We start from the raw sequence: 144179 nt of genomic DNA on the forward strand, positions 1-144179 counted from the left end.
ATACATGGGGATACTCGATATTATGTTACTGCCGAGGTGAACATCGAGACACCATGTGGTTCGGCTATAGTTTCTGTGGGTTTGGTGCATGGACTGATGTACGATGCAATATTGGGGAGAGACTTTGCTCACTTCTGGAAGTTGTGGGAAAGTCGTTTTGTTCCAGAAGTGAACAACCCCGGTCCATTTGAGAAGGTTGTCGATGTAGTGGAGGAGGGAGTTTCTTCTGAGTCAGAGTTATTCCCTTTTTCTACTATGGTTGGTGAACTAGAGAATGCGGAGCGTGACGGTGGCCCGCCAACTGATGTGCCTCCCATTGAGGTGGGAAGTGTTGTTGGGCCAGGTGATCGTCTGCCTGATTTAGAGGTCAGAAGAGAGGTCTTTGCCATGGAGCAGTTGAATGGCCATACTTTGGTAAAAGCCAGGGAGAATGTAAAGGTAGTTGATGGTAAACCCGTAGACCCTGATAGTCCTTTGTCCTATCCCCACATGGCAATGTGTCAGGATTTATCCTGCCCTGAGTGTCAGTATCATGCTCCCAGACCACATTTTAAGGGTCCACTAGTTCCATTGCCTATTATATAGATGCCGATAGTGAGAGAGCACCTGGAACAGGCTCAACAGGCACAGCAGAGGGTATACAACCGCAATGTTCGGTTACACAGCTTTGCTCCTGGGGACAGAGTGTTAGTGTTGGTTCCCACTGTGGAAAATAAACTTTTGGCTAAATGGCAAGGGCCCTTTGAAATCTTAGAAAGAGTGGGACAGGTCAATTACAAAGTTTACCAGCCGGGGAAAAGAAAGCAGGAACAGATATACCATATAAATCTGTTAAAGCCCTGGAAAGATAGAACGGTACTATCGGCCGTCCGAGCCCCTCCAGTAAATCTAAAGCCCTATAGGTTACCAGTAGCACAAAGAGAATCGGTGTCGAAAGAAATTAAAAATATGCTAGAGTTAGGGGTTATTGAAGAACCACATAGTGAATGGTCAAGTCCCATTGGGTTGATTCCAAAGCCCGATGGGAGTGTGCGTTTCTACAATGACTTCCGAAAGTTGAACAGTGTTTCAAAATTCGATGCCTACCCGATGCCACAGTGGAGAAGGAGGCGTTGGCCATAAAGTGGGCGTTAGAGGCTCTCAGGTACTACTTGGTTGGTAGAAAGTTCAAATTGATCACTGACCATGCCCTTTGAAGTGGATGTCCGAAAATAAGGACGGTAATGCGAGAATTACGAGATGGTTCTTGGCGTTACAAACTTTTAAATTTTCAGTGGAACACAGGCCAGGGGGCCTGTTGTCTAAAGCAGACGCGTTGTCACGCGTTCATTGTTTGGGGGCTTCAGTTGTTCCGCCCCATAGGTCGAAACAAAGGGGGGGATATGTGATAGGATCACTGGTAAAGTGGTCTGTGACAGGGACATTTATCCCAGATTCCTGTCTTATGTGTTTTAAATCCCCAGGAGAAAGTCTGCAGTGTAGCAGGCTTGAGTCTCTGCTTTTTGAAAAGCCAGTTTGGGACCTGGGGGTTGTGGGTGAGAGGAGAGGGAGGGCTCCACCCACGGCCACTCCAGGTTTTGGTTCTCGCAGCCTGGTAACAGGCTTGTTAGTTTTCCACCTGAGAGTGGCCAATATAAGCCTAGTATGTTTAGGGCTGAGTGTCTCACCTGGGAGAGCAGACAGGGAGTTTGCTCAGAGACACTTGAAAACCCTATTTGTAAGTACTGTGCTGTGCTTTGTTGCTGGTGGGGGCATTAGGCCCTGCCAGGTTCTGGTAGTGAGGGAACTACCTGTGAAGTTAGTGCCCCGACAGGGCTAGGATTTATGTTTATGATTTCTTTGTGTTATTTCTGACATTGTACAATAAAGACTGGCGCCGACCAGCTTGTACTCGCACCCAGACTGGTGTGCTGCTTCCCTGCTGCTGTGTGTGTGTGTAAGGAAGGAGTCCCCTACCCAGGAGAGGGACCTCCTAATCTGACTGTGTCACAATATATATATATATATATATATATATATATATATATTAGGGGTGTGCACCGGCCACTTTTCGTGTTTTGTGTTTTGGTTTTGGATCTGGATCTTTCTTCGTGTTTTGGATCTGGATTGGTTTTGCCAAAACCACCCTTCCGTGTTTTGGGTTCTGGGTTTTGTGTTTTGGATCTGTATTTTTTTTAAAAAAAGCATAAAAACAGCTAAAATCACAGAATTTGTAGGTTTTTCTGCTCCTATGCTATTATTAACCTCAATAACCTTAATTTCCACTCATTTCCAGTCTATTCTGAACACCTCACACCTCACAATAGTGTTTTTATGTCCAAAACGTTGCACCGAGGTAGCTGGATGACTATGCTAAGCGACACGAGTGGGCGGCACAAACACGTGACCCATCTAGGCGTGAAACTGCAGTGGCAGACAGGATGGCAGTTTGAAAAACTAGGCCCCAAACTGTACATAATGCAAAGAAAAAAAAGAGGTGCAAGATGGAATTGTCCTTGGGCCCTCCCACCCACCCTTATGTTGTATAAACAGGACATGCACACTTTAACAAACCAATCATTTCAGCGCCAGGGTCTGCCACACAACTGTGGCTGAAATGATTGGTTCGTTTGGGCCCCCACAAAACAAGCTGGCAATTAATGTGTCCCTGCACAAACTGGCTCTATGGAGGCAAGATGTCATCCTCATCCTCCTCATCCACCGATTCCTCACCCTCTTCAGTGTGTACATCCTCATCCTCACAAAGTATTAACTCGTCCCCACTTGAATCCACCACCACAGGTCCCTCTGTACCTTCTGGAGGCTGGTCTCCCTGGAAGAGCTGATAATTCATTTTGATGAACATCATCTTCTCCACATTCTGTGGAAGCAACCTCCTACGCCTTTCGCTGACAAGGTTCCCGGCTGCACTAAACACTCTTTCGGAGTACACACTGGAGGGGGGGCAACTCAGGTAAAATAGAGCCAGTTTGTACAGGGGCCTCCAAATTGATTCTTTTTCCTGCCAGTACAGGTATGGACTGTCTGCCATGCCTACTTGGATGCTGTCACCGATGTAATCCTCCACCATTCTGTCAATGGTGACAGTATCATATGCAGTGACAGTAGACATGTCAGAAATTGTTGCCAGGTCCTTCAGTCCGGACCAGATGTCCAAACTTGGTCCTGCCTGCCCTGCATCACCGCCAGCGGGTTGCTTAGGATACCTAAGTTTTTTCCTGGCAGCCCCAGTTGCAGGAGAAAATGAAGAAGGAGCCGTTGACGTGTCACGTTCCGCTTCAGCTGACAGTGTGTTCACCAGCAGGTCTTTGCACCTCTGCAGGCTTGTGTCGGCCGGAAAGAGAGACACCACATAGGCTTTAAACCTAGGATCGAGCACGGTGGCCAAAACGTAGTGGTCTGATTTCAACAGATTGACCACCCTGGAATCCTGGCAAAGCGAATGAAGGGCTTCATCCACAAGTCCCACATGCCGAGCGGAATCGCTCCGTCTTAGCTCCTCCTTCACTTTCTCCAGCTGCTTCTGCAAAAGCCTGATGAGGGGAATGACCTGACTCAAGCTGGCAGTGTCTGAACTGACTTCACGTGTGGCAAGTTCGAAGGGCTGGAGAACCTTGCACAACACGGAAATCATTCTCCACTGCGCTTGAGTCAGGTGCATACCCCCTCCTTTGCCTATGTCATAGGTGGATGTATAGGCTTGTATGGCCTTTTGCTGCTCCTCCATCCTCTGAAGCATATAGAGGGTTGAGTTCCACCGCGTCACAACCTCTTGCTTCAGGTGATGGCGGGGCAGGTTCAAGAGTGTTTGCTGGCGCTCCAGTCTTCGGCACGCAGTCGCTGAATGGCGAAAGTGGCCAGAAATTTTTCGGGCCACCCAAAGCGTCTCCTGCACGCCCCTGTCGCTTTTCAGAAAATTCTGCACCACCAAGTTTATTGTGTGAGCAAAACATGGGACGTGCTGGAATTTGCCCAGATGTAATGCCCGCACAATATTGGTGGCGTTGTCAGATATCACAAATCCCCAGGAGAGTCTAAGTGGGGTAAGCCACTGGGCGATGATTTCCCTCAGTTTCTCTAAGAGGTTGTCGGCGGTGTGCCTCTTACTGAAACCGGTGATACACAGCGTAGCCTGCCTTGTAACGAGCTGGCATTTCTGAGATGCTGCTACTGGTGACGCTGCTGCTGTTGCTGCGTAAGGTGATACATCTACCCAGTGGGCTGTCACAGTCATATAGTCCTTAGTCTGCCCTGTTCCACTTGTCCACATGTCCGTGGTTAAGTGGACATTGTGTACAACGGCATTTTTCAGGACACTGAGGACACTTTTTCTGACGTTTCTGTACAGTCTCGGTATCGCCTGCCTAGTGAAGTGGAATCTAGACGGGATTTGGAACCGGGGACACACTACCTCCATCAATTGTCTAAATCCCACTGCACTAATGGCGGATACCGGACGCACGTCTAACACCAACATAGCAGTCAAGGCCTCAGTTATACGTTTTGCTTCAGGATGACTGCTGTCGTACTTCATCCTCCTCGCTAAGGACTGTTGGAGGGTCAATTGTTTAGTAAAAGTAGTGGTGTTCCTACTTCCTCTCTGGGATGATGAACGACTCCCAGCAGCAGCAACAGCAGCAGCGGCAGCAGTAGGCGTAGCAATGCAGGATCCTCCAGAGGAATCCCGGATAGGAGAGTCAGTCATGCCAGTGACATGGCCTGCAGGACTACTTCCGATCCTGACTAAGGAGGAAATTGACGAGGAGGGAGTTGATGGTGTGGTTTGCAGGCGCTTGGATACAACAGGACAACGGGATTTAGGTGTCCCTGGACTGCTTACGGTCTTAGCCAAAGTTTCTGAACTTGACAGTAACTTTTTATGAACGCGCTGCAGGTGCCGTATAAGGGAGGATGTTCCTAGGTGGTTGACGTCCCTACCCCTACTTATTTCACCTTTACATATGGTACATATGGCAAGACAGTTGTTGTCCGGATTTGGATAGAAATATTGCCAGACCAAAGAGGTGGAATGTTTGGTCTTCTGCCCAGGCATGACCGTGATGGGCTTTTTCATCCCACGGACAACAACTGTCTCCCCCGGAGCCTGATTTAAACAAACCACATCACCATCAGAATCCTCCTCGCCAACTTCCTCCTCAGCGCCAGCTACACCAGTATCCTCATCCTGTTGTACTTCAACAGTGACATCTTCAATTTGCATATCAGCAAGTGGACTGTGGGTGCTCCTTTCAGCACTTGCAGGGGGCGTGCAAATGGTGGAAAGAGCCACCTCTTCCCGTCCAGTGCTGGGAAGGTCAGGCATCGCAACCACCACCACACTTGGACTCTCCTTGGGGATTTGTGATATCTTCTTAGAAAGCACAGTTCTTCGCTGTGCTTTTGCCAGCTTAACTCTTTTGATTTTTTTAGTGGGAGGAGGGCTTCCATCGTCATGTGAAGCTGAACCACTAGTCATGAACATACTAGGGATCGACCTTAGCCGTTCCTTGCCACTCCGTGTCGTAAATGGCATATTGGCAAGTTTACGTTTCTCTTCAGCTGATTTAAATGTCTTTTTCAAGGTCATTTTCCTGAACTTTGCCATTTGGGATTGTATGTGCCCTCTACTATGACATTGGGCATCGGCCTTGGCAGACGACGTTGATGGCATGTTATCGTCTATGTCATGACTAGTGGCAGCAGCTTCAGCACTAGGAGGAAGTGGTTCTTGATCTTTCTCTATTTTATTTTTATCGGAGAAAGTTTGGTCCTCCATTTATGTTATATCGATTTGATATATACGTGCGGCTAAACACAGAAAATAAAATTTTTTTTGGTTTGGACTGGAGTGTACTTTCAGGGGTTACAGCACCCTTTAACGGTCAAGCCAGCCGGCCCTTTACTTATGACACAGGCGCACGCTTGGCACTACTTTGTTGATGCACGTGCGGCTACTGCGCACACAATTCACAAACACAGAAAATAATTTTTTTTTTGGTTTGGACTGGAGTGTACTTTCGGGGGTTACAGCACCCTTTAACGGTCAAGCCAGCCGGCCCTTTACTTATGACACAGGCGCACGCTTGGCACTACTTTGTTGATGCACGTGCGGCTACTGCGCACACAATTCACAAACACAGAAAATATTTTTTTTTTTGGTTTGGACTGGAGTGTACTTTGGGGGTTACAGCACCCTTTAACGGTCAAGCCAGCCGGCCCTTTACTTATGACACAGGCGCACGCTTGGCACTACTTTGTTGATGCACGTGCGGCTACTGCGCACACAATTCACAAACACAGAAAATAATTTTTTTTTTGGTTTGGACTGGAGTGTACTTTCGGGGGTTACAGCACCCTTAACGGTCAAGCCAGCCGGCCCTTTACTTATGACACAGGCGCACGCTTGGCACTACTTTGTTGATGCACGTGCGGCTACTGCGCACACAATTCACAAACACAGAAAATAATTTTTTTTTTGGTTTGGACTGGAGTGTAGTTTCGGGGGTTACAGCACCCTTAACGGTCAAGCCAGCCGGCCCTTTACTTATGACACAGGCGCACGCTTGGCACTACTTTGTTGATGCACGTGCGGCTACTGCGCACACAATTCACAAACACAGAAAATAATTTTTTTTTGGTTTGGACTGGAGTGTACTTTCGGGGGTTACAGCACCCTTTAACGGTCAAGCCAGCCGGCCCTTTACTTATGACACAGGCGCACGCTTGGCACTACTTTGTTGATGCACGTGCGGCTACTGCGCACACAATTCACAAACACAGAAAATAATTTTTTTTTTGGTTTGGACTGGAGTGTACTTTCGGGGGTTACAGCACCCTTAACGGTCAAGCCAGCCGGCCCTTTACTTATGACACAGGCGCACGCTTGGCACTACTTTGTTGATGCACGTGCGGCTACTGCGCACACAATTCACAAACACAGAAAATAATTTTTTTTTTGGTTTGGACTGGAGTGTACTTTCGGGGGTTACAGCACCCTTAACGGTCAAGCCAGCCGGCCCTTTACTTATGACACAGGCGCACGCTTGGCACTACTTTGTTGATGCACGTGCGGCTACTGCGCACACAATTCACAAACACAGAAAATAATTTTTTTTTTGGTTTGGACTGGAGTGTACTTTCGGGGGTTACAGCACCCTTAACGGTCAAGCCAGCCGGCCCTTTACTTATGACACAGGCGCACGCTTGGCACTACTTTGTTGATGCACGTGCGGCTACTGCGCACACAATTCACAAACACAGAAAATAATTTTTTTTTGGTTTGGACTGGAGTGTACTTTCGGGGGTTACAGCACCCTTTAACGGTCAAGCCAGCCGGCCCTTTACTTATGACACAGGCGCACGCTTGGCACTACTTTGTTGATGCACGTGCGGCTACTGCGCACACAATTCACAAACACAGAAAATATATTATTTTTTTAGCACTTGGGGGGAGCACCCCTGATGGACAGAGCACCCCCTGGACAACACTACAGCACTCCTTTAGGACTGGGACACTGCACAGGACTTTGGAGTGGACACAGCCCCTATGGAGAACTGACTGCACAACACAGTCCAGCCAGCCCCTATGGACTTTGAAGTAGTGGACACAGCCCCTATTAACAACAGCAGCACAGCACAACACAGCCAGCCCCTATGGACTTTGAAGTAGTGGACAACAGCAGCACTACACTACACTACACTACACAGCCCTAACTCCCACCCTCCCTCTTCACTGTCCACAGCCGAGTGAGAAAATGGCGCCGACGCGGGTACCTTATATAGGATCCAAAACCCGCGAGACTCGGAAGGCGGGATGATGACGTTTTGCCTCGATTTCAGATCCGAGTCAGGCGGGAAAAGTCGAGCCTGACTCGGATCAGACTCGGATCGGGGGGGTTCGGGGGGGTTCGGATTTCAGAAATCCGAACCCGCTCACCCCTAATATATATATATATTAGAGATGTACGGGTCCAGTGTTACTCTATGTTCGCTTTTCAAAATGACATTATATCCGGCTCTCACATGTTTTGGATAGCCAATAAGATAAATCCAAACTTGCTCTAATTTGGCGATAAGAACCGAATAAAACTGTACACGCACATTATATATATATGTATATCTATATATATCTATATATATATAGTCGTTTGGTTCGGCACTCAATGTTCCTCTGTTAATAAAGTACCTGGGTGCTCGCACAGACAGTAGTATAGAAATCCAAAGTGTGCTGTCACAATATACGACAGACCACAGCGCGTCACTCCAGGATTTGTAATAAATGCCAGTTTATTCAACGTTTCAAGGCCCTTGCGGCCCCGTCGTCAGGAAAACAAACAATCACATAGACACACAAGACACTCACCTATATACCCCAAGACTTTTAAAATCAGACACGTACTCACGTGTAGCTCTAAATTTGTTATAGATTTAAATCACTCGTCTTTGTGCTCTCTGTTATATTGGCATGACCTCTAGAACTTTTAAAGAACGCATGGCTCTCCACCGGTCTGCCATACGCTTGGCTTTAAATGGCAGAGATGTGGACCAACCGGTGGCAAAACACTTTAAAACTGCTGGACATCAATTATCTACACTGCGGTATAAAATTATTGACCACGTTCCGGAACTATCGAAGGGGGGTGACCGTGTTGGAGCACTCATGAGAATGGAGGCGAGATGGATTCTGTGGATGAATACAACACAGCCTAGTGGCTTAAATGAACGTATAGCCTGGAATTCCTTCATTTAATCCTTACAGCTTGCCTTTACTTATCATATGATATTTTTTCACATGTGTGTCCTTAACTGGACCATTTACTTTTATTTATCATTTTTTTCTGATTATTTTTCACTCTTTTTTCCATATATGCAGTAGCTTCAGTGCATTATGTACTTTAATTATGGTTATGATTGAGGAGGTTTAATTTTTGTCATTTTTTACATACATTTGTGTCTTATGTGTTCTTATATCCCTTTTCATATATTTTTTTATTTTTTTATTCTTTTCACTCATATAATTTTTTTGTATCACATGTAAGCTATGTCTCTTTCTATTTCTAACAATTTTCCTAGGTTGGTCTCCTTATCTTTTCATACAAACTTTTCCTGGTCTCTATAGATATAAATGAGTTTACTAATTGTTTTTTATATATGAGACCTGTGTATGTCTTTCCTGCTTTCTTTGTCTCCTAGACTCCCCACAGACACAGGAGCGTTCAAGGTTGGCATAGCAACCTCCGGAGGTGAGTTGGGACATGCCATCCCCAGGAGAACCCGTGCCCTTTGGTCACGCGATCGCGGCTCTGGGTTGCTGTGGCCATCGGAGCCAGCACCCAGCCACAGTAGCGTCTTAGGTTGCCTAGGCAACTGCCAAAGGTGAGCCGGGTGATGTCATCACCGGGCGACCTGCGCCCTCCGGCCACGCGAACACGACTGTGGAGCAGCCTGTCACTGTCTCTCTGATCGGTTGGGGTATATAGGTGAGTGTCTTGTGTGTCTATGTGATTGTTTGTTTTCCTGACGACGGGGCCGCAAGGGCCTTGAAACGTTGAATAAACTGGCATTTATTACAAATCCTGGAGTGACGCGCTGCGGTCTGTCGTATATTGTGGCAGCACACTTTGATTTTATATATATATATATATATATATATATATATATACAGTATATATATATATATACACACACTATGAATACTGGTATATCTTAATGTTTATCAAATCGGTCATCTAGTAATAGTGCTATTCTCTCAAATATATATAGCTGCTGTTATTACAGCTGCTGTTATTAAACGCCTTATTGGTCTTTTCTTCATATTACATGTATAGCACTCTGTGTAGATAGACAGATAGATAATGTGTTTTTATCTGTTGGGAGATTTTGGGGTGACAAGCAGGGGAATGGGATATTTGTACAGCCTTTTTGATAGAAGGTTGGATGGAGGTGTAAGGATTACTGTGACCTACAGTACAAGATATTATTCAACAATATAATACTTTACAATGATATACATACTTTTTCTCTTCTTCCTCTGTCATCTTCTCCTCATCTTCCGGTATCTCCTTCTCTTCCTCCTCCACCATCTCTTCCTCCTCCGTCACCTCTTCCTTCTCCACCATCTCTTCCTCCACCACCATCCCTTCCTCCTCTACCATCCCCTCCTCTTCCTCCTCCACCATCTCTTCCTCCTCTGCCATCTCTTCCACCTCTACCATCTCTTCCTCCTCCAACACCTCTTCCTCCACCGCCATCTCTTCCTCCTCTTCCTCCTCCAACATCTCTTCCTCCTCCGCCATCTCTTCCTTCTCCACCATCTCCTCCTCTTCCTCCTTCGCCATCTCTTTCTCCTCTGCCATCTCTTCCACCTCTGCCATCTCTTCCTCCTTTGCCATCCCTACCTCCTCCACCATCTCCTCCTCTTCCTCCTCCAACATCTCTTCCTCCTCCGCCATGTCTTCCTTCTCCACCATCTCCTCCTCTTCCTCCTCCACTATCTCTTCCTCCTCTGCAATCTCTTCCTGCTCCACCATCCCTTCCTCCTCCGCCACCTCCTGCACCATCTCTTCCTCCTCCACCATCCCTTCCTCCTCCGCCATCTCCTCCTCCACCATCTCTTCCTCTTCTGCCATCTCTTCCTCGTCCACCATTCCTTCCTCCTCCACCATCTCCTCCTCTTCCTTCTCCGCCATCTCTTCCTCCTCCATCATCTCCTCCTCTTCCTCCTCCGCCATCTCTTCCTCCTCCGCCATCTCCTCCTCTTCCGTCATCTCCTCCTCTTCCTCCTCCACCCTCTCTCCCTCCTCCGCCATTTCCTCCTCTTCCTCCTCCACCATCTCTCCCTCCTCCACCATCTCCTCCTCTTCCTCCTCCACCATCTCTTCCTCATCCATCATCTCCTCCTCCGCCATCCCTTCCTCCTCCACCATCTCTTCCTCTTCCTCCGCCATCCCTTCCTCCCCCACCATCTCCTCCTCTTCCTCCTCCACCATCTCTTCCTCCTCTGCCATCACCTCCTCTTCCTCCTCTTCATCTCCATTACTGTTACACAGTAATATAGTAATCTATATTTAAATAGTGCTAATATATTGCACCTTATATAGAATATTAGCTCATGGACATCACTTCGTCTAAGATCTATATCAAATAAACTGGGGTCACTGTGGTCCAGAACCTACCACTATATATTTTGAACTTTATTCGGAAAGAAGAGACCCTGTAGGTGTCCCACAAGAAGATAATTAGATCATACAAACTCCACACAGATAGTGGCTGTGCCCTGGTTGGAATCAAACCCACGGCCCCAGCAATGTGATGCAGCAATGTTAATTATAACGCCGGGAATCCAGGCTGTCGGGAGTGGGTGGGGAAATGTGACATAAGTCTGTGATAATTGTGGGGACTAATGATGTAAATAAATAGTAATAAAATTATAGTATACTTCTTGTCAGATGTTATCTGACAAGTAATGGAGTATTTCTCAACATAGAAAAGATGCAGGAAAAACACAGAAAATAGTGTAATCCTGTAAGTGGTAACACACGTCTTTTAAAATATAGCAACTGAGATATAGATGATTAGAACACAAGTATTTTATTATACAAATATGTAATTAGCTCCAATTTGAGAAACTGGTAAACAAAAAATAAAATATACATAGGCCCTCATTCAGACCCACTCGCAAGCGGGCGCACGTACGTTAGGCGTACGTACAAAATTATTTAAATTCAATGGCTCGCTCGTATTTTCGTTCGCATCTAAAATTCCTCCCTAAACTCAGGCGACCCCTCCTCTAACTAACGAGCGTGCGAAATAGCGAGCGTACATCCCCGAAATGGCTTGAAGGGAACGCACGCACAAGTGAAACCGGAAGTGGCCTTGTCAGATGTCGATTACCTGCTCCTTTATTCTGCCTACCTCCCTCAATCGTATCATGCCAATCAATGTATCAATTAGCTTCATTGTTTTTTTTTTTTCAACACAATGCAAGAAACTTTACTCTTGTCCATGTTTGTGTTTACCCGCAGAATACGTACGGGTGGAACATTCGCTTTTATTGTTCAAAAAACATGTGAACCACAATTAAACAATTGTTCTATTGCTGTGGATCCCCGCATATTTCCCGGGGTTCATTTCTTTTTTTAAATTTGCAAACGCATGTCACTGCATCAAGCCTATCATAACTCTCCAGAGATTTCTGGCCCTGTTGAACACATGACTCATACACTAACCAATAAAATTGCTCCTGTTAATTTCCAAAATACATTAGCCAATCAGAAAATTTTTACACACTTTATCAAAAATGTTTTGTATGAAAAACTCCATTGCCATCATGAGAGCCTCCGCATTCACCAGGCACGAGCTGCTGGTGCTTACGGAGGTGATGGATCGCCGTATCACCAGCCAGCCTCCACCCATCACCAACCGGCAGAAGCGCTCCGCGTATGCGGAGGCACGGTCCCGCCTGCGGTCCTTAGGTTCACGCCGCAACATCGGGCAGCTGGAGCGCAGGTGGTCAGACCAGCAACGGCGAACGCCCCGCTTGCTGGCATGCTTTCGCATGCAGATACTGGAAAGTAAGTGTTATGTATTGTGGTTTTCATGTTTGTGTTTGTGGGGCAAACTGCGTGTGCATGTTTTCCTGTCTGTCCTATTTATTATTTGTCCTCATATCTGCGTGTGCATGTTTTCCTGTCTGTCCTATTTATTATTTGTCCTCATATCTGCGTGTGCATGTTTTCCCTCTATTTCTGTTTTTTTCATTCTACTCCTATTTGTATGTTTTTTGTTGGTGGTTTTTGTTTTTTTATTTGGGCCCCGGATTTGGCCAGAAACTAACCTCAATTTGTTTGACATATTTTAGGTGGACAGCCAAGACTACGCCGTCACCGCCGGCCAGACGGCGTTCCTGGCCACTATCCCCAACCCCCAGCCAACACTCCACCCCAAATATTTCCCCTATACCCCACTCCTCCCCAGCCTTCCCAGACCCTCTCCCGGAACTGTCGGGCCTCATTCCCCTCCGTCCCACTTCCCCCTCTCCTCCACCCACCCCTCTTCCAATTACCCCCTCCCCGGAGTCCGTCATTACCCCTCCCCGTTCTTTTGGGGAATGAAGGCTCTTCCGAGGAAGAACATGGAGGGACTTCCGGAGCTCCCGTTTTGGCTCCCGGTATGTTTTTCTTTCGCATTTTTTTTAAGCACAAACTGTTTGTATGTAATCATGTGTCGTGCCTTTATTCGTGATTTTTGGGTTTACTTTTGGTGATTTAGCAGTTTGCCTTTACCTCTTCCTGCTGGTTTCAACATACACATATCACACCTGTACATAGGCCTTGTATTTTTGGCAGCACCCCCTTTTTGTTTTGGTTTCTTTTTTTTAGGTTTAGGAGTGATTTCGTTGTGTTTTTTTTTTTTTTAATGTGGCTTCCCTATTGTTTTATTAATCCACACACTTTTCTCACCCACAGAGGAACAGAGGCGTCGGCAAGAGGTGGTCAAATGTGTTGGCCAGATGCGCCAACATGTCATTGGCGTTCTTGTGGGCCTTGACCGGCTGTCTGGCATCCTTCGCCAGTAGTTTTTTTTGTTTTTTTCCATTTTATAAATAAATTGTTGATTTCGAATATACGTTCTGGCTCATTCTTTTTTTCCCAAAAAAAAAAATTTCCCTGACATAAGTTGACTGTTCCTGCAAGGATTTCCCTTTTTTAAAAGTTAGATTGTGTTTTGTATTTGTATGTAAAACAGCCACAAGAAACACAGAACAGTAACAATGTCATTTCCCTTTTTGGGTGTAGTGTCAATTAGATATTTCTACATTTTACAGGTTCCTAGTTGGTGTGCAAGCTGCTTAGGCCAATCTTCCAAATCCAAAGGTTTGGACAGGCTTCCTTTTGGTGTGGGTTGGGAACCTGAAAACATATTTCAGTTTACATCAACTGGTGTCATTACTGGATTAACCCTTAGTCAAATGTAAGGTGTGTTAACCTGGTTACACTTGCTGTTAACGTCCAAAAAAAGGAAGACCATTTCACTCTCCAAACATTTATTCACAACATAAATGAGAAATCAAAGTGGTCACTCCCTCCAAAAAAAACACAGTGATAAACTCAAATACAACACATACAAATAAAATATTTAAATTAAAAAAACAATCAAGAACTGGTTGACGAAGGACCATGCCAACATGATTCCACAAACATGGCGTTGCGATATAGGTTCCAGAATATATGCCCCAAATCACCAGATCCAGGTTTGGTAAGGGTAGCAGGAAGTAGTGAGCGTTGGAGTGCCAAAGATTATGTGAACAAACAGAAGATGGAGAAAAAAATACAAATAAATTAGATGTTCGCAAACAAACACAAACACATTAGGTATAAGCACTGTAGTTTTGGTCAAAATTACCTAAAAAATCTGGCCACCACATCATCGCGTATGGCCCCCCCCACATACTGACCTCCGACCAACCTCGGGGGGGCCATCCTCAGGTAAGGCATCCTCTGGCTGCATTGGGACACCACTCCTTATGGCGATGTTGTGAAATATCCCACACAGGACCACAATTTTCGACACCATATCCGGCAAATACATGAGCTCGCCACCAGAGCGGTGGAGGCATCTGAATCGGCCTTTTAAAAGGCCGATACAGCGCTCCACCACTTGCCTGGTGGCTGTAAGTGTGGAATTATACTCACTTTGTGGGCCTGGTGTGGGAGCCAAATAAGGAGTGAGCAGCCAGGACATGCAAGGGTATCCACTGTCTCCTGTGAAAAATAAGAGACAACATCAGGAACACTGTGTATCAAGCTTAACATTGTTATGTACTAAAGGTCTCCACTTACCCAGAAGCCACGCATCACCAGCTTGTAGGTTGGTTAATTTCTGCCATATCCCTGATTGCCGGATGACGAAGGAGTCATGTGCACTTCCTGGTAATTTAGCATTCAGGGACAGGATCTGGAGGGAGGCATCACATACCACCATTACATTCAGGGAGTGATAGTGTTTCCTGTTTCTAAATATTGCCTCCAGCCGTGCTGGAGGCTGAAGTGGTATGTGAGTACCATCCACAACCCCTATAATGTGTGGGAAGCCAGCTATTTGGTAAAAATTGGCCTTGGCCACACTAAGGGCACCCATATCCAAAGGCATTTGAATAAAATGATGGAGGTGCTTGAAAAGTGCCTCCATCACTGCCCTCAGGATCCGGGAAAAGGAGGATTGGGAGATGCCCGCCACTATTCCCACCGTTGTTTGAAACGATCCTGAGGCACAGAAATGTAACACCGCCATAAATTGCGTCAGTGGTGGTATTGCTGTTGGACTGTCAATTTGCCGCTCAAGATCACTTTCTATTAATGAGAGAGTGTCTATGATGATTTTGGGAGGTAGACGGTAGCGTCTTAAAACCTCATCATCTGGCATTCCAAAAAGGGTGACACATGTTCGAAATATCTGGGGCCTTGCATGCCTACGATGCCTACGCCTGGGATGAGATTGAGGTTGGTCGGCTTCCGGGAGCATGGCCAGAACAATCCGCCCCAGATCAACCTGAAATTCAAAGATTTCAAAGTAAGGCTTTTGACCCACCCCAAAACTATATTAAAACAACTTAGCTTGATGATACCATCCATTGCTGCTTACATGCCGGGGTATTGTCATGATACGTCCAAACTGAAAATAAACACCAAAATTACTTGACACATTTCACTCTGTGCATTTTTGTTTATAAATTTTGTGCTAGACCAAAGTTAAAATATGCCAAACACCCATTTAGCAAAACCGCAAAGCGACATTTAACACAGTACATCAAAACGGGTCGAAATGTTGGCTCAAAAAGCAAAAGATAAACCACCAAAAAGTTAGAATGATTATTAAGCTGTTTAAAAATGCGCTAATTAGTTCGCTAATACAAGTCACAAGAGTAACTACTAAAAATGCGCTAATTAGTTCGCTAATACAAGTCATAAGAGTAACTACTCAAAATGCGCTAATTAGTTTGCAAATACAAGATAAAAAATGGACTTACCAAGAGCAAATATCTAAGATTCCAAATCAAAAGGTCTTTGGGGTCGAAAATAAACAAAATCTAAAATAGAAGAAATTATGGATCCCAAAATTACAAAATATATGAAACACAATGAAACAACAATTGAACAAAAGTTAGACTTCACAAAACTTACCAAATCAAGAAACGAGGTCCCAAAAATATAAACCAACAAAGATAACGGAAAAAAAACCCGCAAATCTAACCAACAAACGAATCTCCAACCGCCAACTCCTTTCTACACAATCAATAAACTCCAGCCAAGATAACCTCCAACAATCCAAAAACGCCACCTCGACTTGAGACACACCAAGCCATAAATAGTGTTTCGTTTCCCGCACAAATTAAGGAGGGATCATAGGGCCGCACAATCAATGTATAAATACTAGGGGTGAGCGGGTTCGGATTTCTGAAATCCGAACCCCCCCGAGCCCCCCCGATCCGAGTCCGATCCGAGTCAGGCTCGACTTTTCCCGCCTGACTCGGATCTGACATCGAGGCAAAACGTCATCATCCCGCCTTCCGAGTCTCGCGGGTTTTGGATCCTATATAAGGTACCCGCGTCGGCGCCATTTTCTCACTCGGCTGTGGACAGTGAAGAGGGAGGGTGGGAGTTAGTGCTGTGTAGTGTAGTGTAGTGTAGTGCTGCTGTTGTCCACTACTTCAAAGTCCATAGGGGCTGGCTGTGTTGTGCTGTGCTGCTGTTGTTAATAGGGGCTGTGTCCACTACTTCAAAGTCCATAGGGGCTGGCTGGACTGTGTTGTGCAGTCAGTTCTCCATAGGGGCTGTGTCCACTCCAAAGTCCTGTGCAGTGTCCCAGTCCTAAAGGGGTGCTGTAGTGTTGTCCAGGGGGTGCTCTGTCCATCAGGGGTGCTCCCCCCAAGTGCTAAAAAAATAATATATTTTCTGTGTTTGTGAATTGTGTGCGCAGTAGCCGCACGTGCATCAACAAAGTAGTGCCAAGCGTGCGCCTGTGTCATAAGTAAAGGGCCGGCTGGCTTGACCGTTAAAGGGTGCTGTAACCCCCGAAACTACACTCCAGTCCAAACCAAAAAAAAATTATTTTCTGTGTTTGTGAATTGTGTGCGCAGTAGCCGCACGTGCATCAACAAAGTAGTGCCAAGCGTGCGCCTGTGTCATAAGTAAAGGGCCGGCTGGCTTGATCGTTAAGGGTGCTGTAACCCCCGAAAGTACACTCCAGTCCAAACCAAAAAAAAAATTATTTTCTGTGTTTGTGAATTGTGTGCGCAGTAGCCGCACGTGCATCAACAAAGTAGTGCCAAACGTGCGCCTGTGTCATAAGTAAAGGGCCGGCTGGCTTGACCGTTAAGGGTGCTGTAACCCCCGAAAGTACACTCCAGTCCAAACCAAAAAAAAAATTATTTTCTGTGTTTGTGAATTGTGTGCGCAGTAGCCGCACGTGCATCAACAAAGTAGTGCCAAACGTGCGCCTGTGTCATAAGTAAAGGGCCGGCTGGCTTGACCGTTAAGGGTGCTGTAACCCCCGAAAGTACACTCCAGTCCAAACCCCCAAAAAAATTATTTTCTGTGTTTGTGAATTGTGTGCGCAGTAGCCGCACGTGCATCAACAAAGTAGTGCCAAGCGTGCGCCTGTGTCATAAGTAAAGGGCCGGCTGGCTTGACCGTTAAGGGTGCTGTAACCCCCGAAAGTACACTCCAGTCCAAACCAAAAAAAAAATTATTTTCTGTGTTTGTGAATTGTGTGCGCAGTAGCCGCACGTGCATCAACAAAGTAGTGCCAAGCGTGCGCCTGTGTCATAAGTAAAGGGCCGGCTGGCTTGACCGTTAAGGGTGCTGTAACCCCCGAAAGTACACTCCAGTCCAAACCTAAAAAAAAATTATTTTCTGTGTTTGTGAATTGTGTGCGCAGTAGCCGCATGTGCATCAACAAAGTAGTGCCAAGCGTGCGCCTGTGTCATAAGTAAAGGGCCAGCTGGCTTGACCGTTAAAGGGTGCTGTAACCCCCGAAAGTACACTCCAGTCCAAACCAAAAAAAAATTATTTTCTGTGTTTGTGAATTGTGTGCGCAGTAGCCGCACGTGCATCAACAAAGTAGTGCCAAGCGTGCGCCTGTGTCATAAGTAAAGGGCCGGCTGGCTTGACCGTTAAGGGTGCTGTAACCCCCGAAAGTACACTCCAGTCCAAACCTAAAAAAAAATTATTTTCTGTGTTTGTGAATTGTGTGCGCAGTAGCCGCACGTGCATCAACAAAGTAGTGCCAAGCGTGCGCCTGTGTCATAAGTAAAGGGCCGGCTGGCTTGACCGTTAAAGGGTGCTGTAACCCCCGAAAGTACACTCCAGTCCAAACCAAAAAAAAATTATTTTCTGTGTTTGTGAATTGTGTGCGCAGTAGCCGCACGTGCATCAACAAAGTAGTGCCAAGCGTGCGCCTGTGTCATAAGTAAAGGGCCGGCTGGCTTGACCGTTAAAGGGTGCTGTAACCCCCGAAAGTACACTCCAGTCCAAACCAAAAAAAAATTATTTTCTGTGTTTGTGAATTGTGTGCGCAGTAGCCGCACGTGCATCAACAAAGTAGTGCCAAGCGTGCGCCTGTGTCATAAGTAAAGGGCCGGCTGGCTTGACCGTTAAAGGGTGCTGTAACCCCCAAAGTACACTCCAGTCCAAACCAAAAAAAAATTATTTTCTGTGTTTGTGAATTGTGTGCGCAGTAGCCGCACGTGCATCAACAAAGTAGTGCCAAGAGTGCGCCTGTGTCATAAGTAAAGGGCCGGCTGGCTTGACCGTTAAAGGGTGCTGTAACCCACAAAGTACACTCCAGTCCGAACCAAAAAAAAATTTATTTTCTGTGTTTAGCCGCACGTATATATCAAATCGATATAACATAAATGGAGGACCAAACTTTCTCCGATAAAAATAAAATAGAGAAAGATCAAGAACCACTTCCTCCTAGTGCTGAAGCTGCTGCCACTAGTCATGACATAGACGATAACATGCCATCAACGTCGTCTGCCAAGGCCGATGCCCAATGTCATAGTAGAGGGCACATACAATCCCAAATGGCAAAGTTCAGGAAAATGACCTTGAAAAAGACATTTAAATCAGCTGAAGAGAAACGTAAACTTGCCAATATGCCATTTACGACACGGAGTGGCAAGGAACGGCTAAGGTCGATCCCTAGTATGTTCATGACTAGTGGTTCAGCTTCACATGACGATGGAAGCACTCCTCCCACTAAAAAAATCAAAAGAGTTAAGCTGGCAAAAGCACAGCGAAGAACTGTGCTTTCTAAGAAGATATCACAAATCCCCAAGGAGAGTCCAAGTGTGGTGGTGGTTGCGATGCCTGACCTTCCCAGCACTGGACGGGAAGAGGTGGCTCTTTCCACCATTTGCACGCCCCCTGCAAGTGCTGAAAGGAGCACCCACAGTCCACTTGCTGATATGCAAATTGAAGATGTCACTGTTGAAGTACAACAGGATGAGGATACTGGTGTAGCTGGCGCTGAGGAGGAAGTTGGCGAGGAGGATTCTGATGGTGATGTGGTTTGTTTAAATCAGGCTCCGGGGGAGACAGTTGTTGTCCGTGGGATGAAAAAGCCCATCACGGTCATGCCTGGGCAGAAGACCAAACATTCCACCTCTTTGGTCTGGCAATATTTCTATCCAAATCCGGACAACAACTGTCTTGCCATATGTACCATATGTAAAGGTGAAATAAGTAGGGGTAGGGACGTCAACCACCTAGGAACATCCTCCCTTATACGGCACCTGCAGCGCGTTCATAAAAAGTTACTGTCAAGTTCAGAAACTTTGGCTCAGACCGTAAGCAGTCCAGGGACACCTAAATCCCGTTGTCCTGTTGTATCCAAGCGCCTGCAAACCACACCGTCAACTCCCTCCTCGTCAATTTCCTCCTTAGTCAGGATCGGAAGTAGTCCTGCAGGCCATATCACTGGCATGACTGACTCTCCTATCCGGGATTCCTCCGGAGGATCCTGCATTGCTACGCCTACTGCTGCCGCTGCTGCTGTTGCTGCTGCTGCTGGGAGTCGTTCATCATCCCAGAGAGGAAGTAGGAACACCACTACTTTTACTAAACAATTGACCCTCCAACAGTCCTTAGCGAGGAGGATGAAGTACGACAGCAGTCACCCTGAAGCAAAACGTATAACTGAGGCCTTGACTGCTATGTTGGTGTTAGACGTGCGTCCGGTATCCGCCATTAGTGCAGTGGGATTTAGACAATTGATGGAGGTAGTGTGTCCCCGGTTCCAAATCCCGTCTAGATTCCACTTGACTAGGCAGGCGATACCGAGACTGTACAGAAACGTCAGAAAAAGTGTCCTCAGTGTCCTGAAAAATGCCGTTGTACACAATGTCCACTTAACCACGGACATGTGGACAAGTGGAACAGGGCAGACTAAGGACTATATGACTGTGACAGCCCACTGGGTAGATGTATCACCTTACGCAGCAACAGCAGCAGCGTCACCAGTAGCAGCATCTCAGAAACGCCAGCTCGTTACAAGGCAGGCTACGCTGTGTATCACCGGTTTCAGTAAGAGGCACACCGCCGACAACCTCTTAGAGAAACTGAGGGAAATCATCGCCCAGTGGCTTACCCCACTTAGACTCTCCTGGGGATTTGTGATATCTGACAACGCCACCAATATTGTGCGGGCATTACATCTGGGCAAATTCCAGCACGTCCCATGTTTTGCTCACACAATAAACTTGGTGGTGCAGAATTTTCTGAAAAGCGACAGGGGCGTGCAGGAGACGCTTTGGGTGGCCCGAAAAATTTCTGGCCACTTTCGCCATTCAGCGACTGCGTGCCGAAGACTGGAGCGCCAGCAAACACTCTTGAACCTGCCCCGCCATCACCTGAAGCAAGAGGTTGTGACGCGGTGGAACTCAACCCTCTATATGCTTCAGAGGATGGAGGAGCAGCAAAAGGCCATACAAGCCTATACATCCACCTATGACATAGGCAAAGGAGGGGGTATGCACCTGACTCAAGCGCAGTGGAGAATGATTTCCGTGTTGTGCAAGGTTCTTCAGCCCTTCGAACTTGCCACACGTGAAGTCAGTTCAGACACTGCCAGCTTGAGTCAGGTCATTCCCCTCATCAGGCTTTTGCAGAAGCAGCTGGAGAAAGTGAAGGAGGAGCTAAGACGGAGCGATTCCGCTCGGCATGTGGGACTTGTGGATGAAGCCCTTCATTCGCTTTGCCAGGATTCCAGGGTGGTCAATCTGTTGAAATCAGACCACTACATTTTGGCCACCGTGCTCGATCCTAGGTTTAAAGCCTATGTGGTGTCTCTCTTTCCGGCCGACACAAGCCTGCAGAGGTGCAAAGACCTGCTGGTGAACACACTGTCAGCTGAAGCGGAACGTGACACGTCAACGGCTCCTTCTTCATTTTCTCCCGCAACTGGGGCTGCCAGGAAAAAACTTAGGTATCCTAAGCAACCCGCTGGCGGTGATGCAGGGCAGGCAGGACCAAGTTTGGACATCTGGTCCGGACTGAAGGACCTGGCAACAATTTCTGACATGTCTACTGTCACTGCATATGATACTGTCACCATTGACAGAATGGTGGAGGATTACATCGGTGACAGCATCCAAGTAGGCATGTCAGACAGTCCATACCTGTACTGGCAGGAAAAAGAGGCAATTTGGAGGCCCCTGTACAAACTGGCTCTATTTTACCTGAGTTGCCCCCCCTCCAGTGTGTACTCCGAAAGAGTGTTTAGTGCAGCCGGGAACCTTGTCAGCGAAAGGCGTAGGAGGTTGCTTCCACAGAATGTGGAGAAGATGATGTTCATCAAAATGAATTATCAGCTCTTCCAGGGAGACCAGCCTCCAGAACGTACAGAGGGACCTGTGGTGGTGGATTCAAGTGGGGACGAGTTAATACTTTGTGAGGATGAGGATGTACACACTGAAGAGGGTGAGGAATCGGTGGATGAGGAGGATGAGGATGACATCTTGCCTCCGTAGAGCCAGTTTGTGCAGGGACACATTAATTGCCAGCTTGTTTTGTGGGGGCCCAAACGAACCAATCATTTCAGCCACAGTTGTGTGGCAGACCCTGGCGCTGAAATGATTGATTTGTTAAAGTGTGCATGTCCTGTTTATACAACATAAGGGTGGGTGGGAGGGCCCAAGGACAATTCCATCTTGCACCTCTTTTTTTCTTTGCATTATGTACAGTTTGGGGCCTAGTTTTTCTAACTGCCATCCTGTCTGCCACTGCAGTGTCACTCCTAGATGGGTCACGTGTTTGTGCCGCCCACTCGTGTCGCTTAGCATAGTCATCCAGCTACCTCGGTGCAACCTTTTGGACATAAAAACACTATTGTGAGGTGTGAGGTGTTCAGAATAGACTGGAAATGAGTGGAAATTAAGGTTATTGAGGTTAATAATAGCATAGGAGCAGAAAAACCTACAAATTCTGTGATTTTAGCTGTTTTTATGCTTTTTTTCAAAAAAATACAGATCCAAAACACAAAACCCAGAACCCAAAACACGGAAGGGTGGTTTTGGCAAAACCAATCCAGATCCAAAACACGAAGAAAGATCCAGATCCAAAACCAAAACACAAAACACGAAAAGTGGCCGGTGCACACCCCTAATAAATACGTCACGAAAACACATTAAAATTCAGGTGTATTTCTTGTTTGGACCTCAGACATGGCGACAGACCAGGGAAAAAATGCCCAAGAGTCAGGCGGTAAGTCTTTCATGCATTTTCTATCAATGATTAATTTGAAACATAAGATTAGGCAAGTTGTGATTTTGTGAATTCTGTAAATTTACACAAATAGGTGAGGAGGATGACATGGAAGAGGCTGCTGGGCCCAGTATTCCGGCCAAAGCGGCCAAAAAAAAAAGGCAGCCACATTTCACAAGAAAGGAGATGGAGGTTTTGATCCAGAAGTGTGTGGACATCCTGCCACAGGCAGACAGGAATATGAGTCTAAGCCAGAAGTGGAGAATGTGGGAAGAGGTAGCCGTTGCTGTCAATAGGGTGGGTGATTATGTCCGTCTAGCCCGGGATGTCAAACGGCGGTAAGTAAACACTTGCCCCCCCTAAAAACAAACCCCATTTTAAACCAAAGGATAATGGCTTCCATTTTTCCCCACAGATGGGGCGACTTCAAATATCGCCTAAAGCAAAAACTCGCGGACAGGGCTAGGCATGCAAGGGGGACAGGTGGGGGTCCCACCCCTGTGTCATTGGAGTTGACGGATTTAGAAGAGCTGGCACAGGGGTGTGTGCAGCCTGTGGAGGTGTTTGGCATGTCCAACATGGATACGGACATGCCAGACTTTGCGGCTCCTCATGTTGGCCCAGGTAAGTATTGTGATGTCACCAACTCTGAAATGCTATTGTGCCAATATGTAGATTCTAATGTGACTCTTTTCTCATTTTTCCAACAGAGACACAGGCGGATGAGTCTGCTCCAGAGGGAAGCCTTGGCCGCAGAATTTCTGCTGGCTCTGCAGGGGAGGAACCAGTACATCCGGCTGAGGACCCTGCAGAAGCCAGTCCAGGGCGTGCCCCCTCGCAGGCAGTGGGCCTCCTCACAGAACTCAATTTCAAATCGGATTTCCATACGGAGATTCTGCAGAGGATGGACGCCAGTCTGATACGGGTGGCTGAGGCCCTGGAGCAAAATGCTGCGGCCAACGTGACCATTGGTCAGGCCCTGGCGGAAAATACCAGGGCCAACATCCTGGAGCAGCTCGTTTGCCAGCACATGGTGGAGCCGACCTCCCTTCCTGCCGGAACATCAGGATCCTCCACCTCTGGCACAACATCAGCCAATCCTCCAAATGTGCCTAGCCCTGTGCCTAGTCCAGAGGCCACAACATCTGCCTCTGGACAGGCCAGCCCGATGGCATCCCGGACCCGGTCTGGCGCCCACCCTCCCCCATCCAAACGGGCGAAAAAACGGTGACAGCAATGGCGACTTTTCCCACACTCCTTCTGTGCTTGGCTCATATTCCTTTCTGGTCAAAATTTCCCTCTCCTTTCTTGTGAAATGTTTTTAATTTATTTTTGTACGTTTATGTTAGCAGTTATTGATTATTTATTTTTGTTAAAAAGTATCTTTGCCAGAAAAAAAGAAAACAAAATATTATGCCAATTGGTTTGTGTTTAAACAATAAATTTATGATAAAAATCTGACATTGTATTGTGACATTATTGTACAAATGGGTTACATTTAATCCTGGCCCTAAAGGCAAAAACTGACACAAAAAACCATTTCATTTTTAAAAAAAAAAGGCCTCTTGAAGGAACGTTTAAAAAATCACATAACGATCCAAATTCCACAGTAAAAAAAAAAAGGGGAGCTAATTAAAACATGATGACATTATTGTCACAATAGGCCATAAACAACAAATTGAGGCCAAAAAAACCCCCAAAAAATGTACGCCAATTGATTGTGTAATCCTGACATTAGCAGGTATGATTTCCACCTGCGTACGGTTTTGTGCTATCCCAATAAACTGCTTTCCAAACACATACCAAGCCGGTTTTCAATACAACACTAATTGCTTTTGTGACCACCCGCGATTAATCGCTGCAACATCATGGAGTCCCGGGACGGAGGAGAAGGCCATCGCCAATGTGGTCGAGTAATCCAGACCCTAAACTGTGCGAGCATTTTGAAGGGAAAGAGGATGTTCCAGTGACGTATGTGACGGTCCGAACACATTTGACGTTCGCATCTGCTAATGTATGTACGCCCCAAAAACGCCTCGCCACGCCTGCGTTTTTCCATCTCCACCCCTGTCAACACCCAAAAACGCCCTGTTCTGTCAATCACATTTCATATGTCACTTCCTGTACGCTATTTTAGGAACGAGAGAAAAAAAGCTCGCAATCTGCCGTACGCACATGCGCAGTGTAACACCGACGCATGCGCGGTTAGTCAACATCGGAACGCAACGAGCGTACTGTTGGTAACGTGCGGCTCTGAATGAGGGCAATAGTTTTTAAACAGGTTGGACTGTCGGTGCTTATGCCAGTTATCTACAAACTGGTTTCCAGTAAGGACTACACCAGACAGACAAAGGACCTCATTCAGAGGCAGTCGTTAGTTGCAAGCGGTCGCACTGAATCAGGGCGGCCGCTTGCATCCTGAACGACCGCCTCCTTGTCCAACTCTAAGCTGTGGGTTAACACCCACAGCTCTAGCGACCAACATGGGTGATGGTTGCGATGGTCAAGACCATCGCGACCAATGGGGCTTACGACCAGACCTTAAGGTTGGGTCTGGGCACTCGAAAGCCCCAGGGAGCTTCCTGCTCTGATCGGGCAAGAAGCTCCCCACTGACATCAGCAATGATGTCAGTGGGCCGCCCCCAAAATGGCAAGCGTTCCAGCGGACACGCCTCCGTTTGGGCAGGCACGCCCCCTGCCCGCCTCCCAAATGGTTGCGAGCTGTCACTCACCATCTGCTGCGAGCACCCACAGCTCTAACGACCGCTCGGGTGATGGTCGCGATGGTCAGAGACCATCGCGACCATCGGGGCTTACGACGAGACCCTAGGGTAGGGTCTCACTTGTCGTAAGCCCCGGAGAACTTCTGGCTCTGTCTGAGCCGGAAGCTCTCCACTGACATCACTAGTGATGTCAGTGGGGCCTCCCCCAAACAGCAGGCGTTCCCATAGGAATGCCTCTGTTTGGGCTGCCACCCCCCGGCCCGCCTTCCATATGGGACGAGCTGTCAATCAACATCGACAGCTCGCCCCCTTTGGAAAGAGACTCGCTACAACCAGCGCTGTCGGTCGTAGCGGGTCTCACGCATGCGCGCGAGGGAGCCGGCTCCCTCGTGCGCATGCACACTGGCAAAACATCGAGGCGGCCATGCGGTCGTAGACCAAACGGCCGCCTCTGAATAAGCTCCCAAGTCTCACTAAAAGATGCTCTGCACTACCGAGTCATACGGCGCTCATGCGTTATATGTAACGCGACTTATAGCGCACAGAGGATAAATGTACATGGACACATCTGTATGTATAATGCTAGGAAATCTATATATTCATGGTGCATAAGTGAATAGAGCTACAGAATCATATGTGACTGATCTGTTACAAAAGTAAAGTAGTAAACATGAATGTAGGTACTTACTAATATTGGACGGTCTGATCACTGTTAGAAACATAAAATGTTAAACAGAAAATGTAAAGGGTTTTCCACATTCAGTTTGCTTTAGGTAACTTACATAACTTTCTACATCTTTTACTACGTACATTGTTTTATTCTTCTGCCTTTATTATGCACTTTTGAGTCATCTCTACTAAATATATAAGAGACGTTTGTTTGTTGGTGAATATCTTCCACAGCTCTGAAGGAGTGTGGTATGGCATATCGATGGATGAAATCCTGGCTGACCAAATACCGACAGTTAAAGACAGAAGAGTTAAAATGCCGAACGGGGCTTGTAAGTACCCTAACCTTCTCCTCTCCCCATCCTAACCCTAACCCTCCCTTAGTAGTGCCTAACCCTAAGACCCCCGGGGTGGTGCCTAACCCTAAGACCCCCGGGGTGGTGCCTAGCCCTAAGACTCTGGGGATAGTGCCTAATCCTAACCCCCCTCCCTCCATGGCTAAGTGCTAGCGTTCCCCGCTAAACTGCGATCGGGATAATAGCTAGTCAGGCTTTCAGCATCTGCATTCTGTTAGGCGTCGGGATTTAGACGTTAGTATCTAGACGCCTTTTGGTCTTTAGCCGTCGGTATTATGTCTGGCAGTATGGTGACTATGGGGCCTATTCATCAACACTAAATTAACGTTTTTAAGGACATTTTCCTTAAATAACGTTATTTTAGTATTCATGAAGTATCTTAACGCAGGAGAAATCACTGATATCTCCTTGCTAAGTCCCCCTGCGTTAATTTCCACACTCCCCATACATTAGTACATTAGTATGGGGATATGGAAATTATGGTATTCATCAAATTCCCAAAATTACGAATAGCCCTGAACCTATTTCCCTATTGTTAAACAATTTTTTCCCATTTTTTTTAAAACTTTTTTTCACACAGTTCTTTTTTAAATGTCATTCCCAGGGGTACAGGCTATTTTTTTTAAGCCTGCACCCCTAAACCCCAATTCTGCACTTTTTTTCGACACCTAATCAATGGTGAAAAGTTATCCCCGTTTTTTATCAAAGACTTTTCGAACCTGCGAAAAGTCTTTGAAATTGAATACGGTGTAAAACTAAAACCTGCGATAATGATGTCATAGGTGCGATATTAATGCAAAAACGATGTTTTCGCTCCCATATTGAATACCCCTAATAAGCTCCGGTCTCCCTCTTTACTATTGAAAGAGTAGTCAACATAGGGGTTTTTTTTTTTGAGGACTACAAAAAAGCCCAGTTTATCAAGCTCACAATACTTCAGCTTTTTGAAGCTTGGCCCTGTGAGATAATTTTATTTTTAGCCCATTGTAGTTTATTGGCTACTGGAACTTTCTGCATTTTTATTCATAGAAGGATACTATCGGAGCTGATGTCCAAGCCTCCTCAATTACATGGAAACATCTCGCTTTATTCAGTCCATCCCCCCCTGATGAACTGTAATTGGATGCTTTTAGTCACATAATTTTGATTCCTACTATTTCCTATACACCTGTGAAATGGCATTATGCCGAAAGGGTGAAGGGCCTAATGGCGAAATGTACCCAGCCATGTCCCTATCAAGAGCTGCTTCATCTTTCCTTGGATAGTGTGATATATATATATATATATATATATATACATGTGTGTGTGTGTGTGTGTGTGGTATACGTTCAGAAAGCCGACGGAAGCAATGCCGACCGCCGGCTTCCAGACTACTTAATCCCGACGAGGGTTAAATGACAGGCATCTAAATCTAGACGCCTGTCATTTTACCGATGCCTGTAGACCAGCGCCCGGCATCCCGATAGAAGAGATGCCGGGCGTGGATAGATGCGGGGGGTGGGTTAGGTTTAGGGCTCCCGGGGGGGACTTAAGGTTAGGCATCCCCCCGGGAGGTTAGGTCAGGCTAGGGGAAGGGGTGTTAGGATTAGGCACCCCCCCAGGAGACTTAGGTTTAGGCTGCAGGGAAGGGGGGGTTAGATTTAGGCACCTAGAGGGGAGATTAGGGTTAGGTACAGGGGGGGATGTTAGGGTTAGGCACCCTAAAGGAGGGTTAGAGGGTAAAATTAGGCTAGTTACCTTTAGGACAATTGGGATTTCCTCCTCTGTCAGGCTGCCGCTGCTGGGATTTGAACCGCTGAATGTGTGTGTGTGTGTGTGTGCTATTTAGATTTATGTGTGCTATATATCTATATCTAAACCTCCCCTTGCAAATCCTGCATTTACCCTTGAACCTATGTTTTTGTATGTTCACCTGATGGCACCAGCAATGACAAGTATTTCATTCTTAAACTACATAGACATTCAGAAGCTTTTTGTTAAGTAGTTTATTCACTTATCCTCACTTTCGTTCTGCTTAATTCTGAAAGCTTTTTAGTTGATGGATTTATAAGAAACTTATTTTATTAAATACTGCTTAGCTATTACAATGGTAAATCTCGTGACTTTAATTATGTGTGTGTAATAAAAAATATAATCCTATCAATGGTAAATAACAGCAAATTGAATATAGAGAATTGTGTATGAAAAGAATACAATAAATAAATAATATAGACCACAGCAGCCATTGAGGAAACTGGTATTTCATACACAAAGATACTAAGCAACCCTTATATTATACTATTACAGGATAAATGAACTGATATCGCTACACTTGATTACATGAAGCTCATAAAATATAAAAAATATACATATATTTTAACAATTGATTACACAATAAACATAATATAATAGAAACATATCATAGCTAATGCTTTCTTAAAAAGACACTTCTCAAATGTTAACAATAGTTATTTTATTTAAAGCAATATCAACCAATGTTTGTATTGGTGACTTACTGTATATAATTCATGTATGTACAAACAAGAGCAAAAAGTGCATGCTATATCTATTCCCTGTATATAGCATATAAATTCATAGCACACAAGAGACAGACTGGGGAAATAATATATAACAATATATCATATTATATAACAATATATCTATAGTAGTACAATGTTGCAGTCACAGAGAAGTAGAGTGAATCTCAAATAGAGATTTCTAAGGTTCACTTTCCATGGAGAGCATTCTGGGGTTCCCAACTTAGGATGGCCCTAAAGTTCACTCGGTGCCGTAACTAGGGATGTGCGAGCAGTACTGGGGCACAGGGTGCAGGGCCCTGGAGGCAGCACAATCTCTGCTTCATGGCACCTGCATTTAACTTGCAGGGTGCTTGGAATGGCCTCTGTGCAGCCATTAGTACTTCCGCAGTGCCGCCCGGTGCATCCAAGGGAACCTCCGGTATGCAGCCTGTAATAAGTCCTCTACTTTCCAGAGCCGGCTTCTCCACCCTCTAGGCATGACATCATTGTCGTAGGTTTAGGGGGCGTGGGAAGGCACAGAGAACACTGCCATCCTGTTACGGTGCTGCTTCCACTCCTGTCTTCTTCAGCTGTCTGCACCCAACTTCTGATGGCTACTGTGCTTTCATCTAGCAGGTGTTACTGGTATAGTTCCCAGTGATAGAAATGTAAGGCATTGTAACGTGGTCTGTGTGCAAATCGCCACTGGACTCTGGAGAGCAGCAGAAGTGCGTCTTTTCTAGCTGAGGTAATGCTGAACAATAGCTTTGGAGGCAGTTCCTGTATAACAAAGTGGATGGCAATGATGTAACTTCTGCCATCCACATACAGCATACATCTACAAAATAAAGAACAATAAACAGGTTTGTGGGTGTAAGACATTGTGACGGGTGTTAGATGCAGGGACCGTGTGCAGCAAAGAGCAAATATAAACTGGGAAATAATGGGGCTTTAAGTAACATAATCCTGAAATTCTGGATTAGACCTGGAAATTCTCCCAGACCTGGTGATAAAGAAAGGGGCTAGTGCTGTGTCCTGTACCTGAATAGGCTCAATATTGGACTTATTGTCCATGGTGATGGGTGTTCTGACACCCCCAGTAGGTGTCAGGGGAAGTGCTCATACAAAACACTGTCAGATTGGACCACATAGCTGTTAGATCTATTGGAAGATCCCTGCACAGTCCTCACTCCTGACTGATGAGATGTTTTATCATCAGTGGTTTTGAGCCACAACCTGGAGTTCTGCAGAGCATCTCACACATTGTTCTCAACTTGTGGTCTAAGGGCCTGATTCAGATAATGTGCGGATTTACACAGCCACATACAAGCGGCTGTGCAAATCCGACCATCTCACATGCAAATGCAGAAGGCGGCGTCCGACGTCGCAGGCTGGGATCACGGTCGCGATGACTGCTCCTTTGGTCAGGCTGCAGGAAGCTTCCCCGCAGCCTGGTCGGTTCCTGGTTATGCAAGAGCAGAAAATGTATCACAGTGTCGCTGATCTCAGATGCATATGCACAATAAAGAACACACCGGTCACCACATAAATAAAAAGTCGTACACTTCAAATAAAGCTCCTATTCTTTTATCCGCTGTTTCTGGTGTGTATTCACTCCAACATGGATATTCCAGCATAATATTGTAAAGATCTCACAGTGTATCTTTAGCCATTTTGATAGGATGTTTGACACTTAACATTAAATAAACACAAAGAAATCACCACAATAGTGTAATCTCAGAAGGAAAAATTTTGACATTATACTCATATTTCATAATATAAAAACAGACATATAACTGCTTAATCGTGGTTATTATCCCTTTAAGGATCCTTGCTGGACTGTCCTACTTCACCTGTCCCCACTGATGGTAATGGATAGCGTGGTCTTGGTGCCGGCCACTGTACTGTACACAGAAGATAGGTGTAAAGCGTCCTTCCAGCAGCGTTACCATAGGGTATCTTTGTCACACGCCTAATGCATTTCTGTGCACACAGGACCTTCCTCAGAGGCTTAGTGACACAAGCGCTCAACAGAAGTGACGTCCTCTTTTGAGATTACACTATTGTGGCGATTTCCTTGTGTTTATTCTTAAGGGTATACAAACGGGAAACCGGCTGCCTTAATCCTGGCAGCCGGCTTCCCGAATGTCATATCCCAGCGAGGGTTAAATGCCAGGCATCTAGATGTAGACACCTGACGTTTCCCCGACGCCGGGAGACCGGCGCCCGGCATCCCGATCAAAGGCATGCCGGGCGCCGCGAGCGGACAGCCGCGGGGGGGAGGGTTAGGTTTAGGGCACCCGAGGGGGATTTAGGGTTAGGCACCCCCGTGGGAGGGTTAGGGTTAGGCTACGGGGAGGGAGGGTTAGGCACACCTCGGGGGGATTTAGGATTAGTCACCCCCCCGGGACTTAGGTTTAGGCAGTGGGGAAGGGGGGGGTTAGGGTTAGGCACTTAGAGGGCGGATTAGGGCTAGGCACTTGGGGGGAGGTTAGGGTTAGGCACCCCTAAGAAGGGTTAGGGTTAGGGGATTAGATTAGGTTAGTATATACTTACCTTAGTGACAATCGGGATTTCAAGGGCTGTCGGGCTTCTGCTGCCGGGCTCTGCTCAGCTGTCGGCCAGGCGCTGCCGGGAATCGGCTGGCGGTATTTCATACCGATTCCATTTTTAAGTGTCAAACATCAAATGGCTAAAGGTACACTGTGATATCTTTTGAATATTATGCTGGAATATCCATGTTGAAGTGAATACACACCAGAAACAGTGGATAATAGATTAGGAGCTTTATTGGAAGTGTAAGACTTTTTATTTATGTGGTGACTGGTGTGTTCTTTATTGTGTATATGCAACTCAGATCAGCGCCAATGTGATACATTTTTTGCACATGCCCTTTCTTTAAGAACGGTGAAGGTCCTTTGTATTTATGGGCTGCTATTATTGAGGGTGACTGTGCAATTATATAGAGCTATTACTTGTTTTATTGTGTTACGCAAGAGGCCAGGAATCTGCATCCGTCAGCGCAAACCCTGAACTGGTCCCTCTCGCTTCCGTAAACGGTGCCCAAGCACGCCCCCGTTCCGCCCCCCCCAAACGCTGCAGCATGTCAATCATTCTGCGGCTTGGGGGGGTCTGTGAGCGAGATTGCAGGACCCATTCTGCACATGCACAGAGCAGGTCCTGCGCAGACCCTTCAACATCGGAGATGTGCATTCATCCTCGGATGACTGTACATCCATGAATCAGGCCCTAAGTGTGAATTTGCTGGTGGGAATGATGGTGCGATGCACCTGGATAGAAGCCATTGAGTAGAACCATCTCTATAACATGTGTCTTACAGGTGCTTGGCAGAATGTAAATCCCTTTCTGCTAGTTTGTTGGACTATAGATAGCACGCAGGCCTTGCTATCCATAGTGACATGTCAGATGTCACATTCACTGGTGAAAGTCTGGAGCTCACAACTCATGAACTGCATCTCATTAGCAGTAAGTACAGTAGCCTGCGTGGTACATCTGCAGTCATGGTTATTAGACAAAGCATAATAACAGATCGTGTATCTCCTGACACATAGCATTTGCTGGTCTGCAACTCATCTTTTGTTAAGAAGTAATTTAGTTATGTGTCCTTAAAACTGATGTTCCTCCCATAGTTGGAACCACAATGCAGCTGCACATACGCTCAGGGCCGGATTAACAATGGGATGGGTGGAGTTACAGCTCCAGGCCCCAAATTAAAATAGGCCCGTCACCCGCAGGACCTACTGTGTGCTGCTGGAAACAGGAAAAATATTGTTCCTGTCTGCCATCGCAACCTGACACCCCACCCACTTGAACCCCCACCCTACCCTCACCTCTGAGCCCACGCGCCTGCCCAGGGTTCAAATACCTTACTTACCGGGCTTTATACTCTAAACAATGGCAGCGCAGTAGAAGGCGTCATAAACCCTCCATGATCTGCACAGTTTCTCTTTGTGCCTTCTCTGCGCCGTGTGACATCACACAACGCCGCCACTCCGCAGTGTCCAACAGCCGGAAAGGAAAGCCTCAGCTCCATTAAGGCTGCCCTTGAGATTGTGACAGGTCTGTTACTGCTGACGGGGATGACCTGCTGGCTGCTGCTAATCCTTCAGCCTGAATCTCCGTGCTGTTCCTGATAAAATGGTATGATCCTTCTGATCAAAGATTGTTTAATACATATATTTATATATGTGTATGTATGTATGTGCATACATATATATATATATATATATACACACACACATCTGTGGTGTGTATGTGTATGTATGTATGTATGTATTAGGGGTGTGCACCGGCCACTTTTCGTGTTTTGTGTTTTGGTTTTGGATCTGGATCTTTCTTCGTGTTTTGGATCTGGATTGGTTTTGCCAAAACCACCCTTCCGTGTTTTGGGTTCTGGGTTTTGTGTTTTGGATCTGTATTTTTTTGAAAAAAAGCATAAAAACAGCTAAAATCACAGAATTTGTAGGTTTTTCTGCTCCTATGCTATTATTAACCTCAATAACCTTAATTTCCACTCATTTCCAGTCTATTCTGAATACCTCACACCTCACAATAGTGTTTTTATGTCCAAAAGGTTGCACCGAGGTAGCTGGATGACTATGCTAAGCGACACGAGTGGGCGGCACAAACACGTGACCCATCTAGGCGTGAAACTGCAGTGGCAGACAGGATGGCATTGAAAAACTAGGCCCCAAACTGTACATAATGCAAAGAAAAAAAAGAGGTGCAAGATGGAATTGTCCTTGGGCCCTCCCACCCACCCTTATGTTGTATAAACAGGACATGCACACTTTAACAAACCAATCATTTCAGCGCCAGGGTCTGCCACACAACTGTGGCTGAAATGATTGGTTCGTTTGGGCCCCCACAAAACAAGCTGGCAATTAATCTGTCCCTGCACAAACTGGCTCTACGGAGGCAAGAAGTCGTCCTCATCCTCCTCATCCACAGATTCCTCACCCTCTTCAGTGTTATGTACATCCTCATCCTCACAGAGTATTAATTCGTCCCTGCTGGAACCACAGGTCCCTCTGTACGTTCTGGAGGCTGGTCTCCCTGGAAGAGTTGATCATTCATTTTATGAACATCATCTTCTCCACATTTTGTGGAAGCAACCTCCTACGCCTTTCGCTAACAAGGTTCCCGGCTGCACTAAACACTCTTTCGGAGTACACACTGGAGGGGGGGCAACTCAGGTAAAATAGAGCCAGTTTGTACAGGGACCTCCAAATTGCTTCTTTTTCCTGCCAGTACAGGTACGGACTGTCTGACATGCCTACTTGGATGCTGTCACCGATGTAATCCTTTAACAGACAGACGCACGCTTGTCGCTGCTGCTTTGAGGATTCAAGTGCGGCTACAGCCCACACAATTCACAAAGACAGAAAAAAAAAAAGAATATTTTTATTGTTTGTGGAGCACACTTTGAGGGTTACACCACCCTCTAACAGACAGACGCACGCTTGTCGCTGCTGCTTTAAGGATGCAGGTGCGGCTACAGCCCACACAATTCACAAAGACAGAAAAAAGAAGAAGAATATTTTTATTGTTTGTGTAGCACACTTTGAGGGTGTCACCACCCTTTAACAGACAGACGCACGCTTGTCGCTGCGGCTTTGAGGATGCAAGTGTGGCTACATCGCACACAAGTCACAAACACATTAAAAAAATAGTTTTTTATTTTTTGGAGCACTTCGTGAGTTACACCACCCTTTAACAGACAGACGCACGCTTGTCGCTGCTGCTTTAAGGATGCAGGTGCGGCTACAGCCCACACAATTCACAAAGACAGAAAAAAGAAGAAGAATATTTTTATTGTTTGTGTAGCACACTTTGAGGGTGTCACCACCCTTTAACAGACAGACGCACGCTTGTCGCTGCTGCTTTGAGGATGCAAGTGTGGCTACATCGCACACAAGTCACAAACACATTAAAAAATTTTTTTTGATTTTTTGGAGCACTTTGAGAGTTACAACACCCTTTAACAGACAGACGCACGCTTGTCGCTGCTGCTTTGAGGATGCAAGTGCGGCTACAGCCCACACAATTCACAAAGACAGAAAAAAAAAGAACAATATTTTAATTGTTTGTGTAGCACACTTTGAGGGTGTCACCACCCTTTAACAGACAGACGCACGCTTGTCGCTGCTGCTTTAAGGATGCAGGTGCGGCTACAGCCCACACATTTCACAAAGACAGAAAAAAAAAGAACAATATTTTAATTGTTTGTGTAGCACACTTTGAGGGTGTCACCACCCTTTAACAGACAGACGCACGCTTGTCGCTGCTGCTTTGAGGATGCAGGTGGAATCTAGACGGGATTTGGAACCGAGGACACACTACCTCCATCAATTGTCTAAATCCCACTGCACTAATGTCGGATACCGGACGCACGTCTAACACCAACATAGCAGTCAAGGCCTCAGTTATACGTTTTGCTTCAGGATGACTGCTGTCGTACTTCATCCTCATCGCTAGGGACTGTTGGAGGGTCAATTGTTTAGTAAAAGTAGTGATGTTCCTACTTCCTCTCTGGGATGATGAACAACTCCCAGCAGCAGCAACAGCACTAGTAGGAAGTGGTTCTTGATCTTTCCCTATTTTATTTTTATCAGAGAAAGTTTGGTCCTCCATTTATGTTATATTGATATATATACGTGCGGCTAAAGCGCACACAAACACAGAAAATATTTTTTTATTTTTGCTGGAGAGTAGTGCACTTTGTGGGTTACACCACCCTTTAAGAAATGAGCCAGCCGGCTCTTTACTTATGGGACACAGGCGCACGCTTGGCGCTGCTCCTTTGTTGATGCACGTGCAGCCACAGTGCACACAAGTCACAAACACAGAAAATATATATTTTTTTGGTTTGGAGTGTACTTTGGGGGTTACAGAACCCTTTAACGGTCAAGCCAGCTGGCCCTTTACTTATGACACAGGCGCACGCTTGGCACTACTTTGTTGATGCACGTGCGGCTACTGCGCACACAATTCACAAACACAGAAAATAATTTTTTTTTTGGTTTGGACTGGAGTGTACTTTCGGGGGTTACAGCACCCTTTAACGGTCAAGCCAGCCGGCCCTTTACTTATGACACAGGCGCACACTTGGCACTACTTTGTTGATGCACGTGCGGCTACTGCGCACACAATTCACAAACACAGAAAATAATTTTTTTTCGGTTTGGACTGGAGTGTACTTTGGGGGTTACAGCACCCTTTAACGGTCAAGCCAGCCGGCCCTTTACTTATGACACAGGCGCACGCTTGGCACTACTTTGTTGATGCACGTGCGGCTACTGCGCACACAATTCACAAACACAGAAAATAATTTTTTTTTTGGTTTGGACTGGAGTGTACTTTCGGGGGTTACAGCACCCTTTAACGGTCAAGCCAGCCGGCCCTTTACTTATGACACAGGCGCACGCTTGGCACTACTTTGTTGATGCACGTGCAGCTACTGCGCACACAATTCACAAACACAGAAAATAAATTTTTTTTTGGTTTGGACTGGAGTGTACTTTGGGGGTTACAGCACCCTTTAACGGTCAAGCCAGCTGGCCCTTTACTTATGACACAGGCGCACGCTTGGCACTACTTTGTTGATGCACATGCGGCTACTGCGCACACAATTCACAAACACAGAAAATAAATTTTTTTTTGGTTTGGACTGGAGTGTACTTTGGGGGTTACAGCACCCTTGAACGGTCAAGCCAGCTGGCCATTTACTTATGACACAGGCGCACGCTTGGCACTACTTTGTTGATGCACATGCGGCTACTGCGCACACAATTCACAAACACAGAAAATATTTTTTTTTTTGGTTTGGACTGGAGTGTACTTTGGGGGTTACAGCACCCTTTAACGGTCAAGCCAGCCGGCCCTTTACTTATGACACAGGCGCACGCTTGGCACTACTTTGTTGATGCACGTGCGGCTACTGCGCACACAATTCACAAACACAGAAAATAATTTTTTTTTTGGTTTGGACTGGAGTGTACTTTCGGGGGTTACAGCACCCTTAACGGTCAAGCCAGCCGGCCCTTTACTTATGACACAGGCAAACGCTTGGCACTACTTTGTTGATGCACGTGCGGCTACTGCGCACACAATTCACAAACACAGAAAATAAATTTTTTTTTGGTTTGGACTGGAGTGTACTTTCGGGGGTTACAGCACCCTTAACGGTCAAGCCAGCCGGCCCTTTACTTATGACACAGGCGCACGCTTGGCACTACTTTGTTGATGCACGTGCGGCTACTGCGCACACAATTCACAAACACAGAAAATATATTATTTTTTTAGCACTTGGGGGGAGCACCCCTGATGGACAGAGCACCCCCTGGACAACACTACAGCACCTCTTTATGACTGGGACACTGCACAGGACTTTGGAGTGGACACAGCCCCTATGGAGAACTGACTGCACAACACAGTCCAGCCAGCCCCTATGGACTTTGAAGTAGTGGACACAGCCCCTATTAACAACAGCAGCACAGCACAACACAGCCAGCCCCTATGGACTTTGAAGTAGTGGACAACAGCAGCACTACACTACACTACACTACACAGCCCTAACTCCCACCCTCCCTCTTCACTGTCCACAGCCGAGTGAGAAAATGGCGCCGACGTGGGTACCTTATATAGGATCCAAAACCCGCGAGACTCGGAAGGCGGGAAGATGACGTTTTGCCTCGATTTCAGAATCCGAGTCAGGCGGGAAAAGTCGAGCCTGACTCGGATCGGACTCGGATCGGGGGGGCTCGGGGGGGTTCGGATTTCAGAAATCCGAACCCGCTCACCCCTAGTATGTATATATTTGGGGTGTGCACCGGCCACTTTTCTTGTTTTGTGTTTTGGTTTTGGATCTGGATCTTTCTTCGTGGTTTGGATCTGGATTGGTTTTGCCAAAACCACCCTTCCGTGTTTTGGGTTCTGGGTTTTGTGTTTTGGATCTGTATTTTTTTGAAAAAAAGCATAAAAACAGCTAAAATCACAGAATTTGTAGGTTTTTCTGCTCCTATGCTATTATTAACCTCAATAACCTTAATTTCCACTCATTTCCAGTCTATTCTGAATACCTCACACCTCACAATAGTGTTTTTATGTCCAAAAGGTTGCACCGAGGTAGCTGGATGACTATGCTAAGCGACACGAGTGGGCGGCACAAACACGTGACCCATCTAGGCGTGAAACTGCAGTGGCAGACAGGATGGCATTGAAAAACTAGGCCCCAAACTGTACATAATGCAAAGAAAAAAAAGAGGTGCAAGATGGAATTGTCCTTGGGCCCTCCCACCCACCCTTATGTTGTATAAACAGGACATGCACACTTTAACAAACCAATCATTTCAGCGCCAGGGTCTGCCACACAACTGTGGCTGAAATGATTGGTTCGTTTGGGCCCCCACAAAACAAGCTGGCAATTAATCTGTCCCTGCACAAACTGGCTCTACGGAGGCAAGATGTCATCCTCATCCTCCTCATCCACCGATTCCTCACCCTCTTCAGTGTGTACATCCTCATCCTCACAGAGTATTAATTCGTCCCTGCTGGAACCACAGGTCCCTCTGTACGTTCTGGAGGCTGGTCTCCCTGGAAGAGTTGATAATTCATTTTATGAACATCATCTTCTCCACATTTTGTGGAAGCAACCTCCTACGCCTTTCGCTGACAAGGTTCCCGGCTGCACTAAACACTCTTTCGGAGTACACACTGGAGGGGGGGCAACTCAGGTAAAATAGAGCCAGTTTGTACAGGGACCTCCAAATTGCTTCTTTTTCCTGCCAGTACAGGTACGGACTGTCTGACATGCCTACTTGGATGCTGTCACCGATGTAATCCTTTAACAGACAGACGCACGCTTGTCGCTGCTGCTTTGAGGATTCAAGTGCGGCTACAGCCCACACAATTCACAAAGACAGAAAAAAAAAAAGAATATTTTTATTGTTTGTGGAGCACACTTTGAGGGTGTCACCACCCTTTAACAGACAGACGCACGCTTGTCGCTGCTGCTTTAAGGATGCAGGTGCGGCTACAGCCCACACATTTCACAAAGACCGAAAAAAAAGAACAATATTTTAATTGTTTGTGTAGCACACTTTGAGGGTGTCACCACCCTTTAACAGACAGACGCACGCTTGTCGCTGCTGCTTTAAGGATGCAGGTGCGGCTACAGCCCACACAATTCACAAAGACAGAAAAAAGAAGAATATTTTTATTGTTTGTGTAGCACACTTTGAGGGTGTCACCACCCTTTAACAGACAGACGCACGCTTGTCGCTGCTGCTTTGAGGATGCAAGTGCGGCTACATCGCACACAAGTCACAAACACATTAAAAAAATAGTTTTTTATTTTTTGGAGCACTTTGAGAGTTACACCACCCTTTAACAGACAGACGCACGCTTGTCGCTGCTGCTTTGAGGATGCAGGTGCGGCTACAGCCCACACATTTCACAAAGACAGGAAAAAAAAGAACAATATTTTAATTGTTTGTGTAGCACACTTTGAGGGTGTCACCACCCTTTAACAGACAGACGCACGCTTGTCGCTGCTGCTTTGAGGATGCAAGTGTGGCTACATCGCACACAAGTCACAAACACATTAAAAAAATGTTTTTGATTTTTTGGAGCACTTTGAGAGTTACAACACCCTTTAACAGACAGACGCACGCTTGTCGCTGCTGCTTTGAGGATGCAAGTGCGGCTACAGCCCACACAATTCACAAAGACAGAAAAAAAAAGAACAATATTTTAATTGTTTGTGTAGCACACTTTGAGGGTGTCACCACCCTTTAACAGACAGACGCACGCTTGTCGCTGCTGCTTTAAGGATGCAGGTGCGGCTACATCCCACACATTTCACAAAGACCGAAAAAAAAAGAACAATATTTTAATTGTTTGTGTAGCACACTTTGAGGGTGTCACCACCCTTTAACAGACAGACGCACGCTTGTCGCTGCTGCTTTGAGGATGCAGGTGGAATCTAGACGGGATTTGGAACCGAGGACACACTACCTCCATCAATTGTCTAAATCCCACTGCACTAATGTCGGATACCGGACGCACGTCTAACACCAACATAGCAGTCAAGGCCTCAGTTATACGTTTTGCTTCAGGATGACTGCTGTCGTACTTCATCCTCATCGCTAGGGACTGTTGGAGGGTCAATTGTTTAGTAAAAGTAGTGATGTTCCTACTTCCTCTCTGGGATGATGAACAACTCCCAGCAGCAGCAACAGCACTAGGAGGAAGTGGTTCTTGATCTTTCCCTATTTTATTTTTATCGGAGAAAGTTTGGTCCTCCATTTATGTTATATTGATATATAATATACGTGCGGCTAAAGCGCACACAAACACAGAAAATATTTTTTTATTTTTGCTGGAGAGTAGTGCACTTTGTGGGTTACACCACCCTTTAAGAAATGAGCCAGCCGGCTCTTTACTTATGGGACACAGGCGCACGCTTGGCGCTGCTCCTTTGTTGATGCACGTGCAGCCACAGTGCACACAAGTCACAAACACAGAAAATATATATTTTTTTGGTTTGGAGTGTACTTTGGGGGTTACAGAACCCTTTAACGGTCAAGCCAGCCGGCCCTTTACTTATGACACAGGCGCACGCTTGGCACTACTTTGTTGATGCACGTGCGGCTACTGCGCACACAATTCACAAACACAGAAAATAATTTTTTTTTTGGTTTGGACTGGAGTGTACTTTCGGGGGTTACAGCACCCTTTAACGGTCAAGCCAGCCGGCCCTTTACTTATGACACAGGCGCACGCTTGGCACTACTTTGTTGATGCACGTGCGGCTACTGCGCACACAATTCACAAACACAGAAAATAATTTTTTTTTTGGTTTGGACTGGAGTGTACTTTGGGGGTTACAGCACCCTTTAACGGTCAAGCCAGCCGGCCCTTTACTTATGACACAGGCGCACGCTTGGCACTACTTTGTTGATGCACGTGCGGCTACTGCGCACACAATTCACAAACACAGAAAATTATTATTTTTTTGGTTTGGACTGGAGTGTACTTTCGGGGGTTACAGCACCCTTTAACGGTCAAGCCAGCCGGCCCTTTACTTATGACACAGGCGCACGCTTGTCACTACTTTGTTGATGCACGTGCGGCTACTGCGCACACAATTCACAAACACAGAAAATAATTTTTTTTTTGGTTTGGACTGGAGTGTACTTTCGGGGGTTACAGCACCCTTTAACGGTCAAGCCAGCCGGCCCTTTACTTATGACACAGGCGCACGCTTGGCACTACTTTGTTGATGCACGTGCGGCTACTGCGCACACAATTCACAAACACAGAAAATAATTTTTTTTTTGGTTTGGACTGGAGTGTACTTTGGGGGTTACAGCACCCTTTAACGGTCAAGCCAGCCTGCCCTTTACTTATGACACAGGCGCATGCTTGGCACTACTTTGTTGATGCACGTGCGGCTACTGCGCACACAATTCACAAACACAGAAAATAATTTTTTTTTTGGTTTGGACTGGAGTGTACTTTCGGGGGTTACAGCACCCTTTAACGGTCAAGCCAGCCGGCCCTTTACTTATGACACAGGCGCACGCTTGGCACTACTTTGTTGATGCACGTGCGGCTACTGCGCACACAATTCACAAACACAGAAAATAATTTTTTTTTTGGTTTGGACTGGAGTGTACTTTCGGGGGTTACAGCACCCTTAACGGTCAAGCCAGCCGGCCCTTTACTTATGACACAGGCGCACGCTTGGCACTACTTTGTTGATGCACGTGCGGCTACTGCGCACACAATTCACAAACACAGAAAATAATTTTTTTTTTGGTTTGGACTGGAGTGTACTTTCGGGGGTTACAGCACCCTTTAACGGTATATTATAGATCTCATTTGTGAGCCATAGTTTACCCTGTATTTAGGTTTGAGTACTCACTTTTATATACAGAGTGGGTCCCTACCTATCTGTGACCGCAACCAATCGCTGTCACTCCATAACACGCTGCAGCTTATAATAGCATCCCACCATATCTCACCCTCCAATAGTCAGCATGTGCATAGCATATTTGCCAACCCTCCCGATTTGGTCGGGAGCCTCCCGAAAATCGGGTGCCGCTCCCGACCTCCCGGGAAGGCAGGCAAGCCTCCCGGGCACCAGCGACCCGTGCGCCCCCCCCTGCACTCACCATAAAAATCCCGGGCAGCGGAGGGGCCAGTGACGCGATTCGCGCTGAATCGCGTCATCACGGCCCCGCCCCCTGCCTCACAATGCCTTTAAAAACGGCATTGTGAAGAGGGGGCAGAGCCGCGATGAAGCGATTGTGATGCCACACCCCAATGCTCCGCCCCAAAATGTTCATCATCATAGGGCCACGCCCCCTTTTTGCTGCGACCCGCCCCCCGCCAAGCAAGCCCGACAGCTCCCTCCCGGAAGGAGGGAGTGAAATGTCGGCATGTATGGTGCATAGGCTATAGGAGGCAGAGGAGGAGGTTTGCGCTTCTCAGTCTCTTCAGCATCACATGTGCAGATAGATCAGCCATGGCTTCACTACTGCAAGGAGCAGGAGAAGATATTACCACCTCTGGGTGCTGGCAGAATATGACTGCCTGGACCTCAGCATTTCTAGTATTCTGCAATAGTCATGTAAAGGCTGGTAAAATAAAACTGATGTGTACAGTAAATATTTATTTATTTATTATTTATTTATTAACAGTTTCTTATATAGCGCAGCATATTCCGTTGCGCTTTACAATTGGAAACATTGATAGAACAAAACAGGGTAATAACAGACAGACATAGAGGTAAGAGGGCCCTGCTTGCAAGCTTACAATCTATAGGGAAACAGGCATTGATACACAAGGATAGGTGCTATATATATTGCAATTTGGTCTGGCCAGAATGCAGAGTTTCTTGGTGGGCTGCTTGATCCAGTCACATAGGAATGTCGGCAAAATGTCAGGAGTAAATACTGTTTTTCTGGGGGGGGGGGAGGAAGCAAACAGAGGCCTTGATTCAGGGCCGGACGCTCTGACAGCGCTCGCTCTGAATCAGGGCCGTCCTTCATTTGTAGAGCGGCCTCCTGGCCGCTCGTATAGATGTGGGTGACCACCCACAGCTATAGCGAGCGGCCAAAAAGATGGTCGCGATGGGCAAGACCATCACGACCATCGGGCTTGCGATGAGACCCTTGTGGTAGGGTCTCGTTGCCGCAAGCCCTGGAGTGCTCTCAGCTCTATCAGAGCCGAAAGCACTCCCACTGACATCACTTGTGATGTCAGTGGGGCCGGCCCCAGACGGTAGGCGTTCCCATGGCGATGGCGTAGGCATTCGCACTGGCCTACCATCGACCCGGTTGCGAGCCAAAAAGGTTTTGTGTGTATAGCATATACTATATATATTAAAACAGCCATAAACCGACACTCCAAATGCTTTGATGTCAGTAATTTGTGCCCGGTGCCCTCCCCATTACCTTTCCTTGCAGAGGAGAAAACATATAGAAGAAATAGGCGGCACTCCCACTGTCTTAAGAAATAAAACCGTACACTCGCACAGTAATTTCTATCACATCATCTACCAGATAGAAATTACTCTGCAAGTGAATGGATTTATTTCTTAAGACAGCGGGAGTGCCACCTGTTTCTGCTTTATATTTTCATTATATACACACATTTATGTGCAAGAGTGGGTTAATACATATATATATATATATATATATAAATATATATATATATATATATATATATATATATATATACACACACACTAGTATGTGCCGGGTAATTCAGTCCAGAACTCCCTTCCCCCCTGTCCCGCCTCCCCACTGTTTCCATCCCCACCACCCTTTAGTCATCCCCCTCTCTGCTGCTCTGCCCCACCACATCTGATGTAATATCTTCTCAGTATAGCTATTAATAAGGAAAGGTCTTGTTTTTTTAATATATAGAAATATTTCACATTCATGACATCACTAAGTGACCTATAGCCTCTTTAGTAGATGGGTTTTACATTTAAATAACCATTCTCTTTATTAATTTGTAGATTCTCACATTACACTATTGATGAAAGTGAAGAGGGGAGGGAGATTGAGGTTTTTCAAGGCTAGTGACACCTTTTGGCACAGGCCACACCCCCTGTACATACCACCCCCCACAAATTCGAACACATCCCCCACATCACTAGTCGCACTTCCACGGTGCTAGTCACATCACCTGTGGTGGCACACAATAGGCCAGGCCTGGCCAACCTGTGGCTCTCCAGCTGTTGTGAAACTACAAGTCCCAGCATGCCTTGCCAGAGTTTTAGCATTCCCTAATAGCAAAATTGTGGCAAGGCATGCTGGGACTTGTAGTTTGACAACAGCTGGAGAGCCACAGGTTGGCCAGGCCTGCAATAGGCCCTTCATAATTTTCATCTCCAGGCCCATGTGGACCTTAATCTGGCACTGCATATGCTCCAATCTCCTATCCTTAGTCCCATAGCAGTATGGACTCAACTGTAGACCAAGGTTCACATGGGGGATTTGCTGACTCCTCATTTCCTGGTAACGCCATCCGTGTATTCATTCTGAATGCAAATATAACATACACATAAACATGCACATAAAGAGCCGTATTCAATTTGAGCCGAGCCGCGTTATGTTAATGCGGCCCGTACTTAACGCAGACTTCGCCTGTTTTGTAGGCGTTAAAGTATTGCGCCCGTCCAGGCTTTACCCCGTATTCAATTTCAAAGTACGCGTACACGGCACCCGGCGATACTGTAACAAGCGGAAAGTACTGTCATTTTTGGGGAAATCAGCCTGACACCACCCAAATGATGCTCTGACATGGGGGTTCACTATGGTACCCCCCGATTTGGCTTGCTGAAGGTATTTGGGGTTTTTAAAAGAGCTCAATATCTGCTGAATAGCGTTTTTCTATACCTGATGCAGAATAGTATTTAGGAGTATTTTTTTTTCCAGAAAATAAGTTATCCCAGCAAATTTGGGGTACTTGAAAATGGGTGTCAGCATATTTAAAGTTGAAAAAGTGAAGTTGAAAAAATCGTGAAAAATCCACCTGCCGCAAACACCTGCAGTCAAAAAAACACCTGGGGCATACTTGGGGACCCCCCCAGAGTCTAGTTCGCCAGTTTTTAAGTTTGTACCCCAACGTTTTATTTTTTCACCCCCTTTTTCAAAGTAAATTTTTGGGGTGTCCTTAAGTTTTTTTTTATTTTTTTGACACAGATTACCTTTGGGGGACTGTCTGAAGGCTGCTCGGGGGTTTCCACAATGTTGCACCCCAAAACCCCAATTGTACACTTTTTTCCGCCTGCCATTCGTAGGCGATACTTTACCGCCTATTACAGTGCATTGACTTTCCGCTTAGGTGGAAAGTCTTTCAAATTGAATACGGGGTGAAACCAAAACAGGCGATAATGACATCGGTGGTAACTTAACGCGGATCCGTACTTAACGCTTCAAATTGAATACTGGCCAAAAAGTCTCATTTACAGTGTAATGCGCTTTACACTCTGAACATATACTGCTGTATAAGTCCAAAAGGAAACTTGCATGTACTCTACTTACTGTATGCTTGCCCACCCTCACTCCACCTGCGCAGGCATATGAGGGTGACACAAATCTAGGTACTGTACAGAAGCATCTGGCACAAATCCAGAGTCCATAAATGCGTGTTCTAGAAATACGATTATTCCAGATCTATTTAAATAAACAAACGTTTAATCTCAATCTTTGGTTGCTGTAAGATGTGGTTACTGACTGAGGGGTCTAGTTACTAAACAGTGTTAGGAGACAGAGCGAAAAGTGATAAGGTGCCAGCCAATCAGCTCCTAACTGTCATCTCACGGCTGTGTTTGAAAAATGACAGTTGGGAACTGATTGCTCATAGGGTCCGGCGGTAAATCATACCGATTCCGCAGGAGTACAGGTAGGAGCTGCGCTACTGCCTCATAGTGGTGCGGGAGGGGGGGTGGAAGCACACAATGGGCACACCCAGGGGAGCAGTGCTGACAACAGTGAAAGGGCCCCCCTGTTTTAAGTGCCCCGGGCCACCAAAGGCTTAATTCGGTGCTGCAGGGGAAGGGGGGGAGGCACCAAATTATAACTTGCCTCCCGGCTTCTGGGATGAATTTATGCCACTGTGGGCAAGCATGGAAATCCTTAAAACCTGGACTGTTAGGGTGCCTTGAGGACAGAGGGCCTGATTCAGAGCCGCTCATAAGCGGCCGCTCGTTCGTTCCGAGCGATGTTTGCCTAACTGCACATGCGTACGGATAGTAATACGCATGCGCGAACCAGTCAGTGCGGCCGAAAATCGTTTGTTCGCTAAATAGCGAATGCCTGCTATTTTGAGTGACAGAATGAGGCGTATGTGGGTGGTAACAGGGGAAGGTGCTTGAAAACGGGGAGTGGAGATCCGAACGCAGGCGTGCTTAAAGGTCAAAACGGGCGTTTTATGGGTGTGCATAATTAATACAGCAGCGTCATTGACCACGTCACTGGGTTATTTTATAGTCAGAACTGCTCGCAGGATTGTGGTAGGAAAAACCAACCCCAAGAATAGCGAGCAGTTCATACACTGGTCGATGTACTCGATTAATCTAATAAATAGCGGACATGACGTAGGATGCGAGCGGCCAGGGGGCGTAGTTATCCAAAAAACGACCGCAAGTTTTGTTCGCTCGTTCAGACCGAGAGGCGTCAACAGACCGCAAAGAGCGAACGGTTCATTTGAATAGCCACCCCTTTTTTCTGAACGAACGACCGCAAATAGCGTCCGGCTCTGAATGAGGTCCAGAGTTTGAGATCCTCTGGTCTAGCCATAGATACTCACACTTTCCTCACCCAGACATGTCAATCATAGCAGCCAAAGTACAGGCAGCTGTGAACAGTGTATGTATACAACCATCTGGATGAGGAAGCTCCATACGACCCTCTGCATGTTACAAAGCTTGAAGAACCGTGCCACGTGGTTGTGTGAATTACACACTCAAATCTCATCTTAGAACTTTGTAACCTGTATTGTTAGAGAGTTGGAAATTATGTGTGTACAGAATGCTGCCCCCCAGGGATGAAGCAGCCAGGTCGGCATAGCAGGGGTGTGTGGCCGGCATAGGGGGCGTGGCCTGACATATTAACCCGGCATTTGTGGGCAGAGCGGGGGTCGTGGCTACGTGGTCGCGTCATTTTGGCCCCACCCTTACAACACAATGTCAAGATACTTCAGCATGAATCGCATCATCGGCCTTCCCCCGCTGCGTGGGTTTCTATTGTAACCACGTCGGGTTCCAGAGGGGTTGAAAAAGGCTTGCCTGCCATTCCGAGGGTCCAGGAGCAGCCCTACAATATTTATGAGGCTCCCAGCGGATGACTCAAACTGTGAACAGCCCATTTGGTTTATTGATAGATAGCAGATACAGCCATACTCACTGTTACATGCACACTGGTGATGGAGCGGAGCTTGAGTTGAGCGGGCATGGAGGACGTCACCGAAGGCCCAAATCATGTAGGTAAGTGCTATTAAGAGAGGGGGAGGGGGTCGCGGCGGAGGGGGAGGGGGGTCTGCGATTACAGGGGCCGGTGCTAAGTGCCGAGGGGTTCTTAACGCCGGGGGGTAGCAGCGGCGGCCGGTCGGCGCATGCACGGGCACTTTGTCACGGTATTTTTTGCGAAAATACCGTGACTAGTGTGCGGAGGGGATTCGCAGGGACAGAGCTTTATCGCAAGCTCTGTCCCAGCAAGGGATTTGTATTAAATCCCTGTGATATTGCCTGAATTCACAATGCGAATTCAGTCGATAATATCACACTACAATCTGCATTCCATATGCGGATTGTAGTAAATAGAGCCCTTGATGTTTTAAAGACAAATAAGGGATTTTTTATGGTGATGATATTATGATAAATGGTATATATTGCAGACAGTAAGAGATTCCATTTACCTACAAAAAAAGACCCATCTCTTCTTACATCATAAGGATTTAGAGGCTTGTGCCGTGACATGCGGCGATAAGAAACAATAATTATTTATCGGGTCTAGAACCCCTTAATTAATAAATAAATATGCCTCATACTGTCCCCTCGTATCTGAACCTGGCATTGCCCCCTACTGGACACTTCCATTACTAACATAACAAAGCCACCTGCGGACGTATGTGTGCGCCCACATTCTCTTCTAGCAGCTGAACTGCTCCGGCCAGGAACAAGTGCTTTTTCTCCTTTAATAAATACACAAGTGTTCTATAATCAGCATCACTAGAAGATGAGAGTCAGTTTTAAGCTGGGATAAATTACCACTTTTGACTGAGTTAGTGAAGTCTGGATTTATTAAAAAGGCCCCTGAGTGGCTGAGCCTAATACTCTCAGAAACCACATTATTACTCTGGCTTTAATAAATCAATTATTATAAATGGCTTCTCCCCTCTACAATTGCTTGATCGCAGTGAATGCTTTAAGTATGCATTTTCCTTTTTATGTGACAATGTGGATAAATGAAATGAAAACAGCAGAGAGATCGCTTTTCAGAAATGAGAGAGGTAGACGCAGCTGTGTAATTAATAGTGCGACTGGCGGGGTCCAGCTATTATTTTGATGGCAGATAATTTCCTGTTCGTGGTGAGGCATGTTGTGTAGGTATCACCGATGTGTGCCTCATAAAAGTGCCTCAGTGATATCATTGTCCCTAATGAATTCATGGGCTCACACATTCGTTCATTAATTACATGGCACCAAAAGCGAGGATTACGTGAGCAGGGGCATATTATCAATGCCCGAAGCGACTTGTGTGCAGAGGGCCTCCCTCCTCGGAGCAGCGCAAGCCTGGCATCTTACCTTGTGTGGGCAAACGGGTCCCTCCTATACGGCGCAATTTTCCCAGTGATTTTCGGGAAGATGGCACCTGCGTACCAGAGAGCAAGGATTCTGACACAGAGGGCCTGATTCAGCGAGGATCGCAATGACAAAGCTGCACGCAGTCTTCGTGCGACTACGCAGGACCCATTCTGCAAACTCGCAGAATGGGTCCAGCGCAAGCGCAGATTCCTGATAATCGTGAATCTGCGATCAGCAGTGCACGCTGAATCAGGCCCAGAGTCTTCACTGCACGGCGCCATCTTCCCGAAGATGTCACTGGGAAGATGGTGCCATGGAGGAGGAAAGACCCTCTTACGGCACAAGGTAAATATACTATGGGTGCAGGGCATACTTGCCTACCCTCCCGATTCGGCCGGGAGCCCCCGGAAAGGCATGCAAGCCTCCCGGCCCCCGATGACCCCCCGCCGCGCGGTTCCACAATAAACCCCGGCAGCAGGGAGGACCGTGACATGATTTACGCTAAATCACATCATCGTGGCCCCGTCCTCTGCTTCACATTGCCGTTACTCACGGTCCCACCCCCTTTTGCCGTGACACAAGCCCCCCCCCTTGCTGTAAAAGACCGACAGCTTCCTCCCGGAAGGAGGGAGCTGATAGTCGGTAAGTATGGTGCAGGGTGTGCGGCACCGCAAACCCTGCACCCTTTATAAATACATCTATGTAACTAAGCCATAGCACCCAATCGGGTATTTGCTTTGGGTGACATTTCAGCAGAAATGAAAGCTAATAGCTGATTGGCTGATAAGTGTTACAGTACATAAGCACATCTATATGAGGTGCAGGGTGTGCGGTGCACACAGGGGTGGGGGCGTACCACACACCTTTTACCAAGATACTACATGATACTTCTGCTGGCAAGCTGGGGTCCCTCTAAGGCCAGCGCCATTTTTCCAGTGATAACTTCAGAAAGATGGCGCAGGGCATTGAAAGCAATGACACAGTGCCAAAGCCTTTGCTATCTTCTGATCATGTGCCATCTTCACGAATATCACTGAAAAGTTGGCGCAAGTCACAGAAGGTGTGTGGGGGTTAATAACCCCTGAGTACAAGCATGTTTTGTACTCCATTTTACTAAACACTTCGGTCCAATGAACACATAATGAACCTGGGGCTGGGCCTATTAATTGGTATTTTTCCCTCTGTGCTTGATGGGTTCAGCCACCCACTAGTGTTGTGCATGCGTGGGGCCAACTAAAGCCAGCACATGCACTGTAGAAGCCTCTACAGTATGGTTAGTTCCATCACATTCGACAGCTAGGAGCTGATTGGTTGCTATATCCGACACTTCCACGTGTCCTCTTTAGGAGGTTTCATACATCTTGAGCTCCAAAACGATATACAGAAGGATGGCTGATGCATCACCGCTTTGGAAGTGCTGCTGTGCTGCAATTGTATCTGGAAAGTTGGTGCACTAAAATGAAAGCAAAAAATGTTAAATGTGTGCTACCCGAAGTGTTGGTGTGGGCACGTTAGGTTTAAGATGGTACCACCTTACAGCTGAGACAGCAGCTCCAATGGAGCTTCATTCTACTCCGGCGTTGACTCAACGAGCTTACCCTTATCAGGCTGCAGCAGAGAGGCTAGTCCCATGCACACTGTAAAATTATATAACTATTGATAAATAGTATTTTCTAGAAGACTAGGAGTTTTAAAAGGACATGAGTCCAGGGAAGTCACTGTATGAAGAAAATAACAATCACCATGCAAATGACAGTCAATTCAGCACAAATGGTATATGACAAATATATGATGGTACTTTGTAATGAAGTAGTAAATAGCTAATGGGCATTAACTCTCTCTAATAGTTAAATAAACTTTTTAATATTAACTGCTTCAACAGGTCTTAATTACTTCAATACACTATACTCTAAACAGGCAATAAACTTCTCAAAAACACATGCATGAAGAAATAGCAAAATAGATTATTACTCAGCAGACTAGCAAAACCCCGAACTGAACAGTCATTTACTTTAAAGTGAACACAAAATTCCTTCGTTGGAGTACTCTCTTGCTAGATGGCCACTGTCCTATAACATATTGTACTTGTAACCCACAATAGACAAAAGCAACAGGATTAGCATCAAATGCTGGTCTTTCTTGATTCCAGAGAACAATAGCTTTGACTTTCCAGTGATAAAGCACAATAAACACAGTTCCACTTTTAGTAGCACAGTTATCTTCAGCACTCAATAGTATCAATAGCTCAGTCCTAAATGCACTTTAGTTCAACTTATAATTCACAAAATGACTTCCTCTCCTTATAATCATATACTCAATCCACTGGTTCGATAGTAACTCAAGCAGAATATATATTAAGCTGTCGGCTTATTCATATCTCTAGCTCAGTCTCTTGCAAATATTAGAGTTACTCAGCATTGCATTACATTTCCAATAGGGACGTCTCCCTTTATCGGTTTAACTCACACCGGGCCTGATTCCGAGGTGATGCTATGCTGCTGTTTGCACAGTTGGCCAATGGTAATGAGGTGGTGTAGCTAGTCAAGCATGGGGATGTCACAAGTGTTTTGTGGGTATATTGCAGCCATTGATTGCATCTATGTACGCACCTTCACTGGTGCCAGCAGCTTAGTTCTGATGAACAGTTTGAGCACAGGTGCAACCAGTGAATCACTTTTCTTTTGCCGACTTGTCCCTTTTTGGTGCTCTGCAGCTCCACCTAGAGGAAGACTCCCGAATTACAGTGTCCATTGGCTCCTATAGAGCTAAGGGTTATCACAAATGCAGGCAGGTTGCAGACTGGCTGTAAGGAATTGCTGGGTCTTCTAAACAAATCTCCCTCAATGAATTGGGTGCCTGGTAATATGGTATTTACCACCAACTACTCTGATCACAACCCAAGAATAGTAATTTTCTTATAGTCATATATATAATAGATAATTGTAAGTGGGGACCTATATTTTGCACCAAGTATAGGGCAGGTGCATGTTTTCTGCTTCAATAAAAATTGTACTGATTAGAGTGAAGGGGGACACTCTCCTGCGTGCGCTGTGCGCCAGGGGAGAAGAGCCCCTACATTTGGTTACTCTGCAGATGATTTAGGATAAGAGACCTTTCCACAATCCAGAAAAATTACTCCCCTACTTTCACCCTAAACATTTTATAAATCCTGTTAAAGTGTCTGTCCACTTTCAGCTAACTGATTAATGGCTTGTACGTACCCTCCTTTAACTTTTACTAAATACATTGCATATTTTGTGTGGCATTCTAGCTCTGAATACAACCGGCAGGATCTGCTTATCAATGTTCTACAGGTGTATCTATAGAGGTGTTTTTGTGTTATATTATTGGGCAATAGAGACAGAGGGGGTCATTCAGACCCGGTCGTTAGGGCCGATGCGCTCGGACCGGGTCGATGGCCCCCCACAGAGCATGCGCACGACGGCGCCATCGCCGTCGTGCGCATGCGTGAGACCCTCTACGACCGACAGCACCGGTCATATCGGGTCTCGATCCAAAGGGGGCGAGCTGTCGATGTTGATTGACAGCTCACCCCGTTTGGAAGGCGGGCTGGGGGGGCGGCAGTCCAAATGGAGGCGTTCCCATGGGAACACCTACCGTTTGGGGGAGGCCCCACTGACATCACTAGTGATGTCAGTGGAGAGCTTCCGGCTCAGACATAGCCAGAAGCTCTCCGGGGCTTGTGACAAGGATGACCCTACCCTAGGGTCTCATCGTAAGCCCCGATGGTCGCGATGGTCTCTGACCATCACAGGAGCAGTCGTTAGAGCTGTGGGTGTTAACCCACAGCCTAACGACCGCAACAGAGGCGGGCGGTCAGGATGCAAGTGGCGCCCAGTTTCTGAGCGACCGCTTGCATCCTCCGACCGCCTCTGAATGAGGCCCAGATAACCTTCTTAGATGATATAATAACATTGCTAAAAAGCACAGTCGGTAGCCAGAAAAATAAAGCAATGCATTTGGTAAAAGCTGCAGGAGGGTACGTCTATTCTGATAAATTACATTATGAGATGGTGGGAAAACAATTTAGTTTCCAGCAGCTGCAAAATTATTTTGTCTGGAAAGTAGGAACAGAGGGCGTGATTCAGAGCCGGACGCTATAGCGGACGCTCGTTCTAAAAAAGGGGCCAGATATTTAAATTGAGCGCTCGCTCTTTGCGGTGTGTTGACGCCTCTATGTCTGAGCGAGCATACGTAAAATGCGCTTGCTATTTTGTAAAGACGCCCCTTTGCCGTTCGCATCACACGTTATCTCCGGTATTTATTAGATTAATCGGGAACATCGAAAGGCATCTGAACTGCTCGCAGTTCTTGTGGTAGGATTTTCTTTCCCCTAATACTGCGAGCAGTTCAGGCTAAAAGACAACCAACTGACGTGCTCAATGACGCTCCTTTACTAATTATGCACTCCCATTAAACGCCTTTTTGACCATTAGGCACGCCTGCGTTCGGATCTCCACTCCCCCGTTTTCAAGCACCTTCCACTGTTACCACCCACAAACGGTACATTCTGTCAATCAAATTAGCAGCCCCTCTGTGTTTTACGAGTGCACGACTTCCGACCACGACTGTTTTGCGCATGCGCATTATGACCCATACGCATGCGCAGTTGTGCGACCATCGATCAGAGCGAACGAGCGGCCACTTATGAGTGGCTCTGAATCAGGCCCAGAGGCCCTGATTCGGAGCTGCTCGCAAAAAGTGAGCACTCACTCTGAATCAGGGCGGGCGCTTGTTTTTTAAGATGCGGCCTCTTGGCCGCTCGCATAGTTGTGGGTGACCTGCAGGAACGCCTCCGTTTACCCAGCCACCCCCCCTCCCCGCCTGCAAAACGGGGCGAGCTGTCGATCAACATCGACAGCCGCCCCGTTTGTTGCGAGCGCCGGAGCGAGTGCTTTTTGCGCTCGCACTGGGGCTCGCGCGTGCGCACTGGCCAGCCATCGACCCGCTTGCGAGCGCTATGCGCTTGCGAGTGGATCTGAATCAGGCCCAGAGATTCATAGTGACATTGGGCCTAATTCAGCAAGGATCGTAACTGCGATTGCAATAGTGACTACGCACGCAGTCACACTGCGATAGTATGCTAATCCATTGTGATCGCTATGCCATCGCAGCATTACCTAAGGGCACCCACTTTACTTTACACACATCCTATGTTTAGCAAGACTGCGAAACCATCGGTACCAGCGAGTACCATCGCTGCCTCACGCACACTTGCACAACCTCTGACAAATAGCATGCAGTCAGTGTGATGTTGTTGAAGCTACTGTAGCACAATCCGGGTGATAGATCGACTTACCACATGCATAATACATATGATCTTGATCCCTACTGTACATTATGTGGATATTAGGAATCACCGAGGAGTTCTGAGACTGCACAAGGCTGCAGAGTGTTTTTTATACAGCTTATAGAAATGTGTGAGAAGGGACTTCTATTATCCACAATAAATTACAGTTGTGTTAGGTGGGGCAGGGTCCTAGGAGGGAATCGGTATGATTTACCGCCGGCCGCATGGCTGGCGGTTCCAATCCCGACAGCGGAAGCCCGGCAGGGGTGAAGATCCCGAAGCTACAAAGGTAAGTACTAACTAACCTATTTTCTCCCCCTAACCCTCCTTTAGGGGTGCCTAACCCTAACCTCCCCTTGGGGGTGCCTAACCCCCCCTTCCCTTAGCCTAACCCTAACCTCCCGGGGGCATGTCTAATCTTAAGTCCCCCCCGGAAGCCCCTAACCCTCCGTGGCTGTCCGCTCCCTTCGCCCGGCTTACCTTCGATCGGTAAGCCAGGTGTTGGGCTCCCGGCGTAGGTCTAAATGACAGGCGACGGGATTTTGATGCCTATCATTAGACACTTGCCGGCATTAGACAGTCGGGAAGCCGGCGGTCAGGATTTCGTCCGTCGGCTTCCCGACTGTTTCCCCTTAGGGGTGTAGGCAGTATCCACTCACTGTACCTTGTGCACCTCGAAACATGGCCCAGTGCATACAATATACAGTATATAACTTCTACTTCACAAGTACACTCATGGCTTCAGAAGCAGCCGCAGCCACTGACCCTATAAATACAGCGCATGGAAGTTGGGGTAAGTGGGGTATTGTGGAATTTTCTAGCTTGTGGTACTGGGCATTGCTGGAATAAGGCTCCCTGAGTCTGTGTCACATTAGCTGTAACACGAATCATCTGCACAATAATTTATGAGACGAGTGACCTTGTGTCAGTGCAGTTATTAAGCACACGTTGGCTTCATGTTGGAAATATTATCAGAACAAGCAGTTCCCCTCTGTATGTAGAGCAATGAGTACCGCAGCTCCCTGTACTGCCTAAACATCCGCAGCATCCAGTAGGGAGGGCCAGCTCCCTGTGGGTGATGCAGCAGCTGGTCTACAATATGGCAGGCATAAGAAGAAATATATTATATTAGCACCCTGTCAATCCATATTCAACAGTTTAAAGTTCACCAACTCTATAATCATTTTTGCATAGAATTTACTGACAGCTAGCATTTTTTTTTACTGAAGTTATACTATTCTAGCATTGATCCAGAGATAACGTGAAGCTCGTGCTGGTCCTTGGTCCCCCTGTGTTAGACATTGCAGACTGTGACAACGAATTGAAAAACTCAGGGCCTGATTCAGACCCGCTCACGAGCGCTGAGCGTTCGCAAGCGGGGCGATGTTGCCCAAGTGCGCAAACGCTCAACGGAGGCGGCTCCGTCGTGCGCATGCGCGAGACCCAAACAACGACGGCCAAGCCGTCGTTATGGGTCTCGCACCAAAGGGGGCGTGCTGTCGATGGTGATTGACAGCACGCCCCCTTTGGTGGGCGTGACGGGGGCGTTGCTGCCCAGACGGAAGCATTCCCATGGGAACGCCTACCGTCTGGGGCCGGCCCCACTGACATCACTAGTGATGTCAGTGGGAGTGATTTTGGCTCTGATAGAGCCAAAAGCACTCCAGGGCTTGCGGAAGCGAGACCCTACCACAGGGTCTCGTCGCAAGCCCGATAGTCGCGATGGTCTTGACCATCGCGACCATCATTTTGCCTGCTTGCTATAGCTGTGGGTGGTCACCCACAGCTATGCGAGCGGCCAGGAGGCCGCTCCAAAAAGGAGAAGGGACGGCCTTGATTCAGAGCGAGCGCTCTGTCAGAGCATCCGGCTCTGAATCAGGGCCTCAGGGACAGCAACAAAGGGGTTAAAAAAAAATCAGTAAATTTTTGCGTCATCGTCAGTAAATAAAATAATGTCACAACCCTGCGCAAACTTTCAATAATTAGTGGAAACATTTGTATATTAGTGTAGGGACAGGATGGAATCAAATGTTTACCGACTGACACTTTGTTCTTACTGACAGATGACAATGTACTTACTGACGGTCCTTAAGTTTACTCATGATAGACAGTTCTGAATTATTTTGATACAATTTATGGAGGACCTATATATTGATTAGGTATGGGCTGTAGTTAACTGTCATGTATCTTTGATACTGTGGGCGGGATGTACTAAGCATCACATCGCCTGTCTTTGGGTATATTACGCGGGTCACTACCATGGTATGTACCTAGAATATAGCAAAGTACAACTCTCCCGATAATAGCCGTCATTTGCGATGGCTCCGGACAGAGGGACTTTTGAGTTTAACACCTAGAAGAGGGGATCCAATCGTATCCCTCCCAAGGGGGGAGCGTCCCGATAAGAAGTCCACCTGAAGATGGCGTTACCCATCGTGACGAAGCACCGGAATGCGATGCTTTGTAGTTTGTACGTAAGGGGAATGCAGTAAAACCCGCAAAAAAACTGCATTTTCAGGGGATTTACTGCATTTTCCCCTTTAGTACATCCTGCCCTGTATATGGGCCTGATTCAGCTTAGATTGCAGTTGCCAATACGCAGGCAATCGGCAGATTGTTGCGGTCTGCGATTGCAGAGAACCATTGCAGAGTGATTGACAGGAAGTGTCGTTTGTGGGTGGTGATGGGAAGGGGGGGGGTGTTTGGCAAAATGCAGGCGTGCCAATGTGTTTCAACACCGTTGCAGGGGCGTGCATAAATCAGCCACTGCAATGCCTTACGCAGCCTGATGACTCATAATGTGCGCTGAAGTTAGCAATTTCTGAGTAAGGTCAGAGCTTGTGCAAGTGTGCGTGAGGCTGCGATGGTACTCCATGTTACCGATGGTTTTGCAGTTTTGCTAAGGATTACGGATGTGTGTAAGGTAAGGTGGGCGTCCTTATGTTGTGCTGCAGCGGCATAGTGATCACAATTAATTAGTATACTATTGCAGTTGAACAGCGTGCGCAATCGCAGCTGCGATCGCAATAGCGATCCAAACTGAATCAGGCCGTATGTTGTGTAGGATTGATGTGTACCACTGTGAATACTGGGCCTGATTCAGACCCGCTCGCAAGCGCATTGCGCTCGCAAGCCGGTCGATGGTGGCCCAGTGCGCATGTGCGGCGTGTGCACTGCGCGTGAGCGAGCCCCGGAGCGAGCGCAAAAAGCGTTTGCTCCGGGACTCACTACAAAGGGGGCGGCTGTCGATGTTGATCGACAGCTCGCCCCATTTTGTAGGCGTGGCGGGGGGGTGGCTTCACAAACGGAGGCGTTCCCATGCGAACGCCTGCCGTTTGTGGGCGGCCCCACTGACATCATCAGTGATGTCAGTGAGAGAGCTTCCGGCTCTATTAGAGCCAGAAGCTCTCTGGGGCTTGCGGCCACGAGACCCTACTACAAGGGTCTCGTTGCAAGCCCGATGGTCTTGACTATCGCGACCATCATCATGGCCGCTCGCTATAGCTGTGGGTGGTATTCAATTCCAAAGGATGCAAAAACGCGTCCCGGTGAAACTCTAACAGGCGAAAAGTGTTGCCAGAATTGGGGAAATCAGCGTAACACCCCCCAAAGGATGCACTAACATTGAGCATCAATATAGATGTCCCCGATTAGCCCTACTGAAACTATTTGGGGTACTTAAATGCTGTGAATTGCCTCTAATTAGCGTCTTTGCACAAATGGTGAAGAATAGCATTTAGCAGTTTTTTCTTATGAAAATAAGTAGTCCTGTCAAGCATTAAAGTGCACCAAAAAACACACCTGCAAGCAAACACCTGCAAGCAAAAAAACACCTCCCCCATACTTGCAGACACCCCAAAAGTCTATTTTGCTAGTTTTTGCATTTGTACCCCCACTTTGTACTTTTCGCCCCTATTTCAAAGTATTTTTTGGGGGTGTTCCTTTTTTTTTTTTTAGTTTTTTTGTTGCAGTTATCCTTTGGGGTGATGTTCAAAGGGTGCACTTTTGCACCCCAAAACCACAAATCTGCACTTTTTTTCGCCTGCTTTCATAGGCGAATCTTTACCGCTGGATATTATGTGCAGACTTTTTGTGCCAGCAAAAAGTCTTGGCAATTGAATCGGGCGGAAAATTTCCGCCTGGCGAAATGACGTCATCGGCAAAACTTTTCCCCCAATCTCGTCTTTTTGCCGGCAAATAAATATGTCCCTAAGACACTTAAATTTTGTATTCTTTGTTTTAAGTTACAACAAAAATTAAGCAAATGAACAAAAAGTCTGAGCTAGTTAGGGTTGAGGATGACAATTGCGCAGCTACAGAAGCAGGCATTCGGTATGATTCACCGCCGGCCGGCAACGTCAGCCCGACAGAGGAGGAAATCCCGATCGTCCTAAAGATAAATATAAACTAATCTAATTCTACCCCCTAACCCTAACCCTCCTTTAGGGTGCCTAACCCTCACCTCCCCCCCCTCTGCCTAACCCTAATCCCCCCTCTAAGTGTCTAAACCTTACCCCCCCCCTTCCCCGCCGCCTAAACCTAAGTCCCCCGGAGGGTTGCCTAACCCTAACCTCCCCCCGGGGGTGCCTAACCCTAACCCTCCCTCCCCCTAGCCTAACCCTAACCTCCCGGGGGGTGAACCTAACCCTAAATCCCCCCCGGGAGCCCTAAACCTAACCCTCCCCCTCCGCTGCTGTCCGTGCCCGGTGCCCGGCATCACTTCGATCGGGAGGCATTGCGACGGCCGGCTTCCTAAACGTATACCAGAAGCAGCTTCATAGTTTACAACTGTCTTAAGTCCTGACGATATCTATACTTACAGAATGCACAAGTCACTAGAGATGTTGCATGTATCTGGTTGAATTTCCAGAGTACCCCTAATAGAAAATTATGTTGCCTAATTAAAAAGATTATTCTGGTGACTACAAGTTACTGGAATAATTCTTGTCACTTGCAGTAGGACTTTTCCCCAGGAATTGTGAAAGGCTGAAATCTCGTTATTGCCGCTATTTGACAGGCTGTGAAAATCTGCCCTTCGCTATCAACACCTGTAACCATGGAAACAATCAGCAAAATACCCAGATTGATTCTGTGGTTACCAAGGAAGTTAAGTTTTTCACAATCTATCTGTCAAATGGCAGCAATAGGGTGATTCTGAGTCTTCCTCAGACATTTTATCCCAAAAGCTCTATTTTAAGGGCCGTATTCAATTATAAGCGAAAAGTCCGTTCCGCAATACTTTTTCGCCGATGACATCATTGTCGCCGATTTAATTTATCCCCGTATTCAATTGTAGCGTGTTTTCGCCGACGCGATAACGCAATGCAATGTAATAGGCGAAAGAGTTTCGCCTATGAATACCCGCTGGAAAAAAGTGCAGAATTGGGGTTTTGGGGTGCAATGTTGCGGAAACCACCCTGCACCCTTTGGACACCCCCACTGATGCTAACTGCGTCAAAAAACGCAAAAGAACCCACAAAGGACAAAGCCAAAAAAGCACTTTGAAATAATGGGCGAAAAAAATCAAAGTGGAGTTACAAATTCAAAAACTAGCGAAATAGCATTTGGGGGGGGTCTGTAAGTATGGGGGGAGGTGTTTTTTTGATTCCAGGTGTTTGCTGAAGGTGCGTTTTTGGCGCTTTTTAATGATTGACTTTAGCAACTTTAAAATATGCTTGCACTCATTTTCATGTACCCCAAATTTGATGGGAAGACTTATTTCCCCCAAAAAAGTTGCAACATGCTATTCTTCACCACTAGCTCAAAGACGCTAAGTAGCGCCTATTGAGACCATTTAAAAAAAAAACAAATACATTTAGCAGGGCTAATCGGGGGTACCCATAGTGATCCCCCAAGTCAGTGCATCTTTTGGGGGATGTCAGGCTGATTTCCCCAAAACTGACAGAATTTTTTGCCGATTCCAGTTTCGATGGGTCCCGTTTTCGCTGATTTGGAATTGAATACGGGGATAAGCGGGGACGAGCGCGATACTTTTTCACACCCAAAACCAGCGTTGATGGCGAAAAGTCCGGCAACGGACTTTTCGCTTCTAATTGAATACGGCCCTTAGAGCCTGATTCAGTGATGGATTATAATGCAAATTTTTGTGGCGTCTCTTTGGCGGCAATATGCAAATGTTAGTTTCAACCTTCCCCTTGTACACTCATGTGCGCCAGACAGTGCAGGCCCTGAGACGCCCACTTTCAATGCCCGTAGACGGTGAATATCCTCCGGTGGACACCATCAGTGCATCATCGCTATCACCATTGACACTTAGGACGCCCCATGGTTGGTGCTGTATCTTCTGAATTGTCTGTAATCATGGCCTGTGTAGAGAAGCTGCGGCTCTGCTCTGCCAGTGAACATGGCTCTGCAGCTGTGCTCACCGACACGTCAATGACACGCCCATAACACGCCCATGAGAAGGTCTTTTCTTGCGGTCACTTCAAGCCGCCTCGATGCATTCCAGGGCTTGAATGCGGTGGGTAACGCCATCTTCCTGATGGCGTTACCCTAAAGAAACCTATGGGCTTCTCTCCGCAGAGTGCTGATAGAGTGATCCAATCAGATTCCTCCCAGCACCCCCGTGGCACGCTTGACTTTCTGCGCATGCACAGAAAGATGCCAGAGGGACTTCTGGGTCATAGACTCGTAACTCTCTCATTCGCAATGGACAGCTCTTACCGAAAGAGCGGTCCTTAGCATTTTGTTCATACAAACCGGCGTAATTAATGTCGGCGTGCAAGCGAAGGGTGGAGGGATGTATCGCATCCCGCCCACAGTCACCTCCCAGGAATTGCCATCATCATGAAGCCAGCGCAAATGGGAGCAGTCCCGTATGCAACAGTGGTCTCTGCGTACACTCAGTGATAGGGGTTTCTATGACTTTCCGCACATGCGTGGTAGCAAATAAACTGCAAACACTGATCATATGGATCATCTCCCGGTAAAGTCTGTGAATGTAGCCCATAGATTACAACATGCTAACGTACTCCAGAGTTTGGTTAATCCAAAAGCCTAGCGGCCCTCATAGAAACCTATGGATTATGCTTCTGCTATCAGAAATGGAGTGTCATATCCCAGAAGCGATTTATATTCATTATAGAGGAACTGTGTATTAGAACTGGGTTTTAATATATTGATATATATAGCATGATGTATGTAAATTAATATTTATGGGGTAAGAAGGTCATTAATGCAGAGAAAATGAAGGAACCCCCCCTGAGTACCTACAAATGGTACTGCTGTAGGACATTAGAACTGTTGAGGTGAGGGGACCAGGCCCGTCAAGAGCCGAGCCGGGGCCCCAGTAAAAAGGGGGCATGGCCTAATAGCGGGAGGCTTGGCCCCGACCCCTTAGGTCAAAATAGAAAAAAAGTTTTGCAGCGCGCTGGTGAGGGGGGGTGCACTGAGCCCCCTCAGCCTGGCGCATAACCAGTGGAGGGTGCGATCAGCTTGATTGCTCCCCCACAGGCATAGGAGACTGCTGTGGCTGCTTCTTAGCACCACGAGCAGTCTCCCAGTGCAGCCCAGCACACAGCAGCGTGTGCTGGGCTGCTGTGATGTGAAAAGGGGAGGGGAGCGGTACCAGACCCGGGCCCCCACTGGGCCCCTCCAGGAAGCTCAGGCCCAGGTAATTTGTACCCGCTTTCCCCCCCTCTCGGCGCCCCTGGCAGAGAAACGCGCTGACAGGGCAGTTACTGGGTGTTACCGGCAGTTGAAGAGAGCAGATGGAGGCTTCAGCGCTTCGTGGCAGACACCAGGGCCTGTAGACCTTTCGGCAGCCAACTAGGGAGTGGTAGGAAGAGGCGGAGATTGTCTGGAGGAGATCAGGTACTCCCGTCAGTGTCCAACAGGAGTCCTGGGATGCTTGGCAGAGGCGGAGATCGAGACGGAGGTTGTTAAGCCAGCCTGGCTGTTGAGAGATGGTTCCTGGTGATGCAGGGGCCCAAGTCAGTCAGAGTTAGGAGGAGGCATCTGGGGCTGAAGCGATAGCATGGTGAGTACAAGCGGAGATTAGACCTGTCACAGAGAGGTAGAGACAGTAAACCGCATTACACAGTGATCCCCAACCATTTACATCTGCTAAGAGCCAAACAGGATAATCAGTGTAAAATACAGCGCCCTTGTAGAATAGCCGCAGAAGAGATAGACAGGACTGACTCATAAATGAGATAGCGTCACGCTGCCAACCGTCATTGATGTCTAGCTCACTGAGTAGTTGACATTTGGAAGTAACCAAGTTTCAGTGACAAGGGACCTAGGCCTTCATTCAGACCCACTCGCGAGCGGCTGTCCGCTCGCAAGTGGGTCGATGGTCCCCACTGCGCATGCGCACGACGGAGGGAGCTCTGTCGTGCGCATGCGCGAGACCCGACGAGCGAAGGACTTTCCTTCGCTCGTAGTGTCTCATCAAAGGGGGCGTGCTGTCGCAGGCATGCCGGGGGCGTGCCTGCCAGACGTAGGCGTTCCCAAGGGAACGCCTACCGTCTGAAGCCGGCCCCACTGACATCACTAGTGATGTCAGTGGGAGTGATTTTGGCTCTGATAGAGCCAAAATCACTCCTGGCCTTGCGGTTGAAAAACCCAACCGCAGGCTTTTGCTCGCAGTTTCGATGGTCGCGATGGTCAAGACCAACGCGACCATCATCCTGCACGCTCGTATATGCTGTGGGTGGTGACCCACAGCTATACGAGCGTCCAGGAGGACGCTCCATATTAATGGAGGTGGGCCCTGATTCAGAGCGAGCGCTCTGGTCAGAGCGTCCGGCTCTGAATCAGGGCCCTAATACCTACTGTATTGAGAAAGTGAGGAAATTGCAGAAGGATACGGTCTGCAGAATAGATACAGTTGATCTCACCGCACGGTAACACAAAGTATCCTGAAGTATTTCTAGAAAAATTGAGAAAGTTATTCCTTGAGCAGTAGATTATTTACCTGCCATAAACTTTTCCAGGAAAGTGACAGATAATAAGCAGAAAGCAGGGAGGAATTTAGGGATTTCTGACTATCTTAAATTAATCAACCAAGGGACCCCCAACTTATAGTGCGCACTACTAACCGTGACTTTGCTTCAACCCGGGCAACGATCAGTATACTGTTCTCTTCCTTTACTTTCGGACTTAATTAGAATAACATGTTATTCTAGACTAAATATTTGAAATATTTATTGGTGAAGAGGGTAATTGTGGGGTTGCATTGTATGGGAGTTATATGCATAGATAAGAGATGTTTGTTTACTTATCTCTAGAAGTCCGCAGGAACCCCTTAGAGTGAGGTGCAGTCGGATACCACCAAGTTCCTGAAAAATAAAAATAAATAATATTGTTGTGGTTTCATAGAAAAGTGTATTGTATTGTTTTAAAGAACTTGTACTGTGCAATCCTTGTACTATAGGATTTACTGTGGAATAAATCTTGAAAAAACATATTGTATAATTGGCTATACTCCAAGCCTTTCCTAATACAATCTAACTGGGAGTGTTACACAAGGTACATTCAGGGGATCCTTAATATTTATGGGTACCCCACGAAAATGGGTGTTTCCAGGGGATATCCCGCAAATATTAATTGATAAAGTGCAGTGGCCAGAATAAGTATTTTAATTAGATCAGATCATTCTTTGTAGAAGTTCCTGTACTGGATTATGACCTGTACAAGGAGATTTAAGATATTTTGGTATAAAAACATTGTAGTGGTGGCCAATTCTTTTGACGGACATCATTAACCAGATTCTTTGTGCATATGTGTGCATAAATACTAGATTTTAGCTACATGTCTGCAGGACCATTCCTAGGATAAATTTTTGGAAGCATGTAAATACCTGGTGACATAACTGATTCAAAATTCAGAAAAAAGAAGAGACCACACCGATAAGCAAAATCATCCAAACTGCATCAATTTCATATACAGCCACACCCCTTTTCTGACAGGCCACACCCCTTTTCTGACAGGCCACTTCCCTTTCATTTAACAAGTATATGGACTGTGCCAAAAAACAACTGTTCACAGGGATATATATATATATATATATATATATATATATATATATATATATATGGCTTGTGCATTATAGACAGATAATGTACAGTAACTCCCTATCACTTTTCACCTTCAGACAACAGTTTGCTTCACCCTTGGTTATGGTATAAAACGTCACTGTACTGTAAATTAAAGTGCAATAAAAATAAAAATACCTCTTAATGGTATATAAATATTTGGATAAAAAAAACAACAGAAGATGAATTAGATAAAAGTTGCAGGAGATGCTGTTCACATTAATATATTAAAGTTGTCTGAAGGTAGAATACCCATTTACACCTTTCCCTACACTTTGCGTGGTATATATGACATGCCATAAACAATGTTTATAGCTTTTTCTATGGAACAGTTGGTGGTTGGGAGTGGTCACCGCAATTGGTTTGCAGGCAGTCACAATGGGGCAGTGGTATTAGGACAGTATAAGGATAGATATCCTATCCTGTCTGTCCCTTCCTTTCCCATAGGTTGTGTCGTCCTCCTTCTCTTCCTGGTTTCGGCCAGTGTGCACTCCAGCTGAGCAACGTGCTCGGCCGTGGCACTCCGTGATGACGTCACCTGCCGCTCGATGTGCAGAGTAGAGATGGCCATCGAAGGTGTGACTATCAATAAGTCCATCAGTGGTTACCATCAATGGCACACAAACCATGGCCATAGTATGAGAGCAGTGGGAGAAGTGGAGGTATAGAATGCTGCTGTACACAGGCCACTTCCACCTCTGTATATCTATATCTATACCCTCACACTGACCAGGTCGCTACACCCCCCTGCGGCAGGTGTGTTATCGGTGTAACAGCTTCCAAAGGATCCCTCTCCAATAATGGAAACCCATCTAATTGGAAATAACATTATTGCTGAGGCATGAGGCATGCAGTAAAGTTACTAGGGGCCTACTTATCAAACTATTCTATATGGAAATGGCTGTGTCTCCTGCCTTGTGAGGGACAGGGACAGCGTTAAGAGGCTATATAACTAGCTCTGAAAACCTCAGCGTGCTTGTGTCGGCCCATTGTCGTTATCCCCTTCTGCATTATTGGGAATGTTGGTAAATAGGCCTCCTGGGGATAAATAGAATGGCTGCCTCTACTGTGTGCAGGGGATGAGCTCATTATCAGTAGAGATGTGCGCCGACCCCGTGTTTTGGTATTGGATCTGGATCTCCCCTGGTATTGGAACTGGATCTGGTTTTGGATCTTTTTCCTTGGTGTATTGTTTTTCGATTTTGGTTTTGGATCTGGATTTTTCTTCAAATATCATAAAAACAGCTAAAATCACATAAAATGGGCCTATTTTTGTTCCTACAGTATTAATAACCTCAATAACATTTATTTCCAGTCATTTCCAATCAATTTTGACCACCTCACAATATTATTTTTTTCCTCTAGTTAAGACCAAAAGGTTGCATCCAGCTAGCTGGCTGACTAAGCTAAGCAAAACAGTAGGCAGCACTAACATGTGGCAGTTCAGCTTCCAAGTTCCAACACGGATACAGTGTGTTATACAGTGTGGGTTGGATACAACAATAGTGCACTTACTGTGACAGCATTGTCGGCAGTGCGAGGTGCTGGCGGTGTCCTCAATGCGAGAGTGCCAGTGGTGTCCTCAATGTGGAAGTGATGTCAGTGTTGGCAGTGTGGCGGTGGTGGCAGAGTGGGGGCCCTGGCAGTGTCCTGAGTGCAAAGTGCCGGCAGTGTCGGCAGAGCGGGGGTGCCAGCGGTGTCCTCAGTGGGCGTGGGAGTAGCAGCAGTGCGGGGTCGCTGACAGAGTCCTCAATATGTGGAGCAGTAGTGTGGGGGTGCTGGCAGTGTCCTTAGTGCAGGGAGTCGGTGGCATCATCAAAGCAGGGTACCAGCGGTGTCCTCAGTGCATGTGTGCTGACAGTGTCAGCAGTTCAGGGGTACCGGTGGTGTCCTCAGTGCAGGTTTGCTGGCTGTGTCGGCAGTGAAGGGGTTGCTGACAGTGTCCTCAGTACATGGAATGGCAGTGCTGTGGTGCTGGCAGTGTCCTCAGTGAAGGGTACCGGCGGTGTCAGCAGTGCGGGGGTGCCAGCAGTGTCTTTAGTGCAGGTTTGCTGGCTGTGTCGGCAGTGTGGGGGTTGCTGATGGTGTCCTCAGTACATGGAATGGCAGTGCTGTGGTGCTGGCAGTGTCCTCAGTGAAGGGTACCGGCGGTTTCGGCAGAATGGGGGAACCAGTGGTGTCAGCAGTGGGGGTGCTGACACTGGTGTGTCGGCAGCAGGGGTGCTGGCTGCGGCAACCAGTGCCATCTTCTTTTTCCCTGCTTTGAATGGGCTTAACACTGATTGGCTGAGAGCCGTGACAGACAGCTCTGTCAGCCAATCAGCACTTTGCCCATTGAAGGCAAAGGGATTTTTAAAAATGGCAGACAGAGGATAGCGAGGTTTTGCCTCAATTAGGTATCCAGGGCAGGAGGAGAGATCTGAGGGGCGCCTCGGATCACCCCGGATTACCGAAGTTTGGGTGGGTCCTTTTCTCAGGGAACCCGGACCCGCTCATCTCTAATTATCAGTATCACTGACCTGATGTTCGTCCTGATCCCGCTTCTCAGTGAGCTGATCCAGCTTCACTGTCACCTCTTTTATTACCCGATCCATATCCTCAGCAGCACGTTCCAGGAATGCGTTCCTCATCATCACATTTAGAGATAATGAGTGTAAGTGCTTCCAGATCAGAGAGTCACATGGGGGTGCTGCTGCAGAACAGAGAGTCACATGGGGGCACTGCTGCATGTCAGAGAGTTACATGGGGGAGCTGCGGCAGATCAGAGAGTCACATGGGGGCACTGCTGCAGATCAGAGAGTCACATGGGGGGCACTGCTGCAGATCAGAGAGTCACATGGGGGCACTGCTGCAGATCAGAGAGTCACATGGGGCGATGCTGCAGATCAGAGAGTCACATGGGGGCGCTGCGGAAGATCAGAGAGTCACATGGGGCGCTGCTGCAGATCAAAGTCACATGGGGGCAATGCTGCAGGTCAGAGAGTCACATGGGGGCACTGCTGCAGATCAGAGTCACATGGGGGAGTTGCTGCAGGTCAGAGAGTCAAATGAGCGCTCTACGGCAGGTCAGAGAGTCACATGGGGGTGCTGCTGCATATCAGAGTCACATGGGGGCGCTGCTGCAGGTCAGAGAGTCACATGGGGATGCTGCTGCAGGTGAGAGAGTCACATGGGGGCGCTGCTGCAGATCAGAGAGTCACATGAGGGGCGCTGCTGCAGATCAGAGAGTCACATGGGGCGCTCCGGCAGATCAGAAAGTCACATCGGGGTGCTGCGGCAGATCAGTGTCACATGGGGCTCTGCTGCAGATCAGAGAGTCACATGGGGGCACTGATGTAGATCAGAGTCACATGGGGGAGCTGCTGCAGGTCAGAGAGTCAAATGAGCACTCTACGGCAGGTCAGAGAGTCACATGGGGGCACTGCGGCAGATCAGAGTCACATGGGGGCGTTGCTGCAGATCAGAGTCACATGGGGGTGCTGCTGCAGGTCAGAGAGAAACATGGGGGTGCTACTGCAAATCAGAGTCACATGGGGCTCTGCTGCAGATCAGAGTCACATGGGGGCACTGCTGCAGGTCAGAGAGTCACATGGGGGTGCTGCTGCAGATCAGAGTCACATGGGGGCGCTGCTGCAGGTCAGAGAGTCACATGGGGGCTTTGCTGCAGGTCAGAGAGTCACATGGGGGCGCTGCTGCAGGTCAGAGAGTCACATGGGGGAGCTGCTGCAGATCAAAGAGCCACATGGGGGCGCTGTTGCAGATCAGAGACTCACATGGGGGCGCTGCTGCAGATCAGAGAGTCACATGGGGGTGCTGCTGCAGATCAGAGAGTCACATGGGGGAGCTGCTGCAGGTCAGAGAGTCACATGGGGGCGCTGCTGCAGATCAGAGAGTCATATGGGGGAGCTGCTGCAGGTCAGAGAGTCACATGGGGGCACTGCTGCATGTCAGAGAGTTACATGGGGGAGCTGCGGCAGATCAGAGAGTCACATCAGAGAGTCACATGGGGGAGCTGCTGCAGGTCAGAGAGTCACATGGGGGCGCTGCTGCAGATCAGAGAGTCATATGGGGGAGCTGCTGCAGGTCAGAGTCACATGGGGGCACTGCTGCACATCAGAGAGTCACATGGGGGCACTGCTTTAGGTCAGAGAGTCACATGGGGGTGCTCCTGCAGGTCAAAGAGTCACATGGGGCGCAGCTGCATGTCAGAGAGTCTCATGAGGGCGCTGCTGCAGATCAGAGAGTCACATTGAGGAGCTGCTGCAGATCAGAGAGTTACATGGGGGCGCTGTTGCAGGTCAGAGAGTCACATGGGGGTGCTGCTGCAGATCAGAGAGTCACATGGGGCGCTGCTGCAGATCAGAGGTGGGCACTGCTGCAGATCAGAGAGTCACATGGGGGCACTGCTGCAGATCAAAGAGTCACATGGGGGTGCTGCTGCAGATCAGAGAGTCACATGGGGGTGCTGCTTCAGGTCAAAGAGTCACATGGGGCGCAGCTGCATGTCAGAGAGTCACATGGGGACGCTGCTGCAGATCAGAGAGTCACATTGGGGAGCTGCTGCAGATCAGAGAGTTACATAGGGGTGCTGTTGCAGGTCAGAGAGTCACATGGGGGTGCTGCTGCAGATCAGAGAGTCACATGGGGGAGCTGCTGCAGATCAGAGAGTTACATGGGGGTGCTGTTGCAGGTCAGAGAGTCACATGGGGGAGCTGCTGCAGATCAGAGAGTCACATGAAGTGCTGCTGCAGGTCAGAGAGTCACATGGGGCACTGCTGCTGATCAGAGAGTCACATGGGGGCGCTGCTGCAGGTCAGAGAGTCACATGGGGCGCTGCTGCAGATCAGAGAGTCACATTGAGGAGCTGCTGCAGATCAGAGAGTTACATGGGGGTGCTGTTGCAGGTCAGAGAGTCACATGGGGGTGCTGCTGCAAATCAAAGTCACATGGGGCGCTGCTGCAGATCACAGGTGGGCACTGCTGCAGATCAGAGAGTCACATGGGGGCGCTGCTGCAGATCAGAGTCACATGGGGTGCTGCTGCAGATCAGAGAGTCACATGGGGGCGCTGCTGCAGGTCAAAGAGTCACATGGGGCGCAGCTGCATGTCAGAGAGTCGCATGGGGGTGCTGCTGCAGATCAGAGAGTCACATGGGGCGCTGCTGAAGATCAGAGGTGGGCACTGCTGCAGATCAGAGAGTCACATGGGGGTGCTGTTGCAGGTCAGAGAGTCACATGGGGGTGCTGCTGCAGATCAGAGAGTCACATGGGGGTGCTGCTGCAGGTCAAAGAGTCACATGGGGCACAGCTGCATGTCAGAGAGTCTCATGAGGGTGCCTCTGCAGATCAGAGAGTCACATTGAGGAGCTGCTGCAGATCAGAGAGTTACATGGGGGTGCTGTTGCAGGTCAGAGAGTCACATGGGGGTGCTGCTGCAGATCAGAGAGTCACATGGGGCGCTGCTGCAGATCAGAGGTGGGCACTGCTGCAGATCAGAGAGTCACATGGGGGCACTGCTGCAGATCATAGAGTCACATGGGGGTGCTGCTGCAAATCAGAGAGTCACATGGGGGTGCTGCTGCAGGTAAAAGAGTCACATGGGGCGCAGCTGCATGTCAGAGAGTCACATGGGGACACTGCTGCAGATCAGAGAGTCACATTGGGGAGCTGCTGCAGATCAGAGAGTTACATGGGGCTGCTTTTGCAGGTCAGAGAGTCACATGGGGGAGCTGCTGCAGATCAGACAGTCACATGAAGCGCTGCTGCAGGTCAGAGAGTCACATGGGGCACTGCTGCAGGTCAGAGAGTCACATGGGGGTGCTGCTGCAGATCAGAGAGTCACATGGGGGAGCTGCTGCAGATCAGAGAGTTACATGGGGGTGCTTTTGCAGGTCAGAGAGTCACATGGGGGAGCTGCTGCAGATCAGAGAGTCACATGAAGCGCTGCTGCAGGTCAGAGAGTCACATGGGGCACTGCTGCAGATCAGAGAGTCACATGGGGGCGCTGCTGCAGGTCAGAGAGTCACATGGGGCGCTGCTGCAGATCAGAGAGTCACATTGAGGAGCTGCTGCAGATCAGAGAGTTACATGGGGGTGCTGTTGCAGGTCAGAGAGTCACATGAAGCGCTGCTGCAGGTCAGAGAGTCACATGGGGCACTGCTGCAGATCAGAGAGTCACATGGGGGCGCTGCTGCAGGTCAGAGAGTCACATGGGGCGCTGCTGCAGATCAGAGAATCACATTGAGGAGCTGCTGCAGATCAGAGAGTTACATGGGGGTGCTGTTGCAGGTCAGAGAGTCACATGGGGGTGCTGCTGCAAATCAATGTCACATGGGGCACTGCTGCAGATCACAGGTGGGCACTGCTGCAGATCAGAGAGTCACATGGGGGCGCTGCTGCAGATCAGAGAGTCACATGGGGTGTTGCTGCAGATCAGAGAGTCACATGGGGGCGCTGCTGCAGGTCAAAGAGTCACATGGGGCGCAGCTGCATGTCAGAGAGTCGCATGGGGGTGCTGCTGCAGATCAGAGAGTCACATGGGGGCGCTGTTGCAGGTCAGAAAGTCACATGGGGAGCTGCTGCAGATCAGAGAGGCACATGAAGTGCTGCTGCAGATCAGAGAGTCACATGGGGGAGCTGTTGCAGATCACAGAGTCACATGAGGGTGCTATTGCAGGTCAGAGAGTCACATGGGGGTGCTGCTGCAGATCAGAGAGTCACATGGGGGTGCTGCTGCAGATCAGAGAGTCACATGGGGGTGCTGCTGCAGATCAGAGAGTCACGTGGGGGAGCTGCTGGAGGTCAGAGAGTCACATGGGGCGCTGCTGCAGAACAGAGAGTCACATGGGGGTGCTGCTGCAGATCAGAGAGTCACATGGGGGTGCTGCTGCAGATTAGAGAGTCACATGGGGCTCTCACGAGCAGGGCCATCTACCCTCTTGTGCTTCTCCTTACTTTAGTGTAATTCACTTCTTACTCACCACTAGGGCACCTAACACTTGGTTGCTTATGCTCTGTTGCTTATCTGGGTGTTATGGTCGCTAATGTAGCAATATATATTGTCCGTCTTGGTCCTGTATTGTATTGTTCTGTAAGTTGCTTGTCTACAATTTGTTTATGTACTTTGTAAGGCGCTGCAGAACACTTGTGGCAACATATAAATAAATGATAATAATAATAATGGGGGCACTGCTGCAGATCAGAGAGTCACATGGGGGAAGCTGCTGCAGATCAGAGAGTCACATGGGGGCGCTGCTGCAGGTCATATAGTCACATGGGGGAGCTGCTGCAGGTCAGAGAGTCACATGGGGGAGCTGCTGCAGGTCAGAGAGTCACATGGGGGCGCTGCTGCAGGTCAGAGAGTCACATGGGGCACTGCTGCAGATCAGAGAGTCACATGGGGGCGCTACTGCAGGTCAGAGAGTCACATGGGGGCGCTGCTGCAGGTCAGAGAGTCACATGGGGGAGCTGCTGCAGATCAGAGAGTTACATGGCGCTGCTGCAGATCAGAGAGTCACATGGGGGAGCTGCTGCAGATCAGAGAGTCACATGGGGGCGCTGCTGCATCCGCTCCTGTGTTTGTTGCCGGAGTCACGGCTGAGATAATGCAAATGCTGGTATCAGTCTTACCCTGGTATTGAAGCCTGCAGTCTGACTGTACAAGGGCTGAGACACCCACTTTCAGCGTCTCTGCGCACTGTAATTCTTTAGAAACCACCATTGCCCCCACAATAGCCACTTGTGTCAGCACTATGACTTGTACAGTCTCTCCGTCTGACTATGGCCTCTGTGCAGGAGCATTTTAAGAAAGAAAGGGGCCCTTGTGCAGCCTCCATGCGGGCAGGGGGGCTGAGAGGGGGGGGAGTGGGCCGGGCTTGCTGGAGGGGCTTGGGGAGGGCCCAGGTCTAATGCCGCCCCCCTCCCTCTTACCTGTTAGGGCTACAGTACGAGACTACACACTGGTGCTAAAAAGTAGCAGCATCAGTCTTCTCTGCCTGCGTGGGGGGGGGCGATCACACTGATCGTGCCCCTCCCTGGATTTGCGCCGGGCTGAGGGGCTGCAGCACCCCCCCTTTCCCAGTGTGAAGCACCGCTTCACGGCATTACAAAAAGCTTGCACATCCCGTTATTAGGCCACTTCCCCTGGGCCCGGGCCTGCTCTCTACGGCCCTGCATGTGGGCCCCCTCCTCTCAGGCAGCGCAGTATACTCTGGCTTTGTGCTAGAGTCTGCTGCACCGGTCTCTGGAAACATGATGTCTGCGCTCTGTTCCCTGTTCCATAGTGTGCAGCAGTGTAACACCCCCAACCACACTGCTAATCCGGATGACTGTCCTGATTGTGGACAGTAGTCCAAAATCGGGACTGTCCTGCTAATATGGGAACTCTGAGGATGTGTGTACGAAGTATTTTGCCCCTCTCCCACCCCTAACTAAGTAGGGGTAAGTGTAATAGGGTCTAAAAAAATGAGAACATGCAAACTTGCACCAAACTCGCATAAACCCTTCTCGCACCAGACAAACACGCCGTCCAGATGTTTTCTATGCTAAAAATACAACTCTCCGGATGTAAAAGATTGTGAGTCGTAAAGTCGCACAGAACTCGCAGAAACAAACTCACAAAACAATAGCCTGATTCCAGAGGGTAACTACCATAGGTGCAAGGAGTGCAGCTACTATGGGGCCCATAGCTGAGGGGGGTCCATCTTCATTGTCAAAGATACATGTGTTATATACATGTTTCACCATTGGGTGGTACATAGGGACCCTTACAAACTTTTGCTATGGGGCCTTCAAATACCTAGTTACGCCCCTGCTCGGGGGCGTGGCCTGGGAGGAGCACCTGGAACAGTTCACACAGAAATAGGCTTATCGTGAGCAGTGCTCTCTCAGTAATAAATGATCCAGGGGGCGGCTTCATCATGTTCATGGACAGAAATGTAGCTTTTGTCATAAAAAAAAGGGGATACAGGGCCAATGTAAATAGGGTGCGGGATTCTCAAACTGCTGAGATTTGGGGAAGTCAGCAGTCATATTTAAAGAGGCAACATTTACGTTTAGTAAGAAAGAACCAATCAAGTTTTGCCTTACTAAACATTGCCACTTTAAATGTGACTACTCTAACTCGCCAAAATCTCAGAATGCCGCAGTCTATTACATTTGGCCCTTTTATTGTTTTTTTTTTGTGAAAATGGAAATAAGAGTAATAAATGTTAGTATTGCAGAAAGGGGTAGTTAGGCAGAGATGCTGGAATCAGCTGCATTGTATCTATCATACGTTTGCAAAGTTTTCTTTCCGTTAATGTTCTCGCAGCAACAGAAACCTGCAGAATTTGCCTCTAAATGAAAAAGTAAATGAGTAAAAAGGAAAATCTAAAAAAACGCAGGACAATAAAAATTATATTTATTGTGCAAATAACTGTTTGCATGAGCTGTGTATTCACTTCTCAGCGGATTATGGGCTCCAGCACGCTTTCTTATTTAACGTATAATACTAACTGCTGTTGCATTAGGTGTAATCTTACCATTACGACATTTAATTCCTCTGATATATACATGTTGTGACCTTCCTTCAGGTTTATGACTGAAAGGACATTTTTCTGCTATTGTCTCAGCTTCAGACTCTGTGATAAATAAGTGAAGTGGAAATTAAACATGGACACATCCTATAAAGTATCTAGTCTTTATAATTATCCTATATATAAATTACAAAGCCGTCGGTTCTTGCAACTTCAACAGATTTCCTATTATAGAGTAGTGTAGAAAATCACAATATATGATAGTCACAGTCCAGTGTAATGTTCTGCAGGATCATGTCTGCGCATAAATCTGTAGCTGGTAAATGCATAATATAGACTGGAACCAGGTGTGTAACCAGAGGTATGGGGTCCCCACTCCTCCTCAGTGAAGCTGGGAGGGGACGTGGCCGTGGTCCGGGGATGTCATCATAGCCACACGTCCTCCTAGCTTCTAAGAGAGCCAATGTAATTTTTAATCAGGTGCCAGTCGCGAGCCAATCGGAAATCACAGACCACCAGCTGCTGCTGATTGGCTGCTGGTCCGCGAGTTCCTATTGGCTTGCGACCAGCTCCTGATTAAAAATGACATAAGCGCTGTACTCGGCAGGATACAGGGGGTTGCTTGCAGGGCTGGCGGGCCCCCTAAGCAGCTGGGCCCCATAGTAAGCACACCCCTTGCACCCTCTATAGTTATGCAAGTGCTGAGATCTATGCAGGGGCCCCTAGAAATCAGAAGGCGTAAATTATAAGTCACTACAAAAGTCTCCTTCCTGCACTCAAACACTAAACACTGTAACAAGGAAAGGAATGTTCTATGCAAGGATGGTGATCACCAAGTACTTTGTCTTATAACTACTGTGAGGAGCACTGCTAAACAATGTAATTAGCAAGGTAATGTATACATAGACATGATCACCAAGTGCTTTCTCTTGAGGGAATGTCATATACAGAGATGTGTCTCCTCGTACAGTTACAGGGGAGAGCACTGCTAAGCATTGTAATGAGGAACTGAATGTCTTATACATAGAGTGACACAGTCGGGATAGGGGTCCCTCTCCTGGGGTAGATGGACTCCCTCTTTACACACACAGCAGCCATAGACAGGATACAAGTCTGGGGTTCTCATACAAACTGGTCGGCACCAGTCTTTATTGTGCCAAATGAATATAATCATAAACAAAACATAAACATAAGTCCTAGCCCGGTTGGGCACTAGCTACGCAGCAGATTCCCTCTCTATAATAATGGTAGGGCCTATTGCCCTCACCATCGACAAAACACATGCACAGTACTTACTAGGATTACCACCAAGTGTCTCTGAACAGGCTAGTCTGCCTGCTCTCCCAGGTGTGAGACACTCAGCCACAAACAAACCCAGCTTATAATAGCCATTACCAGCTGTAAGCCCTAATGAGCCTGTTACCAGGCTGAAAGGCCCAAAACCTGGAGTGGCCTGTGGATAGAGCCCTCCCTCTTCTCACATCCACACCCCCAGGACCCAAACCGGCTTTTCCAAATGCCAATACTCTGGTCTGCTTACAAAACAGACTTCTCCTGGGGTTTTTTAGAACACATAGGCCAAAAACCTAGGACAAATGTACCTGCCATTGACCACTTTACCAGTGCTTCATCACAATAGCTATGATCACCAAGTGATTCATCTTACAGTCACTGCTAGGAGCACTGCTAAACATTGTACATAGACAGGGAAAACCCTATGCATAGACAAGATCACCAAGTGATTGCTTAGTCAACGTGAGGACCACAGCTAAATAATGTAATAAGGAAGAGAATGTCATAGACATGATCACCAAGTGATCCTTAGTCACTGTGAGGAACACTGCTAATCAATGCAAATAGATAGGGGATGTTATAAGCTGAGATATGATTGCCAAGTGATTCCTTACAGTCATGAAGAGGAATACTGCTAAACAATGTAATAAGGAAGATATCGTCATATAGCTACATACTTGCCGACTTTCTGACAGCCCCTTCCAGGAGGGGGTTGTCAGGGCGATGCAGAAGAGTGGGGGCGGTTCAGTGGGCGAAATGTTATCGCGGCCCCACCCCCTGCTTTATAATGCAGATATTACTGGAATTATAAAGCAAGGGGGTGGGGGTACGATGATGAGATTCAGGGGAAATTGCGTCATCGCACCCCACGGCCTGCCCACTTCCACAGCAATCACGGGGGGCCAACCGCCATTCCAGGTGATTTGTCTACTCTTGGGAGCAGCACCTGATTTTCGTGAGGCTCCTGGCAGTCCTGGGAGAGTAGGCAAGTATGATAGATATGATCCCCCAAGTGTCTTCTTCTACAGTAACTGTGAGGAGTAGTGCTAAGACATTTAGGGGTCTATTTACTAAGCAGTGTTAGGAGACAGAGGGCCTCATTCAGACTCGCTCGCAAGCGGGTCGATGGTGGCCCAGTGCACATGCGCGGCATGCGCACTGCGCATGCACGAGCCCTGGAGAGAGCGCAAAAAGCACTTGCTCCGCGGCTCACTACAAAAGGGGCTGCTGTCGATGTTGATTGTTTTGTAGGCGGGGTGGGGGGTTGCTAGCCAAATGTATGGCGTTCCCGACGGAACGCCTGCCATTTGGGGGCGGCCCCACTGACATCACTGGGGCTTGTGGCAGACGAGACCCCACCAAAAGGGTCTTGTGGCAAGCCCCCAATGGTCGCGTTGGTCTCGACCATCGCAACCATCAACATGGTCACTCGCCAAAGTTGTGGGTGGTCACCCACAGTTTAGCGAGCGGCCAGGAGGCCGTATTTTAAATCTGAAGTTGCCGCCCTCATTCAGAGCGAGTGCTCGCATTTTGCGAGCTGCTCTGAATGAGGTCCAGAGTGAAAAGTGATAAGAAAGTGATAAGGTGCCAGCCAATCAGCTCCCAACTGTCATCTCACAGGCTGTGTTTGAAAAATGACAGTTGGGAGCTGATTGGCTGGTACCTTATCACTTTCTTATCACTTTTCACTGTCTCCTAACACTGCTTAGTAAATAGACCCCTATATGAAGAAAATGATGGCATACGCACAGTTGGTGGAGTTGGTGTAGTCTTCCTGTGTTTCCTCTCACACTCCCAAAACATACTGGTACTGTAGGTTAATTGGCTTCTGACAAAAAATAACCCTGTGTGTATGTCTGTGAGTGATAAGGAGTTTAGATTGTAAGCTCCACTGGTTCAAGAACTGATGTGAATGCCTGAAATATTCTCTTTAAAGCACTGCACAATATGTGTGCACTATAGAAATAACTTAGTAAATAAATATCTATTAAACATACTGCAAAAGTAAAAATATGGTCTGCCCCCCTCCCCCCACCATGTCTTTTTAGGATACCCGAGTCCTTGCATACAGGCAAGATGGATGAACCAGTGCTCTATATCTGCTGGAGCCGCTATGTCTGACTAATCGATGGGTGCACAAAAAACAAAATAATTGTATGAAATCAGACAAGTTGTAGTCTCCCCCCTACGTGCTCCTCATACGCGTCTTTCATTCTTGGTTAGAGCACAAGACTTATTAAATCAGCCTTCCAGGCAGTGATTGATGTCTGATACCGGGCTCAGCCCTGTGATGTGGAAAGTAGGCCGCTGTGATAGGAATATATGTGTGATATTACTTTCATGTGCCGCTGACAGCGGTACTGGTAGAACGGATAGGCAAGAGAAACCTGGTCATTAATCTTGTGGAAGAAACACATTCTTGGTATCTGTAGAGGATCAGGCTGACTCATGTCCAGTAGATGGTATCACAAATTCAGTGAACGTTGTCCTGTCTCGTTGGTTATGTGTAAACACTGTAGTCACTCAATGAACCAGCAAAGACTCAATCGCGGATAATGGTCACTGGCACCCAAGCTATGGTGAGATATGGCGCTCACTGAAGTCTAAGCCGTGGTCTGTGTTAGGTCTAGTACCGGCCACGAAGGTGGTCGTCAGGCAGCAAGATCACTACCCGGCTAAATCATATCCTCTTCTACCATCAGCTAAAGTGTGGAGTTGAAACCTCAAATTTTGCCTGATGACATGTTTCTAACATTAGCGATCGCTCCATTTTGTTCTAACATGCCACGGGGACGGGCTCCTTTTGGACCCTGTGTCCCTGCCATAGCCGGATTAAGGGGTCCCCTGGCTAAAGCTGCTCTGACCCAACTCTGGGACTGCTGTCCGGGGACAATTCTGCCCATCTCCAGTCTCCGCCACCAGCAGCAGCTCTCCCAGCAGCTGCGGCGCTGCTGCTGATAGCGGAGACTGGAGATGAGCAGAATCGGTCCCCTCCACATGCTGCCCAAGGGGAGGGTCCGGAGTCTGCCCCCACTGCAGGAGTGCAGATAGTACCTGTGCTCTTAGCTCATGGAGGTACGGGGGGGGGAGGAGGCACACACACAGCGGGTACAGCCAGGGGGCGGTGCTGACAATAGGGGGAGGGACCTCATGTCTTAAGCTCCCCGAAGGCTTAATCCAGCCCTTGTCCCTGCAGGTGTACCTTAATTCATTTTATTGCCACAAATATCAGCAATAATCCCTACTACTATATAAAAATGAAATGTGGATGTTTGTTGCTCAATCATGGCCAAACCTTTTCGCATAAGAAAAGTTTAAAGACCGGGTTAGAACAAAGGATATGGGGCCTATTCATTATCGGAGGCCATAGCTGCGTTACTTGCTTCCTCCACGGCTAGCTGAGGTCACGCATGTGCACAGCTGCCGGGGAGGTAGTGAGAAGGCAACGTAGGTATCCGCTCGGATCCCTCCGCATCCCTGGAACTCCTTCCCATAGGAGTGGGGATCCGAGAACAAGTGCCATCTGAAAATGGTGCTTGTTCACGTGAGCAAACTCCAAAACTCATTCAGTTTTCAGGGTTTGCTGAATGTCAGGGGGTCCTATCAGACCCCTGGTGACGAATGGTCCGGTAACTAAAATATGCGGAAACTAGTGGTTCCGCATGGTTACCGGGCCATTTATCGATGATGAACAGGCCCCTGTGTTTTCCCATACCTCCCACTCACATTCCCATTTTTTAGGCGCAGACGTACTAACTCTAACGCGCATGTGCGGCAAGGAATCCGCCACGCAGAGCTCATAATAGGGAAACTTGTAATGCTGCCATTTGTGTGGGCATTGATCCCCAGAATAGCTCACATTTCATTCTACACATACAATTAAAGACATATACATACCAAATATGTTACATTCCAATGACTAATGCCATAAAAAATAACAAAAGCACAATCAAATTGATACAATTAGTAAGTATCAGAGAGATACTAATGTCAAGTAAAAAATATATGCAAATACACAGTATTCAGGCCATGTGCTGCACAGCAGTAAGTAAGTCTGAATTTGCTTACCTTCGGAAAAAGTATCATCGGAGCTACATAGTCAGTATCGGCAAAAGGAGAAAATGTACTCATACCCTGCATTCCCATATTACTTACGGATCTACCATCACAGATACAGTATCTCCTGCTTACCTTCTTCTGTCCCCATACACTAGTATCACAGATATCTCCTGTTTATCTTCCTCTCCCGGAATGGCCCGCTGTCCCCATACACTAGTATCACAGATATCTCCTGTTTATCTTCTTCTCCCGGAATGGCCCACTGTCCCCATACACTAGTATCACAGATATCTCCTACTTACCTTCCTCTCCCAGAATGGCCCGCTGTCCCCATACACTAGTATCACAGATATCTCCTGCTTACCTTCCACTCCCGGAATGGCCCGCTGTCCCCATACACTAGTATCACAGATATCTCCTGCTTACCTTCCTCTCCCGGAATGGCCCGCTGCCCCCATACACTAGTATCACAGATAGCTCCTGCTTACCTTCCTCTCCCAGAATGGCCCGCTGTCCCCATACACTAGTGTCACAGATATCTCCTACTTACCTTCCTCTCCCAGAATGGCCCGCTGTCCCCATACACTAGTATCACAGATATCTTCTGCTTACCTGTCTCTCCCGGAATGGCCCGCTGTCCCTATACACTAGTATCACAGATATTTCCTGCTTACTTTCCTCTCCCAGAATGGCCCGCTGTCCCCATACACTAGTATCACAGATATCTCCTGCTTACCTGTCTCTCCCGGAATGGCCCGCTGTCCCCATACACTAGAAATTCATAAAGCTCAGAAAATACAATATTTTCGGATCTTGACTGTGGGGCTTTTGTTTGCAGGCGCACTAGTTTCTTGTTCTTCATAATATTACTTTAAACATCACTCAGAAGTCCCCTTTCAATTTCACCCTAATGACATTTGATCATGGACTTGGCCGGACAACGCCGGGTAATACAGTTAGTAAATTATCATTTTTGGGTCTAGGACCCGATAATGAATAAATATGGCCATAACAGTGCATGTTTTCCATATTTCCTTGGTGGAGCACAGGTGTATTCATTACTGACTGACACGTTTTAAAAAATCCACAGGTGGTTTTATTAATTTAATTTGTGATTCTGTGAGGAGACCTGGAAAACATGCACTGTTAGCCTGTCCCATGGACTGGATTTGAGTTGCACTGGCCTAGATTACACTAACATGTTTTTATGTGGATTTGTTTGGAAAAAGAGGACCCCAAAATATTATATTGCCCACTTGTCCCATGGTGTCTTGGGCCTTGATTCAGAGCCGGATGCTTTGAAAGAGCGCTCGCTCTGAATCTGGGCGTTATTTTTTTTTTTTGTGCGGCCTCCTGGCAGCTCGCATAGCTGTGGGTGACCACCCACAGCTATAGCGAGCCGCCAGGTTGATGGACGTGATGGTCAAGACCAATTCCGACCATCGGGCTTGCGACGAGACCCTTGTTGTAGGGTCTCGTGGCCGCAAGCCCCAGAGAGCTTTCGGCTCAAATAGAGCCGAAAGCTCTCCCACTGACATCACTTGTGATGTCAGTGGGGCCGCCCCCAAAGGGTAGGCGTTCTCATGGGAACGCCTCCATCTGGGAAGCCACCCCTCCGGCCCGCCCACCAAAGGGGGCGTGCTGTCAAACAACATCGACAGCATGCCCCCTTTGGTGCGAGACCCGGAGCGACGGATTGCCCATCGCTATCCGGGTCTCGCACATGCGCACGCGCTCTGGGCCACCATCGACCCGGTTGCGAGTGCTCAGCGCTTGCAACCGGGTCTGAATCAGGCCCTTGATCCGGCCCTGGTTAGGATGCATAATTAAGGGTATTAAGATCCGATACCAAATTACACTACTACTACAGGCTATACTTGTGCTGCCTCCCGTTATATAGCTATAACCTATCACCTATGACATCACAGGGTTAATGCGCAATTCATTTCATTAACAGATGAAAATCAGATCAAACTTGTTTTTGAGTTGCCTTCATACAGTCCTTAATTTACCAAAGAAAATGTATATTACGTTTCAATCTTTTCTGCTTCTTAAATTGATTAGAGTCTCATACTTGACACTGGCCGGGCTGGCGCAGTCATCAGCTTCTAACGCAGAGAGTGGCGGCTGCGTAATGTTTTCTCCACACTTGTAAATTACAGTTAATTTGAATTCCTCATGATTGTCCATGCAATGCATTGCCCTATCTGCACACGTGGTGAATATTCATGTTTGGTCCTAGAAATTCAAGTTCAAAGCACTGGTACCATGATTAAAAGACACCGTGCCTGTGATTCATTTGTAAGATAATTAGAGGTGAGGGTTACATTGTTTGGCAATGGTCTTGCAAAGATCAAGATAATGTACTATAAAACCAGAGTTGCAAAAATAATAAGCACAGTTATTGTCCTAGATTTTAGCAGGACTGTGGCGCTTTAGAGTTGAGCAGATTGTGGCAACATTTCACATAAATTGAGATAATAGTGGAATGAGACATTTTGCAGAGGTGTGAGGTTCTGCAGATAGGACCTCATTCAGAGCCGGACGCTATTTGCGCTCGCTCGTTTAGAAAAAAAGGAGTGGCTATTCAAATGAACCGTTCGCTCTTTGCGGTCTGTTCACGCCTCTAGGTCTGGACGAGCGAACCAAACATGCGGCCGTTTTTTGGAAAACTACGCCCCCTGGCCGCTCGCATCCTACGTCATGTCCGCTATTTATTAGATTAATCGAGTACATCGACCAGCGTATGAACTGCTCGCTATTCTTGTGGTTGGTGTTTTCAACCGCTATTTTGCGAGCAGTTCTGAGTTAAAAAAAACCAAGTGACGTGGTCAATGACGCTGCTGTATTAAATATGCACTCCCTTAAAACGCCCGTTTTGACCTTTAAGCACGCCTGCGTTCGGATCTCCACTCCCCGTTTTCAAGCACCTTCCCCTGTTACCACCCACATACGCCTCATTCTGTCACTCAAAATAGCAGGCCCTCGCTATATTGCGTACCAACGATTTTTGGCCGCACTGACTGGTTCGCGCATGCGTACTAAAAACCGTACGCATGCGCAGATGTGCGAACATCGCTCGGAACGAGCGTACTGCCGCTAGCGATTGCGGGGGTGGGGCTTAACGATGGGGGGGCTTAGCGCCGGGGGGGTTGCAGCGACGGTCGGTCGGCGCATGCACGGGGCACTGGTCACGGTATTTTTTTGCGATAATACCGTGACTAGTGCGCGGAGGGGATTCGCAGGGACAGAGCATTGTCGCAAGCTCTGTCCATACAATGGATTTGTAGTAAATCCTTGTGATATAATATCACACTACAATCTGCATTACCTATGCGGATTGTAGTAAATAGAGCCCATAGAGTGAATTGACAATTTTATTGATTTGCAGTGGTTCTGTATGTAGCACGCATTTCTTCTTCTCACCTGCAGAGGGCTCTGTATTGCTTCTTCTGCCACCATGAAACACTTGGCTGACAGGATGAACTCTCCATAGACAACAGTGGAAATAGTGACACCTATGGCCACCATGCATTGCTAATCTCACAGAATAACTGGAATATTGAGGTGTTCTCCCAGATCAGAGAGTAGAGCTCCCTCCCTCATTTGGGAATGTCATCATCATGACCCCCCACTGTGCGATGATATGCTATAAGGCATTGAGTAGACAGAAGGTGAGGATGCAAGTCATGTCACATCCAACGTACTTGCCCATTGGACATCTGAGTTGGGGTCGCAAGGAGTTAAGCAAGACTATAAATATCTGTTGCCCAGGATGGCAATTGCCACGGAGACCAGTCAGGGGGAAAGGCAGCACTGGGTCAAACTCGCAGAAATGTAAACTCTAGAGGGTCCGTGGCCACCTGACACAGGGGAGGGCATGGAGGGCACAGATTTCCAGGGGGTGGGGGGGATAAATGGGATTATCCTTCTGCCACTAGCAAAGAAGAGGCCTTCAGTAAGTAGATATGCATTACCAGACATTTTACTAAGGGGGTCAGTAATCACCAATTATGTAAACTGGATTACAGTATGTACAAGCATTCCAAGAGTGCTTTGCAAAAGCAGATGAGAGAATTGATATGTGCACTTATTGCCCGTTATAGAAGCCCCCTTTCAGAGCAGGGAGGGGGCTGGGGAGATTAGAATGCCAAATTTAGCATTGTCCCACCCAGAGTGCACTCCTTTCGATTTGGCTGCTGCAGATGTGTAGGATGGGTTATGACTGCACAGTGACGGCTATCCAGTATTTCCAATCACTATCACTTAGGGATGTGCGCCGACCCCCGTGTTTTGGTTTTGGATCTGTATCTCCTTCAAAGTTTTGGATCTGTATGTGGTTTTACAAAACCACCCTTACGCGTTTTGGTTTTGGATCTGTATTTTTTCTATAAAATCATAATAACAGCTGAAATAACATAATTTGGGCCTGTTTTTGTTCCTACAGTATAATTAGTTTCAATAACATTTATTTCCAGTCATGTCCACTCAATTTTGATCAGCTCACAATATTGATTTCATCCAGTTTAGGCCAAAAAGTTGCATCAAGCTAGCTGGCTGACTAAGCTAAGCGACAGCAGTGGGCGATACTAACATGTGGCAGTTCAGCTTCCAACATGGCACAGAGTGGTACTGCAGTGGCAGACAGAATGGCAGTTTAATAAACTATAAAACTAAAAATGCCAGGCAGCAATGCCCCAAACAGCACATAATGCAAAGAAAAAAGGCGCAAGATGGAATTGTCTTTGGGCCCTTCCACCCACCCTTATGTTGTATATAGTAAACAGGACATGCACAGTTCAACAAACCAATCACTTCAGCGACTGCCAATTGTGGCTGAAGCAATTGGTTTGTTTGGGCCAACAAACTACCAATGGGCAGCTGACATTGCTGGCAATGATCTCTCCGTGCATAAACTGGCTTTACAGAGGCAAGATGTTGTCGCCATCATCATCCGATTCCTCACCCTCATCAGTGTGTACATTATCTTCACACAACATTAATTAGTCCTCGCTGAAATCCACCGTTACAGCCTCAGGTGCCCCTGTAATTTTTGGACTTAATTGGCGGTAAAGGTCTTCCTAGTGGAATTCGTAGTTCATTTTGATGAACATCATCTTTTCCACATTTTGAAGAAATAGCCTCCTATGCCGATCGCTGACAAGGCTCCCAGCTGTGCTGAAAACTCTTTCTGAGTCCACACTGGAGGGTGGGCAGTTCAAGTAAAGAAAAGCCAGTTTGTGCAAGGACCTCAAAATTGCCTTTTTTCCTGCCAGTAGTGAAACGGACTGTCTGACATGCCTATATGGATGCTATCATTAAAATAGTCCTCAACCATTCTTTGAATGGTGACCATATCAGATGGAGTCAAGGTAGAGATCTCATTAATTGTAGGCAATTCTTTTAGACCCAACCAGATGTCAAAACTTGGTTATGTTGACTCATCTGCATCACCAGTGGGTCTTTTAGTTTAGTTTTTCCTGGCAGCCACACTTGCTGGAGAAACTGAAGGAGGAGCCATTGCTGCATCACATGCCACTTGAGCTGACAATTTCCTTACCAACAGCTCTTTGAATTTCTTCAGATCTTTGGGCCTCATTCAGACCCACTCGCAAGCGGCTGTCCGCTCGCAAGTGGGTCGATGGTGTGCACTGCGCATGCGCACAACGGAGGGAGCTCCGTCGTGCGCATGCGCCAGACGCGACGAGCGAAGGGCTTTCCTTCGCTCGTTGTGTCTGATCAAAGGGGGCGTGCTGTCGATGTTGATTGACAGCACGCCCCCTTTGGTAGCCGTGCCGGGGGCGTGCCTGCCAGACGGAGGCGTTCCCAAGGGAACGCCGACCGTCAGAAGCCGGCCCCACTGACATCACTAGTGATGTCAGTGGGAGTGATTTTGGCTCTGATAGAGCCAAAATCACTCCAGGGCTTGTGGTCGAAAACCCCGACCACAGGCTTCTGGTCGCACTGGCGATGGCCGCGATGGTCAAGACCATCGCGACCATCATCCTGCACGCTCGTATGTGCTGTGGGTGGTGACCCACAGCTATACGAGCGTCCAGGAGGACGCTCCATTTTTATGGAGGACGGCCCTCATTCAGAGCGAGCGCTCTGCTCAGAGCATCTGGCTTTGAATGAGGGCCTTTGTCCACTGGGAAGAAAGACATGACGTATGACTTAAACCTAGGATAGAGCATGGTTGACAAAATATATTGATCCGATTGGATGAGCCTGACAACCCTTGGATCCTGGCGCAGTGAATAAAGGACTTGATCTGCAAGTCCAATATACTTAGCAGACTTGCTTTGTTGCAGCTTCTTCTTCAGTTTCTCAAGCTGCTTTTCCAACAGTCTAATTAGGAGAATTACCTGGCAGTGTCTGAACTCATTTCACAGGTGACTACTTCAAAGGGTTTCAGCACCAGACACAACACGGAAAGTATTTTCCACTGAGCTTGAGTAAGGTACATTCCCCCTCCTCTTCCTTTGTCATACTTTGTTGTGTAGCTTTGGATGGCTTTTTGCTGTTCCTCCATCTGCTGAAGCATATACAGGGTGGAGTTCCACCTTGTAACTACCTCTTGCCGTAGCTAATGACAGGGCAAATTAAAAACTTCTTGCAGGTGCTGCAATCTTCTACATGCACCTGCTAAATGGTGAAAATGTCCAGAAAATTTGTGGGCCACAGAGAGCATCTCCTGCATGGCCCTGTCATTTTTTCAAAAATGTTGCACCACCAAGTTTATTGTGTAAGCAAAACATGGGACATGTTGGAATTCACCCAGCTGTAATGTTCTCACAATATTGGTGGCGTTGGCAGAAATAACAAATCCCAAGGAAAGTCCAAGCGGGCTAAGCCATTTTGCAATGACTTCCCTGAGTTTTTCTAAGAGGTTGTCAGTGGTATGCTTCTTAGTAAAACTGGTGATACACAGAGCAGCCTGCCTCTAAATGAGATGCTGTTTCTTAGATACTGCTGCTGTTGGTGCTGCTAAAGGGAATATACCCACCCAGTGAGCTGTTATAGTCATGTAGTCTTGCATTTGCCCTATTTGACTTGTCCACATATCTGTGGCTATGCGGACAGTGGGTACAAGAGCATTTTGGAGGACACTAATTAAGTTTTGTTTAACATCCACAGGCTGGGAATTGCTTTTCTAGTGAAGTGGAATTTAGATGGGATTTGGTAGTGGGGACACAGGACCTCAATTAAATGGCTAAAATCCACTGCACTAATGGCGGATATCAGATGCACATCTAATACCAGCATAGATTTATGGCGCCAGTGATCCGCTGTGCAGCTGGGTGACTGTTGTCATACTTGCTCCCCCGTGCAAAGGATTCTCTAACAGTCAATAGTTTTTTTGAACTACTACTAGTAGTCTCCCAGCAGCAACAGGCATAGCACTCAAGGATTCTTCTGTGGAATCTAGGATAGGGGAGAACTGAGTTAGTCATATCAAATTGGATGCAGGACTACATCCGATCATGATTGAGGATATTGTTAATGAAGGTGTTGGTGGTGAAAATGGCAGGTGCTTGGATCTAGCAGAGAGAAGAAAGCTAGCTGACGCTGGACTGCTTGTTACTAATTTAGCCAAAGTTTCTGAATTTTGCAAACACTTTTGATGGATGCATTGTAGATGATGTAACAGGAGGAAGTTCCTAGATGGTTACTTCTTTGTCTACTTACATGACAATGTGCACAGATAGCTTGAGAATTGTTGTCCGGATTTGGATAGAAATTATTCCACACATAAAAAGTGGATTTTTTTGTCTTATGCCCAGGCATGACAATGGGCTTTCCCTTATCCTGGGCAACAACCGTTTCCACTGGTGCCTCATTTACACAACATCCTCATCAACAACATCCTCATCATGAACATCCTTATTAGCATCAACCAGGGCCGGATTAAGATCTGTGGGGGCCCCTGGGCAACAAACTTATGGGGGCCCCAATCAATAAAATTATACACAGTATATATGTATATATACTGTAGATATATGTATACACACACACACATATATATATATATATATATATATATATATATGTGTGTGTGTGTTTGTAAAATAAACCTTGGTGTTTTTGAGTGCCCTTTTGTGTGTGTGTACATTATATATATATATAAATATATATATATATACATATACATACATCTATGCTGTATATATATATCTATATATACATATACATACGGATAGTACATGTATGTATGTATGTATACAGTATATATATATATATGTATATATATATACAGTACATACCTGCAAACTTACAAATGGTCATTTATATATATAATATTGTGTGTGGTGGTGGGACAGCGGGCTACCTTTCCATCAGCTCTCTGACTGACTGCTCCTCTGCTAAACGGGCCCGCCACCACGGGAAACACTGATGCAGCTGCTCTGCCCCGCATGCAATGCAGGCAGCCTGGGCTCTTCTCTGTGACCAGTCACAGTCTCGCGAGGTTTGACATCATAATCTCACGAGACTGTGACTGTCACTGTAGTGAGTCACTCTGTGCAGCACAGCTGCTGTGCTGTGTAAGGGAACAGCTGATCTGCCGAGGACCACAGCGGTTGTAGTTAGTAGAAGCACCCAGGGATCGGGGACAGTGTGTGGGGGTGCCTGGGATGACCGCACCTGTCACCCTGCCTATAATCCGTCCCTGGCGTCAGCTACACAAATAGCCTCCCCATCCTGGTGCGCTTCCACAGAACCATCCTCGATTTCTATGTCAGCATGTTCACTTGTGCTGCTCATCCCCACATTTGCAGAATATTCATAAGTGGTGGAAGGAGGCTCCTCTTCAAGTACAGTTTTGGAAAGGTCAGGCCCACACATGGCACCCGCCAAGACACTTAGGGGCATATTCAATTGGGTGCGAGAATAGCAAGAAACCCACACCTGCAAGGTTTTTCCTGCAGGTGCAGGGTTTTTGCTCTTCAATCAGATAAGTGGGGTTTTTTTGTGCGTGCCGGGAGGTTTTTTTTCATGCACCTCCAGAGCAAGCGTGATTTTTCCTAAAAACTTTAACTTTAGGAAAAGTCAGTAGTGGGACTTGCCCTGGCACCCTGGTGGCACCCCTGTTAGGACTAATTAAGCAATTAGAAGTTGCCAGTTAGCTTAATTAGTCCATAATTACTTACCTTCAGCAGCGCTGTCTTCTTCATCCAGCGTCGGGAGCCGGCTCTTCTGCAGCAGGGTAAGTATGTCAGTGTGTGTGGTGTTTGTAAGTGGGTATGAGTGAGTGAGTGAGTGTGTGTATGTATGAGTGTGTGACCCCCACTGCCAGTGTGCCCCTCTAGCATCTGAGTGGCCCCCCCGGAATGGGCCCTGGGAGAACTACATCTCCCAGCAGCCCTTGTCCATCCCACCAGCCCCTGGAGCCTCCTAGGAGCCCCTGGGCCTCCTAGCAGCCCCCTATCCATTAAGAAGATAGAGGGGAGGCCACCGGGAGTCGCGGTGCGGGGTTTTCAGAGCTTTAAATTGAACACCGCAGGTATCGGGAGCATGCATACCTGCAGTATTCCTAAATTGGGCACAAGGTTTTTTCCTTGCTAAACCTCGCGCCCAATTGTATATGCCTCTTAGACTCTCCTCAGGGATTTGTGACATTTCTGAGCACACAGTTGGTTCCTGTGTTTTAACGATTTTCATTTTTTGGAACGTCATCAGGGAGAAGGGCTTACATCATCATAAGAGGCAGAACCACCAGTCATAAATAAAGGCCAAGGCTTATTGCCAATTTTATGTATTTCTGCAGCTAACTTTCCCTTTGATTTTTTTCTCTTTACCACTGTAAAAGATTGTTTCTTTGATTTCAGATGCCAAGCCTTAAGCCCTATATGCCCTTGGACATCGGCTTTAATAGATGATGTAGATGGACTAGTAACATCATGACTTGTGGCACTGGCAGCAGCTCCAGCACTTGCATGTGGTTCCTGCTCTCCTCTCAACTGATCGTTCTCCTTTTCAACAAGCACAAATGAAGTGGGGTACAATGTCAATTTGTACCAATTTTAAATATTACACTGCGATATCAATGACCTACAGTGTCACAATATTTTTTATGTATATTACACTGCGTTTCCACTTACAGTGTCACAATATGTGTATGAATATTACACTGCGTTTCCACTTAAAAAAAGAATATTGTGACATTGTATGTATAGTACACTGCATTTCCACTTACAGTGTCACAATATGTATATGAATATTACACTGCGCTACCACTTACAGTGACACAATATGTGATGAATATTACATTGCGCTACCACTTACAGTGTCACAATACGTGTTGAATATTACACTGCGCTACCACTTACAGTGTCACAATATATGTAGGATGATGTTTTGCCCCGTTTTGGGATCTGAGTCAGGTGGGAACACCTGATCCGGACTCGGATCCAAGCTCGGATCGCTAAGTTCGGGTGGGCTCGGTTCTCAGGAACCGGACACACTCATCTCTACTATCACTACAGATTACTTGCAAGAGCAACACGTCCAGCACCCCTTCCCCTGCTCTCTATTACTTGTTGCCTGACCTCACAATTTGTCACTCTAGCACAAAGAGCTTACAATCAAGTATACCTATTTATTAGGCAAAAAACTACTCCAGCTTTTTACATAGATTGTCAGCCAAAATTAGGACTAAATTCGTGGAGTAGGGTCAAATATACAGATCGCTGAAAAGCCTAACACCAGGTTTGATGAGGGATACGGCTTCTCTGTTACCAGCAGTCCCTAACACTAAGTGAGGCCTTACATTTGACAAAATTATATATGTGCCTTTATCATGAGGCCTTATAATTGGTATATTTTTCATTTTTGGTGAGCGTTTGGGCGTAGGGCCCCCGGGACTGGTCTGGCTGGGCCTCCTCAGGGCATCACCACTTAATACACATAGTTGCTTTTCACATCACCTTTTATGTTTGTTTATTATTCATGTATTTTTTCACATATATTTTAACCTCTCATTCCACACTTAATGATTACTCACACACAGCTATACTTTACACTGCACTGTCACTCTTTTTCCATTTTCGTGTGATGCCCTGGGGGGGTCCTGGGCTGGACGTTTTTTGGGGTGCACTGCGCCCCGGACGTGAACCACTTAGTGTTAGGGACTGCTGGTAACAGAGAAGCCGTGACGTGGCCCAGCAGCCTCCCATGTATTTGCAAATGCATGCAACTAATATCTCTGAATTTCTATGACCATATAGTCTTCATATATTGTTGCAGGTATTATTCAGTGTGCTGAGGTACAATAGGGGGTTAAATCCCCCTCCTTTTTCTACCATCTATGAAACATTGCCACACAGCAGTGACAGACAGGATGGCAGTTTAATAACCTATAATAATGTCAGTCGGCTATGCCCCAAATTGTGCCGAATGTAAAGGAAAGAGGTGCAAGATGGAATTGTCCCTCCCACCCACTCTTATGTGGGATATTAAAAAGGACATGCACAGTTTAACAAACCAAGCACTTTAGTGACTAGGACTGGCACTTTCGTGGCTGAACTCCTTGGTTTGTTTGGGCCCCCACTAAACATTTTTTGGAAGGACTACCTTCAATTATTAAGGAGGAGGAGGGTGTTGGTGGTGGAGATTGCATGTGCTGGTCCAAACTGCTGGTAGCTGATACTGGACTGCTTGTTATTAATTTATAAATTATAATTTTGCTAAACAAATTGCATGAACTCGCTGCAAATTACATAACAGGGAGGAGGTGCCTAGATGGTTAACGTCCCTTCCTCTGCTTTGGCTTTACAAATGAAACAGATGCCTTCACAACTGTTGTCAGAATTTAGATTAAAATAATTCCACACCCAAGACATTGCTTTTCTGGCTTTCTTTTTATCATTAGCAAGAACTGCTGCCACTGGTGGCTGATTTGCGCAAACCACATCCTTATCATCAACATCCACATTAGCGTCAGATAGGACACAAATTTCCCCCTCATCCTCCTTTTGTACTTCTTCCACACTATCATCCTAATTTCTTATTATTTCACCATCTAATACTAGCACAGCCGTCATGGCGTCAGTGATCCGCTGTGAAACTGGGTGACAGCTGTTATACTTACTTAATCTATCAAAGGACTGTTTAATAGTCAATTGTTTTTTTAAATTACTTCCGATCACGAATGAGGATGTTGATGATGATGCAGGTGTTGGTGTTGGAGATCGAAGGCACTTGGATACCACAGAGAGGGAGCAGGTAGGTGACACTGGACTTGTTACATTTTGAGTTTTGGAACTTGGCGACATACACTTTGATATTTGATGAATGCGCTCCAAGTGACGCGTAACAAGGAGGAGGTTCCTAGGTGGTTTAGGTCCCTTCCTCTACTCACTCTTGCTTTGCAATGGTTACATATGGCTTGACAACTGTTGTCCGGATTGGGGTGGAAATAATTCCACACGTGAGAAGTGGATTTTATTGTCTTTTGCCCCGGCATGTCAACAATGGATTTTGGCTTTTTCAATCCATGGCCAACAGCTGTTGCATTACTTACACAAAGGACATCCTCGGCATCAACATCCTCATCATCAACATCTTCATCATCAACATCCTCGTCATCCTTAGCACCTTCAACTACCAAAATATCCTCCTCCTCCATGCGCAATTCCACAAAAGAATCCTCACTGACTACGTCTGCAAGATGTTGACTGCCCTTCCCCACATTTACAGAGGGCACACAAATGTTGGAACTTGGAGGATCCTCCAGTATACTAGTATTTAGGTCTGGCTCACACATGGCAACTGCGGACACACTTGCACTCTCCTCGGGGATTTGTGATTTCGATTTCTCAGGGCACACAGTTGGTTTTTCTGGAGCTTGCTTACTCATTTTAACAACTTTAAATGTTTTAATGGTACCACCACCACTACTACTACAAGCAGAAGGGCTATCAGAATCAGAATCAGCAGTCTTCATAAAGAAAGGCCAAGGCCTTATCCTTTCCTTTCCACTTTGTGTAGTGAATGGCATATTGTCAATTTTTTTGTTTATCTAAAGGCAAATTTCCTTTCAATTATGTTTTCTTAAGTTTGATAAAAGTAGCTTTACCATATCGATGGCGTGACTTAAGCCCTGGGGCATGGGCCTTCAAAGAGGACGAGGAAGTTGACGGCATTGGACTGCTGGCGGCAGTTACAACATGTGGTTCTTGGCCTTGCTCTCCTGTCATGTGACAGCCCTCCATATTTTCTGCGGTCTTGAAGCAGTGTCACAAGCACCAATAGTGTAGCCAAGGTGCGGTTACAAAATTCACACACGTGCAGTCGTGCGCACACACTAAAATATTAGACCAAAAAAATACAATTTAGTTGAAAAATATTTTCAGCACCAGAACTTGGGCCCAGAGCAGCGATTGATCACGGCTGGAGTGGGGCAGCACTAGTTTGCAACTTAACTTGCGTTGCTGGCTGGATACACGCACACACACAGACAGTAAAAGATCCAAAAAAAATCAATTGATTTTAATTTTTTTTATAATCAAAAACTTGGGTCCAGAGCAGCGATTGATCACGACTGGAGTCGGGCAGCACTAGGTTGCAACTTGCGTTGCTGGCTGGATCTTGTGCGGTACTGCGGTTAAGCCTAACACGCACGCACACACACACACGTTCAACAACCCCGGGTACTGGTGGTTCCCATAATGTTTTTGAGCACATTTTCTTGGCTTGGTTTGGATGCAGTCAGTCCCTGGGAAGAAAAGGACAATGCTAATTGCTGCTTAATGGTACATAGCTATTGGCTTCACACCGCTTTGCAGCAAAACAGGAGAATTGTACAGGTCACGCAACTCACTACAAGTTAGAATTTATCACAATCACATGTGTGTAAGTAGATTTATTACAATCACGTGTGTAAGTAGATGCCGCTTACATGGCGTTTTTAAAATAAGCAAGTTCAAATTTCATGCTCATTTTGACTTGACAGATTACAGCGGAGGATTATATGCCCTAATGTATATGAATTAGCTGGAGTGTTCTCTTACTTTGCTCTGTGATCATATTAGGTGCTTATTTAACTACGCAGACAGAGAGCAATTGAGAGTTAAGGTGCATACACACAGGACGATTCGCTCCCCGAACGAAATCGTCCTGTGTGTCCCCGACACTGAGCACAAACACTGAACGAAATCAACGATTTAGTTCAGTGCTGGGCTCCCTCCCTCATCCCCGAACATGTTCAACCTGACAATATCGACAGGTTGGACGAGAGGTTCGGGCGATGAACGGCAACTACCAGCTACAAACGGGAGCATGCATTGGTAGTTATCGTTCTTCGTTTTGGGGCAGAAACTGGACGATTTTGTGAATGACTGAACCATAACGATATCATTAACAACCGATCGTTTAAGAAATCGTCCCATGTGTACACACCCATAGACAGACTCGCTTTTCAGAAATAGGCGGAGATGTATCAAGACTTGGGGCAAATGCAATAGGGTTAGAATTGGAAAATGCAAGAGTTTTCTCACTCTTTTTAAACTCGGCCGATGTAATACAGTCCGAGAACAAAGCAGCAGAGCAAACTCGCATGTTTATCAGACTCAAAAAACTCTCACAATTTAAAATCTCATGGAGATGTTTACCCATTTTGAAGATAAAACTCCCCCAATGTGACTGGTTACTGCTAAACCGTCACCCTATTACATTTGACCCTTGGAGTGTGATAAAGTGGAGAAGTTGTCCAAGGCAACCAATAAGCTTCTGTCATTTATCTAGCACAGGCTTGTCTAATGACAGAAGCTGATTGGTTGCTCCAAGGCTCTCCAAGGCTTGATATGTCTCCCCCATACTCTGTATGTATTGGTTGATTCCTACACAGGGAGGAGCCAGTGAGGTCACTTCAACTCAGACTTTTTGACACTCTCCTAAAAATGTGGTAGGAGTCTAATGGTGCGTATATATGGGCCGATTTTAATGAACAATATGAACGATATCGATCATATCGTTATCGTTCAGATCGTTCGTTTTTTTGTGCCTTCCAACCCTCAAATGACCAGCGATGCCATCCATCGGCCGTGCATTCAGGCCAACCTGGATGATATCGTCAAGGTTACGTAGGGACAGGAGATCATTGATCGCAAGTCGCTGGCCTATCGTTGGTGGTTTGGTAGTGTGCTGGATGATCGTTATCGATCATCCAGCACACCAAGAAGGTGCAGGGCGATCAGTCAGCGATATCGTTATCGCTGACTGATGGTCCCGTGTGTACCCAGCATAAGCTGTATGCAATAGTGAGGCAAGACATACATTATAACAGCTGCAGTGGAATGTCAGTGTGACACTGAACTGAGCCTTATAACTGTCACTAGCACAGTCTATGTAAAGACATTTACAAGATGATTGGATGCTTTGGGCAATGTCTCCATTTTATCCCGATCCAAGGCTTAATACATCTCTCCTCCCCCCCCTGCAAAGGTTAGTGATGACCTATCCTCATTAAGGGGTCTATTTACTAAGCAGTGTCAGGAGACAGAGTGAAAAGTGATAAGAAAGTGATAAGATGCCAGCCAATCAGCTCCCAACTGTCATTTTTAAAACACAGCCTGTGAGATGACAGTTGGGAGCTGATTGGCTGGCACCTTATCACTTTCTTATCACTTTTCACTCTGTCTCCTAACACTGCTTAGTAAATAGACCCCTAAGGGACATGGTTGCATCATTAGGGATGTGGTCATGTAGTATAATCTGCCCCAAACACCCTGCCCCCCTCCATTATTGTATGACCAACTTTTTGAAGTATACAAATAAATTTGCTCTCCCTCATCCTCAAACTGATGCTATTCGCTTGAAAGCGTCAGCAGAATTATTTCCCTTTCATGCCAGGAATGCAGGGGTTAATAGTGTCTGATGTCTACTTACAGTCTAAAACTAAAAAAAAGTGTGAGAATTGCGCTGCCTCGTATCATAAAACTTAAGGCGTTTAAAGACTTTCAAACTGTTATCTGAAGGCTACAAAAGGATTTATTGAAAAATAAAATTCCACCTTAGCACGGAGCAAGCTGCCCGGATACCTTATATATTATTTCATAAAAGCAGATGGCATGTTTTCAATTGCTTCATAGAACTGCCCGGCCAGGCTCCGCATACTGAGCGGAGCTTTATCCAGCAAGGGTACAAATAGTGTCATTATATTTAGTTAACTGTAAATGACGCATCGTATCTATTCCCAGTTAAGGAAAGATCCGTAGCGCTGAAGGTTTATACACTCGCCAGTAGGACGGATTTGTAAAGCTGCAAATTGAGACTTTATAGAAGCGACGTTGTAACATAAATATATATCTTTGTTGTGCTCTTTAGCATATGTCATGAAGAGTTGGTAAATCTCTCTGTGTCACAGCAGAGTTAAAAAGTAATCGCTTCTGGCGCCCAGCAAGTCGCCTGTTTGTGTGATGTTACCTCTGATGAATAGTGTATGAATTATGTAGAGAATATAAGTATTGATTGAGTTTCGGTGCGTTTTACAACAAAAGGATAAGTGTTGTCTAATGATTTGCTGTTATGTTATGCTACCCGATAAAATGTTTTTCATTACTTTCTCGTTATGAAAAAATATATGACAGGATAAAACTGTGACGCTGATATTAGAAAAGTGATGTTTTTTCTCTACTGAAACCTGTTCCAGCAGCTCTATTGGTGAATATAACACTGTGGATTCTGGACACCTCTGGGTTGGCAGTCTGGTGATTTGGGCATTGCCCAGATGGGCTGGCATCACAGGGTATTAGCAGACTGGCTGAGGCTCCAAGATTTTTATTAAGATGGAATAGTCAGCCAAAGTCGACCTCCCAACCTACAAAAATAGCCACAGATTACATCCACATTACCATATTGACAGACACATGCAGCACTTAATTTGTACATAAAAAATGAAGTGGATCTAGGGATGCACAATGAATAGTAAAGCATTAGAAATATTGTTATTAAAGGTCCAATCTTTTTTGACCAATTACCAAGCGAGGAGGTCAGTGCAAAATATCAGCCGGATTGATGATTGCCCTGTTGGCAGTTCTTACACTGTTAGAGAAGTGTTCTGCTGCCTAGAGGGTCTCCAGTGCACATGCACAAATTAGAGATTTTGCAAATAAAAAAAAAAGATTGATTGTCCCACGACGATATTTGCGCCATTTTGATTGCGCCATATTACTAGTGACATCTTTGGGCTGAATGACAGTTTGACTTTGGCCTCTACTGTAGCTGGCACAGGAATACGTGCTGGATTTTCAAATGTCTCATTATTAAAAAAAATTAGAACAAATATGGCCACACCCTCAGTGTGCAGACTCCACCCATTAACAAACCCATGCTATGCCCATTTTATGTCAGGTTATGCCACTTTTCCGAAAGATGATTCAACTTTTCATCAGTAAAAATAGACTTTACTACTTTTCAAAAAATATATATTATTGACCTTTTCACTGCGGAGGGCAAGTGGGACTTGTCCTCTGCAGATAGCATAAGACAGCAGAGGATGAGTACTAAATAAAAAAAACTAAATAACCCACCATTCTTGACGATTGTTGAGGACGCCTGAAAGCTCCTCACCTTGACTTACTCCTGAGATTTGATACAAAAATGATTAGAATAATGCAAAGAAGATATTTATAACTTATAAACATCTTCTTTGTTTATTGTAATCATTGTAATCATTTCTTTAGTTAACACTCACCAGCATTGTGGAGCTCCCTGGGTCTGCAGGGAGAAGAGAGATGAGGCATCAACAGCTCAACCTTGCTTCTGTATAGTCCAACACTGCTTGCAGAGCTGGGGGCGGGACAACAACACTGGCAGTAAGCAGCACAAAAAGAGAGCTAATAGAGGCATGCCTCTGAGTATGGGGGCGTGCCTTGAGCAATGATGGACACCTTGGATGTGTCATGTGACCAGGAAGTGCACTGCAGTGTTTAGAAATTGGAGCTCAGCAGCAAGAGAAGACACAATGGGCGGAATTCAATTGATTACGCGGTCCGGATCTTCCATCTAAAGTGACAGGAGATCACGGGCCACTATTCAATTGATGCCATTTTTCGTGCCGATCACGCTCATAGAGGTCAGGTTTAGCCGCGTAAAGCAGCTAAACCCGACCAAAGTGCTGGATGTGACCGCGAAATGTGATGTTTGGGCACCCAAACAGGTCACTTTTCGCACATTTCAGCTCTCATCCCCCTGGGGCTGCGAGCTGAAATGTAGTGCTGGCAGCTGATCACACCCGACAGGAGCAGGAATTGAATAGCTCCGTTGGGCGCGATAGGGGCTGGAATCAATTGAATTGCGCCCAGCGATGCAGGTAGGAGAATCAATGGACACTGAAGCTTAGTGTATTGAGGGGAGAGTTACAGTGAGTAGGGGGTGAGACAGGCTCCCGGCACTCAGACCCATCTCCATGTGTGCCTTCCCAACCATTGACCTCAACTCACGTCACTGGTCTAAGTAAGTAGTAAGTAGACTGTCACAGCGAATCGTGACAGGGGCCATAGCTTAACCTGACTCAGAATCAGTCCTGGTATTTCTTTGTGGTCTTTATAAAAATAAATAAAAAGAATTGCATTGGCTTTTTTCATTCACATTCATGCATACTTGCCAACTCTCCCTCATTGTCAGGGAGACTCCCTGAAATAACAGCAATATCCCTGTCTCCCTGAAGAGACTACCAATCTCCCTCATTTCACCTTACCCCCATTATGACACTGTTATATAAAAGAAACAGAGATATATACATTCAAATGGGATCATTAGTATAACTTTCCTGCATTGGTTATAAGGCACAGTGATCCCTATGGCTACATGCATTTTCTGAGAAGTATCAGTGTGTTTTCATCACCATGTAGATCTTACTAACTGCTTTGGGGCTCATTTATATGTGGATGTAAATCAATTTTAGGACACGCCTCTCAGATGTAGCAAAACACGCCCACTTTACCGCCGCACTCATAGGTGCTGCTATCACAATCTCCCTGAAATGCTTTTTCAAAAGTAGGCAAGTGTGCAGTCATGAAATTTCAATAAAATAAATCTCTGTTGCCCATTTTGGTTACAGTTTATTCGATGTGTTAAAATGGTCAAAAAGACTAAAGGTATTTTCCGAAAACACAAAGGGTGTAATTCAAAGGTGGACACAGGTAACCTCTGTGCATGGGTCCGAGACACACTGCGCATGCAACCCAATGTCTTCCGCTGGGAGACGCAGATAGAAATTGCATAGAGTACAGTACGTCCTGCTTCTTTTACTTTTTGTTTATCTTTTTATGTATTTAGTTTTACTTTACCCAGCATTGTACATTGGAAATACGGAATTGTTTGTTACTCCACTATAAATTCTTTGGTTTTGTATCACTATCGGTGTATTCATGCCTTTGTTTGTTATGCTACAGTTCACTATGGCTCGGATGAGCCTGGAGTGGCTTAAATCAGAAGGCTGGGGGCTGGCTTGGATGATGATCACATGTAGTCAGTTAACCTATTACACAGTTAGGGGTGTGGTTTTTGCAGAGTTTATTTAAGTTTTGGTTTTGTGTGGTTTAAGCCTCTTTCCTGAAGAAAATGTCCCTGCCCGCCCTTCCCTAGTGCTTGTTTGTTGTTAGCTATTATTTTGGGCATGAAAGTACGGATTATCATCAGCCTGGATGCAGTTGGTGTATTGGGTGCACCTGGGCCGCAACTAGGGCGGGAGCTGGGGGGTCATGTGCCCCGGGCGACCGGATTTAGGGGACGCTGATGTCCAGTCGGGTGCCATAATTATCAGTAGCAGTGCGCCCGGTTCTTTCTCTGCTGGGGTAACCGCTCCCATTACACATGGCAGCGGGCAGCTTGCTGCTGACTGTGTCTGCCCCTTCTGGTCCGCCCCTTCCCCCATCTCCTGCAGTGTCTCTTGGGACTGGGTGAGATGTCATGACGTCTTTCCCATTCCCGGTCCCTACTCACAGTGCCCTGCACAGAGTAGCCGTTAATACAGCTGCAGCGTTTGGCCCGCCCATAACGATTAGAGCTCCAGTCCACACGGCGCTGCCGCCACCGCCAATTCACCACTGCCACCGCCACCAGTCCCCAGCTGTGCAGGAGCCAGCAGGTAAGTTTGCTGTTTCTGAGGAGAGTGCCTGTTTGGTGAGGGGGCTGTTTAGTAAAGGAGTGCTGTGCAGTGAAGGGGTGTGGTATAATGGGCTGTGATGAGGGCTGTGGTGTGAGAGGCTATGGTATGAGGGGCTGTGATGAGGGCTGTGCAGTGAGGGGCAATGGTATGAGAGGCTATGCTGAGGAAGGTTGTGCAGTGAGGGGCTGTTGAGGGCTGTGGTGTGAGGGGCTCTGATGAGGAGGGCTGTGCAATGAGGCGCTGTGGTATGAGGAACTGTGATGAGGAGGGCTGTGCAGTGAGGGGCTGTGGTATGAGGGGCTGTGATGAGGAGGGCTGTGCATTGAGGGGCTGTGGTATGAGGGGCTATGATGAGGAGGGCTGTGCAGTGAGGGGCTGTGGTATGAGGGACTGTGATGAGGAGGGCTGTGCATTGAGGAGCTGTGTTATGAAGGACTGTGATGAGGAGGGCTGTGTAGAGGGAGCTGTGTTATGAGGGGCTGTGATGAGGAGGGCTGTGCACTGAGGAGCTGTGTTATGAGGGGCTGTTATGAGGAGGGCTGTGCACTGGGGAGCTGTGTTATGAGGGGCTGTGATGAGGAGGGCTGTGCACTGAGAAGCTGTGTTATGAGGGGCTGTGATGAGGAGGGCTGTGCAGAGGGAGCTGTGTTATGAGGGGCTGTGATGAGGAGGGCTGTGCACTGAGGAGCTGTGTTATGAGGGGCTGTGGTATGAGGGGCTGTGATGAGGAGGGCTGTGTACTGAGGAGCTGTGTTATGAGGGGCTGTGATGAGGAGGGCTGTGCATTGAGGAGCTGTGGTATGAGGGGCTGTGATGAGAAGGGCTGTGCAGAGGGAGCTGTGTTATGAGGGGCTGTGCACTGAGGAGCTGTGTTATGAGGGGCTGTGGTATGAGGGGCTGTGATGAGGAGGGCTGTGTACTGAGGAGCTGTGTTATGAGGGGCTGTGATGAGGAGGGCTGTGCACTGAGGAGCTGTGTTATGAGGGGCTGTGATGAGGAGGGCTGTGCACTGAGGAGGTGTGGTATGAGCGGCTGTGATGAGGAGGGCTGTGCACTGAGGAGCTGTGTTATGAGGGGCTGTGATGAGGAGGGCTGTGCACTGAAGAGCTGTGTTATGAGGGGCTGTGATGAGGAGGGCTGTGCACTGAGGAGCTGTGTTATGAGGGGCTGTGATGAGGAGGGCTGTGCACTGAGGATCTGTGTTATGAGGGGCTGTGATGAGGAGGGCTGTGCACTGAGGAGCTGTGTTATGAGGGGCTGTGATGAGGATGGCTGTGCAGAGGGAGCTGTGTTATGAGGGGCTGTGATGAGGAGGGCTGTGCACTGAGGAGCTGTGTTATGAGGTGCTGTGCAGTGGGGGGCTGTGCACTGAGGAGCTGTGTTATGAGGGGCTGTGATGAGGAGGGCTGTGCACTGAGGAGCTGTGTTATGAGGGGCTGTGATGAGGAGGGCTGTGCACTGAGGAGCTGTGTTATGAGGGGCTGTGATGAGGAGGGTTGTGCACTGAGGAGCTGTGTTATGAGGGGCTGTGATGAGGAGGGCTGTGTACTGAGGAGCTGTATTATGAGGTGCTGTGCAGTGGGGGGCTGTGCACTGAGGAGCTGTGTTATGAGGGGCTGTGATGAGGAGGGCTGTGCAGAGGGAGCTGTGTTATGAGGGGCAGTGATGTGGAGGGCTGTGCACTGAGGAGCTGTGTTATGAGGGGCTGTGATGAGGAGGGCTGTGCACTGAGGAGCTGTGTTATGAGGGGCTGTGATGAGGAGGGCTGTGCAGAGGGAGCTGTGTTATGAGGGGCTGTGATGAGGAGGGCTGTGCACTGAGGAGCTGTGTTATGAGGGGCTGTGATGAGGAGGGTTGTGCACTGAGGAGCTGTGTTATGAAGGGCTGTGATGAGGAGGGCTGTGCACTGAGGAGCTGTATTATGAGGTGCTGTGCAGTGGGGGGCTGTGCACTGAGGAGCTGTGTTATGAGGGGCTGTGATGAGGAGAGCTGTGCAGAGGGAGCTGTGTTATGAGGGGCTGTGATGAGGAGGGCTGTGCACTGAGGACCTGTGTTATGAGGAGGGCTGTGCAGAGGGAGCTGTGTTATGAGGGGCTGTGATGAGGAGGGCTGTGCACTGAGGAGCTGTGTTATGAGGGGCTGTGGTATGAGGGGCTGTGATGAGGAGGGCTGTGTACTGAGGAGCTGTGTTATGAGGGGCTGTGATGAGGAGGGCTGTGCATTGAGGAGCTGTGGTATGAGGGGCTGTGATGAGAAGGGCTGTGCAGAGGGAGCTGTGTTATGAGGGGCTGTGATGAGGAGGGCTGTGCACTGAGGAGCTGTGTTATGAGGGGCTGTGGTATGAGGGGATGTGATGAGGAGGGCTGTGCACTGAGGAGCTGTGTTATGAGGGGCTGTGATGAGGAGGGCTGTGCACTGAGGAGCTGTGTTATGAGGGGCTGTGATGAGGAGGGCTGTGCACTGAGGAGGTGTGGTATGAGCGGCTGTGATGAGGAGGGCTGTGCACTGAAGAGCTGTAGTATGAGGGGCAGTGATGAGGAGGGCTGTGTACTGAAGAGCTGTAGTATGAGGGGCTGTGATGAGGAGGGCTGTGTACTGAAGAGCTGTAGTATGAGGGGCTGTGATGAGGAGGTCTGTGCAGAGGGAGCTGTGTTATGAGGGGCTGTGATGAGGAGGACTGTGAGGTGAGGGTTTTTCTGTGCTGTTATGGGCAAGTAAAGTTATTATAAATATAGAGAGGGGGTTTAGGGGGGTGCAGTAAAACTATTAGTAATACCAAAACATGGAGGGGGGCGCCAAATGACTGCCTTGCCCTGGGTGACAGAAATTCTAGTTTCGGTCATGAGTGCACTCACCTTCTAGTAATTGTGGAGAAGTACTGTACCACCTTTACGGGGGCATCATGGCCATTTCCGGATGGGAGAGTTGAAAGTTTGTGCTTAGTACCCTAGTGTTAGGTTCTTTTATCCACTGGGCGGACACCGCCAGCAATGCAGTGTTTGGTTGTTTGGTTTGCATTGTTGGGCTGCTCTGTGTAGGAGCCAGTGGCTTAAGTTCATCCCAGACGCCCGGAGGCAAGTTATAATTTGGTGCCCCCCTGTCACAGCCGCTGCCACTGTAATGTAGCAATACACATGCAGACAGGCTATAGATAGACGAATGCTGCAGCTGATGGTCTGACATGGAGCTCTCCACTAGTGTATGGTGGCTTCTCAGGTGCCGGGAAGAGGTGCCATGTATTGGGCAGCTGTGAGGATACACTCCAGATACATAGTTGCAGCCCTAAGTGGGGTGAATATGTTGTGGACAATGGAGGAGGTGCCCCTTCAGTGCTGGAGCCCGGCTGCAGGCGCCTCCATTGTCTCCCATAGTTCTGCCCCTGGTAGGAGCCATCCTTTCGAGCCACCATACAATATTTTAAAATTAAAATGAAATTCTTCAAATAAATAGCTGATCTTTATAATTCCATTTCTGTCTCCGTGTGTTTATTTTAGATAAGTTTTGGTTATGTATGATGATCACACACCCACGACGCACCTCAGCCGTTACTAGGTTTAAATAAATTGCATAGAGATCCATGTAACTTTGATAAGCATCCTGGGCGGTGTCTAACAGTTGCGGGTGTAATGCTGGCATGTCTGTGGCAGTGACTGCGTCTAGGATCCATGACCGCACTGACACCACTGGTCATGGTCACTCGGACATTCTGCGCCTGGCATAGGCAGGGGCAATGTGGAAGCCGATGGTGCGGCGATAGTGTGTCTTTGTACGCACATCAGCGCATTTGCGCCACAGCTGTTGGTGATCTCAATATGGCGTCCATTTTCTGTGGCATAAGTATAAAGTCACAGCTGCTACTGTACCACAACAGTGCCCACCGCTGAATCATCCCCAAAGACTACTGAGAGAAGCAACACTTAATTCTGTTCTTCCTTCTATTAGCAATTCACCTGTGTATAACCCCAATCATAGTCCATCTCTACCTATGGCTGCCGCAGAGTGGAAATAGGGCCCGATTCAGCAATGATCGCAACTGCGATTATGCACGCAAATGGCCGATTGACAGGAAGGACCGTTTGGGGGAGGTGACGGGGGGGTGGTTGGCGAAACGCAGGCGTGCCACTGCATTTGAACGTAGTTGCAGGGGCGTGCATAAATTAGCCACTGCGATGCCATGCACAGCTTGGGCTTTCACTGCGTGCAATGAAGTTAGCAATTCCTGAGTAAGGTCAGACCTTGTGCAAGTGCGCGTGAGGCTGCGATTATACTTGATATTACTGATGATTTTGCAGTCTTGCTAAGTATTACGGATGTGTGTAAGGCATACTTGCCGACAATCAGCTCCCTCCTTCCGGGAGGGAGCTGATTGTCAGCTAACAGCGGGGGGCGTGTCTGGACTTTTATGTCACATTGGGGGAGGAGCAGGGGGCAGGGCCACATGATCGTGTCATTGTGAGCCCGCCTCCTCTTCACAATGCCGTTATTTTCCTCGCGCTGAATCGCGTCACCGCCCCCCCCCCCGCTGCAGGAGTTTCTAGGTTATTCTGGGGGGAGGTCGGGTGGGTTGGTAGCTTCCGGGAGGCTTGCCTGCCTTTCTGGGGGCCAGGAGCGGCCCCCGATAATAGGGAGGCTCCCAGCCAAATCGGGAGGGTAGGCAAGCCTGGTGTAAGGTAAGGTGGGCGTCCTTATGTTGTGCTGCGATGTCATAGCGATCACAGAGGATTAGCATGTGTTCGCAGTGAGACGGCGTGCATATACATGGTTGGGTCCTGCTTCATGTATGAAGATGAGCCATTAAAAATGCACCTTCCACCCTCGAATCGTATTTTATAGAGGTACCGTGAAATATTCTCAGGTTTCTGCTTTGTTCCGCACTAGGTGCACCTACGCCGCACTTTGCAAGGTACGTTATCTCTCCGCCCAACCTGCAGCCGACACAAGACTTGGGGAAGAATGTCAGTTCCTGCTTGGAGACACTAAGCTAAGCACCAGCTATACCAGCTCTGTCTCCTAAAACCACACACATTACAGCCGCCACAGATCAAATGATATGATGGATTTTTCATCCATCCCTTGGATCTCTTCCAAAGCCTCATTTAATCAATCAATCTACGGCCTGAACTTTGACCTCACTGCCTCCAGTCTCCGGAGAGTTGTTTCACCTCCAATGGATTTTGTGACTTTCCCCCTCAGATCTAATATTGGTCTCATCAGACAAATGATTTGGATAACTATATATGAGCGGGGGATGGTTTTGTGTCTGTAACCTTTCTGTTTAACATGGAAATGATGAGATTTCTGTGCTGGATCTGATGTACTTTGTAGTTCTGTACATTCTCTGTAAAGCACTGCGGAATATGTGTGCGCTATAAATAACTGATAATAAATAAATACAAAATCTCCTGCTACTAGTTGTTGATAATAAAACAAAATGGATCTATGTTATCAAACAATATTTGTGGGATATTCGCAGAAGACAGCCGTTTTCATGGGATACCTGCAAATATTAATGGGGGAATTCACGATAATTTGTAAAAATGGGACTTTACCGCGATTTTTTTTTTTCAGGCAATTCAATTACCCTTGGTTTTTACCACACGAAAAATTTCAAGTTTTCGGGTGAAAACTGAAAGGATCTGGGATAAGTTCCTGGTACCTACAGGGGCGCCGAGAGGGGGGGGGGCGGGTACAGATTACCACGGTCCTCAAGGCACACTAACAGTCCTGGTTTTAAGCATAGCCATACTTAAGCACAGGTGACTTAATTAGTATCTCAGTTAATTTGATTTAACCATCTGTGCTGCAGCATGGCTATCACTAAAACCAGGACTGTTAGTGTGCCTTGAGGACCGAGGTTGGGAATGACTGCTCTAGATTGTAAGCTCCTCGGAGCAGGGTCCTCCTCCCCACTGTCTCACAGCCTTCTTCTCTAGCACTTCAATGACAGCCTTCACCTTCCCAGCTGTATTGTGTATGGAGAATTGTGTTGCTAATTGTTACATGTGTTCTGTTTATAATTTGGTTACTGTATTGTAATGTAATGTTCTGTGTACCCTTTACTGCATGTACGGCGCTGCGGACCTCTTGTGACGCCCTACAAATAAAATGTAATAATAATAAATAATGTCAATTTACATGTTTTAATGTGAGCAAATTCTTCTGCGACCCCATCGGCCACCTGAGTAACTCAGATTGGCCCCTGCAGCTCCAGTGCCGAGTCCAGGACACAGACTCTGGCACTCCCAGAAAATGCAGGCAGGGCCGTAGAGAGCTGGCCCGAGCTCAGAGAGGGGGTGTGGCCTAATCGAGGGAGCCGTGGGGAGTGGGGTGCTGTGAGCCCGTCAGCCCAGTGCAAATCCAGGAGGGCGCCATCAGTGTGATCGCCCCCCACCCCACAGGAGACTTCTCAGCAGCAGAGAGCAGTCTCCCACTGCAGTCCAGCACACAGCAGAGTGCAGGCCACACCCGGATGTCACTGGCCTAGGGGTGACACCAAAGTGCAGACTCCTCCTCAGTAACAGGAGCCGGGTGCTGCACTGTAGCATTACACAGCATACTTGCCGACATTTCGGCAGGGGAATCTGGGAGGTGGCTGGCAAGTCCGTCCAGCAAGGAGGATAGGGGCGGGTCAAATAGGTGGAGCGGGGGCGTGCCGACGCGATCGTGTCAAAGGGACCCCGCCCCCGTTTTATAATGCCAATATTACTGGCATTATAAGGCAGGGGGTGGGGCTACGATGATGCGATTCAGCGCGAATCGCGTCATCACACCCCCGCACCACCCACTTTTGCGTCTGGCGCGGGGGTTAGCGGGGTGCCGGCATCCATTCTGGGGACTTGCCTAGTCTTGCGGGTTGTCGGGAGCGCACTCGATTTTCGGGAGGCTCCCGACAGTCCCGGGAGAGTAGGCAAGTATATTACACAGTGAGGGAGCCGGCACTGCACACAGAGTGGTCCCTGAGGGCAGTCCACACCTCCGGGACTCCCGCAGTGATTACAAAGGGAGTTCGGCCCCTACACGCCCCCTACCCATGAGATCACACCCTACCAGTGAAGCCCCACCCCTTTTTTTACAGGAGTGCACTACAGCCCTCCCCGCACCGTGTGTGTCACCACGGGGAGGGACGCGGCTGTTCGCCATTATGTTTCTGTGAACATTTTTTCTGTAAAAGAACATGAAATCACATTACATATGGGCAGATTCTATTTTCCATTTACAAGAGCGATGTCGGGTCTGCTCACAATAATCATTACTGCACGGCACATTCCTTTTAATATGTTTTCTTGTAATACAACCGAGTATGTGCGGAGTATTTTATCATTTATCATTCAGCTCAATCCAGATAAACATTATCTGACTGCGCTGTATCACAATGCAGGGACCAGCACAGGAGAATATGTATTTGTTGAGTTACATCCCCAGTCTCAGGGTTATTCTAGAGTAAATTACCAGCTACAATCAATGGAAATTTCATTGCTTATGCTTATGTTCCTTATATTGCTTCAAGGCCATAATAACATGAATAATCGCATTATGTGTTGCGTTACGCTGCAGCTGTGTCCCACACTTATATAGGAAGAATCTCTAGTTATCTTAGAATGGGTTTCAGGAATATGATGTCTCAGAGGGCATTCTGCACCCCCCGATGGCTGGTAATAAGGAAGGTTTTTGGGGTACAGAAGATACCAAGAGGACACAGGAGATTTATGGAGGTGGCCAGTGGCAGTAATCTAAGGAGTCAATCCATTTACCTGCGAGTCCCCTGGCGGCACGAGTAAGAGCGTCTGTATGCCGCACATATGATACCTCCGGACTCAGTGAATTTTGTTCGCAGCTACAGTGCTGCTTACAAAAATTTATGATATAGGGCCAAAAGGGGAGTGAGTTCAGATGCCAGTGTTTGTACGCCATAGCAACAGCAACTCGACCCCTTCACGGTTAATTAGATGGACCCCTAAGTATCTGCAATCATGCCTAGAAATATTGCTTGGAAATAGTTTCTGCAGTACCACTTGTAGCCCACAGATGGCAATCATTCTTTGTATTAGATCCTTATTAAAACTTGTAGAGCGTTGAAAACTATTTTATGACAAGGTGAATATGTAAATCTACTATGAGCTTTTGATGTTCATATGTTTGCATCACATTATACAGTAGTTTGTGAATACATGGAGTGTAATGTTACAATTTGTATTTGAGAAATAATGAACAGTGTAAAGCCCCCAGTGGAAACGCTATATTTGCCCCAAGAGCATACGTGCCTACCCTCCCGATGGAATTGGTATGAAATAACGCCGGCCGGCAGCGCCTGGCCGACAACAGCAGAGTTCCCGGCAGCGGAAGCCCGACAGCGCTGGAAATCCCTATCATGGATAGGTAAGTACTAACTAACCTAACCTAACCCCCTAACCCTAACCCTCCTTAGGGGTGCCTAACCCTAACCACCCCCCCAAGTGCCTAACCCTAATCCCCCCTCTAAGTGCCTAACCCTAACCCCCCCTTCCCCGCTGCCTAAACCTAAGTCCCCCAGGGGGGTGCCTAACCCTAAGTCCCCCCCGGGTGCCCTAAACCTAACCCTCCACCCCCACAGCTGTCTGAATGCGGCGCCCGGCATCCCTTCGATCGGGATGCCGGGCGCCGGTCTCCCGGCATCGGGGAAATGTCAGGCGTCTACATCTTGATGCCCGGCATTTCATCCCTCGCTGGGATATGACAGGAAGCCGGCTGCCGGTATTATGGCAGCCGGCTTCCCGATTGTATACCCTCCCGATTTGGCTGGGAGCCTCCCAAAAATCGGGTGCCACTCCCGGCCCCCCGGAAAGGCAGGCAAGCCTTCCGCCATCCACCGGCCCATCCGACTCCCCCCGCAGTTACAATAGAAACCCCCGCAGCGGAGGTGGGCGGTGACACGATTCACGCTGAATCGCATCATTGTGGCCCCGCCCCCTGCTTCACAATGCCTTTAATTTTGGCATTGTGAAGGGGTGGGGCTACAATGACGCAATCATGCGGTCACGCCACTGCAACATCATCTCCCTCGACACGCCCCATTTATGTCGCACCACGCCCCCCTGCTGAAGAAGACTGGCTTTCCCCTCCTGGAATGTTGGCCCTGGATATCAGCAAGTATGCCCTAGAGCAGGGGTGGGGAACATTTTTTCTGCCGTGGGCCATTTTGGTATATACAGTATAATATTATTTGCGGGCCCGGCCCATTCCGTGTGATATTACACGGGGGTGGGGGAACAATCGATTACAGCAATGTCTGGAGCATCCTGAGGATGCTCCGGCGAGCTGTAAGGGCAGCGGTGTGACAATCTGAAGCGTCTTAAGGACGCTCCAGGTGGCACTACTGCATAGATTCTGGCTGCAGGGCGACATTCTAGGCACAGTGCTAGCCAGATGAGGCTAGCAGAAAGAGACAGACCAAATGATTCCGGGGAGCCTTATATGGTCCCCGGGCCTGAGGTTCCCCATCCCTGTTCTAGAGTGAGTCCTGTACACAAATACACTCTGTAACAGCCCAGTTTTCTCATCTATGAGGAATAATACTGTAAAAAAGGGCTGTTTCAGAGATGGACGCTAATCTGCGATTTCATACGGAGCGCAGATGCTAAAATATACTAATGGTTCCAAAGAACACCCGAGCATAGGGACGCCCACTACTTCCTTCTTACCTGTGTATGACATTGCTTACCTGTGTAAATATCGGTAACATCGACGCACATCAAGCAGCTATCTTGCCCTTGCAGAAGGTCTAACTGATGACGGAGGCCCTCTGCTGCCAGTGTTGTTGACGGGGGGCTTCTGCCAGCACTGATGATGGATGCGATGATTAGTACATCCCGCCCTTTCTGTCCCTGTTGGTTCCATGTTTTCTCTCTTTTATACGTTTAGTGCAGAACTCCAGACTGCATTTGTCTCCCATACAGCAACTAACTTAGGGCCCCATTTATAAACGAACGAAAAAATAACAGCGGCAAGTTTTGTGTAGTATCACTGTGATACAAACAAAAATGCCACTAGTATTTATTAGGGATGAGTGGGTTTGGATTTCCGAACTCCGAATCCCCCCGAGCCCCCCGTGATCCGAGTCGGGAACAGAGTCCGACTCGGGTTTTCCCGCCAGACTCGGTTCCCGGAATGAGGCAAAACTTCATCATCCCGCTGTCGGATTCTCGTGGGTTTTGGACTCTATAAAGGTCCCGTGATCGCCGCTATTTTTAATTCTGGCTGTGGAGTGTGCACAATTAGGGAGCAGGGAGCTGTTGGCTACTGTTGTCACTCAGTTTTGTGTGTTACTTAGTCATTATAAATAATAAAGTACTGCTGCCTGGCTACTGTGAAGAGGGAGGGTGTGGGGAGCTGTTGCTGACGCTAAACATAGGGGCTGGCTGGCTACTGTTGTCCTTGTCCATATAGGAGCTGGCTGTTGTCCTGTCCATAGGGGCTGGCTGTAGTGCTGTGTTGTCCAGGGGGTGCTCTGTCCTCCAGGGGTGCTCTCTTCACCCAACCCCAGTGTGAAAAGCTGCCCTTCATCCAAATAATTTTTATAGGGGCTGCCCTGTGTGGTGTAAGCTGCCCTTCATCCAAATAATTTTTATAGGGTCTGTCCTGTGTGGTGTAAGCTGCCCTTCATCCAAATAATTTTTAGAGGGGCTGTCCTATGTGGTGTACACTGCCCTTCATCAAAATAAGTTTTACAGGGGCTGTCCTATGTGGTGTACACTGCCCTTCATCAAAATAATTTTTACAGGGGTTATTCACTCCATAAAAATAAAGCACTCCATAAAAATAATGGAGGACAAAAATTTGGAGAATAAAATAGGGACAGATCAAGAACCTCTTCCTCCTAGTGCTGAAGCTGCTGCCACTAGTCATGACATAGATGATAAAATGCCAAGGCCAATGCCCAATGTCATAGAAGAGGGTATGTAAAATCCAAAAAACCAATGTTCAGTAAAATGACCCCAAAAAATAAATTAAATCACCTGAGGAGAAGCGGAAACTTGCCAATATGCTTTTTATGACATGGAGTGGCAAGGAACGGCTAAGGTCCTGGCCTATGTTCATGACTAGTGGTACAGCTTCACATGATGATGGAAGCCCTCCTCCTTCCAATAGAAAAATGAAAAGATTTAAGCTGGCAAAAGCACAGCAAAGAACTGTGCGTTCTAAGAAGATATCACAAATCCCCAAGGAGAGTCCAAGTGTGGTGGTGGTTGCGATGCCTGACCTTCCCAACACTGGAAGGGAAGAGGTGGCTCCTTCCACCATTTGCACGCCCCCTGCAAGTGCTGGAAGGAGCACCCACAGTCCAGTTGCTGATATTCAAATTGAAGATGTCACTGTTGAAGTACAACAGGATGAGGATATTGGTGTAGCTGGCACTGAGGAGGAAGGTAACGAGAATGATTCTGATGGTGAGGTGGTTTGTTTAAATCAGGCATCAAGGGAAAGAGTTGTTGTCCATGGGATGAAAAAGGCCATCATCATGCCTGGGCAGAAGACCAAACATTCCACCTCTGGAAATATTTCTATCCAAATCCAGACAACTCTCTTGCCATAGTAGCGTATGTAAAGGTGTAATAAGTAGGGGTAAGGACGTTAACTACCTAGGAACATCCTCCCTTATACGTCTACTGCAGTGCGTTCATAAAAAGTTACTGTCAAGTTCAGAAACTTTGGCTAAGATCGTAAGCAGTCCAGGGACACCTAAATCCCTTTGTCCTGTTGTATCCAAGCGTCTGCAAACCACACCGTTAACTCCCTCCTCGTCAATTTCCTACTCAGTCAGGATCGGAAGTAGTCCTGCAGGCCATGTCACTGACATGACTGACTCTCCTATCCAGGATTCCTCTGGAGGATCCTGCATTGCTACGCCCACTGCTGCCGCTGCTGCTGTTGCTGCTGGAAGTAGTTCATCATCCCAGAGAGGAAGTAGGAACACCACTACTTCTTTTACTAAGCAATTGACCCTTCAACAGTCCTTAGCGAGGAGGATGAAGTACGGCAGCAGTCATCCTGTTGCAAAGCGGATAACTGAGGCCTTGACAGCTATGTTGGTGTTAGATGTGCATCCGGTATCTGCCATTAGTGCTGTGGGATTTAGATAATTGATGGAGGTAGTGTGTCCCCGGTACCAAATCCCGTCTAGATTCCACTTCACTAGGCAGGCGATACCGAGAATGTACAGAGACGTCAGAAAAAGTGTACTCAGTGTCCTAAAAAAATGTGGTTGTATCCAATGTCCACTTAACCACGGACATATGGACAAGTGGAACAGGGCAGACTAAGGACTATATGACTGTGACAGCCCACTGGGTAGATGTATCGTCTTATGCAGAAACAACAGCAGCGTCACCAGTAGCAGCATCTCAGGAACGCCAGCTCGTTCCAAGGCAGGCTACGCTGTGTATCACTGGTTTCAGTAACAGGCACACCGCCGACAACCTCTTAGAGAAACTGAGGGAAATCATCTCCCAATGGCTTACCCCACTTAGACTCTCCTGGGGATTTGTGATATCTGACAACACCACTGTCACAGCGCCGCTGAATCCAGGTCCCTCTTACCTGGTCCGGCGATGCTGGACTCTGGGCTGATGTGGGACAGCGGGCGGGAGATCCCTGGTGCAAACTGTCAGCTGTCCTCCCCCTCCTCCCCCGGTGGCTGTGTGCAGGCGGCAGTGGCATCCATGGGATTTAAAAGGATATGCACACAATTTAGTGTAGCCACAGAAGGCACCAAAATCAAGCCCTGCCTATTTAAGGAAGTCTAGGAGAGCATACCTGTGCCAGAGTATAGGCTCATTTCCCATACTCCAGCATTCCTGTGATATTCCATTACCTGTTTCTGACATTGGCTTCGTTTGTGACTCTGATTTCGCCTGACCCCTGGTACTGCATCTGATATCTGGTTTTTACTTTGGCTATTCCCTGTGACCTGTTTACGCCTGCTCCCTGGTACCGTCTAGTCCATTTGGTTCTGACCTATCCTGAGGGCCGCGACCTGTGTGTCGGACGCAGCTAAGTCCATACCTTCTTGCGAGGGTCCCTGGTGAATACCGCCAGCACATTAGACTCCACGCCTCAGGCATAGGTCTAGCCAACTCCCTAAATACGGACCTCATCCGTAATCCATCCGAGAAGTATGACAGAATACTCTTGCCTAAAAAACATGGATGCTACTGGTAATCCGTCACCATGAGACCTGCTCGAGAACTTACTTGCCAGCATCAAGAAGCAGGAACAAGACCAGGCTCAGATTATGCAGTGTTTGCAGACACTGATGCAGCAAGTCGGTGTCGCTCAAGCACCTCCGGTACAACCAGGTCCATCTACTATGGCACCAGCCGCAGGGGCTTCCGTACCAGTACGGATTCCAAATCCAACAAAGCACGATGGGGATCCGACAGGCTGTCGTGGATTCCTGAACCAGTGCTCGATCCAGTTTGAAGTCCAGGCAGCAAGTTTCCCTTCAGACAGGACAAAAGTGGCTTATATAATCTCGCTATTGTAATGTCAAGCGTTGGCTTGGGCCTCTCCTTTGTGGGAAAGGAATGATCTGCTTGTCAACAACAGCACCAAGTTTCTGAAAGAATTTCGGAAAGTCTTTGATGAGCCTAGGCGAGTATCCTCCACAGGATCGGCTATTTTGCAGCTGAAACAGGGAGACCAATCAGCAGGACAGTATGCCATGCAGTTCCAAACCCTTGCTTCTGAGTTGGGGTGGAATAATGAAGCCCTGGTTGCCGCATTTATGCAGGGGCTGTTGGATCAAATTAAAGATGTCCTTGCATCAAGGCAATTGCCGATTTCCTTGGACAACTTAATCTCCTTATGTATTCGAGCAGATCTGCGCCACAGAGAGCACGTGAAAAGGAACAGTCTCGCCGCTTTACCTTTAAGCTTGCTCCACGTTTCACGGCTCCTACTGAGCTCCCTGAGGAACCCATGCAGATCGGAAAGTCTCACCTTCCTGCCGCAGAAAGGGATAGGAGGTTTAAAATAAACTTTGTTTGTACTGTGGTGAACCGGGTCATCTTCTCTCTGGCTGTCCCAAGCGTCCGGGAAACGAGAAGGCCTAACTGATCAAGGGGTGGTCAGGATAGGTGCATTTCAATACACTACAAAAAACAGTGTCACTTCCCAGTTTTCCATCGATGTAACTCTGGTCATGGGAAATTCTTCTGAAGTCTTCAAGGCCTTCTTAGATTCGGGTGCCGATGGCAATTTCATTACAGCTAAGAAGAGTTAAAGATTGCGAGTATGCCGCTGCAAAAACCCCCTTTGCATCATTGGAGTGGATGGGAATAAACTTCCTACAGCTACCAATCATTCGCGGACAACTGAAGTCACCATGCAAGTAGGGGCTCTTCATCGAGAATTGATAACATTCTATATTCTTCTGTAAGCTGAGAGTCCGATCATTCTAGGTCTTCCCTGGCTCCGCAAGCACACTCCTGTTCTAGATTGTAAGAGATCTCATATCCTCTCGTGGGGTTCCCAATGCCATGGGTCCTGTTTATCAACTGTTAAACCTCCACACCGTGTCATGCTAAGCTTAGTCGTCTCTCCGGAAGACCAACTTACAGTTCCATATCAAACCTTTAAAGACGTGTTCAGTAAAAAGGCCGCAGAGACGCTTCCTGCTCACCGGGAGTGGGATTGCGCTATAGACCTACTACCTGGAAAGGTGCCACCCCGTGGAAGAATTTTTCCCCTTTCATTTCCAGAACCCAGGCTGTAACCGAATACGTTAAGGAAAATCTAGGGCGAGGGTTTATTAGGGCGTCTAAATCACCCGCTGGAGCTGGCCTGTTCTTCGTTAAGAAGAAATATGGAGGTTTGAGACCATGTATTGATCACCTGGGCTTGAATGCAATTACCATTAAGGACCGGTATTCTCTACCGCTGATTTCTGAACTTTTTGACTGAATAAAAGGGGCAAAGATTTTCACTAAGCTGGATCTTACAACCTAATCAGAATCCAGTCAGGAGACGAGTGAAAGACGGCCTTTAACACTCGGGACGGCCACTACAAGTACTTAGTCATGCCCTTTGGATTAAGTAACGCCCCAGCTGTTTTCCAAAAATACATGCACCATATCTTCCCGGACCTGTTATACAAGTACGTGGTGGTATATCTGGATGATATCCTGATATTTTCAAGGGATATTGCAAATCATCGCCAACATGTGTGTGAGGTACTGTCACGACTCCGGGCTAACCAGCTCTTTTGCAAGCTTGAAAAATGCTCCTTCGAGCAAAAAGAATTAACATTTCTGGGGTACATCATTTCGGGTTCCTGTCTTAGAATGGATCCAGAGAAGCTTGCCGCCATTCTAAACTGGCCCTGTCCAGTCGGGTTGAAAGCTATTCAATGTTTCCTGGGGTTTTGCAATTTCTACCGCCAGTTCATCAAGAATTATTTGTCCATCGCAGCCCCCATCACTGCTCTTACCAAAAAGGGTCAAGACACTCGTGTATAGCTACCTGAGGCAGAGGAAGCAGTCAGCCAATTGAAGCAATGCTTACTTTCAGCGCCTATTCTTAGGCAACCAAATTGTGATTTACCTTTTTTTTGGAGGTGGACGCTTCCACGGTTGGTGTGGGAGCAGTGCTGTCACAGAGGGGTAAAGAAAACAAGTGGTACTCTTGTGGGTTCTTCTCCCAGAAGTTCTCTGCACCAGAAATAAACTATGCTGTCGGAGATAAGGAACTGCTGGCCATCAAGTTGGCCCTCCAGGAATGGTGATACTTGTTGGAGGGAACTAAATTTCCGGTGACAGTATATACCGATCATAAGAACTTGACGTATCTCAAGACGGCCCATTGTCTAAATTACTGTCAATCCAGGTGGTCGTTAATTTTTGATCGGTTCAATCTTGTGATTACCTACCGGCCGGGTAATAAGAATGTCAAGGATGATGCACTGTCTCAAGCATTCAGTTCTGCTGAAATGGAGAAATTAAAGGAAGATAAGGCCATTCTAAACCCTACTTGCTTTGTAGCTTTTACCAACAAGGGCAAGATTCCGCCGGGGAAAACATTTGTATCGCCTGAATTCTGGTTCAAGTTACTTCAGTGGGCACATTCTTCACATTTTAGTGGGCATGCAGGAGTCAACAGAACTCTGGAATTAATCCTCAGGGAGTATTGGTGGCCGACGGTCCGTCAAGATGTTAAGGATTTTGTGGCAGCCTGTCCTATATGTGCTCAGCACAAGATCCCCCCACACTCCCCATTAAGCCCTTTGAGGTCACTTCCAGTGCCTGATTGTCCTTGGACTCACATTTCCAAGGACTTTGTGATGGATCTACCTTCATGCCAGAGGTTCAATACTATTCTGGTGGTGATGGATAGATTCTCCAAGGTGGCTCACTTTGTTCCATTAAAAGGACTACCCTCAGCACCTAAGTTGGTGGAAGTGTTTATTGGAGAGATATTTAGGTTGCATGGGTTTCCTACAGATATTGTTTCTGATCAAGGGGTACAGTTTACCTCTAGATTCTGGAGAGCATTATGCAAGTGCTTTGGCATCAATCTGAGTTTCTCTTCGGCCTACCATCCACAGAGTAATGGCCAGACGGAGCGAGTAAACCAAGAATTAGAAAAGTTTATTTGCATGTATGTTTCTGCCAATCAAGATGACTGGGTTTCTCTGTTGCCTTGGGCTGAGTTTGCCCACAATAATTTGTACCATGAAGCGTCGAAATATTCTCCATTCTTTATTCAGTACGGTCTGCACCCACTGTTACCCGAGTTACCAGGTCTCTAGTCAGTACCACTTCTAGCTGTGCATGGTACAGTGAATCGGTTTTGCAATATTTGGAAGGAGGTAAAGAAAAATTTGTACAAAGCCTCTTCAAGGTATAATTTTTTTGCAGACAGGAAGAGGAGGCAGGGCCCGTTGTTAAGTCCTGGTGATTAAGTCTGTCTCGCAACAAAGCATCTGAGATTAAAAGTTCCTACTATGAAGTTTGCTCCCAGGTACATTGGCACTTTTCAAATTCTTCAAGTGATCAATCCGGTGGCATTCCATTTGAAATTACCAGGTACACTTAGGATACCTAATGTGTTTCATGTATCTCTCCTGAAGCCTCTGGTGCTTAATCGTTTCTCTACACCTTGCAGTCCTCCTCCTGTGATATCATAGATCATCAAGAGGAGTATGAGGTGAAGCAAATGGACTCCAGTTTTTCAAGTGGATCGGTACAGTTCCTGGTAGATTGGAAGGGTTATGGCTCAGAGGAACGGTGTTGGGTCAAGGCCTCAGACATTCATGCACCTCAACTACTGAAAAAATTCCACCAGAAGTTTCCTGACAAACCATTTGTGGAGTGTTCAGTGCCCACCTCTGGAAGGGGGGGTAATGTCACAGCGCCGCTGAATCCAGGTCCCTCTTACCTGGTTCGGCGACACCGGACTCTGAGCTTACGTGGGACAGAGGGCGGGAGATCCCTGGCGCACACTGTCAGCTGTCCTCTCCCTCCTCCCCCTGGTGGGTGTGTGCAGTTGGCCGCGGCATCCATAGGAGCACGCGCGCCGCTCTGCATGGGATTTAAAGGGACATGCACACAATTTAGTGTAGCCACAGAAGGCGCCAAAATCAAGCCTATCTATTTAATGAAGTCTAGGAAAGCACTCCTGTGCCACAGTATAGGCTCATTTACCATACTTCAGCATTCCTATGATATTCCATTACCTGTTTCTGACCTTGGCTTCGTTTGTGACTGTGATTTCGCCTGATCCCTGGTACTGCATCTGATATCTGGTTTCGACTTCGGCTATTCCCTGTGACCTGTTTACACCTGCTCCCTGGTACCATCTAGTCCGTTTGGTTCTGACCCGACCTGTCAACTAAGTTATACATCTCCTCCACTGCATCCAGAGTTTACCAGCATCTGTATAAGGGAACCTATCCTGAGGGCCGCGACCTGTGTGTCGGACGCAGCCAAGCCCATACCTTCTTGCGAGGGTCCCTGGTGAATACTGCCAGCACATTAGACTCCGCGCCTCAGGCATAGGTCTAGCCAACTCCCTAAATACGGGCCGCACCCATAATCCAACTGAGAAGTGTGACAACCATCAATATTGTGCGGGCATTACATCTGGGCAAAGTCCAGCACGTCCCATGTTTTGCTCACAAAATAAATTTGGTGGTGAAGAATTTTTTAAAAGCGACAGGGGCATGCAAAAGACGCTTTGGGTGGTCCTAAAAATTTTTGGGCCACTTTCGGCATTCAGCGACTGCGTGCCAAAGACTGGAGTGCCAGCAAACACTCTTGAACCTGCCCTGCAATCACCTGAAGCAAAAGGTTGTAACACGGTGGAACTCAACCCTCTACATGCTTCAGAGGATGGAGGAGCAGCAAAAGGCCATTCAAACCTATACATCCACCTATGACATAGGCAAAGGAGGGGGTATGCACCTGACTCAAGTGCAGTGGAGAATGATTTCCGTGTTATGCAAGGTTCTCCAGCCCTTCGAACTTGTCACACGTGAAGTCAGTTCAGACACTGCCAGCTTGAGTCAGGTCATTCCCCACATCAGGCTTTTGCCAAAGCAGCTGGAGAAAGTGAAGGAGGAGCTAAGATGGAGCAATTCCGCTTGGTATGTGTGACTTGTGGATGAAGCCCTTCATTCAATTTCCCAGGATTCGAGGGTTGTCAATCTGTTGCAATCAGACCACTACATTTTGGCCACTGTGCTCGATCCTAGGCTTAAAGACTACGTGGTGTCTCTCTTTCAGGTGGACACAAGCCTGCAGAGGTGCAAAGAACTGCTGGTGAAAACACTGTCAGCTGAAGTGGAATGTGACACGTCAACAGCTCCTTCTTCATTTTCTCCCGCAACTGGGGCTGCCAGGAAACAACTTAGATATCCTAACCAATCCGCTGCCTGCGATTCAGGGCAGGTAGGACCAAGTTTGTGCATCTGGTCTGGACTGAAGGACCTGTCAACAATTTCTGACAGAATGGTGGAGGATTACATCGGTGACAGCATCCAAGTAGGCATGTCAGACAGTCCGTACCTGTACTGGCAGGAAAAAGAGGCAATTTGGAGGCCCCTGTACAAACTGGCTCTTTTTTACCTAAGTTGCCCCCCCTCCAGTGTGTACTCCGAAAGAGTGTTTAGTGTAGCCGGGAACCTTGTCAGTGAAAGGCATAGGAGGTTGCTTCCACAAAATGTGGAGAAGATGATGTTCATAAAAATGAATTATCAACTCTTCCAGGGAGACCAGCCCCCAGAACGTACAGAGGGACCTGTGGCGGTGGATCCCAGTGGGGACAAATTATTACTCTGTGAGGATGAGGATGTACACAACACTGAAGAGGGTGAGGAATCGTTGGATAAGGAGGATGAGGACGACATCTTGCCTCCGTAGAGCCAGTTTGTGCAGGGACAGATTAATTGCCAGCTTGTTTTATGGGAGCCCAAACGAACCAATCATTTCAGCTACAGTTGTGTGGCAGACCCTGGCGCTGAAATGATTGGTTTGTTAAAGTGTACGTGTCCTGTTTATACAATATAGGAGTGGGTGGAAGGGCCCAAGGACAATTCCATCTTGCACCTCTTTTTTTTCTTTGCATTATGTACTGTTTGGGGCCTAGTTTTTCAAACTGCCATCTTGTCTGCCACTGCAGTGTCACTCCTAGATGGGCCACATGTTTGTGCCGCCCACTCGTGTCGCTTAGCATAGTCATCCAGCTACCTCTGTGCAACCTTTTGGCCTAAAAACAATATTGTGAGGTGTGAGGTGTTCAGAATAGACTGGAAATGAGTGGAAATTAAGGTTATTGAGATTAATAATAGCATAGGAACAGAAAAACTCACAAATTCTGTGATTTTAGCGATTTTTATGCTTTTTTCCAAAAAAATACAGATCCAAAACACAAAACCCAGAACCCAAAACACGGAAGGGTGGTTTTGGCAAAGCCAATCTAGATCCAAAACGTGAAGAAAGATCCAGATCCAAAACCAAAACACGAAAAGTGGCCAGTGTACACACCTAGTAGGAACAAGGGTGAAATAGAAAGGAGCTAGGGCCTGGGAGTTTGTGATGAGATTAATATGTTTGTAGGTCTAAATTTCTGTTCTTTGTCATCTTTTTACCTGGCAGGAGCTCTTCCAGTATAAGAAAAAGAGGCAAAAAAAGCAAGATATTCCTTAGTGGGGCACACACAGACCAATATAAACTATTTGGATGTGAGTCTGACCTTGGAGAAATAGACAAATTTATAAAATATAACTTTTATTAGTATACCAAAATTAAATGGAATATAATTATATATTCCTTTAACTACACATAAGAGATACATAGTGGTTTAAGTGTTGCTTTTTTTGCCTCTTTTTCTTATACTGTTTATTATATTCCAGGGAGCACCTCCTACTTGAATTGTATTATATTTAGTGATTCAAACTGACACTTGTATTATTATGACTCATAGGAAAGACCTTTAACTACATATTGATCGGTGCGGGTCATTCTAATTTTTGTTAACCATAGTTTACTGAGGAGCTGTTGCAGGACAGCCAGGAGCTCGCGGTCCAGCTTAACGGTGGGTTTTAAAGGGTCCGGTCTATGAGAAAGAACACGGTAGGCCAGCATAGAGCAGTACTGGTGCAGAGCAGACGGCAAGTACATTGTGATGAGTTCTTGTGTGTGTTTGTATATTGTTCTATTTTTCTTGTCTTTTTTTCCAGTGTACTTGTAGGAACAGGGGCCAAATGGAATGGAGCTAGGGCCTGGGAGTTTGTGGTGAGATTAATTAATTTGTAGGTCTAAATTTCGGTTCTTTGTCATCTTTTCACCTGGCAGGAGCTGTTGCAAGACAACCAGGAGCTCGCGGTCCAGCCAAATTGGCGGGATTTAAAGGGTCCAGCAGTGATCTCGGTGAGTGACAAAATATGTTGGTCCCAAGGACCCTCGACTTTAAGAAAATTGGGTCCTACCTGACCATTTCTGGGTCCCATCATAATTTATACTTTAGAGCTCCCCATATGCCTATCAGACCCTTCCTAACCCCTTACAAATGATGCCACACAGCCATGCCCGGCCTTTACACGTTATGCCGCACATTAATGTCCTTTACACATTATGCCACATAGCAGTGCCCTGTCTTCACACATTTTGCCACAGCCATGCCCGGTTTTTAAACATTATGCCGCACATTAATGCCCGGTCTTTACACATTATGCCATGCAGTAATAGCCCTTATTAATGATGCTAACCCCTATGCATTGCCCCCAGTATTGGCCCACCTATTAGTGACCTGGGCCTAATGCCCAGGTTACTCACGCCTTCAATTGGGTCTAATGCCCCCTATGTAGCCCGGGCCTTGAGCCCACCTATATACCCACAGGCCTATTGCCTGCATTTATCCCATGGGCCTAGTGCCCGACAACCCTGGTGGTTTAGGGAGGGGTAAATAACGTTGGCCCAAGGACGCCTATCCGTACGTTGGAAGAGGCTCGGGGGGGGAGCTTCGATAGATATTTTCCTTTCCACCCTCGCAGTCCTCTTCGGTCCCCAGCTTCATTCTTCTGCCACTGGCCCGTCCTGGCCAGCGGCGCCGCCTCTTCCTTCTTGATCACACCATCTTCTGACCTCTTGCGTGGCATCTGGAACTGTTGCCGCACCGCTCTTCTCTTCACTTGTCTTCAGGAGCTCTTCACTCCTCCCCTCCACCGCCGGACTGAACGTTCCCACTCAGCAGCGTCTATTCAAGACGTCGCGAGTGGGTAGGGCTATGACGTGGCGAGCCTCCTATTGGCTGCTGGACCGCAAGCCAAATGGCTCGCGGCCAGTGCCAAACAACCGCTGCCGCTACTTGGCTCCGCTCAGCTTACGCCAGGAGCCAAGCATCGACCGCCGCCACTTTACCACCGACACTGGAGAAAGGGACCAGGCGGTCACTCCACCAGGTACCTGCCGTGGTGGCTTACCCGGCGTTGGGAACAAACACACTGTCCCAGCACCGGACACGGATGCTGTGCCGATGCTTGGATCAGACACTTGATCCCAGCACAACTTTCCACAGCAGCAGCCAATGAGAGTCTATCTGACTCTCATTGGCTGCTCTAACAGACAGCGCTGTGTCTTTCTCAGGGGGACGCGATGTGCTGCAGCCAGCTGTCAGGGATTGGCCACAGCACAGCGCGTCCCCGGGGACCCGAGAACTTTCTTAAAGTGAGTCCACAGTGCCCGACATTGGGTAAAATACGCGTATTTTTGCACACTGGTCCAGCCTACGAGAAAGAACATGGTTGGCCGGCATAGAGCAGTACTGGCGCAGAGCAGACGGCAAGTACAGTGTGATGAGTTCTTGTGTGTGTTTGTATTATTGTTCTGTTTGTCTTGTCTGTTTTCCAGTGTACGTGTAGGGGGTGTGAGATGGCATGTGATATGGCATGCCGCCGGTCAAAAGAGCAACAACAGCATCCCAATCATCAGCATGCTGTACACTAACCCTCCCCCATTCACCCCCTAACCCTCCCCATTAGTGCCTTACCTAATTCTCCCCCCTTAGTGCATAAAACTAACCCTCCCCCTTAGTACCTAACCCTAACTCCCCCGTGGTGCCTAAATCTAAACCTATCCAACCCCCCGACATAAAACTATACTTTCACGTTGTAACATCGTTGAGGATGATGGCTGTCGGGATTCAGGCGTCGGCAACTCATACCAGGTCTGGATTCTGGCGTCTGTCTTTAGCCGTGGTTCGGGATTCAGGAGTCGGGATTTCGACGGTAGGCATCCTGAAAGCGGGCAAATTAACTACATCCACTTTAGAAGGGTTGTATAAAAATGTGTTCAAGTTTTAGCAATTTGAATTCCTAAAATAGTATTTGAGTGACAATTCAGGATAACTGTTCTTTAAAAACACATTATATTTTAAATAATTTATACCAGGAAGGAGGCAATTGTTGGACCATTTAGTCTTGTCAAGACGACAATGAAAAAACAAAACAGACAGGTATCCCACCAATGCAAAGTTTATGCACAAATGCATAGTGTAGCAAACTCCCACCCCACAAGACAAGTTTAAAAACAAAATAATAATAATTTAAAAAAAAATGTGAATAACCTGTTCCACTACTTTTGTTCAAATATATTGTAATAATTAGGGGTGAGCGGGTTTGGATTTCTGAAATCCGAACCCCCCCGAGCCCCCCCGATCCGAGGCCGATCCGAGTCAGGCTCGACTTTTCCCACCTGACTCGGATCTGAAATCGAGGTAAAACGTCATCATCCCTCCTTCCGGGTCTCGCGGGTTTTGGATCCTATATAAGGTACCCGTGTTGGCGCCATTTTCTCACTTGGCTGTGGACAGTGAAAAGGGAGGGTGGGAGTTAGGGCTGGCTGGGCTGTGTAGTGTAGTGTAGTGTAGTGTAGTGCTGCTGTTGTCCACTACTTCAAAGTCCATAGGGGCTGGCTGTGTTGTGCTGTGCTGCTGTTGTTAATAGGGGCTGTGTCCACTACTTCAAAGTCCATAGGGGCTGGCTGGACTGTGTTGTGCAGTCAGTTCTCCATAGGGGCTGTGTCCACTCCAAAGTCCTGTGCAGTGTCCCAGTCCTAAAGGGGTGCTGTAGTGTTGTCCAGGGGGTGCTCTGTCCATCAGGGGTGCTCCCCCCAAGTGCTAAAAATATAATATTTTTTCTGTGTTTGTGAATTGTGTGCGCAGTAGCCGCACATGCATCAACAAAGTAGTGCCAAGCGTGCGCCTGTGTCATAAGTAAAGGGCCGGCTGGCTTGACCGTTAAAGGGTGCTGTAACCCCCAAAGTACACTACAAACCAACTAACAAAATATTTTTTCTGTGTTTGTGAATTGTGTGCGCAGTAGCCGCATGTGCATCAACAAAGTAGTGCCAAGCGTGCGCCTGTGTCATAAGTAAAGGGCGGGCTGGCTTGACCGTTAAAGGGTGCTGTAACCCCCAAAGTACACTCCAAACCAAAAAAATATATATTTTCTGTGTTTGTGAATTGTGTGCGCAGTAGCCGCACGTGCATCAACAAAGTAGTGCCAAGCGTGCGCCTGTGTCATAAGTAAAGGCCCGGCAGGCTTGACCGTTAAAGGGTGCTGTAACCCCCAAAGTACACTCCAAACCAAAAAAATATATATTTTCTGTGTTTGTGAATTGTGTGCGCAGTAGCCGCACGTGTATCAACAAAGTAGTGCCAAGCGTGCGCCTGTGTCATAAGTAAAGGGCCGTCTGGCTTGACAGTTAAAGGGTGCTGTAACCCCCAAAGTACACTCCAGTCCAAACCAAAAAAAATAATATTTTCTGTGTTTGTGAATTGTGTGCGCAGTAGCCGCACGTGCATCAACAAAGTAGTGCCAAGCGTGCGCCTGTATCATAAGTAAAGAGCCGGCTGGCTTGACCGTTAAAGGGTGCTGTAACCCCCAAAGTACACTCCAAACCAAATAACAAAATATTTTTTCTGTGTTTGTGAATTGTGTGCGCAGTAGCTGCACGTGCAACAACAAAGTAGTGCCAAGCGTGCGGCTGTGTCATAAGTAAAGGGCCGGCTGGCTTGACCGTTAAAGGGTGCTGTAACCCCCAAAGTACACTCCAGTCCTAACCAAAAAAATATATATTTTCTGTGTTTGTGAATTGTGTGCACAGTAGCCGCACGTGCATCAACAAAGTAGTGCCAAGCGTGCGCCTGTGTCATAAGTAAAGGGCCGGCTGGCTTGACCGTTAAAGGGTGCTGTAACCCCCAAAGTACACTCCAGTCCAAACAAAAAAAAATTATTTTCTGTGTTTGTGAATTGTGTGCGCAGTAGCCGCACGTGCATCAACAAAGTAGTGCCAAGCGTGCGCCTGTGTCATAAGTAAAGGGCCGGCTGGCTTGACCGTTAAAGGGTGCTGTAACCCCCAAAGTACACTCCAGTCCAAACCAAAAAAAAAAATTATTTTCTGTGTTTGTGAATTTTGTGCGCAGTAGCCGCACGTGCATCAACAAAGTAGTGCCAAGCGTGCGCCTGTGTCATAAGTAAAGGGCCGGCTGGCTTGACCGTTAAAGGGTGCTGTAACCCCCAAAGTACACTCCAAACCAAAATAAAAAATATTTTCTGTGTTTGTGAATTGTGTGCGCAGTAGCCGCACGTGCATCAACAAAGTAGTGCCAAGCGTGCGCCTAAGTCATAAGTAAAGGGCCAGCTGGCTTGGCCGTTAAAAGGGTGCTGTAACCCCCAAAGTACACTCCAAACCAAATAACAAAATATTTTTTCTGTGTTTGTGAATTGTGTGCGCAGTAGCCGCACGTGCATCAACAAAGTAGTGCCAAGCGTGCGGCTGTGTCATAAGTAAAGGGCCGGCTGGCTTGACCGTTAAAGGGTGCTGTAACCCCCAAAGTACACTCCAGTCCTAACCAAAAAAAAATATATTTTCTGTGTTTGTGAATTGTGTGCGCAGTAGCCGCACGTGCATCAACAAAGTAGTGCCAAGCGTGCGCCTGTGTCATAAGTAAAGGGCCGGCTGGCTTGACCGTTAAAGGGTGCTGTAACCCCCAAAGTACACTCCAGTCCAAACAAAAAAAAAATTATTTTCTGTGTTTGTGAATTGAGTGCGCAGTAGCCGCACGTGCATCAACAAAGTAGTGCCAAGCATGCGCCTGTGTCATAAGTAAAGGGCCGGCTGGCTTGACCATTAAAGGGTGCTGTAACCCCCAAAGTACACTCCAAACCAAATAACAAAATATTTTTTCTGTGTTTGTGAATTGTGTGCGCAGTAGCCGCACGTGCATCAACAAAGTAGTGCCAAGCGTGTGCCTGTGTCATAAGTAAAGGGCCAGCTGGCTTGACCGTTAAAGGGTGCTGTAACCCCCAAAGTACACTCCAGTCCAAACCAAAAAAAAAAATTATTTTCTGTGTTTGTGAATTTTGTGCGCAGTAGCCGCACGTGCATCAACAAAGTAGTGCCAAGCGTGCGCCTGTGTCATAAGTAAAGGGCCGGCTGGCTTGACCGTTAAAGGGTGCTGTAACCCCCAAAGTACACTCCAAACCAAAATAAAAAATATTTTCTGTGTTTGTGAATTGTGTGCGCAGTAGCCGCACGTGCATCAACAAAGTAGTGCCAAGCATGCACCTAAGTCATAAGTAAAGGGCCGGCTGGCTTGGCCGTTAAAAGGGTGCTGTAATCCCCAAAGTACACTCCAAACCAAATAACAAAATATTTTTTCTGTGTTTGTGAATTGTGTGCGCAGTAGCCGCACGTGCATCAACAAAGTAGTGTCAAGCGTGCGCCTGTGTCATAAGTAAAGGGCCGGCTGGCTTGACCGTTAAAGGGTGCTGTAACCCCCAAAGTACACTCCAATCCAAACTAGGGATGTGCAGGCTCGGTTCTACTCGGTTCCGTTCGGTTTTTTTTACCGAATCTTATTGGGTTTCAGCTGTCACGAGTTTTGGATAGCCAATAAGATTCGGTAAAAAAAAACGAACGGAACCGAGTAGAACCGAGCCTGCACATCCCTAGTCCAAACCAAAAAAAAAAATATTCTCTGTGTTTGTGAATTGTGTGCGCAGTAGCCGCACGTGCATCAACAAAGTAGTGCCAAGCGTGCGCCTGTGTCATAAGTAAAGGGCCGGCTGGCTTGACCGTTAAAGGGTGCTGTAACCCCCAAAGTACACTCCAAACCAAAAATATATATATTTTCTGTGTTTGTGAATTGTGTGCGCAGTAGCCGCACGTGCATCAACAAAGTAGTGCCAAGCGTGCGCCTGTGTCATAAGTAAAGGGCCGGCTGGCTTGACCATTAAAGGGTGCTGTAACCCCCAAAGTACACTCCAGTCCAAACCAAAAAAATATATATTTTCTGTGTTTGTGAATTGTGTGCGCAGTAGCCGCACGTGCATCAACAAAGGAGCCTGCCAATCGTGCGCCTGTGTCCCATAAGTAAAGAGCCGGCTGGCTCATTTCTTAAAGGGTGGTGTAACCCACAAAGTGCACTACTCTCCAGCAAAAATAAAAAAATATTTTCTGTGTTTAGCCGCACATATATCAAATCGATATAACATAAATGGAGGACCAAACTTTCTCCGATAAAAATAAAATAGAGAAAGATTAAGAACCACTTCCTCCTAGTGCTGAAGCTGCTGCCACTAGTCATGACATAGACGATAACATGCCATCAACGTCGTCTGCCAAGGCCGATGCCCAATGTCATAGTAGAGGGCACATACAATCCCAAATGACAAAGTTCAGGAAAATGACCTTGAAAAAAACATTTAAATCAGCTGAAGAGAAACGTAAACTTGCCAATATGCCATTTACGACACGGAGTGGCAAGGAACGGCTATGGTCGATCCCTAGTATGTTCATGACTAGTGGTTCAGCTTCACATGACGATGGAAGCCCTCCTCCCGCTAAAAAAATCAAAAGAGTTAAGCTGGCAAAAGCACAGCGAAGAACTGTGCTTTCTAAGAAGATATCACAAATCCCCAAGGAGAGTCCAAGTGTGGTGGTGGTTGCGATGCCTGACCTTCCCAGCACTGGACGGGAAGAGGTGGCTCTTTCCACCATTTGCACGCCCCCTGCAAGTGCTGAAAGGAGCACCCACAGTCCAGTTGCTGATATGCAAATTGAAGATGTCACTGTTGAAGTACAACAGGATGAAGATACTGGTGTAGCTGGCGCTGAGGAGGAAGTTGGCGAGGAGGATTCTGATGGTGATGTGGTTTGTTTAAATCAGGCTCCGGGGGAGACAGTTGTTGTCCGTGGGATGAAAAAGCCCATCACGGTCATGCCTGGGCAGAAGACCAAACATTCCACCTCTTTGGTCTGGCAATATTTCTATCCAAATCCGGACAACATCTGTCTTGCCATATGTACCATATGTAAAGGTGAAATAAGTAGGGGTAGGGACGTCAACCACCTAGGAACATCCTCCCTTATACGGCACCTGCAGCGCGTTCATAAAAAGTTACTGTCAAGTTCAGAAACTTTGGCTAAGACCGTAAGCAGTCCAGGGACACCTAAATCCCGTTGTCCTGTTGTATCCAAGCGCCTGCAAACCACACCGTCAACTCCCTCCTCGTCAATTTCCTCCTTAGTCAGGATCGGAAGTAGTCCTGCAGGCCATGTCACTGGCATGACTGACTCTCCTATCAGGGATTCCTCCGGAGGATCTTGCATTGCTACGCCTACTGCTGCCGCTGCTGCTGTTGCTGCTGCTGGGAGTCGTTCATCATCCCAGAGAGGAAGTAGGAACACCACTACTTTTACTAAACAATTGACCCTCCAACAGTCCTTAGCGAGGAGGATGAAGTACGACAGCAGTCATCCTGAAGCAAAACGTATAACTGAGGCCTTGACTGCTATGTTGGTGTTAGACGTGCATCCGGTATCCGCCATTAGTGCAGTGGGATTTAGACAATTGATGGAGGTAGTGTGTCCCCGGTTCCAAATCCCGTCTAGATTCCACTTGACTAGGCAGGCGATACCGAGACTGTACAGAAACGTCAGAAAAAGTGTCCTCAGTGTCCTGAAAAATGCCGTTGTACCCAATGTCCACTTAACCACGGACATGTGGACAAGTGGAACAGGGCAGACTAAGGACTATACGACTGTGACAGCCCACTGGGTAGATGTATCACCTTACGCAGCAACAGCAGCAGCGTCACCAGTAGCAGCATCTCAGAAACGCCAGCTCGTTCCAAGGCAGGCTAGGCTGTGTATCACCGGTTTCAGTAAGAGGCACACCACCGACAACCTCTTAGAGAAACTGAGGGAAATCATCGCCCAGTGGCTTACCCCACTTAGACTCTCCTGGGGATTTGTGATATCTGACAATGCCACCAATATTGTGCGGGCATTACATCTGGGCAAATTCCAGCACGTCCCATGTTTTGCTCACACAATAAACTTGGTGGTGCAGAATTTTCTGAAAAGCGACAGGGGCGTGCAGGAGACGCATTGGGATTCAGCGACTGCGTGCCGAAGACTGGAGCGCCAGCAAACACTCTTGAACCTGCCCCGCCATCACCTGAAGCAAGAGGTTGTGACGCGGTGGAACTCAACCCTCTATATGCTTCAGAGGATGGAGGAGCAGCAAAAGGCCATACAAGCCTTTACATCCACCTATGACATAGGCAAAGGAGGGGGTATGCACCTGACTCAAGCGCAGTGGAGAATGATTTCCGTGTTGTGCAAGGTTCTCCAGCCCTTCGAACTTGCCACACGTGAAGTCAGTTCAGACACTGCCAGCTTGAGTCAGGTCATTCCCCTCATCAGGCTTTTGCAGAAGCAGCTGGAGAAAGTGAAGGAGGAGCTAAGATGGAGCGATTCCGCTCGGCATGTGGGACTTGTGGATGAAGCCCTTCATTTGCTTTGCCAGGATTCCAGGGTGGTTAATCTGTTGAAATCAGACCACTACATTTTGGCCACCGTTCTCGATCCTAGGTTTAAAGCCTATGTGGTGTCTCTCTTTCCGGCCGACACAAGCCTGCAGAGGTGCAAAGAACTGCTGGTGAACACACTGTCAGCTGAAGCGGAACGTGACACGTCAACAGCTCCTTCTTCATTTTCTCCCGCAACTGGGGCTGCCAGGAAAAAACTTAGGTATCCTAAGCAACCCGCTGGCGGTGATACCGGGCAGGCAGGACCAAGTTTGGACATCTGGTCCGGACTGAAGGACCTGGCAACAATTTCTGACATGTCTACTGTCACTGCATATGATACTGTCACCATTGACAGAATGGTGGAGGATTACATCGGTGACAGCATCCAAGTAGGCATGTCAGACAGTCCATACCTGTACTGGCAGGAAAAAGAGGCAATTTGGAGGCCCCTGTACAAACTGGCTCTATTTTACCTGAGTTGCCCCCCTTCCAGTGTGTACTCCGAAAGAGTGTTTAGTGCAGCCGGGAACCTTGTCAGCGAAAGGCGTAGGAGGTTGCTTCCACAGAATGTGGAGAAGATGATGTTCATCAAAATGAATTATCAGCTCTTCCAGGGAGACCAGCCTCCAGAACGTACAGAGGGACCTGTGGTGGTGGATTCCAGTGGGGACGAGTTAATACTCTATGAGGATGAGGATGTACACACTGAAGAGGGTGAGGAATCAGTGGATGAGGAGGATGATGACATCTTGCCTCCGTAGAGCCAGTTTGTGCAGGGACAGATTAATTGCCAGCTTGTTTTGTAGGGGCCCAAACGAACCAATCATTTCAGCCACAGTTGTGTGGCAGACCCTGGCGCTGAAATGATTGGTTTGTTAAAGTGTGCATGTCCTGTTTATACAACATAAGGGTGGGTGGGAGGGCCCAAGGACAATTCCATCTTGCACCTCTTTTTTTTCTTTGCATTATGTACAGTTTGGGGCCTAGTTTTTCAAACTGCCATCCTGTCTGCCACTGCAGTATCACGCCTAGATGGGTCACGTGTTTGTGCCGCCCACTCGTGTCGCTTAGCATAGTCATCCAGCTACCTCGGTGCAACCTTTTGGACATAAAAACACTATTGTGAGGTGTGAGGTGTTCAGAATAGACTGGAAATGAGTGGAAATTAAGGTTATTGAGGTTAATAAGAGCATAGGAGCAGAAAAACCTACAAATTCTGTGATTTTAGCTGTTTTTATGCTTTTTTTCAAAAAAATACAGATCCAAAACACAAAACCCAGAACCCAAAACACGGAAGGGTGGTTTTGGCAAAACCAATCCAGATCCAAAACACGAAGAAAGATCCAGATCCAAAACCAAAACACAAAACACGAAAAATGGCCGGTGCACACCCCTAGTAATAATACATAATTCAAGAAAATTGTGTTTTTTAATGTTTAATTTCTTTTTATTTTGACAGCTTTCGACATCTTAACAAACTAAATACAATTCTTCACAGATGATAATTGGCTGGATCCTGTTATTAAAATCTTAAAAATTATACTGTTGTCGTTATCTTACTTCAGGAATGTTGCTGGAGTGCCTGCTGACGTACCCGAGTAGCTGATGTGGTTTGATGCAACTAATATCACGTCTGTTGAGATACTAAAGAGGTTATTTACTAAGTTGCATTTTTAAAAAATTTGTAGATGTTGCCCGTAGTAATCAATTACATTCTGCTTATCATTTATCTAGCACCTTCTAGAAGATAACAGGTACAATCTGATTGGTTACTATGGTCAACATATCCATTTTTAAAAACACACACTTTAGTAAATATACTCACAAGGGACTAGACTGAGCCTGCAAAACTTCTGCAAAGTCAGGTCTCTTTGATAAAGCCCCCATGGTGTGGAGCGAAACCGGTTAGAGGACAACATTGGATCCACTTGGAATATTTCTAACACCTACATGCAGTATTTGGAGGACTTGAGAGACGTGAGAATTCCTGAGGGGGTGGGCATGATGTTTAAGGGGCTATACCTCAAAAGCTATTGGACATACTGAGCTGAAATTTGGCTTGGAAGGGTAGAACTGTCGCTCAGTGCTGCATGCCAAATTTCAGGGCAAAAAAATTAAAAATGAGAATTTGGGAGTAATCTAAAGTTCCAACTGTCATTTTTTTCTGACACTTTCAGTTAGGACCACTTTTCTGCTTTAGTGTATGGGGAATTATTGGGAAGGCATAACTCAAGGTGGAGGACGAATTAAGACTTGGGGCCAAATGTAATAGGGTTCGAGTTTTAGATAAAATCCAAATCATAAGTTCTTGTATTTTTTAAAGGTGCGAGTTGGTGCTGGGACTCGCAAATGTAATAGCCTGCAAACTTTTGAGCTCAAGGCTCTGTGCAAATCTGTGCGACTAGCATTAAAAGGTATGAGTTATACAGAAGCCTTCAGATCAGAGAGATCCATGAAGGCTTCTGTCTGTTAAAAAAAAGACGTGACACTCAAATTTAAAAAAAAAAAATTACCTGCCCCCTCCCCCAGAAGCAAAACCAGCCCCGGGCTGTGTACAGCCTGTGCTGGTTTTAAAATACTGAGGACAAAATGCGTAGTGGGGCCCTGTATTTTAAGAACCAGCACAGGGCTTGGCTGTAGAAATATAGGGGACAAAATGAGAAGGCATCCCCTGTAATTTTCATAACCAGCACCGGACTCTTTCTAGCGGGAGAGTAATGCCATAGCCAGGAGAGCCCTTTCACCGGATCCCCTGGCCAAAGCATTAAACCTGACCGCTAATCAGCCCAGGCTGGGAATCCCTGAGGAGCTGAGAACCCCCCAATAAAGGGGTGCCCCCCTCCAGGACTCCCCAGGCCTGGTCTGATAACCCGGGGCTATCCCCGCCACCCCTGGCCTGTGGGTGCCGGGTTGATAGTGTTAATGTTGTATGAAAAACTAGAGTTATGGTAAAACTTACCTTGGTTAAAGCTCCTTCTTCGAAGTCCATAGGGTCCACAGGGAGACAAAGGGGTGTAGGTGGGACCTGGAGGACTGGACACCAATAGTAAAGCTTTTCAATCCCAGGAAGCTCTGGTCCTTCCCCCTATGCCCCGCCCACAGCTTGAGGGCACTTCAGTTTTGTTAACAAACCATAGGCAGGAGCAGGATAGGAAAGAAGGAAGACTGGTACACTGAGGAATCTCACTCTCACACAGAGAAGGAAACAAGTGACTAGTAGAAGAAACCCATAGAAGGTACGAGCATCAGGGCGGGTGCCCTGTGAACCCTATAGACTTCAAAAAAAGAGAGTTAACCAAGGTAAGTTTTACCATAACTCTCATTTTCTTCTTCAGGGTCCGTAGGGCTCCACAGGGAGACAATGGGGATTTCCCAAAGCAGTTGCTCAAGGGCTGGAATGCTCCTGAGCTGACAGGAGAACCTTACACCCAAAGGAAGCATCCTGAGAGGCAATTGTATCAAAGGCATAAAACCTAAGAAAGGTGTGGACAAAATACCAGGTGGCCGCCTTGCATAGCTGTTCAGCTGAGGCGCCATGCTTGGCTGCCCACGAGGGACCCACAGAGCGAGTAGAATGATCAGATACTGTAGTCGGCACAGGAAGGCCACTCTGCGTATAAGCCTATGAGATAGTCATGCAAATCCATCTGGCCAGAGTCTGTTTGTTAGCTGGCCATCCTTTCTTGTGGAATCCATATAGGACAAAGACGGAGTCCGATTTCCTGATGGAAGTAGTACGGTCCACGTATATCTTCAGAGCATGGACCACATCCAAAGAGGCCTCATCTGCTGAGAGGTCTGGTGAATTAAAGGCCAGAACCAGAATTTCCTCATTCATTTGGAAGCGAGAAACCACCTTGGGAAGGAAGCCCTGTCCTGATTAAATATTAAAAAGGGGGAGCGACATGAAAGCGCTCCTAAATCTGATACCCTACGGGCAGATGCAATAGCCAGAAGAAACAGAGTCTTCGCATTGAGCCATTTGACATCCATGGGTTCGATTTAAGGTTCCTGAAGTGCTTGGAGCACCACTGACAAATCCCATGGAGCCATAGGTGAGACAAAAGGAGGTTGTATATGTAGAACACCCTGCATGAAAGTGAAAATTCGCTATAGGAGCAATTCTGCACTGAAACCAGATAGACAAAGCAGAGACCTGCACTTTCAGAGATGCCAGGCGGAGGCCTAAATCCAGTCCAGCCTGAAGAAAGGCAAGGATTCAAGAAATTTTAAAGACCTGAGGGTCATAGGCCCTGATTCAGAGCCGGACGCTCTGACCAGAGCGCTCGCTCTGAATCAGGGCCCACCTCCATAATTATGGAGCGTCCTCCTGGACGCTCGTATAGCTGTGGGTCACCACCCACAGCATATACGAGCGTGCAGGTTGATGGTCGCGATGGTCTTGACCATCGCGACCATCGCCACTGCGAGCCGAAGCCTGCGGTTGAGTTTCTCAACCGCAAGGCCCGGAGTGATTTTGGCTCTATCAGAGCCAAAATCACTCCCACTGACATCACTAGTGATGTCAGTGGGGCCGGCTTCTGACGGTAGGCGTTCCCTTGGGAACGCCCCCATCTGGGAGGCACGCCCCCGGCACGCCCACCAAAGGGGGCGTACTGTCAATTAACATCGACAGCACGCCCCCTTTGATCAGACACAACGAGCGAAGGAAAGTCCTTCGCTCGTCGCGTCTCGCACATGCGCACGACGGAGCTCCCTCGGTCGTGCGCATGCGCAGTGCACACCATCGACCCACTTGCGAGCGGACAGCCGCTCACGAGTGGGTCTGAATCAGGCCCATAGTTTCTAAGAGCACACTATTGGAAATGTGCGTCGACGCCCGTGTTTTGGTTTTTGATCTGGATCTCCCCTGGTTTTGGATCTGTATTGGTTTTGCAAAAACCTCACCTCCGTGTTTTGTTTTCGGGTTTTGGTTTTGGATCTGGATTTTTTCTTAAAAAATTAAGAAAACAGCTAAAATCACATAAAATGGGCCTTTTTTTGTTCCTACAGTATTAATAACCTCAATAACATTTATTTACAGTAATTTCCAATCAATTTTGACCACATCACAATATTATTTTTTTCATCTAGTTAAGGCCAAAAGGTTGCATCCAGCTAGCTGGCTGACTAAGCTAAGTGACACAGTGGGCGGCAGTGTGTTATACAGTGTGGGTTGGATACACCAAAAGTGCACTTACTGTGACAGCAGTGTCGGCAGAGCGGGATTGCTGACGGTGTCCTCGGTACATGGAATAGCGGTGCTGACAGTGTCCTCAGTGCAGGGTATCGGTGGTGTCAGCAGAGCGGAGGTGCCTGTGGTGTCTTAAGTGCAGGTTTGCTGGCTGTGTCAGCAGTGCAGGGGTTGCTGACTGTGGGTCTCATTCAGACCTGGTCGCAAGTGCCGATGCGCTCGCAACCGGGTCGATGGTCCCCACAGAGCATGCGCACGACGAAACAGAGCAGGAAGTTCCCTGGGGCTTACGAGTGCCCAGACCAAACCTTAAGGTCTGGGTGATGACCATCGCGACCATCACTGTGATCGCAAGCTAAGCTGTGGGTAGAGGCAGCACTTCAAAACAAGAAGTGCCCGCCTTCATTCAGAGTGAGCAATCGCTTCTTGCGATCGACTCTGAATGAAGACCTGTGTCCTCACTACATGGAATGGCAGTGCTGCGGTGCTGGCAGTGTCCTCAGTGAAGGGTACTGGCGATGTCGGCTGTGCCAGTGGTGTCATTAGTGCAGGTTTGCTGGCTGTGTCGGCAGTGCGGGGGTTGCTGACAGTGTCCTTAGTGCATGGAATGGCAGTGCTGCGGTGCTGGCAGTGTCCTCAGTGAAGGGTACCGGCGATGTCGGCAGTGCCAGCGGTGTCTTTAGTGCAGGTTTGCTGACTGTCTCGGCAGTGCAGGGGTGTTCTCAATGCAGGGTGCCAGTGGTGTCAGCAGAGCGGGGGTGCCAGTGGTGTCCTCAGTGCATGTGTCGGCAGTGCAGGGGTGCTGGTGGTATCGGCAGTGTGGGGTCGCTGACGGTGTCCTCAGCATGTGGGGAAGCAGTACAGGGGTGCCGGCAGTGTTGGCAGAGGTGGTGTCAGCAATGGGGGGTGCTGCCAGAGGGGGTGCCGGTGGTGTTGGCAGCGGGGGGTGCCGGCGGTGTCAGGCAGCAGCCATCTTCTTTTGCTTCCTGACTGTGTGCATAATGGGCTTAACGCTGATTGGCTGAGAGCCGTGATATACGGCTCTCTCAGCCAATCAGCGTTAAGCCCGCTCAATACAAAACCTTACGACCCGACAGCCTTGGGTGAGGGATCCGGGACAGGCAGGGAGATCCGAGCTTGGCTCGGATCGCCCCGGATCTCCGAAATTCGGGTGGGTTCGGTTCTCTGAGAGCCGAACCCACTCATCCCTAGAAATATGTATGCCATATTCTGTAGTAAATCCTGGCTGATGCCAGTTTACGTGCTTTGAGCATGGTCTGGACCATAGAGCTGGAGAAACCCTTAGTCATTAGGTGGGATGTCTCAGCACCCCCCTTGTGACGCCAGTGTATACACGGCTTTAGATTACTGCTGTTTGTTAAATCCAGAAAGGGATTATGCTTCATTGTTTAATGGGGGCCTTATTTTGCTAAATGTATCCCTTCCACGGTTAATTAGTGAAAACATTATCTAGCCATTACCTTTGACACCTTAATTCAGGGGTGGGCAGAGTTTTGGACTCTGTGATCTACTTTCAATGCAAAAAATCTTCCATGAACCATCAAGTATCTACATCAGGGTGTGGCAAGCCAAAAAATGGGCGTGACCTCGCAGCAATGGGCGTGGGGCGTTGGGGAATGTCCATCTGAAATCACACATCGGCCCCCACAGGAAAAAGAAAACACACACACATTGGCCTTCACAGCAAAAAACCCAAACACAATGCCCCCCCCACAGGAAAAAGCAAAACAAATCATTGTCCCTCACATTAAAAAAACATACATTAAATTGCCCCAGCCCCCCCTCCAACAAGCTGGGGCCAGATAATTCGTGCCAGCAGGACCTTAGTAAGCTTTGTCAGGCCCAGGTAATTTGGGGGATTTTTTTTTCTCCCATCTGCTTTACATCAGGGGTCTGATGAAGTTTGCTTAAAAGAAACGGATTGGGTGGCCCCATACTGTGTGTCTAATGTTTGGATACTTTTAGCTAAATGTTATGGACTTTTTATGGGACTGCAGATCTAGTCTATGATGCGGTGATTCTTATGGCAATATAGAAGAGCAATTTCGGAGATTCTACCTGGCGTGGAGGTGGAGATTTAGATAAGTGTACATTGTTTATTCTCTTGTGAGCATTTTTTAATCGGACTCCCCCATACACACACCTTTTGAATAAATATGTATATTGTTTTATGGTATTGCACCATAGTGTGTTTATTCGTTTATTTTAGACCAGCATTTTTGGACACCTGGATTTGGAAGATTGTAAAGTATTATCAGATAAGCCTATATACATACTTACTGTATATAAACACAATTCCATTATGTCTGCACATCAGCTTATAAAACAAGTTAAATCTGCAGAGGACAATGCCTGATGGCCACTTTGCTGAACAAGAATCAACTTTATAGATGGCAGCCCCTTGATAAAAGGTGATTCTTGTTTTCCGAAACAGCCTTCGGGCATTACGCTCTGCAGATTGGAAGCGTTTTATTTTTTTTGCTATTTTTTACCGGTAATGACCCTGAGTTTTGTCATTTATTTTCATAAGACGCGTGCTGACAATCCAGATTGTTTCCTTTATTAGAAAGATATTCAAATATCCATCATAAAAGCTGATAAAATGAAATTAATAAGGGGTCTATGTACTAATAATCGCGGCACTGCAGCGATTATTAGGTACCTAATTCGCCGGGGATATTTTAATTTGTAATTAAAATATCCCGGCTATGTACAAAGGGAACTCGCAGGGTCAGCGGTGTCCCCACGAGTTATATCCCCGTCATTTAGGAGAAGTCCTTCACAGAAGTGAAAGACTTCCCGGGGGAAGCTGGCACTGCACATGAGCACAGCAACAGCTTCCGAAACTGGCTGCAGGGGCAGAGATCGAAAGATCTCTCTCTTGTATCGGAGTCCCCATATGCTTACAGTAGTTTATACAATCTGAAGATGGTGTAAGCTTTTTGGAGTTTAGTACATAGGGCTGAGATCGTATTCCCCATTGATAATAATGGGGACTGCGATCTGCAGCGCTAATCAGCACTTTTGCCGGAGATTTCTGTGAAAGCTCCTGCATTGTGCTATTAGTACATAGGAACAATACATAAAATGATGCAGAAACTGCAGTTCCCCCTAAAGCCGGGGGAAGAGGACAATCAGTTGTGCCAACTAGTGAACCGTCTATGTCAATAATAGATATGTAAAGTAACCAATTAGTTTAAGACCTATATAGATTGAAGGAAGTGGCTATAGTAAGTACAGACCTGTTATATTACAGCAGCAGGGCAGGGTTTATCATTTATTTTTAGCTAATCTCCCCTGCTTTGTTTTATTACCTTCCTTTTCTTACGATGTAAATCTTTCTGCTGTGGTTTGAACTTTCCTGGCTATGTTATTAAAATGATTCCGCTGCTGCGAAAAACTTAGTAAGCGCAATATAAGCGGCACAAAGCTGATTGACCGCTCTCCTTCCCATAATGCTTTTGGAGCACTGCAGGCTTCCTGGGGTTGGTTTGGCCAGGGGTGCTCTGACCATTTTTGGATGACCAAAATAATTAATTTAACTCAACCACGAGAGTAATTACCCCCTGTCGCTTCTACCAGTCTTCCACTGCCTGTAGCTGAAAGGTACAAAATGTCTATTAGACCTGTAAGCAGACGGTGCAGTCTCCCCTGCTACAATGCTATTTTCTAGACAGCTGACCTAACAGAAGCTCTGAGATGTAATCCCAGCGGTGCGTGCTTTCACTGCAGCCTACTTCCCATTGCACTTTATATGACATGTACAATCCTCACTTGCTGGAGGTCTGACATATTGAACCTGCTGGTTCCTGGGCTGACTGCTCACACAGCTCGTAATCCCCACCACTTTATATATATATATCACTGGGCTGGATTGCTAGATGCTCATCCCACATCTGGCAGCGACACGTCTGTACCTAGGCAGGAATTTGCTAATTCAATTTGAATAAAGCAAAAGAGAAAAATATAAGTCGGTAATGCCGAGCTCTGGTATAAAAACGAACACATCAATTTTATATATGTATGTGATATTTTATTTATCGATGTTTTGACTTTTTTTTTTTTGTAAAAGAAACCCTATGGCAAAAATCATCATTTTCAAAACGGATGACGTTATAAACTATTTATCTTTACTGAGCATTTTTTATTTATTTTTTTACACTTTTCCAGAACGCCGCACATAACATAGGCGGTGGGTGGGCTTTGTGTCGAAAAATTTATGTCCACTCAACCGGCCGGGTGCATGATAAGGATGGCCATTGACCATCGATGATTCATTATCATAAATGGCTTATGGCCGACGTTGAATGCTTTTGCCATCGATGGGGGAGAACCAGATGGTTTCCCTCCATCGATGTCTAAGCAGAACCGAATGTTTTTGTTTTACAAGACGCCTGGACACTGAGCATAGCTCTGCCCCTGACATCCGTGAAGCCCCGCCCCCATGTTCTGATTGGTCCACGGGCCAGGCAATAAAAAAACAGGGATGACCATCGGTTGGTGAAACCATCGATGGTCATCCATTGCCTAGTTGGTAACCATTGGTGTCTACTTGCTATTTTGCCATCGATGGTGACCATACCAATGGCCATTCCTAGTGCATGGTCCTTTATCAGTAACTGTTCAGAGTTACAGCGATTTAACCAGGAACCGTCACATTTACTTCCTCAGCAACCTATCACCGTACACAGCGTTCAGCAGAAACACTGTACAAATCAATGTGAACAATGCGTTGCTGTAAAGATCAAAAGGAAATCCTTAAAAAGTGTATATACAGTGAGTGGAACTGATATATGTCCCCGCTGACCCTTTAGCTGTATCACATTTTACATTACTTATACATTCTTGGTATTCTTATATTCTCTAGTCGACTTAATTTCGTGTTAACTCTCTGGGGTAATGGGGTAGATGTATTAAGTCTTGGGGCTGTATTTACTACAATCTGCATTGGGAATGCAGATTGTAGTGTGATATTACCGACTGAATTCGCATTGCGAATTCAGGCAATATCACAGGGATTTACTAAAAATCCCTTGCAGGGACAGAGCTTGCGATAAAGCTCCATCCCTGCGAATCCCCTCCGCTGCCTTATCACGGTATTTTCGCAAAATAATACCGTGACAAGTGCCCAAGCATGCGCCGACCGGCCGCCGCTGCTATCCCCGGCACTAAGCCCCACCCCCGGCGCTAAGCCCTGCCCCCCACGATTGCGGACCCCCTCTCCCTTAATTGCACTTACCTGCATTATCCGGACTCCGGTCAGCTGACTTCCCATACTGCACTGGAACCCGGTCACCTGATGACCGGGCCACAGTGCACTATGGGAGACCAGCTGAAAGGAGGGAGGACATCACCGGAGCCTCGAACTCCGGTCCCTGGACTCAGGTAAGTTAATTTTTTTTTTTGACTATTTATTTAAAAAATTTTTGCAGTGTATCAGCGTGTGGTCTGTTTAGACCACACAGCTGATCACTGGAGCCGGCTCCGGGCTCTGCTCTGCATGGTAGAGCGGAGCAGGAGTCTGGTAACCGGGGGAGACCCTGGATAACGCCGCCTCTAGGTGGCGTTATTATCACAGGACTTTCCCCGGTATTTTTTTCACAATTTCTTTTCTACTAACTTTGGTCGGATCAAATTTCCCATTACAATTATGGGAAATGCGATCTGATTACTAAAAGTAAGTGACACAATACTAAAATAATGTGAAAAGGGTGTGAAAACACCCTTTTTCACTTTATTTTAGTAAAAATAATGATAATAAATAGAGCCCTTGGAGAGAGATAAAGTACCAACCAATCAGCTCCTGTCATTTTTCAAACAAAGCCTATAAAGTCACAGTTAGGAGCTGATTGGTTGGTACTTTGCCTCTCTCCACTTTATCTCTCTCCAAGGGCCAGATGTAATAGGGTGAGAGTTTAGAAAAGGTGAGAGTTGAGCAGTAACCTCTCACACTTTTTAAACTCGCCCAATGTAATAGAATCCGAGAACATGGAAACTCTTATGTCTTTAGACTCAAAAAACTCTCACAATTTAAACTCTCATCCAAATGTTCTCCCATTTTGAAGATAAATCTCGACCAATGTGACAGGTTACTGCTAAACTCTCACATTTTCTAAACTCTCACCCTATGACATTTGGCCCCAAGGCTTAGTACATCTCCACCAATAATACTGGAATTTCAAATCCTGCGTTTGAGATTTGCCAATTTTTCCAGAGCATCTGGGGCTCATTCTTAATCGAATGTTTTCCTGTTAACGCAAGTTTCCATACAGCTAATGCAAGGATCCATGAAGCCGCACCGCCCACTGTTTTTCCGTCCACTGCAGCAATTGTAATCAGCGACATACCCAGGGCGGTGCGTGTGGGGCACCTTGCCCTAGGCTCCGTGGCAGAGAGGGATGCCACTGGTGCCCCCCTCTGCACTGTCCAGCCTTGGGATCAAGTGTTGATCCCAGCGCTGGAAGTCCTGCAGTCCGGTGAGATGTGTCCCTGGCAGGACACATCTAATCAGACTGTTCCCAGCAGGGGGCATTTGGCGGTGGCAGCGAGCTGGCTGCGGCCTGTTGACCGGTGGTCATTTGAATTTGGCACCAGCTGCGAGCCAATAATGGCTTACGGACCGGCAGCCAATAAAAAGCAGCCGTGGCGAGCCAGTGGTGACTCGCTGTGTCATGGCTGGCTCTGCACACGGTCTTAGAAGTCAGTTTGGTAGATGTCACGCGAAGAGCTCCGGCGACCCTGGAAGAGGCCAGAAGACACCGTGCTCAACAACACAGTAGAGCTCCGGCAGGCCAGCTGCAGTAAACTGCGGCTGAGGACAGGTTGGCTACAATCAATTCCTACCTAGAACCCCAGGTTGTCGGGCACTAGGCCCGTGGGGTAATTGGGGGGGCGCCGATTATTCCCTTGCCCTGGGCGCCAAACCCCCTAGTTACGCCACTGACTGTAATCATTACTATTGGTAATTACACCAGCCCCATCCTGAGTGCTAGAGATCTGTCAGAAACTGGCTTCCCTCCCCCGTACGCACAACCCAGAATAGCGCAGGGCTTTAGCTACACACCCACGACACTCCCACAGCATTCCCATGACAGTCCCACAGCATTCCCATGACAGTCCCACAGCATTTCCATGACAGTCCCACAGCATCCCCATGACAGTCCCACAAGACAGAATAGTTCAGTGCGATCGCATTGTCAGCGCCCAGTTCCCTCCCTGAAACGCCCATTTTATGAATAAAACAGATCCGTCCAAAACCTCTGTGACTCAAAAAAAACATTTATTTCGCTTCTGTGCACAGGTTATATGCTAAAAGTCGCTATTTCCGCCCGTACATAGAAATCCGCACGACTCGGAAACATTCCCGTTGGGTGCATGTGACTGTGAGAACAATCCTGGAAAGTTTGTAACAATTTTTTTTTTTAATCATTTGATTCCTCCGCAATATGACCTTGTAAACAAAAATAGGTATTTTTGTTTAACATGTTGTAAAAAAAAAGATAAAAACACACAATATTGTTACGGAAGAGACAATCAGAAATTTACTTGAGAGCAAAAAATAATTCTGGAACGAATTATCGGTGCTGCACAGAGCAAAACTGGAAGACGTTGAATGATACATTAGTCCCAGTCATGGAGGGGTTAAACAACTTTTCGTTGGCAGAATATCACAGCTATTTCTAGAAGCTGAACTGCAGGCGATTTAGTCATCTGTAAATATACATTGTGTTTGTGGAGGCAGCCAGAGCAAAATGCATTTTCCGTATATATTTATCATTTAACTGGATCTTTGCAGGAAAACCCACATTGTCCTGATCACTGCTGAGGTTTATAGAGACTCTGACAAACGCTGTTTGTTTTTTAAATGTTATGTAGAAATAACAATAATTGGATACTGCACTGTATTTCCTTAGTAAATCCACCTCTCTACTTTAAGAACTCCCTAGTCGGAGTGTTGTACATACACAATAATGGGGTGAGGTCGCATCACATTGGGGCTTGTTCCTCCTATTGCTTCGTCCACTTCACTTTCGTAGTGATGATCCATCCCTAGCAATCTTCCCCTACCCAAAAACACCACTGCAATGTCGCACATACCTGGCACTGGAATGCAGGGCGGCACCCATTCGCTGGCAGTGTCTCCCAATTGTCCTGGAATCAGGACAAATATCCACTCTTCTCTCCTCCCCTGACCCCCTTCTCCATAGTAATATCCTTGCTACCAGTGCTCCATGTCTCTTGTCTCTTAAGGCCGGTACACACTAGACGATGTCTAGTGTGTAGCGACCTCGTCAGCGACGAGACTCGGCGGAGGGCCGGCAGCATCGGACTAGAGCATGAAGGGCCCACCGGGGAATGCAGTGGTAGGGGCCCATTCTTTGGGGTATGGTCAGCTCCTACAGGGGATGAGGCCATCCCCCACATAGGCTTCCACAGACATTAGAGACCATGTAAATGACAGTCTGGAACCTGACAAGTGGTGGGGCCATCAGTGGGGCCCACCGTGGATTTCCCCTGTACCCCTGTGGGCCAGTCCAACCCTGAGTGCCGGCATCGGCAAGTGTGTACACCCCTATGTCAGCAACATGGCACCAGATGAGTTTAGTAGTGTTGCTATCGCAGGTGGTAAACCCCTGTTGGCAGTGATATCTGTCTTGTCTACGAAAAAAGGCATCGTGAAGCATATTTAACAAGCATAGCCTGTACCACTGCAAGGGAGCGTGCCAACTCTCCCTCATTGTCAGGGAGACTCCATGAAATAGCAGTAATCTCCCTGTCTCCCTGAAATGCGTTTACAAAAGTAGCCAAGTATGGATGTAGTCACTATCCCAATGGTTGCCATGCCTGTACTCAGAATACCGGCTCCACAATCCCGACTGCCGGCATCCCGACGGTAAGTATTAGGGTTAGGGGAAGGGTTCGTTTTAGGGTTAGGGGTAACGCACTAGGGGGAGGGTCAGGGTTAGGCTGCAAAGGGGAGAGGGTTAGGCTGCTGGAAAGGTGGCTTAGGAGGAGGGAAAGGTTGAGGCTACTTACCTCCAGGCATCGGGATTCTGACTGTTGGGATGCCGCTTTCGGTATTATGACCACTGGCATCCCAAACGCCTGGATCCCATACCCAACCCCTCTGCAATATTTGTTCTTTTATAGACTAAAGCATTTTTTTCGTTGCCTAATGTTTTTTTGTTTTTTTTTTAAATGATATTTTTATCAATATACTTATATTTTTAGCTAATTGGAAGTCTGGGTTTCCAGCGGCATATACAAAATATTAATGATAGATTGCTTTGCTATCTTTTATTTTTTTAAAGGGGAGGGGGTTTGTGATAAGCGGCAATAGAAAATCAACTTTATCCCGCCATTTTAACCCTAGACCTTTTCACGAATAGCAATAGCAGCAGTGACACCTGTAGGGTTAATCACGCAGACTCACCAAAGCACTACAGGTTGAGTCTCCCATATCCAAAATGCTTGGGACCAGGGGTATTTTGGATAACGGAATATTCCGTATTTTGGAATAATTGCATACCATAATGAAATATCTTGGGTATAGGACCCCAATATACACACAGAATGCATTTATGTGTTATATGCACCTTATACACACAGCCTGCAGCTCATTTTATACAATATTTTCAATAATTTTGTGGCTCAAGCAAAGTTTGTGTACATACATGAAATAAATTTATGTTTCATTTACACCCTATACACACAGCCTGAAGGTTATTTTATACCATATTTTTAATAATTTGTGCCTTAGACAAAGTTTGTGTACATTGAACCATCAAAAATCAAAGGTTTTATTATCTCAGTCATGCCAAAATTATTCCGGAATTCGGAATATTCCGTATTTCGGAATTGGATATGGGAGACTCAACCTGTAATAAGAAACAAATTCAATCTAAAAACATGATTACAAAAATTAAATGATTTACAAACATTACCTATTTGAATGATTTGCAGGATTTTATTGTATTTTACATACTGTATGAAAAGACCATTGTGCATGGTGTTAGACATTAATACCACTGTAGGGTTTGGGGAATAACGGGACTGATGTGATACTGCATCTCCGTCTGGATTACTTAGGAAATACAGGCATATATTTCTCTGTGTTCCCCCATGGCCGAAACAATTAGAAACAAGCGCACATCATGCCCCAAGCCGAGAGCCTCACTGAGGCAGCCGGATAATTGACAGGTTTGTTTTTGCAGCCAGGGCCTGTTATCCCTACTCTCTCCTCTCCGGCCAATTATGTTTCCTTTCTGTGAAGTATACGCAGGCGCCGTACGCCCAGGCCTTAATGACTGGTGCAATCAGGGGAGCACTAACTTGAAACAATGCTCCATAAAGAAGACGGAAAGGTAGAAGATAAAATTCACATAATTACATATATTTTCACTGCAACTGAACA

This window comes from Taudactylus pleione, unplaced genomic scaffold (genome assembly GCF_031769625.1).
Source record: "Taudactylus pleione unplaced genomic scaffold, aTauple2 ptg000442l, whole genome shotgun sequence".
NCBI lineage: Eukaryota > Metazoa > Chordata > Amphibia > Anura > Myobatrachidae > Taudactylus > Taudactylus pleione.